Source organism: Daphnia magna, linkage group LG1 (genome assembly GCF_020631705.1).
Source record: "Daphnia magna isolate NIES linkage group LG1, ASM2063170v1.1, whole genome shotgun sequence".
NCBI lineage: Eukaryota > Metazoa > Arthropoda > Branchiopoda > Diplostraca > Daphniidae > Daphnia > Daphnia magna.
In genome coordinates, this window is record NC_059182.1 from 10,541,230 (window position 1) to 10,680,375 (window position 139,146).

At 39.9% G+C, this 139,146-nt stretch overlaps 16 protein-coding genes, 3 long non-coding RNA genes and 1 pseudogene across 35 annotated transcripts; 11 read left to right on the plus strand and 9 right to left on the minus strand.

The window, feature by feature from the left end:
• Nucleotides 1-1,078: 1,078 nt before the first annotated feature.
• On the plus strand, nt 1,079-5,394 carry LOC116928486. 2 transcript variants are annotated; one of them, XR_006647099.1, is made up of 5 exons: nt 1,079-2,860; nt 2,931-2,974; nt 3,028-3,291; nt 3,366-3,509; nt 5,154-5,394. It is a non-coding gene; the product is annotated as an uncharacterized LOC116928486 (long non-coding RNA). The 2 variants fall into 2 exon arrangements; XR_006647098.1 differs by having other exon boundaries at nt 3,028-3,509.
• Nucleotides 5,395-9,357: 3,963 nt separating this feature from the next.
• On the plus strand, nt 9,358-10,366 carry LOC123469432 (annotated as a pseudogene).
• Nucleotides 10,367-10,370: 4 nt separating this feature from the next.
• On the minus strand, nt 10,371-50,602 carry LOC116928358 (protein turtle). 3 transcript variants are annotated; one of them, XM_032935434.2, is made up of 17 exons: nt 49,779-50,602; nt 23,825-23,994; nt 22,588-22,884; nt 20,744-20,868; nt 20,071-20,317; nt 19,620-19,895; nt 17,258-17,545; nt 16,987-17,177; nt 16,674-16,883; nt 16,333-16,604; nt 16,064-16,236; nt 15,719-15,802; nt 15,445-15,525; nt 15,078-15,263; nt 14,755-14,991; nt 14,463-14,547; nt 10,371-13,140 (listed from the first exon to the last, which is right to left on the minus strand). In XM_032935434.2, the coding sequence occupies exons 2-17, from the start codon at nt 23,910-23,912 to the stop codon at nt 11,250-11,252; spliced, it is 4,731 nt and encodes a 1,576-aa protein (XP_032791325.2). In that variant the 5' UTR covers nt 23,913-23,994; nt 49,779-50,602; the 3' UTR covers nt 10,371-11,249. The 3 variants fall into 3 exon arrangements, with proteins under 3 accessions (XP_032791325.2, XP_032791342.2, XP_032791333.2); XM_032935451.2 differs by lacking the exon at nt 15,719-15,802; XM_032935442.2 differs by lacking the exon at nt 15,445-15,525.
• A 5,406-nt stretch (nt 50,603-56,008) lies between these two features.
• LOC116928387 (interleukin-1 receptor-associated kinase 4) lies at nt 56,009-58,537 on the plus strand. The gene is given in 12 exon segments (XM_032935487.2): nt 56,009-56,234; nt 56,300-56,745; nt 56,802-56,879; nt 56,882-56,940; nt 57,013-57,186; nt 57,249-57,309; nt 57,371-57,465; nt 57,531-57,636; nt 57,718-57,767; nt 57,840-57,902; nt 58,190-58,342; nt 58,397-58,537. Coding segments are annotated over 12 exon segments (1,494 nt in total). The 5' UTR covers nt 56,009-56,076; the 3' UTR covers nt 58,448-58,537.
• On the minus strand, nt 58,474-59,275 carry LOC123469433 (ubiquitin-60S ribosomal protein L40). Its single transcript, XM_045168407.1, has 3 exons — nt 59,157-59,275; nt 58,786-58,983; nt 58,474-58,719 (listed from the first exon to the last, which is right to left on the minus strand). The coding sequence occupies exons 2-3, from the start codon at nt 58,973-58,975 to the stop codon at nt 58,523-58,525; spliced, it is 387 nt and encodes a 128-aa protein (XP_045024342.1). The 5' UTR covers nt 58,976-58,983; nt 59,157-59,275; the 3' UTR covers nt 58,474-58,522.
• Nucleotides 59,276-62,798: 3,523 nt separating this feature from the next.
• Nucleotides 62,799-63,848, plus strand: LOC116928430. Of its 3 annotated transcripts, none has more exons than XM_032935513.2 (5): nt 62,799-63,028; nt 63,090-63,152; nt 63,202-63,312; nt 63,373-63,541; nt 63,634-63,848. In XM_032935513.2, the coding sequence occupies exons 1-5, from the start codon at nt 62,948-62,950 to the stop codon at nt 63,780-63,782; spliced, it is 573 nt and encodes a 190-aa protein (XP_032791404.2). In that variant the 5' UTR covers nt 62,799-62,947; the 3' UTR covers nt 63,783-63,848. The 3 variants fall into 3 exon arrangements, with proteins under 3 accessions (XP_032791404.2, XP_032791413.2, XP_032791419.2); XM_032935522.2 differs by having other exon boundaries at nt 62,803-63,028; nt 63,141-63,152; XM_032935528.2 differs by lacking the exon at nt 63,090-63,152 and having other exon boundaries at nt 62,845-63,028.
• A 4,766-nt stretch (nt 63,849-68,614) lies between these two features.
• LOC116935272 lies at nt 68,615-73,069 on the plus strand. Its single transcript, XM_032942612.2, has one exon. The coding sequence runs from the start codon at nt 68,615-68,617 to the stop codon at nt 73,067-73,069; it is 4,455 nt and encodes a 1,484-aa protein (XP_032798503.2).
• A 2,363-nt stretch (nt 73,070-75,432) lies between these two features.
• Nucleotides 75,433-76,749, minus strand: LOC123466509. The gene is made up of 7 exons (XM_045173830.1): nt 76,734-76,749; nt 76,622-76,680; nt 76,333-76,517; nt 76,140-76,268; nt 75,939-76,076; nt 75,720-75,872; nt 75,433-75,653 (listed from the first exon to the last, which is right to left on the minus strand). The coding sequence occupies exons 1-7, from the start codon at nt 76,747-76,749 to the stop codon at nt 75,608-75,610; spliced, it is 726 nt and encodes a 241-aa protein (XP_045029765.1). The 3' UTR covers nt 75,433-75,607.
• Nucleotides 76,750-76,765: 16 nt separating this feature from the next.
• LOC116928452 lies at nt 76,766-77,974 on the plus strand. 2 transcript variants are annotated; one of them, XR_004397219.2, is made up of 5 exons: nt 76,766-76,868; nt 76,932-77,115; nt 77,176-77,397; nt 77,465-77,639; nt 77,706-77,974. It is a non-coding gene; the product is annotated as an uncharacterized LOC116928452 (long non-coding RNA). The 2 variants fall into 2 exon arrangements; XR_006647577.1 differs by having other exon boundaries at nt 76,932-77,397.
• Nucleotides 77,975-84,526: 6,552 nt separating this feature from the next.
• On the plus strand, nt 84,527-86,764 carry LOC123466266 (protein angel homolog 2-like). Of its 2 annotated transcripts, XM_045169020.1 has the most exons (3): nt 84,527-84,644; nt 84,813-86,207; nt 86,269-86,764. In XM_045169020.1, exons 1-3 carry the CDS (start codon nt 84,640-84,642, stop codon nt 86,426-86,428), a joined length of 1,560 nt encoding a protein of 519 aa, XP_045024955.1. In that variant the 5' UTR covers nt 84,527-84,639; the 3' UTR covers nt 86,429-86,764. The 2 variants fall into 2 exon arrangements, with proteins under 2 accessions (XP_045024955.1, XP_045024954.1); XM_045169019.1 differs by lacking the exon at nt 84,527-84,644 and having other exon boundaries at nt 84,651-86,207.
• A 1,950-nt stretch (nt 86,765-88,714) lies between these two features.
• Nucleotides 88,715-89,547, minus strand: LOC123469752 (probable RNA-binding protein EIF1AD). The gene is made up of 3 exons (XM_045169032.1): nt 89,297-89,547; nt 88,988-89,205; nt 88,715-88,931 (listed from the first exon to the last, which is right to left on the minus strand). The coding sequence occupies exons 1-3, from the start codon at nt 89,381-89,383 to the stop codon at nt 88,736-88,738; spliced, it is 501 nt and encodes a 166-aa protein (XP_045024967.1). The 5' UTR covers nt 89,384-89,547; the 3' UTR covers nt 88,715-88,735.
• A 143-nt stretch (nt 89,548-89,690) lies between these two features.
• Nucleotides 89,691-91,126, plus strand: LOC123469746. Of its 2 annotated transcripts, none has more exons than XM_045169029.1 (5): nt 89,691-90,012; nt 90,081-90,194; nt 90,264-90,641; nt 90,701-90,808; nt 90,882-91,126. In XM_045169029.1, exons 1-5 carry the CDS (start codon nt 90,003-90,005, stop codon nt 91,109-91,111), a joined length of 840 nt encoding a protein of 279 aa, XP_045024964.1. In that variant the 5' UTR covers nt 89,691-90,002; the 3' UTR covers nt 91,112-91,126. The 2 variants fall into 2 exon arrangements, with proteins under 2 accessions (XP_045024964.1, XP_045024962.1); XM_045169027.1 differs by having other exon boundaries at nt 89,694-90,012; nt 90,072-90,194.
• A 1,089-nt stretch (nt 91,127-92,215) lies between these two features.
• Nucleotides 92,216-93,655, minus strand: LOC123472540. Of its 2 annotated transcripts, none has more exons than XM_045174237.1 (5): nt 93,330-93,655; nt 93,148-93,261; nt 92,701-93,078; nt 92,534-92,641; nt 92,216-92,460 (listed from the first exon to the last, which is right to left on the minus strand). In XM_045174237.1, the coding sequence occupies exons 1-5, from the start codon at nt 93,337-93,339 to the stop codon at nt 92,231-92,233; spliced, it is 840 nt and encodes a 279-aa protein (XP_045030172.1). In that variant the 5' UTR covers nt 93,340-93,655; the 3' UTR covers nt 92,216-92,230. The 2 variants fall into 2 exon arrangements, with proteins under 2 accessions (XP_045030172.1, XP_045030169.1); XM_045174234.1 differs by having other exon boundaries at nt 93,148-93,270; nt 93,330-93,652.
• A 251-nt stretch (nt 93,656-93,906) lies between these two features.
• On the minus strand, nt 93,907-94,955 carry LOC123472407. Its single transcript, XM_045173886.1, has 2 exons — nt 94,748-94,955; nt 93,907-94,675 (listed from the first exon to the last, which is right to left on the minus strand). Exons 1-2 carry the CDS (start codon nt 94,939-94,941, stop codon nt 93,907-93,909), a joined length of 963 nt encoding a protein of 320 aa, XP_045029821.1. The 5' UTR covers nt 94,942-94,955.
• A 4-nt stretch (nt 94,956-94,959) lies between these two features.
• On the minus strand, nt 94,960-99,084 carry LOC123472434. Its single transcript, XM_045173935.1, has 7 exons — nt 98,642-99,084; nt 97,821-97,901; nt 97,605-97,754; nt 96,766-97,529; nt 95,432-96,712; nt 95,128-95,368; nt 94,960-95,066 (listed from the first exon to the last, which is right to left on the minus strand). The coding sequence occupies exons 5-7, from the start codon at nt 96,185-96,187 to the stop codon at nt 94,960-94,962; spliced, it is 1,104 nt and encodes a 367-aa protein (XP_045029870.1). The 5' UTR covers nt 96,188-96,712; nt 96,766-97,529; nt 97,605-97,754; nt 97,821-97,901; nt 98,642-99,084.
• A 5,682-nt stretch (nt 99,085-104,766) lies between these two features.
• On the minus strand, nt 104,767-108,713 carry LOC116917883. 8 transcript variants are annotated; one of them, XM_032923482.2, is made up of 13 exons: nt 108,540-108,713; nt 107,868-108,127; nt 107,273-107,427; nt 107,090-107,211; nt 106,917-106,967; nt 106,686-106,839; nt 106,496-106,609; nt 106,212-106,305; nt 105,812-106,137; nt 105,507-105,704; nt 105,163-105,409; nt 105,051-105,106; nt 104,767-104,934 (listed from the first exon to the last, which is right to left on the minus strand). In XM_032923482.2, the coding sequence occupies exons 1-13, from the start codon at nt 108,630-108,632 to the stop codon at nt 104,876-104,878; spliced, it is 1,929 nt and encodes a 642-aa protein (XP_032779373.2). In that variant the 5' UTR covers nt 108,633-108,713; the 3' UTR covers nt 104,767-104,875. The 8 variants fall into 8 exon arrangements, with proteins under 8 accessions (XP_032779373.2, XP_032779374.2, XP_032779375.2 ...); XM_032923483.2 differs by having other exon boundaries at nt 105,051-105,100; nt 108,540-108,712; XM_032923484.2 differs by having other exon boundaries at nt 106,731-106,839; nt 108,540-108,709.
• A 16,339-nt stretch (nt 108,714-125,052) lies between these two features.
• On the minus strand, nt 125,053-125,641 carry LOC116916466. Its single transcript, XM_032921717.2, has 2 exons — nt 125,234-125,641; nt 125,053-125,174 (listed from the first exon to the last, which is right to left on the minus strand). Exons 1-2 carry the CDS (start codon nt 125,535-125,537, stop codon nt 125,065-125,067), a joined length of 414 nt encoding a protein of 137 aa, XP_032777608.1. The 5' UTR covers nt 125,538-125,641; the 3' UTR covers nt 125,053-125,064.
• A 2,576-nt stretch (nt 125,642-128,217) lies between these two features.
• On the plus strand, nt 128,218-128,743 carry LOC123469787. The gene is made up of 2 exons (XR_006643153.1): nt 128,218-128,479; nt 128,533-128,743. It is a non-coding gene; the product is annotated as an uncharacterized LOC123469787 (long non-coding RNA).
• Nucleotides 128,744-129,056: 313 nt separating this feature from the next.
• On the plus strand, nt 129,057-130,191 carry LOC123472444. Its single transcript, XM_045173988.1, has 3 exons — nt 129,057-129,811; nt 129,875-130,084; nt 130,177-130,191. Exons 1-3 carry the CDS (start codon nt 129,122-129,124, stop codon nt 130,189-130,191), a joined length of 915 nt encoding a protein of 304 aa, XP_045029923.1. The 5' UTR covers nt 129,057-129,121.
• A 95-nt stretch (nt 130,192-130,286) lies between these two features.
• Nucleotides 130,287-131,335, plus strand: LOC123472453. The gene is made up of 2 exons (XM_045174024.1): nt 130,287-130,494; nt 130,567-131,335. The coding sequence occupies exons 1-2, from the start codon at nt 130,301-130,303 to the stop codon at nt 131,333-131,335; spliced, it is 963 nt and encodes a 320-aa protein (XP_045029959.1). The 5' UTR covers nt 130,287-130,300.
• The last annotated feature ends 7,811 nt before the right edge of the window (nt 131,336-139,146 follow it).

Here is a 139,146-nt window from a genome sequence, read left to right on the forward strand (position 1 = left end):
TGGCAATTGAAACACTCGAAGCGACCTCAGTTTTTTACAATTTACTACTATTATAATTAATCTTTTCTCATTTAAAAAAATATCGTTTAGTAGCTGAGATAATAGGCTACAATTCTATATAATTTTTATATAAAATTTTTCAGTTTTTTTTTCAAGAAATACAAAAAACCAAAAAGTGTATCAATTGCCCCCACTCTCCCCTACTAAAGACTCTTTCAGACGGTGCCGTGGTAGCAACTATCCCTAATATTTGTCTGGCGTATATTGCAAGAAGCGGAAAATCGTATTGACGCCCCTTCCACCAAGACCAGATATCTAGCTCGTCCATTTCATCGGCAGATAATCTTGGAATGGCGAGGAAGTTTTGCATTTCAGCCTTCAGAAGCTCTTCTCGGGTTCCATTTGTAGCAGGTTCCGCATCCAAGACGATGCCGTACAAAGCCGATATTTTGATTTTTTTGCTAGATGATGATGGCGCTGTCGTATTTGCTGTCCGCATTGAGTTTTCTGGTGGTGTAGAACTTGCAGCTGACGGCTCCGACGGAGGAAGAGGACCCAACTTTCGATCATAATAATTTATCGCATCCACGAAGTCCACGACGGTTTTTAAACTAGATTCGTTGGTCTTAAATCTGATGTCCAAAGTAGTCGCAAGGCGAAAGATGGGATACTCAGAGAACGAATATTCTGGGGCAGAATGGGACTACTATGGTATTAATGAGTTGTGGCACAACACTTGCACGTAAAACTCCTGCGTTCAAAAGGCGACAATGGAACAAAGGTTCATAAATGTGAAAAAAACCTTCGTTATAGTTATATATTTAGCTTTAATGTCTAGTACTAGTTGCACTAGTATGTACAACTAATACAAAAATTACCTTGCGATTTCCAACTTTTCACATACACAGTAGACACGAACTGACGAACACACGATGACGATGACAATTGACGAACAGCAGTCTGAATTCTGAAAACTGAAGTCTACTGAAACGCTGACTGACTGATTGAATTTGAATCCTGATTGACTGGCTACTGTCACTGAGAAACATGTTGCGCTAGTCATCATTTCCTTGGAAACTTGGAAACTTTTGAGTTTTTTTTTTATTGTTTGAACAAAACCAAACAAACAATGAAAAAATTGTTTGAAATTGTTTGACTTTTGTTCAAACAAACCCAAGCAAGAAAAAAAAATTTATTTATTTACTCGAGCAAAAATTTACTTGATTAATCGAAAATTGCTTGAACAAAATTTGCTTGTGCACATCACTGAATTGGACGTTTTCTGTCTTTTGAGGAAGAATGGACTAAATCTGGCGTCTCATGTGATCACTATCCTTAAACAACTAAGATATAACAACTAGGGAAACCACGAGCATATCGGGATGCTTTTTTGCCAATCGGGGATCACATTTCGTGGCATCGGGGCGGGGAGTTCGGGCCTCAATCGGAATACGTAATCAGCGATGCAAACCCGATTGCCACTAATCGACTTGCGATAAAAACGAATCGATCGAGTATTTCGATCCCATAGACCTCTTTCACCGTGCGGATAGCAGGATTCCTGTAGTCCGGCATAGTGGTGGCAATACTAGGTAGTATTACCTAGTTTTTTTTTCTCTACTTTTACCTAGTTTTTGGTCCATTTTTCTACCTAGAAATTACCTAGTAATAGTAATACCTAGTTTTTAAAAATGATTACCTAGATAATTACCTATGTAATTTTGATTTTTATGCAGCGTTGTCAAAATAATGGCAACGATGTTTTTTATTCATTTTTATGTGACACACTTGATATTTCTTTGTGCAGGCTGCTCAACGTTTTTTCGCGCCCACAGTCCCTCACCACGTTTTATCTCTCACAGTTTCACCACGTTTTCTTCAAGATTTTTCACTACAAATTTTAGACTAACTAACTATTACTTTGCCAATCACAGTTCACACAGAGATCTTACTGTCTGGTTCTGATTCAGAGCATACACAGCTCTTCAAACGAAGGAGACTTGTTGACACTCCATGTCCAGCCATGCGTTGCAATACAAGTCTCGTAGAATTAAAAATGGAGATTAAGGATTACTTGGATATATTGGACAAGGGAGAGTTCGATGCGGAAATTGACCCTAGGGCAGGGAGGTTTTCCAATCTGTCTGGAATAGCATTTCAATATCTGACCATGCCAGCAACGTCTGCATCCGCAGAGCGACTTTTTTCTTGCAGTGGGCTTTCTTGCAAAGGCAAAAAAACAAACGTGTCATCAGTTTTACTAGAATCGCAAACGCTTTTCAGATTCAATAAGAAATTTGACATAAACCCTTAATCTGTTTTCTTCTTTTCAGTAATTCAAATAAGTGAATACAAAGAGATTCAAAATCGAAGTCTATGGTAATTTTTTATTTGGTATGGGTACTGCAGCTTACATTTGATTTTTTGGGAAATTAAACATTTTTGAAGAACCTAGTTTAAAAGTTGTACCTAGTTTGAATTTTGAAACTAGGTACCTAAATAACTAGGTAATTACCTAGTTAAAAATTTTACCTAGTTTTTTAAAGTACTTTTACTAGTACCTAGTACCTAGTTTTTTTTTGCAATTACCGTACCTAGTTTTTGTGAAAACTAGGTAAATAACCTAGTAATACCTAGTTTTGTAAAAAAAACTTGGTATTTTACCTAGTAATACCTAGTAACAAAAAAAAAAACTTGGTTGCCACCACTAGTCCGGCAACGGCGTATCCTCCATTTTTTTTCCAGTCATACCCTGTTTTGCTGGCATTTGAATAGGGAAACAAGTTTAGCATTAAAAATTCTCCTCTCAGTTAAATTTTTATGTGTTTCAGTGCATTGGATAACTAGCACCATCATCTGGGTAAGAGATTAAGCCTAATTATATTGTCGCAAACTGAAAATTAATGGTCACCTTTTTATGTCGTGTATAGGGCTATCCAAATGTAAACAAGAAAATTCAAAACAACACTAAATGGTAATAAAGTGAAACGCGTATATTTTCCATTAATAATCATGGCTACATTTTAGAATAGGAATGTCAAATGAGAACATGGAAGAACTTGTCTATGATGCTGTCATAGAATTGTTTGATTTATCCAGTTACTCTTCAACGTTACCAAGATGCTAAAGAAAGATACCTGTCGAAGCTCAATGATGTAAGATGTGATTGCCAATACAGCATCGAGAATGGATACTGGACATCACATAAGGAGTTTGAGCATGTTTTACCATCAGTTGAATTTGGTGACATCTGGCATTACCTCGTATACCGAAACAACTTTTACACAGCAGGTGAAATGAAGAATTACAAAAGCTGCAAATCCTACGAAATACTTGTTGGCGATGGATTGTTTTTTTTACTTTAGGGTATTAAAACTAGGTAATGGGAATGTTTTGGCACAGGCAAAAGTGCACCACTCTATGGCATTTAATCTGCCACCATTGAGACCCTGTGTGGCATTTAATTCTGCTGGCGGTGTCATTACTGCACATTGCGATTGCATTGCTGGGTATTTGTTCTTGCTTATATAAAGATATTGTCGCGGGTGAAAAGGGATATTGGTTATCTCTTCGCAGAGATGAGTCATCCGCTCCTTGGACAAAGCTGCGATCGTGGTGAAGAAATTATCGGGAGAAGTCCGCTCCAAGAAAGATACGCAGATATGCAGTCCGGAAGGGGAATAATTCGCGCGACGGTATAAAACGCTGCCCTGATTCTGCGTTAGATGAGTCTCCATCGGGTGAGCTCCCGGAGCTAGGCTCCGTAGGAGTAGTTCCCTGGAGTCTTCAGACGCTCTCCGAGTTTGGTATGGTCATCCCTTATTGTTACTAGTTAAAAGTGAATAATTGTCTAGAATTTAAGTCATCACTTGTTGTATTCGTGTATTCTTTGTTCCAATACAATTCGTGCGACAATTGGTGGAGATACAGTCCGTTACCCGTGAGTAACAAATTTGTGCTGCTTTGTGGCAATTGTTGAAGACGCAGCTCGTTGCCTGAGAGTAAACGAAGTCGTGCTGCAGTCATCGTTACCCCCGATGCCGAAGAGGACAAACCCACGGCTACCTAGTTGCCCAAGAGACCCCAGCCGACGATTACATCCGCTTCGAGAACTGTCAAGCGTTCCGGTAGAAACTTCACCTATCCCAGCCTCATCGTTGGAGAGTGGAACTTCCTTTGTTGGTGAAGCCCTAAATTTTGAAGGTCCTATTCCAAAGGACCATTTGACCAAAGAAGCTGACAGTCAGGGTGAATCAGTCGAGACTTCAAGAGGCTTATACTCGGATCCAGAAACCGAGGTCGATTTGAGAGCGGCGACGAGTCCAGTTGTTCCGGTCGGGGGACAACAATTTGTAGTGCCATCAAGGCATATTGAGCAGCCACAAAGACAAGCTATGGAAATTGTCAGAAAATTTATTAGCCCGCCAATCTTCTGAAAAAATTCAGAAGAAGATGCGCACCAATGGATGGAGCGCTTTGAATAACATTCTACCCACAACAGATGGGGAGCTGGTTCAAGTGTACAAGGCTCCCGAACGAGTGGATGGTAAATCTCAAACGGCCGGAAGATATGCGATTGCAGCGCCTCTTCCGTGGGCGAAGGCAGGCGGTTAAAAAAAAAAAAAAAAAAAAAAAAAAGGGAAAATCCTTAAGACTATCCGGGAAATACAAGAAACATTTAAACAAGTAAGCGCAACCGGAAAGAAGAAAAACGAAGGAGTAAAAGTCCCTTATTTGCCAAGAGGACGCAAGCTGATTTTTTTTAGTCTCATCAACCTTCGTGGATCGCAGAAGATTAGTACAGTCGGGTCGCCTGTCTTGAAGAAGGGGGACCTGTCGCGGGTGAAAAGGGGATATTGGTTATCTCTTCGCAGAGATGAGTCATCCGCTCCTTGGACAAAGCTGCGATCGTGGTGAAGAAATTATCGGGAGAAGTCCGCTCCAAGAAAGATACGCAGATATGCAGTCCGGAAGGGGAGTAATTCGCGCGACGGTATAAAACGCTGCCCTGATTCTGCGTTAGATGAGTCTCCATCGGGTGAGCTCCCGGAGCTAGGCTCCGTAGGAGTAGTTCCCTGGAGTCTTCAGACGCTCTCCGAGTTTGGTGCGACAATATTACTTCTGGTTGAAATTTCTTTTCCATTAATGCGTAGTCTCGGAGAATGCTGCAGTCACGTAGGCGCGATCCTCTTTGGAGCTCAAGCTGTTGATTTATACTCTTACTCTAGTATTGGATTAAAAACGGGCCAGAAAAATGTCAGCACCACGACGATAAGTCTAATTTTGAGGCATCCTTGCAAAAATTTTTTGACCAAAATAGAAAATTTTCGAAAGGTTTTTTTTACCGAGTACTTCAAACGGATCAGAAAAACATTAATCAGTTTAAGTTTTGCGGGATTGGATTTTTCTTTCCCCCGGCAACAGGAAAATATATTTTGTTTTCCTTGCATCCTTTTTTCATTACCATCGTCAACGACATTTGGAGATCCTTGTGTGGGATTTAAAGACTGGAAGCATGGTGATTCTTCACTTCGACAGCACGAAGATAGCAAAAGTCATAAAACAAACGCAACTACTTTGGCCTTAAGAAGGCGTCTTTTTGGAAAAATTGGTCAGCATATAGAGGAAGTGAGAAGCACAGAAGGCTCATACTGGAAATCATTGTTATTGCGTGTTGTTGCTGTCATCAAATTTCTGTGTGAAAGAGGCCTTCCACTTCGTGGAGATAACGAACTAATAGGATCGCCAAAAAACGGCAACTTTCTTGGTATTCTTGAATTGATGAGTCAGTTTGATCCGTTCATTTGTAACCATTTAAAAGAATATGGCAACAAAGGAAAGGGCTGATCTTATTTATCTTCGACCATCTACGAAGAGTTAATTACAATTATGGGTGTGAAAGTGCTTTCTCTAATTATTTCTGAAATCCAAGAAGCAAGATTTTTTTCTGTGTCCATTGATTCTACACCAGACTTGACACACGTTGACCAGCTCTCCATGATTATCAGATATGTTTCAGTAACATCTCATGAAGCTACCGAACGTTTTTTGTCCTTTATTCCTATTGAAAGTACTGGTGAATATCTGACCAACATTATTCTTAAATATTTCGAGGACCAAAAAATTGACATTAAAAATGCACGAGGGCAATCGCACGATAATGCTGCTAATATGTCAGGAAGGTACAATGGCGTGTAAGCTAAAATAATTGAAAACAATCCCCTTGCTTTTTACATTCCCTGTACGGCCCATTCACTAAACCTTGCTGGGGTTTGTGCAGCTGAAAGCTGTCTTGAGGTCACTCGCTTTTTCGGAATTGTCCAACAACTTTTTTCCTTTTTTTCTGGATCAACTCATCGTTGGTCAGTGCTAATTAAAAACATTGGCCCAAAAGAGTTAGTTGTCAAGCGCCTTTCGGACACTAGATGGTCTGCACGAGCTGATGCTGTCAAAGCTCTTTCGTTTGGCTATACCGAAATTCAAGATGCGCTTGAAGAATTGTTGAAGGATTTACAACAAACGCCTGATACAAGGCATCAAGCCAAATCTTTATTTGACCACATGCTATTTCGTGAAACTGCCATAATGACAAAACTTTGGAATTCAGTCATGGAGAGATTTAATATAGTAAGCAAAACTTTGCAATCCGAAACTTTGGACTTGGGCAGCGCTGTGTTGATGATGAAATCCTTAACATATTTCGTAGCTAATCAGCGAGAAAGATTTGATGACTTTGAAAACGAAGCCCTAGAGTTGATTCCCAACGGAAAATATAGAGATGCAGATAAAATACCAAGAAGGCGTCGACAGCAAGTTAATGATGGTCCAAGCGAAGATGTCGTTCTGTCAGGTCAAACTCGCTTTTGAGTGGATGGATTTCTTCCGATATTGGACTCTTTGTCGCAAGCTCTAATTTCCCGGACAAACGCTTACAGTAAAGTTGCTGGCTTATTCGGATTTATCAATGTTTCTTGGAGATTGGATTTTGATATTTTGATCGAAAAGGCCACCATTTTGCAAACTCAGTATAGTTCTTACTTAGAGAAATTGTTTCCCAATGAGTTGACACATTTCAGCCTATACATTAAGCAGTACCTTGAGACAGAAAGCCCAGATTTCGAAAAGTCATTTACTGTGAATATGATGTATCAAACTCTATTCACACAAAAAGTGCAGTTAACTTTCCTAAATGTTGAAATTGCCCTTCGCATTTTTCTATCTCTAATGGTAATAAGTGTAGCTTCGGGGGAGAGATCTTTTTCGAAGCTTAAGTTGATAAAAAACGAAAAAAGGACAACTATGGGCCAAAATAGACTAAACTTTCTCTCTCTTATGTCGACTGAAAGCGAATTTATAAAATGTCTCTCTTTCGACGATCTCATAGAGCAGTTTGTGAAAGAAAAAATTCGAAAAGTACAAGTTTAAAACAAGTGTTGCGAATCAAAGTCACTGTCAAAATGTGTAATTTGTGGAAAGAGCTATCCTGTTTCTTGTCAATACAAACTTGGAAAGCAAAAATATTGTTTCTTAATCATTTTTAAAAATAAATGGGCGCAAATTAGTCAAAAGCCCAAGGGAGAAAAAAATCTTAATCCGGCACTGGGCCTTAAGCATTAGTAGTAGGCCTTTTTCTGACATGAATTTGAATACAAATAAAAGTATTGCCGGCTTTACACATTTAAATTTATTATACGTAACATCAGAGTCATAGAGGGGATGGTTCGTTCATTGGGCAGAGATGTGCACAAGCAAATTTTGTTCAAGCAATTTTCGATTAATCAAGTAAATTTTTGCTCGAGTAAATAAATAATTTTTTTTTCTTGCTTGGGTTTGTTTGAACAAAAGTCAAACAATTTCAAAAAATTTTTCCATTGTTTGTTTGGTTTTGTTCAAACAATAAAAAAAAACTCAAAAGTTTCCAAGTTTCCAAGGAAGTGATGATTAGCGCAACATGTTTCTCAGTGACAGTAACCAGTCAATCAGGATTCAGTTAGTCAGTCAACTGACTGACTGAATCCTGTAGTTCGACACCAACAGAAAACTCAATGCAGACAGCAAATACGACAGCGCCATCATTCATCTAGTAAAAAAATCAAAATATCGGCTTTGTACGGCATCGTCTTGGATGCGGAACCTGCTACAAATGGAACCCGAGAAGAGCTTCTGAAGGCTGAAATGCAAAACTTCCTCGCCATTCCAAAATTATCTGCCGATGAAATGGACGAGCTAGATATCTTGTCTTGGTGGAAGGGGCGTCAATACGATTTTCCGCTTCTTGCAATATACGCCAGACAAATATTAGGGATAGTTGCTACCTCAGTACCGTCTGAAAGAGTCTTTAGTACCGGAAGAAATGTTGTCACTCAACAACGCCAGCGTTTGGATCCACAAAATGTGGACAAATTAATCTTTCTCGGTGCAAATTATGCCGCCAAAAAAAAGTAAACACCTGTGAATTCTAATTAAAAATCAATGTTAACTGTGATTACTGTTACTATTATTCTAAGTCTTTGACATCCAGTCAATAAGGAAATCAAATGTTTTCGAACCTGTAACGTTTAAAAAAGAAAGTCAAACCTTTTGTTTAATAGACGAGTTTCGGATGCTGCGTTGCAAAATTTAAAAAAATCCAGGGGGGTTTCGATTGCAGGGGGAGATAGGAAAAAAGGGGGTTTTTGATTTATTTACCCTAGTAATACTTTTCCAATTCAGGAAATGTTCTAGAATACTACACTTTAAGACATTCTGCGTCTTCTCCAGTCTTTATAAATAATTAATCATCCCTAGTTTATCCATGAAAATTAATTCAAGTAAAAGGCTAGGGATGCTGTTTAGTATTTTTTGCGTTTCTAGTGTCAAGAAAATATGTAAACATGGGTGATTCAAATGTGGATATGGGGATAATGGATAAACTAGGGATGATTAATTATTTATAAATTATTATAAATATCTCTAGTGCAGAATCCATTATAAACAGAATTCGTCAATATTTATTAAATATATCCATTGTTAACAAAGGTGTAACAAAGGTGTAAAAGTTGCTGCACTAGAGAGAAGACAAACGTGTTTATTATAATGAAATTGGCAATGTTGCGAAAGGCGCAGATTTCAAAAAATTTTGAATTTCAATCACAAATTTAACATATAAATAATTGCTTAATCTAGATGAATTAGGTATTTAAGGATAGGGAATTAAATTAAGCTTAAATGAAATCAATTTCTGGACACATTGATTGGTAATTTTATAGATAACGAACGAAAAACCCCAATTTTTCTATACCCCCGAGAGGCGAGGGGCCTCCTATACTAGCGAACCTGGCGGGGAATCTTGGGACCCTTTACTGAACACCCGCCGTTTCTTCCAAGAGACTGGGATAGCGCGAGAGTGTACCTTTCCTATTATATCGTGGTATTACTATCAGACGCATGCGTAAGTATATTAAAAAAGAAAAAATGTCATCAGCCCAATATGAATATTGTCCAGATCCAGAGGATAGTGATCTTGTTTTCAACATTCCCTCAGGTTTCAGAACGACTCTCTTTGTTTATTTGTGCTGATACTCATTTTTTAATCACATTTTTTGTGTAGGAAATTATGTTAAAGAATCTGTTGTGGAAACCAACGAACCTGCATCTGATTCTGATGAAGCTCCAGATGAAATTTCTTTTAGCAAAGCAAAAAATGCTGCACTATCTATCCTTAATGCAGAAGAACAAATGAAGAAAAGTACTAAGGCAGAAAAGAAAAAGCAGGGTCAGAATAATGAAGCACGAATGAAGGAACAGAAGCAGAAACATTTACAGTCATTGGCCTCGAAAAGGTTACCCAACAATCTGGTGGATATAATTTCTGCTCAGCCTGTGCAATTCCAAGATGGGGAAAAAAACGAATAAAGGAATCCAAATCAAAAGATGCAACAAGCAAACACATAAGTAGTTTCCCCAAAATCTAATAGAAACCATTTGTTATTAAAGCCGTTTTACTACTTTTAGGATTTGAACATTACATTCCACTAGGGAAAGATGATGTAATATCCCCTGATTTTAGTGTAGCAATCCTTGAATCAAAAAAATGGAAGAACAAGTTTTCAAAACCTGGCTGTAGTATTCCATCAAATTTTCGCCAGAAAATGTTGTATGGTCGGAATAATCAGCGAGAATCAAGTAAGGGTAGTTGCTGTGTAGCCGTAGTAATAACATTTATTGCTATTGTATTTCATGTTTGTTTGTTTTTTTAGCCAAGAAACTTGACCAAACCAGAATGAAGCAGACTTTATCAGGTAAAAGTCAATTAGTAGGTTGCTGATGCTTGTATGTTTCTTTCGATAAAACTGTCTGCAGTGTGAGAATAAATGACTTGAACACATGTGAAGGGTGAGACAAGCCTTCAATTTGTACTGGAAGAAACCAAGTAAGGTTACAGAACCAATCATCAAAGTTTCTGCTTTAAATAGAGAAACAGGAATCTGGCATGAAACAAGAGTATTTATATTCTAGGGTGTCATTCCCACAAGCTGTAACACCAGATGTATCATATCAAACATGGTTATTTCAGTCGCAAATTTTCACGCACATACGTAGTCAAAGACAATGACGACAACTCTTCCATCAAAATTGCGTTCAAAAGAAAACTGAAATCTTCATTTAAATTTTAATCAAAAGAGAACTGAAACTGAAGTGAGGAAGTGTGCTAAATCGAAAGAGAAGACTATGTAAAATATGAGACCAGGCGAGCGACCATTTCTTCTCATTTTGCCACGGTCTCCTCCCGTGGAAATGGCGCTCTATTTATAATCTGATGTACTACATATGAAGCTGGTTAATCTGTAATCAATTTTGGATGAATTTGAACGCGAGCGAAGGTTATCTGAATTTAATTACAGTAGCAATTGGCAGTGGAAAATCTACGCAATGACATTCACTCGTATCATGGATTTTATGTTTCTGCCTAATGTGATCCAACCTTCACGACGAGACGGTACGTTTAGGGCCCTTGCCACGCAAATTTGTGAATCGAGTTTTTATGTACGAAATGCATGCACACATTGTTACAAGGTATACGTTTGCGTTGAATAGTAGCAAGGAATTGAGACTTTGGAGGAATTAGGATGCGGAATGCAGCGATCGTGGAATGAAGCCTAACTTGAAAGTAATGAGTATTCGTTTTCTTCTTTATCTGGCATTCGTTATTAAAATTAAACGAATAAATAAAGTAACACAAACATCAGTCATTATTTAAGAACAGCAAGTTAACACGCACTTTCGAGAAGACCCCGAGCCCTTCGCTTTCGGTATTCCTGAAATTCTTCCTTCATGGCCTGAACTCTGGCTTCAATATTTTCTGATCGGGCCGATATTGGTCCAGCTTTTCTATGTCGTCCTGGTCCAGGTCCGGAAGAGTCTGCAGGTACATCAACAGATTTGCCTGTAGGAGGTGAAATGAAAGTGGCCGAATGAAGTGTCGAATCCTGCTGTCCCGTCTCGTTTGGACTTTGCGTTGTATCGAATTCGTAGTGATTGTCGACACTTGCATCAAGCAAAGAGAAAGAAGCTGTTGCTAGTCCTTTAACTGGCCAGTTGACGTAGGTAGATTCACCCGAAGTCACTTGGCTGTGTGGAGACATCCCCCATAGTGCCGTAGAAGAGTCAGTGGGCACCAGTTGCGACTGTCCGGATCCAGATTGCGAACTCTGATTTTGTTGAGACGTGTTTTTACTGTCGAATCCACTTGAACTTGATTGGCTTTGTGGAGAGTACTCAACAATTTGATTACGACTTCTCTCACTCAATCTCTGTTGCGTCCGAGATGGACTTAAACGAACTGCTATGGTTAGAGGTGAGCGTCGCCTGGGTGAACCGAGCGGATCATCACTACGTCGAGAGTAATGGCCAGGAGGAAAGGGCGCAGAACCGACAGGGAAAAGACGACTTCGGGGCGGTGAACTCGTAGCCAATGGGCGCTGCAAAGACGGTGGGTACGAAATTGTGTAAGGAAGCTGGTGGTAAGCAGGTGGTGGAGGCGGTCGGAAAGGAGGCGGAGCGTGAAAATGTCTTCCAGCGGTATTTAGGAGCAAGCCGAATTCGTTTTGAACCCTTTGCTTTGATGCACTGCGTGGTGTTTCAGTCGAGTGAACTTCGGCGCGGACAGTACGCATCTGTTCTAGCGGAGGTGAGGTTTCCCGCGGTGATTGGTGGGCAACCAGCTGCTGATGAATCGGAAGCAACGAAGGAAGCTCGCGTGTGTACTGACTTGGTGATCCAGAAGAGGATAGAACGGCAGCGTCTGGGAAAAACTGATTGATTTTGCGTTTTTGGCGCGGAGGCAAATCTGGTGTAGGTTGTTTCTGAAAAGAGGAAAAGCGTGACGAACGAGTGGTATGTAAAGACCGGTCTGCCGAGCTGGGCTGATGAACTGAACTCATGTCGCTAAAATTTGCCAATGAGGGTGACAGCAACAGTCCCGGACCTGGCGAACTTGATCGAATAGCTCCGTGACGGCTGGTAGGTAACATATGCGCAGCAGGAGATGGCTGGAGTGGGATAGTATGGCGTCCGAACTGGGGAGAGATAACGGTAGGATCACGTAACATTGCTGCCGAATAAGCAACTGGTTGCGACATCATTGAAGGTAGCGGCCGGCCATAGGGTGGTACTGGGCTGAGTTCCCTGCGCAAGATTGGCTTTGGCCGTGGCCAAATAAGACGGTCGCCACCAATCCGGTAAACACCGCTTTCCACCACGGGACTTGTGACTGATGAGCCGTAGCCGTAGATTGGACGGGTCGGTTGACTACCTTCATTTTCGACTACGAACTTGCCCTCCGGTGTTCGGGAAATCCACCCAGCCGGTTGGAGAAATTCAGCCTGGACGTTGTATCTAGCCTGCAAACGCCGTCTGGCGTTCCGTGTCTGCAATTCAGCCGCACCGTACTCGAGCCAATCAGCAGCCTCCCTGCTAGTCGTTTCAGATCCAGATTGCAGGTTGGCTGTCCCTGACCACGTTGCTGTTGACGCTCTTCTCCCTTCTTGCTCTTGCTCCCGCAACTTCACTGGACAAATATGCAAAATATGGCGGATAGAGGCCGCTCCTCGCTTCACATGTGACAGCCGCGTTATAGAGGGCAGTCGGCCAATCCATCCTCTGTGATGATATTTTTAAATAACAATACAAAAAAATACAAACACAAAAAAGAATAATAATTTAGAGACGCTTGTTATTAAATTGGTAAATAAATCGTCATCGTCTTCCAGTATCTTAAAGGACTGGCATTACTGAAGTGCAAAGTATTCTGGAAACTCTCCGTAGAGCTTTCGCCAGCGAATAACGGTATTCAGTGCGAATCGTACAGCATGCGTTCGTAAAAGAAGTTGCCGGATTATTTTCCGAAAAGATTTGCAAACAATATATTTATCTCGGATTCGTACTTTTACAGTTGCAACTGCCATTAAAACCTCGCTTCGATTTCTATACGCCCTTTTCTTCAATTCGTTGTCGAAAATATCAAGGGGCTTCATTTAGTTTATTTGTACGTATGTGTTTTATGCGTCGAAGAAATCGCCAATACGATTTGAACGGCAGTTTTCTTTGCGTGGAAAAAGGTAAATATATTGTTCTTGCGATAAATTGTTGTTTTTTAAAATTGAAATCACATGTGAGGTAAGCCATGCAATGAAGCCTATCTTCTATAAACGGAAACAATCGAAACGAGAAATCAAACTTCGCTCACCTTTCCTCCTTAGGTACCCGAAAGAGCAGCGTGAGAAGGAAAAGAATAGAGAGAAAACGTCAGATAACAGTTCCCATGGATAGCACGGTTTAGTAAGTCAAAGTCAATGGTAAATTGGTAAAAGTAATTTAAAAATAATAAATCAAGTTTTGTTTTCGGACAGACAAGGGAACCCCAAAACCTTAGTCGCTAAGAATAGGGAAGGTGGGAACTTGCATGGGATTCCAGTCAATGAGACTGAAAGAATTATGTGCCGTCAAACGGTGTGATTAGATTGTCAAATTGGTAGAATATAGTTAACAGGATGTGCCGCTTTGGAAACTGAAAATTCCCAGTGGTAAGTTAATGAGCAATTCTTACGATGACCCGCTACGCTACTACGGTTGAGCATCAGACTAGCTATAGTAGCCGCTAAGATGCTTGCCTCGGAGGAAGTGAGCTCGGATGAGAGCCTACAGAAACATTAAGGTAAGTCAAACCAATTGGCTTATTAGCTGGACTTCTCCACATTTATGCTGGATGACTGTATATCTAAACAATTTATCTTACATGCTGCTAAGAGTCGCAAAATTATCATTCTGGCATTAGGTCACACATTCTAGAGACAAGCACACGGTACGGTATACACTTTACGTACAGTACAGGACAATACAGAGAAAAACAGCAGCTTATTGTGCCGATTGTTAATTTCCCAACCTCGTTTTCAGAGACAAATGTAGGAAAAATAAGAGCTTACTTTCTGGAAGGCACCGACTTGGCAGAGCCCGACTGACAGCCATTTCGAGTATCTGCTGACATTTGACAGGCCACCATGCTGTAAGCTGGATGGAAAATGCACAAGGTTACAAAGGAATTTGATAACCTAATCAATAACGTATACATTCAACTTAAATTCAATAATATGATTTTGATATTTCATTCTGCTGAAGATGGAAATATCAATGCGAAAATGTAGACTACATGGGTGCAAATACAGGGGGTGAAAAATATGTTGGCACCCCGGAATCGAAGTCACAGTAAGAAATTACCATTTTCTTGTTCACGTCTTCGTCTCTTGTTCCTCTTGTTGACACATTTTACGGTGCAGACGGCCAAGATGATAGCCACAATGAAGAAAAGAATTCCCCCGACAATGCCAGCTGTGATGGCTTTATCTTTGATTTTGCGCTGAATTATGTACGTAACTTTCTCACTGGAGGCCTGGCTTGTCAACGTATGTGAGTTAATCCGGAACACGTAGGTCTTCCCGGGACTCAGATTTTTTACTAAAAAATACGAATGCGTTAACAACATCGACAAACTTTTAAAATCAATTATTTTTTCGTTGATTAGTTATCTGATCGACGAACACCTTGAAAATAAGTTTCTGTGGGTTTGAGCTCTGTCTTGCTCAGCCGCCTCCATTGTTCGTCGTAGCAGTAATCCACAGTGAAATACGCAATGGCTATATTTCCTCGGCGCGGATAGCTCCATGAAAGTACCACTCCATCGGACGTTTCTGTCAGTGTTACGTTCTCTGGTGCTATGGGGGGTGGGCCTAGGAAACGTGCAAAAGACAAAACATAATTTGCGACGTTGTCCTTGGGTTATGGTATTTGCTTATAACTTGTAAACTGTAGATTTACACCAACACCAAGTACTACAGACCACTAGACCAAACGCATTCACGAACAAAAGGTTACATCATAACAAAAAACTAAACCGAAAATAATTCCAACCTGTTGGGCGAAACAAAGCAGGAATGTATGTAGACCCACGAGCATCCGTTGGGTAAACGATCACATTGTACTTCCGCAGTTCTGAAACGGAAACGAATAAAAAACCAAACAAAACAAAAAACTCAAAAATAAACAAATGCCTTTGTCACAAGAAAATATTTAAATCTATTTTACGATGCAAATTTCATAACCAAAAATTAGGAAAACGAGAAAGGGGATATTTTAGCTACGCGTGCTCTGTGCATTCCCGTTTGTTCATTAGATGGTTAGTTACCGTCAGAATCTCCGCTATTCGATGGGGCCGGTGAAGTGGTCGCTCGACTAGGACCCGGAGGTGGTGGATCAGGAGGCCTTTGCCCTGAACGCAAAGACATGTCCATCGTGCGTGAAATTTTGTTATTATGCTTATGTTCCGAGACATGTCTGAGATACATTCAACGAATTTTATCGCTACGTGTCGTTTCGGAATATTCATTGGTTTGCAAAAAATAAAAATGTATAAAACTAGACGATTGAAATTTTCAAGGGACTTGGAGAGGGGATCATTATTATTCTTAAAACACGGTTCTTAGTTATTATTTGATTGGTTATGCACCAAAATGTTATATACTTTGCATACCTTTAGTGCGTTCCTTGACGATATTGCTGAACATACCGTCCCCTAAGATGTTCTTGCCAATGACCTGGAACTCGTAAGACGTTCCTGGTTGTAGATTGTGAATGACCGTTTTCGTGTTGGCTGGTGGATCAACGTCTACAGGAATCCACTGGGTAGCACCTTCTTGTCGATACCTGATTGATTCATATTGATTCGATTGCACAAGTTCAAGTGTGTCTCAGTGTTGTTATTGAGCAAATAGGGGGCCGCTAAATGAAGAGGGGACTTACCAAATGACATAGTTTTGAGAGTAATCGGATCCACCACTGTAGCCTGGAAGCCACTCAAGGCTGACGGAAAATTCACTGGACACTGTGGTAATATTGTAAGGAGCATGGGGCGTGGTGCCTTCAATGACGAGATGAGCAGTGGCCACCAACGTAGCCACCTCGTTTGAGACATGACATTCGTAATAGCCGAAATCCGTGCGACGAAGTTTGCTCAATGTTAATACGCCCAGTTCCTCCCGGGTGCGGTCACGGGGAAGAGGCCGCCCGTCCATCTGTCCACCAAATTAAGAAAAGAAAAGCATGTAGGATCCCACACATTTGGCGGATGGCAATAGCATTACTCTTCTCCAAGTGACGCGTGGACTGGGAGTTCCTTGGGCCTCACAGGCCATTTGCACGTCGTCGTCGATTTTATGCTGGTAGACCGACTTGGGTCTAGTCACGAATGTTGGCGGCTCCCTGACAAGTACTTCCATAACAGCAGACGAACCTGCCGTACCATGCACGTTGTACGGTGTACACGTGTAACGACCTTGATTTTCTTGTGTCACCTAAATTGATACAAAAACAACAACAAAAATGTGAAATCAAGAAAATAGAAGTTCGAGAGCAATTCGTTCGTATGATATTTCTTGTAATTCTAAAACGCCATACTTTTTCAAAAAGCAACGAGCCGTTTTTTAGTACTCCAACGTTTGGCATTTCAAACGGATCGAATATACGCTTGTCCTTAGTCCATGTGATGAATTGGAAAGGTGGATGAGCCTCGACGTGGCACCGGATTACGCCCGATAGTCGTAATGGAAGATACTGAACCGTTGGGGTAAACGTCACGCGAGCTGGATCTTGAAATGCAAAAATGTCGAGCGTTACGCACAACACCAATTGGTTCAATGATTAGTTCAAATACAGCAGTTCTACTTACATTCGACTTCTATGTAGGCCGAAGCTCTCTGCGGATCGCCAATCCCATTGGTGACTTCACACGAATAGAGTCCCCGATCGTCAGAATGAACGGGGCTGATGACCAGGGTACCGTCTCTTTTAAGCAGAGTACGCGACTCGAGCCACGGAATCGAGCGCACAGCATGGTTTTCGCGAAACCACGTAACGCTAAAGTTGCCAGGAAGGCCTCGAGCTTCACACGGCATTTCCAGCTTGTCACCCTCCAGTCTTGTAACGTTCAATGGTGGAACAATTATAACTGCCCCTCCTGTTGCACAAAGACCATGATCAATGAAGTTGATGGGACAGGCAATTATTCTTGTATATTATTTGCAACTTGAAATCCCACGTGCCATGAAATTGATTCCGGATCATGTACCGGTTACCTCACACGAATTTCAATCTCGTTAAATTTTAAGTCATAAAATGTTATTTGTTTTTGTTATTTATTAATTTTTTGGACGACCTGTAATTTTGTTTTTCTGCGAACATTTTTTTCAATTCCCTACGTTTCTCGCACGAGATGTCGTGTTCCAGCTAAGACAAAGCTTCAAAAATTGGAATTATAAGCGAATGAGAGCGTGCGTTTTACAAGCTCTTTGTGCACCAATATGCCACTTATTTCAGTAAGTGTTTAAAGATCCGGCATAGCCATCTAGAGAAATGTGTTTTACAATAATAAAGGCACTACTCACTTTGGACGAAATTAATGAGTGTACATTGCGTTCAATTTTAAATAATCTTTTTGCTAGTGCTCTGAAATTTGTTAGCTTTTGTTGTAGTTTAAGGTCAATTATCCGCAGTATTTTGCTTATCTACGTCTTAAGGACAGAATTTGCGTAATTTAGTATCGTATCACGCGTTATCATATGCTAGTGCGTTACCGTTCAAACCTTCCCAATCTAACCCACATAGATTCTATACCTTATGTATTAAGTCAAAGGCATCGTCACACCGAAAACTAGTTTGCGAATAGTTGCAGTAGAGGGAAGACGGTTGCATAACACGCGGTCAAGACGTTAAGTCAAACACCTTATTGGTACATGTAATCTTTATCCAGGTTATTGGATGCGAATTAGGATAATCTTTATTTATTTCGATAGATTTCCCAATAACTCGTCCGAAAAATCGGGGTTGTAAGGCTGGATCAAACCAACAAGGATTTTCATAATCTCGTTGATCGCATCATAATACGGCGAAAAGGTTTCGACAATTATTATGCCAAATTCGGCAAATGATCTAGGATGTAGAGTCCCTCTATTATACCCACCTTTGGTTGTAATTCTTTAACTACCGGTACTGCATTAATAAATAAATTCAAATGTGTTGCGCAATGGACATTCGTTAGTTCAATCCACAATCGGAGAATCGTAATAAATGTATACTCTTTAGTCACCTGATGACCCTATAGATTATAGAATCTCAGAAAATACTACTATAAACCAAAATAAATGGCAATAGACAACAAAAACAGTGTCCTATAAAAAAAGGGGGTGAAATGGCGTTCCGTATATATAAAACAGCATGTTTTAAAACATCCTTTATTTTACCAAGAAATCCCGTTTATAAAAGAAGCTCTCTATACTGCCTTGGTCCAGTTTTATTCACAGCAAACAAGTCTTCTACCTAAACAGAAGATACGCTCAACATTGCTTGTGGGCACTGAGCAACGCTTCTTAGATATGATTTTGTTTCCCAAGATAAAGAGTACAAGTGACGTCCGCAAAGAATGTAAGAAGATGTTAAATAAGTTCGAAAAGTGTCTAGACATTCTTCTAAATACGAAGGCCATTACATAAAAAACTGGATTTTTTTCCCGTTTCTGAGTTGCCTTTGCCTTAATTGGAATTCCTTTTGATTATCTGAATTTTTTATGTTCATTCTCGCATTCAAACTAGCGGACTGTGCCGTTCTTGCAAAAAAATCGGGAATACATTAAAAAGCTTATCTGTTGATACAACCTATAATCGCGACGCCTGGGGCTCACTTGATGTCAGATTTTTACTGTTACAAACGAGGAACTTCAAGAAGTTATAAGATCCTCATGATATCACCACTGTATCAGTTGAATGGCATTTTAAAACGTACGCCTTAATAAAGCTGTACAGCACAACTTGCTGCCTGAAATGCTCTAGATTTTTTTTTTTTTTTTTTTTTTTGTTCCAGGACCATGGCGCCCTAAAAAGGACTGTAAATCAATTTGGCTTTGAGCTAAAGCACACGTGGTTCTAGCCATGTGCGATGCAAATAACACCGAGAAGTAATCCGTGCTCATTTCTAGATCGTTTGGCTTTGGATTCGTTCACCGGTAATGGAGTTTTTAGTAAAAGCAAACAACATACCAGCCACGACGAGTTTCGTGCTATGGCGCACACTTCCTTGGCCATTCTTGGCTGCACACGTGTAGTCGCCGATGTCTTCCTGCCGTATACTTGAAATCCGCAGCTCGGTGCCATCGTTAGCCACAGCTAGAGAGGGCGAGGTTTGCACTAGCTCGTTATCTCGATACCAAAGAATCTCGGGAACAGGTGTTCCTTCAGCCAGACAGCTCAAAATGATGGGATCGCCAAGACTGACGTACACAACGTCGTCGGGCGTCATAGTAAATCTTGGCGGTGCTGTCGTCACATTAACATGAAAGAAATTTTTCAAATTACTCGTTCTTACGGAATGCATTCCTCATTAAACTGGCATTTTTTAAAACGAAACTTTGGTGGCTAAGTATTTGCTGAGGGTTCTTTAGCATTTCAAAAGTCAGTGGTGAATGTTAATCCCACGTTTACAAGTTGTTACCGTGAACGTTGAGATGGAAGAGAGTGCCATTCTTGTCCTGGCGAGGCGAACGGTTGAGAAAGTTGACCAAACACGAGTACCAGCCTTGATCAGATTCACGAATCCGTGTCAGGTTGAGCGAAGCTAGGCCGTAATGGGAGGAGCTTTCAAGTGAACCTTGTTGAGCCACCCGAGACACACGACCTTCGTAACCTTCGCCCGTATGCAGATAATTTTCGTACCAAATGAAGATAGGTATCTCCACCCCCTTGAAAATGTCATAACAAAACATGATTGGTTAACATTTATATCGGTTCGGTTTACGATTATCAAACAATGTATGCATATCGCCTTGTCTATCTCCCTCTGAGACATATAGACATATGTGCTGGGATCGACTAGGAGATCGAAATTAGCGTGGAGAAATTATACATAAAATTACTATAACATTCGTAAACTGCTTGGCTCAACGATTCCGTGCTTTAATTTTACTTTGGATGTAAAATGTCAAGTATTGCACTGCAGCGGTGCCTCATTTTTGCATTTTTTCCTTACGAAGAGATCTATAGGAAGATGAAGTGATGAACACCATATGCTTATGTTTTTACCAGTGCGGCCTTAGCTGCTTATTTTGGCAAGTGAGCAACAACAACCAAAAATAGTGAAAACACTAATAACAAGAATAATATAGTACCTTTTTCTCCCACTGAATGACATAAGGAACGGGATGGGCCTCTGGAAACTCGATGTGGCAGTTGAAGATGATCGAGTCGCCTACCATCGCCGTCAAATGTTCAGCGTCCTGTGGGTTACTTAATCCTGTGGAAAATGAATAGCAAGAATGAGCATCAGATATGCGATTTTGAATGGAAAAGGAAGAGGTAGACAAGAAAAAACCAGTTATGTATTACTATTTGTTTAAACTTAAATCATTATAAACTGAAGCCAACACAGTAATTTTCTAAACAACGAATGACGTAGTCTATTTAAACTCATTTCCGCTAAAGTGATAGACACCAGCAACTGCTTTGTTGTGACAAAAGACATCGGTGTCCGGAACGTGTACAGATCAAGGGAAATTTACTTTACGTTGCTTTTTCTCTGGCCCTCCAGGTTGTCGACACTATTTGGCTTCGTATGCCCATCGTTCGTTCCGCCCTCCTGAACTTCTTGTTTTACCCAAGTTTCTTCATGGAAATATTCAAATGTTTTTGCTGGTCTTGCCTTTTCTATCTGCTCGGGTGCATGTGGATGGTTGATGTGGCTTTTAATCCACCAGCCTAATGCTGCAGCGTCCTGGCATTGAACAATGGAATCTTCCATCGATCGGAAGGGCATCAGCGTTCATTCTTTGCGCTGTTGCTGTTCCCATTCGAGTTGAATTGGCTCGCTCCGAGTTGAAACCACTCTGTGCGACCTTCCTCCAGCGCCCTCAGTCTACCCTGGTTCATTGCGTTTCTCCTTTTCCGTCTCAGTGAAAGGACTCTTTTCGGCTTTTTACGACTCAGTCTTTCTCCCTTTTATGAAGGCATATAAAAGTCTTAAGGCTAGGATTTATAGACCATCAAGGATGATTGACCACGTACAATGTAAGCACCTGCTTGGCATCTCATGGTCCCGAAGTATAATGTGGTATTAAAGAATGAACTTATTATTATTATTTCTGAACTTGAATTTATTCAATATAGTCAAACGTAGTCAAATGAAAATGACCTCAGCCTTTGGCAACGAAACAAATAATAGTCTGAATTTCAAAAATTGTTTCTGATTCATTCATTTCGCTTCTTAAACCCTTTACAACTAACAACGATAACCAACAGGAAAGTATAGAGTCAACTTAATCCTCTACACGGTGTTGTCTACTTTTTGCCCGACAATTTTATTGAAGCTTTTACTATTGTCTTTTATCCCACTCTCTTTTTTTTTATGTTCTAGAAAAGAAGAACGAATTTCACGCCTGGCTACTTGTAGATTGACGTCTATAGATGGATCTCTTCGAGATGGAATGCCTTTCTAGATCATGATCATCTTATGGAAGTCTCGAGAAGTGCTAAGGATTATAGGAAAAAGTAAGGGGGGGGGTACAAAAGCTTCTGCAAGTAAATGGTCAAAAAGTAAAACGTAGATAATGAGATTCTTCAGCCTTGTTGGACAGTTTTCACGCCCACAAAGCTTTTGTTTGTAGACGTGAGTAGCTAGTCACATATATAAGAAAGTTTCAGGATTTTAAAAGGTTAGTCGTATCAAGTTTGCCATGTACGTTAGCCTGTACGGAAACCGTATTCCAAACTGAATGACTTTATCTGCCAAGTCGAAGGGAGGAAACACATGGCTGTTTGGCCTTTTAAAAAATCGAACTTTCTACCAAGAGCCACAATTAGATGGAAGTGGCTTCAGCTGTGATAACTACCAATGTTTAGATCAGTTGAATAATGATCAAATCCCTTCCCTGCCAATCACAGCGGTCAAATTCTCCTGACTCATCTTCGCTGATTTAAGCCCATTTTTAAATGCAACTGATCAACGAATACAGCCTACCTGAGGTGAATAGCGAGTGGAGAAGAACGACGACGATGAATACAGCAGTGTGGTGGGATGAGATGTTGGACATAAGGTGGGAGCGTTGAGAGATCGTGGGTCGTAGTGTAGGCTTCCCTAGCGATTGCTGGTAGCCATCGTTGGTGGTTTGTGGTAAAATAGACGAGACAAATCGATGCCGCCACAGCCCGCCAGACTTAATTTTGCACTGGTAGCTATTGGAAGCATCGGAAGAGAGGAAAATTGACCTGCCATCTTCGGCTTCACCAGCATCCGATGGTTCCTTGATTTTTTCACCTGAAATTTGTAATGAATGACGACCATTGAGTTACGTGCTACAGTTCACAACTATAATGCATAGATACAAATTTTGCGGTCAACATCTGTCCTATACTGTACATACATGATAGATAGATTAAATAATGTGCCATCCATTTCACTCGGTTCATACATTTTTAAATGTTAATTAAATCTGTACATACAGATGGTAAGGGGTTGATCTGCTGTGGCCTCGCCCGAAACATTTTTTATCAAAAGAAAGGCGATAAAGCCTACACCGAAAATGGAATCCCAGGCGAAGCTTTCGATTCTGTTGCAAAATTATTAATCTAGGTATTTATTTTATTTTTTTTCAAATTTACCTACACCCCGACAACGTCCCTTTTAGTAAATGATGCATGTGCACCGAAGCCTTTGTCCGAAATACGTTAGTTATATGCGTTTCAAGTAAGTATCAGACCTTCCTCGTGAAATAATCTAATTTTTAGGTTAGCCTAGCACATCACCCAAAAACTAAAGCGGAATCATTTTTTCCAGTGCGCACCGGATATTTCTGACCAAGTCCAGTTTCGTAGAATGAGCAACTGGGAATATTACGTATGTTCTAAAAACCATGAAACGTATGGATTCTAATCCTATTTTTAAGCAACGTTCAAACAAAGAATTTTCGATTCAGTTTCAAGTATTTCATCTTAAACTAAAATTTTATGCGCCTCACACCTTTGGCTAAAATTACATCAACTCTTGTAAAACGCAACACATTAAGCCCATTAGCATAACCGTTGTGCCCCAAACAGGCATGGCTTTATCGGCAAAGAAAGCGGGTTATTTTTTTAGTTAATTCCCCTTCAGTTCAAAGCAATTATTGCCCACACTTTTTGTTGAAAACTGTCCCCTCTTCTTGTTGTATCTTTTTTTTTTAATATTTCATCGTTGATATATTTTTAAAAATCCTTACTGAATTGACGGCAAGAACAGCACGCGGGCATGAAATCGTGGCAACATCGGGTGAAGCCGAAAGCCATGCGCCTTCGGACCCGAGCCATTCTGGTACCACGTCTTCTACCGGCGCCATAATCCCGGACCGGCAGGATTCTGACAACGGGTACTACCTTGGCACAGCATTACCTATTAGAAAAAAAGTTTTTAGTTAGTTTATTTGGTAGGTGATTATATAATTAAACGTTGTCATTCGCATATAGCGGTCCGGCATTGCACACTACACGAAGAACGAAGGACAAATATGTCAAATATGTCTGTGTATCAGATAGCATAAGAATGTATCACCGTTCTTTTACAAAATATGTGCATATTGTTTACTTTTAACTTGTGTGTTACGCTTGCGTGGCATATCCGTTACCTTGACACACAAGAACAATTGCATTGAAGATGACGCTATCGGACATCAATTAAAAAGCAATAGAGTATAGACCCGCCAAAATTGGCAAAACGGAACTAATACGGCACTTCCAGTTTAATATTGGTCGTTTCTGGGAAACAAACAAGGAAGCTCTCAGAAACGGGTCGTAGACGAGACAGGAGAGGTTGATGGCAGTCTCTTGGCGGAAATGAACGATTGAAAGCCCAGTTTTATACACTCCAACAACGATCTTATCGCCCATTCATTCAAAATGGCGACCTTCTCTTTGTTTTTGTCGGTGCCAACAGTGCAGTGCACGATGCAAGAAATACTTTGATATTCGCTGCAGGCCCAACAGCTTCGCTATCCAGTAGAAGGGACCTCATTTGCGCCAGCTGCCTTTCCGACTATTGCTTTCATTAAGCGTATTACGACCAGTCATTGCTCCCAAAGATGAGCTTATTACATGCTAAGGGAAGCGTTCTCCAACATGTCAAATGAAGCGGGGCAACATGATTTTCTTTTCTTTTCTTTTCTTTTTAAAGAAAAACTTAGACCACAGACGCAAGCCAATTGTATTTAGAAATAAAATTAAAACCTCGATATCATGAGAAACGGAGGCTTTTGGCTATCCCTTAACACTCAACTTCAATTGGATGTAACATGTCTAGTAATGGAACCAGTATTCCGGTAAATTAGTCCAGCAACCCGTTTTCACATATTTTCATGTATACGTGCCTTTTGGTTTTCTTGCTAAACTTTTTTTGATCACGCGTAAAAGGTTTGAGAGTAGCCAGTAGTCCTGATTTCAAAATCAATGAAATTTTATCACAATCAGCCAAGTTTGTGTCGATTTGAATGCGAATCACACGCTCCACCCTGCCGCTAAGAACTATCCACGATCGTGTTTAAATTGTAAAAATGCGGTATATACAGTAAGCTTCTTTCTCTAATTACATTGTGTACTGTAGCTCAACGGAATGGCATGAAAAACAAGGCGATGTGTGTAATGGAAGGATACATGTTGGAATGCAACGTGTTGTTTGAATTCCAATGCCTTTAGGAGCATTAAGGTGAAAGGCGGATGCATAAAATGAATCATCAATCACAAGGTTCCCAAAGTCCCTCAGTAGGATCATTTGCAAAAGCCAAAAAAACAACACTATGGGTTAATGAAACAAAATCAAACTAGGGATGTCCGCTTGTCTGCAGTATTAGTCAATAAAGTTTTTCCGCAGCCTATAATCCACTTTACAGCATTCCATGTTGGCTCACTTCATGAATTACTTGCTCGTACGATGCCCTTTTGCCTGTAAATGTCGAATAAACGCAAGGTGTTTCAATTGTTTGACGAAATTCCCATTTAAAGCCTTAGGAATTCGATGGAAAATAACTTTTCAAATCATATTTTGCCGATTCAGAAGCCGAAAATGGGTGTTTCGTAAAATTTAACTCCACAAAAAACCAAAGTAAGTCACAATCAGTAGTTAGCACAAGAGCATGTCATAACCGTTCTCGATGGAAACTGAAATAAAAGCTTAATATTCGTTTTCTCCTCCTCGCGAAGGAAAGATTGCATAATAACATTCCAACATTAACGAATATGACAACTAATAGCTAATACAAGAGCTGCTCCAACAATGACGTCAAGTTATCGGGCCGGGAAAAGGGAAATTTAGGCTAAAAAAAAAAAAATAACAAAAAAACCTAAAACAAAACAAAAAAAAATTATGTGACGGGATCCCATTTGATGATGACTTATTCACATCTTAGCTTTCATGTTCATAAGACGATCAATAACAGAGAAGATTGATTTTCCCGTGACGTCGTCACCAACGTTCCGATCGCAGTTTTGTTATTACAAAATTGTTGGTCTATATTCACCATGTAGCCGCGTCTCTGTTCAATATTTCACTTCTTAAGCTACTGCACCCAACTAGGTATGGGGCGATGAACGTGACGAAAAACTGACTGAAAAGATAGCCAAATAGGCAAGGGAGGAATGGGATTAGGCCAAAGGATTTGTGGCAAAAGAAAATCAATTAAATTAGCCCGACTTTTCACTTACAGGATATACTTTGTGGGTGGACTAAACGTGAGCTAAGCTTATTCGACGTCAATGGCAACATACTTCGTCCGCTCATCCCGTTTGGCTGATCGGTATACCTATACTGACAAAACACATCAAATCTACCTGTGTGTTTGTGCTCATTTATTTCGAACGTTGAGCAATGTGATCCTCGGCATGATTGGTTAAATTATTAGTTGACGATTGCAAGTCAATTAAACGTCAAACAGCTGTTAGTAAAAAAACAAACAAAGAGAGCAGCTGATAACAACAACTGCTTTTCGTGTCTGCTATGGAAAGAACAACAGTGCGAGAATAGAAAAGAAAATTCAATGAAAATTGGTTTATCCGTTTGAAGATGGATTCCATGTGTCACTCTGTGTGGTATACGCTAATATTCAAGACTTTAGCGATATTATTCAAAACGGGAAAATTTCCCAAACAGCAGGAACCAGTCTCCGCTTGTGTTTTTCCCATTTTCTTTGCTTTGGTTTGCCGTGAGAGCACGTCAAAATGTATTCGCTAGCGACTGCCTCCTCCCAACTCCTTTCGACTGGCAAGTCAAGCCCGCGGCTGTCAAACTGAAAGCTAATTGAATCGGGACCGGATCCTGCCGACGTGTCGTTTTTTTGCTTCGCAGAACGTTGCCTCACCCGTGGCTTAGAGTGTCAACAATTCGTGAGATACTGCCAAACATAAACAACGGCACATCAATGCGTGGCAACGATGAGTGTCAGCAGGAATAGGGCCATTGGATTAAGGACTAAGCTTATCTGGTGACGAAAATACGGACACTCAGACAGCGACGGCAGTTCATAGTTTCCTCACAATTTATCAATTCACGTGTATCATCTGTATGTTCCTTGTTGCTTTGTCTTTGTTCTAGGTGATCGATCGATATGCCATACGTTTAGCAACCGCGAATTGACATAGTCTTCGTTCATTAGAAATGTATTACTCTCAAATGGATCACCCTTCAACATCAGTCACGACCTATGTCCTCTGCGTCTGAATTTCCAGTAGGCCTAAAAGGTGAAAAGGTTCCCAGAAAAAAGAAAGCGCAGGCAGCTACAATCAATCTCGTGAGCCACTATAGATAATCATTTCTACTTTTGGTGGCTATTCTTTTGCCTAGACCACAGCCTTCGTTCGAAAACCATAGCAACGCGTGTCTAATAGTCAAACGACTTACAATTCGAACCATTTTTGTTATTTCAACCATTTCAGCGCAGTCATGCGTGCAAACTCGTCAGACGGAGACAATGATTAGACGACGTAAGAATAGTAAGCCCAGTTGCATTTTCATGTCATGGTTGCTCATCAAACGCGACAAGTGACGGCAAGTCACAATGATGTCTAGCTGGGGGAAAAACATAGGAAACTAATACAAAAACGCGTCAGTGCAGCAAGCCGACCGTAAAACGGGCTTTAAACCATTTTTACGCAAAGAAAAATACGCCTTTGGTTCCCAACTTTTGGTTGATGTTTATTTATTTGGTTTTCTTCTTTTTCTTTTACTACCACCTTATCATTTTGGAGCTTTTTTTCTGTTTTGCCGGCTTAGTGAAAAAAAAAAAAGTATAAAATGGAAACTAACACAAGCCAAGACGCGGGAAAGGAAGAGACGGGCGTGAAAAAAAAGCGTCCACCAGACAGGGAAATAAGTTTTGTCCATCAACGAAGTAGTACGTCTGACCATCTTCCACTTGGATGAACATTTTCCAAGAAGATACGTCCATTACAGCAATATAAAGAAACGAAATGCATTGGCTATGGCATTCACTATAGCTTATCATTTCTTCACCCCGACTTTAAGTTGCATGCGTAATTTGTAAACACCTTTTTAGTTTCAAGTTTAACACATTTGATTTGTTCAGTTCTTTCGACAAAGCCCACTGGATTTTATTGCATCTATATATTAGGTCTATACTATAGTGGCGGTATAGGTCATCACAAGGCGAAATGGTTATGAATAACCTTCCAGATCGTTGCTGCATAGTCGGGAAGAAAGGCGAACTACTATATAACATGGCGTATGCAAGGAACACGTGATAAATAGGTAACAGATTGAGAGGGAATCCTTCGTCTGCTTTGCTGTAAACTGGCGATTATCTTAACTGTAGCGGAAGCACATTTGGTGCTTGCATATCTCGCCCAGCTCTACAGAATTCTCAATCATTTTACTGGAAATGTAATAGAAAATTTGTCTTTTTTTTCCTTTTTTGAAAGTAAAAAAAAGGCTAAAAATATTGAAACGTCACGTTTCATTGAATGATCTCGTTAGGTGAAAGCGGGGTTAAAGAGTAATGGCTCGTCTAGCGAAGAAGGCTATGTCATCGTTGACAATAGGGTCTACCGTTGGTCTATGGGGTGGCGCAGGACAGCTTCAGTTTTTGTTGAAATAAAGTGCAAGCCGAGGCGGAGAAATATTGGACGTTTAGGACGGCGGTAACCTAAAGATGGAAGTAGCTCGTCCATCAAAGAAATGGGGTCCATTTTCTTCTTCGAGATGTCATGCGTATTTACTAAGGAAAGAACGGCACATTGGTAACGATCTATATCCACCGGCGAACGGAGGAGCAGAACGGCTGACAGGGGATTGTTTCCATTGGTAACTCAACTGAAGAGCAGTTTGTCTTTCTGTCCTCGAGGAGATCCTTTTTCTGTTCCCCTTTTCTTTTCATTCGTATGCTCCATTGTGTTATTTTTTGATCTCACTCTGCCTCTTTTGTTTCCTTTGATTGCTCATCTTAGCCAAAGACACAGCAGTCATCGAAACTATTACAGGTTGATGGACGATGCACTTTCGCTGTGCCAAAGCAATGAAGACAATAAAGCAAGCATTGGCCTACACGTGGTGAGAGAAGAGGTTCAGCTCCAACAGCTGCACATTCTGATGACAAACACGCTGGAAATCGATAAGAGATTCGGGGGGAGGGGGAATCGTTCCATTGAATATTAGCACGTGGCAATGTTGATCAATTCCGTTCACGCATTGTCCCGTGTTTTGCATTATTAAAAACTGTATACTAGGCCGCTGCAGTTATAGACAGTCTGCCTGTGAGGTTAAAGAATACAAAAGGAAATCCAATATCTGCAGATGACCGCGTCGATTTCTCTATGTCTGATAACGTGAAGATCCTTCGTTTTTTTTTGTTTTTTTTTTTTTTTTCTTTTATCTTTTTTCCTCCTTCTTTCTGTACCCTGGCTGACTGTGATACATAAATCGACTGGTACAGACACATTCACAATGCTGTCATCTTTCACGGGAAATCCTCACCAAAACGACCAACGTGGAAAATAAAATAAAATAAAATAAAATAAAGAATAACTAAAACAGACTAGGATCCTACTACGCAGTAAGATGATATTGCAAGGGTCGTCTAGGGCGGCCGCCATTGTGCATTGCCGAAGCCGTCGACAAGATTTCATATTGGTTCCACTCGCTGAAAGTCTTTTATTATCCCTTTCCATTCTTTTTTCCCTTTTTTTTTTTGCTCAGTCTTTTTGGGATGTATACATTTATCTTGGGAACTAGGTTGTCATCTCTCAACTGGTCTAGAACCGTCTCTGCCACCCACAAAACGAAATGTCAAATAATGCGGAAAAAAAAGGCGGGAAATCGGAAAAAGTCGTGGCTGTAATCGTTCATCAGAACGGAGGCTCTTGCTCCGTTAGAGTTGACAACTATAAGCATTAAAAGTTAGTCATTTAGTTACAAGTGAAAGGAGAAGACTTCACTTTTACTCATTCGCTTATCTCGGTTCTGCATCCTTTTTATTGCATCCAGCAACGTCGTCTAAGCACTACTTCAAAAGTAATAATTGATACTTGGCTGGCCGCTCCGAACCAACACTTTGGAACGCAAACCGCATGCACTAAAAGGTCTTAAACCCAACCGTGTCCATAATAGAAAGGTTGCAGGATAACCAACGGTGAAACAATTGTTGTTTCTTCGCCCTCCCCCTCTCCCCCTTCCCTAAAAACAGAAAACAAAATTACCATTAGTTCCAATGGTTAACTCGTTCTAGAGTAACGTCTCTAAACGATCTGGGTGAAGTCAAGCGTCGCAATCCTGACTTCTTCGCGTCATTTACTTTAATATTCTTATCAAGTGACTTTAAATGGTCACTTTAATGTTCGTTTGCGAAAATGAAAAATGTTTTGCGACCTTTTCCTAAAAACAAAAATCAAAAGCCAAGGATATTTAAAAAGTAAAAATTAAAATTAAATTAAAAAGTCAAACGCGTTAGGCAAAAGTGATCTGTGTTCACCTAATTTCAATTTAGATTTTTCAATAATGGAGAAATTGTGCATTGATATGTGATGGGTGAGTTATATGCTACTTGTCTTGCTATTATCAATATTATTTTTTATTTGATTTATTTATTCATTTAGTTTTAAATTTTTTTTTGTTTTTGTTAAACGATTGTCAGCTCCGTCAGCATGGCTCAGATTTCGCTCCTGCCACTGTTGTTGATGTTGCTACTACCATTGCTGGCTCTACACTACTGTCACTCGTTCCCTTTTCACGAATTCATTTCAGCTCTTCACATAGCTTCCTCTGCATCCCCTTTTATTTTAAACAGCACGCGGTTGGCTGGCTTCTATGCAAATAAGGCCAACACCCGCGTCCATTTCCCCACCTCACAACCCGTATTTTTATACTCGTCTACGTTCTGCGGCTATCCACTGCGAGACGCTTGGCATCCAGGTCTCCGTTCATTTTCAGCAGCAAATGGTTGGATGGGTTTTTTCCTTTATTTTGTCCCCCCTTCCCCCTGTTTTGCTTTTTTAATGTTTCGCCAGTGACTACTACTACGTCAGTCTTCTGTTCTTCCCTTTTCTACGCATTCTCTCCCGTTTTCTTCTGCTCAGTCTCCCCGGTGGTGCTCATCTCGTTCCTCTTTCCTCTTCGATTTACTCTTTCTCTGTATCTCTCTGCCTCTCTATGGCTGTCTTTCTCTTTTCCATTCGTATGGAACTCGTACCTCCATCTCGCTACCAGCGCTGCTTTCGAGACACGATCGATATGAACGTAGACCTTCTACGCAGCAATTAGCGGCTCGTTTTGTCACTGACGGCGTGATGCATTTTGCGTCACTTTAAGACGAGAATGTCAACGTCTTTCGGCTTTTCAATTGCTCCCTCCTTCACGTAAACGAAGCGCGAACCAAGTCTCTCCATTTGTGTCATTATGCAGTTGAAACAGCCTTCGGTACACTGTGACCACCTTCAAGGTGTTTTTGGATTGGTTTGAAATTTATACGTGCTATGTTGTACGTGCTCCGAAAATATGCCAATGTTTCTTACAAATATTGCGAAATTCACTTCATTTACGTATATTTCCAATTGGGATTTCCGCTGTCGCAAAATTTGGTTTCTTTTACCTATATTGCTGTGAATTGAGATCGGCCATGCTCAACACGAAGTTGCACGTCAGCATTATCCAACCCCTACGTACCTTGTCTAAACAACATTAGCCAACAAGAGTTGACGTTGCTCTTTTGTACACTTATTTGACGAAATTATAGTTTTTCTTTTTCGTTCGTCCCTACTTTTATATTTAGATGTTTCCTATGAAATAGGCCGCCACATCGAATTCATCAGTCATGGCATTAGAGATTGAATAGTAAAATCGCTAAACAATATGCATATCCGTCATTGAACTGCCCATTGAGATAGAGCGATAGATAGACGAAAAATTTGTGTAATGGCATATTATAATCTAAATCTAATATAATATAAGAGAACGCTATCGCTATGTGCCTGCTGGTTGACATTGTCATCGTCTTGACTACCGATAGAAGTGTTTTCAAATTCCAGAAATTTCTAGAGCTCTTATTCCCCAATCTTTCCCTTGCCCGGTTTCCACTGGCTAAGCAATGCCGGAAGAAGCTGCCAAGCGAGTCGCATTAGATCTTAGAGGGGAAATAGCAGACACGCCTCCAACGAGCTGACACCTGGTGATCGCTACAAATTCCGTTCTCTGATATCGGCGTGGAAACCGGAGGCAAATGCTGGTCCATTGACTTTTCTCCTCCCACCCCAATTCCACCTATTTATTTATATTTATCTATTTTTTTGCCAGTTCCATCCAAGTAAAACATCCTTTATGACGCTAACGTGCATTTTTTAGATCGAAAGAAAATGTTCACTGTTCGGTAAAAAGGTCATCAGGCTGATCGATGGGAATGTGAATAGTCTGAAACCATATGGAATATATGGTTGCGTTGATCTATGAAAGCTCTAATGGCGATCGTATCTAGCACGTCACGCTGCCTTTCGTTCTTTGCGTAGATAGCAACGACGGGGCCTGTCTTTTCTGTCAGTGGGCGATGTTATTGAGTTTCACCACTGCCATTAGGCGCAGTGCACCTGCTTTTCAACTCACAAGCGGCTTGTAGGAGCTGACAGACAGCCACTTCTCTGCAATTAACTTGTTTACAAACTTTGACTTTCTTCGCTTGTACGTGCACGTACCGTTGTAGCCGTCCACGTCAATGGAGCCGACTCTTATTGGACAAGTGGTTTGCTGGCAGCCTGGCTATTTAGTTCATATCATCAACCTCACATTCGATGACTGAAAGGTGCGGGCGCCGACGAAAAAAGAAGAAGAATAATGCGGCATTGCAGAAGGAGTGTGCAGAAGGATAGTTCTTGTGCGATGGGGAGGACGGGGTTGGCTGGTGGAAGAATGGTAGGCAAAAGATAGACAAGCGAGAGAGAAACATAGATAAAGAGAAAGGAGAGAACAAAAATAGAGAGGGATGAAGCGCATGGGAAAAGATAAAGACGGAAGAGAAAGAAAACGTGTAGACGTTAGCTATGGCAAAGTCAGATTATTGATCTGTTCCCAAGCTTCACCCACCCACCCATCTCTCTTTCTCTCTCTTTATCTCCATTTACTCTCTCTCTCTCTCTCTCTCTCTATCTATCTATCTATATATATATATATATATAAATGTCTACCTTTCAACTTTCAGCGTTATAGCAAATGTTAACGCAAATGTAGGACGAACTTTTCTTTCTTCTTTTTTTTTGGGGTGGGGGAGTTAACTGATAAAGTAGTGCATTGAACGAGCGCGGACTGTACAAGCGATTCTATTAATTTCATTACGTATAGTCAATAGTGTTAGAGTTTGATGCTATAGATAATACGAGAGAGACCATTGTGCAAGCCCATTCTAGTGTCCTTGTTTTGAAGTTAAGAGAAGACGATTCGGCTGGACGTGGCTGGCGGTACCAGACAAACTAAAATCAACCGGAAACCAGCAAAGGTATCATATAAATGTCACATTAAAAAGAAAATCGTATGAAAGTACAAAACTCAAAAAATCCAAATGCCATGCAACGCTTAGGCAGACCATGTGCGTTATGTTCTGCTGTACATTTTCATTTTGAAATCCATTTTTTGATACTCTATAATCACACCCTTGGAATAAAAAACCAGAAAAACAAACAAAAACGACGTGGGTTGTATGAGAATCATGTAGCTTTCTCTTGGCCTCAGCAAGTACCCAGCGTTGTTCTTTCTCTCTCGTTGCGCCCGTCTTTATCATTGCCTCCGCCCTCGCCAGCTCCCCCATTTCCGGAAAAAGGCAAGGTACTCGTAACAGTGGCTCTGAATGCGGTTTTTATTCCAACACCCTCCGTCATTCGAATAAACTCCCTTCGTCTGCCAACTTCCTCATCCTCTTGGGGGTGGTGACACGGCAGAAACAGACACACTATTGATTTCTATTTCTATTTATTTATGCATGTTTTTGTTTAGTTTTGTTTTTTTCTGGAGTCTTTCAAAGCTTGGGCAATGACTGTGCCATTTGGTCTCCCCCCCCTACCTAACTATCGTTCATTTTTATGTGTCTGTCAAGGTACACATGCGTTCCATCTAGTTGTGGCTGCGTATGCGTTGGATTATACAAAGCAATCGGAAAAAAAGCGGAAAATATTCCAGAGTATTTTTTGAATTCATAACTGTCGCCCTGGTTGTAGCGGCGCACTGACTCGGCATCAGTTAAGAGATCCCCATTGCCAGATAGCCTTTAGCATAGTCTCCCTCAACTAGCTTTACTGTAGCAATATCTAGAGCATTTGCCACTGCTAGTACAAGCGCAGGCTCATAGTGTGTTCTGTGTTCTTCAATATAGGACATCGTTTACCGCATTGTCAGAGCCTGCAAGAACATTGGATTCAATGGTTTTCGATCGTCCGGATACGAAGGCCAGAGAATTCCGAATAGTCTGCGTTGTTTTCTTTTTGTGGTCTTCGCTGTCAATTCAGGCGGGCATGTCTCGAAGGGCAATGGAAAATAATTGAAGTTTGTCAGTTTTCATCTGGCCATTGAGAATGGACCGTCGGGCAGGGGGTAATCACCGACAGTGCGGGCACGCAAAGAATGCCAGTAGGTAGTCGGCTAGTCGGTCAGAATCTCCGACAAGGAGAGAGGACTAGATGAAATGAAATGTTGAAAGGCGACAAGGTCGTCAACATGCCCGACAACAGTTGAAATGAGACAACAACAGGAACCCAAATGTTTCAATGGCAGACGAGAGAATAAGGAGACAGTGGGAAGGATCAAAAAGACGATGGAACAAAAGGGCCCAACTTTCCGCTCAATAAATACCGACACAGCCGACAGCAGTTGAATCGTCGCCGCTTGTATTTGTTGTATTTTATTCGCCGTCTTTCTGTCTCTCTCTCCTTCTCTGGCTTATCTTTTTGAAGCCATCCACGCAAGCGTGTAATGAGTATCGACAGGCCAACAAACAATCTCCGAACCGATTGTAAATTGACGTTCAGCTATTAAAGCGTAACGGCGGATGTATAGCGGAAATCAAGTCAAAGAACCAAATCTATTCGGAAGAATCGAATCCTAAAACAAAGATGAGAGACAAAACATTGGATGACTGAAAACGAGAAACCACGTCTTGAATTCATTGTCTCCAAAGAACCGCACACGTCGTTTCCCCGCTCAAACACTTTCCTTTTTGCTTCCACTGGCTTACGAATTTGTTGTGCATTCGAATTATTTCAATGCAAAACAACGACATCAGTGAACATAACACGATCGATTTTGTGTTACTTGTGCTACAACTATAGTTGCAAAGCGTCTTGAACGTGTGTTCTCAGCCAAACAATTTGTGCGTTCAAAACCTTTCGCGAAACATGCGCTGCTTTCCTTGTCGACCGTCAGGCGGAACTGATCGACTTTCGGCATTTGATTATATTATCTGAACAAACAAAAATGTACGTGAATTATTAAACTGCTCTCACTACTAGTTACAACTAAAATCGCAACGGGGAAACGCACTATTCGTAATCTCGTGTGTTTCTGCAATCAAACGCCACTGCCGAAATCATTTCCAAGATGAAAGTTAAACGGCTGGAGTCGCTACGGAATAGAGAGATCATCATCGTTGTGTGTCGCTACATAAACGGAGTTGAGACCAGTGGGTGACGGCCTTCATTTTCCTTGCCGTGCGTTTGACACACAATTTTCAAGTCTATTTCATACCAGTAGATTTGAGACGTTAAAGTTCGTGTCATTCGAAGAAATGTAGAACTATTATAAGGAACAAAAGAATTAAAAGAAAAGATTGAGAGAGAAAGAGAGTGTTGAGGCGGTACGAGGTTGCGCAACCTGACTGAGCTCGATGGGATCAGCATGACAGCCATTATCACGTTTCTCCATTTAACTATCTACTTTTAACTGGGGTACTTGATAATGTCGAGGGAGGTTTTCATTGACACTCCTTTATCCGCCTGAGCGGCATAGAAAAAAAACACAAAAAAACAACGAAAAATAACAAAAGGTATACCGATGGTTATATTCTTATCTGTACGCGACCCTTTGACCCTTAACGAGCTGCACGTCTTAACCGAAGCTTAAAGAATCAGGATAACATTTAGTGCTAGGGTCATAAATGGTGAGTCTTTCAGAAGAAGAAGAGCCGGCGTAATTTGTACCATTTTTTTTTTTTCTCTTTCGTTATTTCTTTCCCCATTGCCTTTGTCTGCCTAAAAAAGAATAGTTTTCCTTCTCCTTTAAAAAGCGAGGGTGAATAAGGGTCGTGCTGGCTGTACGCTGTAGTACATGTTATGCATCGACTGACAGTGGTGGTGGCGTCGCATTCTAATGCATCTTTCTCATACCGTAGCGCTCGGCTCGCTCAATCATTATGTTAGATAGTTATATAAAGGATCGATGGGGTAGCAGAGGAAATTCCAGAACTTTGGCCGCCATCCCTCACCGACAACGACGACGGCGAACCGACAAACGGGCCAGTCAAAACATTTTCAAATCATCATAAAAACAAAAGATTCCGAAAATTTGTGGCCCAACAGCATCTTGGCTAAATGTTAAAAGCCTCTCTTCTCAACAACCCCCCCTACCACCCCCAAATTCTTCTCGTTATCCCTTTCTCACTTTCTTTAATCATCGGGCCCCAACATGGACGTTTGGTGTTTCTTGTTCTCGCTTATTCCAAAGTTGAGAAAGCGAAATTCAAACGAAATTCTTCCTCCAATTTGTCTGTGTTCACCGTCTGCTAAGGGTTGCCGACGCGGATTTATCGGCAATTAGATGATGACATTCCCGGTTTTTTAAATAACCGACCCAGTTTAAACCGCAAAAAAAAAAGAAGTAGGCAACGGCAAAGGAAGAGAGCCACGGGGGAAGGCAAAAGGGAGAAAAAAAGAAGGAATCAAACTATCAGCTCTAATAGTCCAGCTGATCCAAGTCTTTGACCAAAAAACCTAGAAAAAAAAAGAAAAAAAAGTTGCCGCAGATTCGTATTTCGTGACCGCGTCACAGAGCACCAAAGAACTGGGGGGATGAAGACGTAAACAACAGGAGAACGAAAGCCACGAATAATAATAATAAAAAGAAAGAGAAAAAAGAAAACCCGACAGAGAAAGATGACGACGGGCTGGAAATAAGATGAGCTGGCGCGCGATGCACTCAGAGATAGAAGGTCCATCTAAGGTCGATATAGAGAGCAGAACGATTGCGAGACGGACGACTTGGAATCGGAAGAAAGAAAAGAACACACACACAAAAAAAAAACAGGAGGAATATAGTCGTCCGACTGCCTTCCAAGTCGATTTTCTTCTCGCTCCCTATTTTCTTCTCGTTCCCTTTTCAAACTTTTTTTTTTCTGCCCCGTGTTCTTATTGGATTTGATTCTTGTTGCGGCCAGACCCCAGTGCGTCTTGTTCTTTTCTTAGTCCAACTTCTTCATACATCATTTCTTCTATCGTCCTTCCCTGGACTCCCTTTACCGAATCTTCTCTATAGTTCCTACACGGCCGCCACCATTGACAGTCGATTGGTTCCCTATCTGATTCCCGACCAAACTTTTTCTTCCTTTCCTTTTTTTTCCTTTTTCGTTCGCTTTCTCCTTCGTCTTTTTCATTACTTTCTTTTACATTTTCTTCGTTCAGTTTTGTATTTTATTTTATTCTTAAGGGAAAGGGAGTAGCTTTAAGTTGATGGTGATACGCTGAAGACCTTAAATGTTGTACTTAGAGAGCTTTTTAAAGCACCTCAATTCTATATTATTAGGGATATGTCAAGTAAGCGGTGAAGTGAACCAAAACACCAAGACTCTTTAAAGAGAAAAACGGTGAAAATCAAAAAGGTAGGTGAAAGAACAAAAGGATTCTAGCGCGAACCTTTCCTTTACTTTCACATCATCTTTTCCCTTGTTTTTTGCTTTCCTTTTTTTGTGTGGATTATTACCACCATTTTCTTTTTGATCCGTCGCCAGCGTTACACGTTCCATTGCTTCTATTGACTGCACGTCGTTATTGCCCACCCGCGCCACACGCCGCTAGGAAGATGGACGCGGGAAAGGAAATAAAACAAAAAACAAAAAACAAAGATGGAAAAAAAGAAAGAAAAAAATGACAGCGAACTTCACGCCGACGCTCACCCCATCCCATCTTACACTTGCCCGATTCCTCCCACTCAACCTATTATATACTGATATACAGAGTCTATGCTATCTGTATCGATCGTGCGTGGTGGCGTTCGGTTGTCATAGGGCTACGTTAGCCTGCTCGTCCTTGTCCCTCTCTTCCGTCTTTTGGCACTGGCTCTATTCTTTTGGCATCGGCCACCGACATTTCGGGCAGAGCAAAACTGGCCAGCTTATTCCGAAAGGCTATCAATGTTCTGCCGAGTAACTCAGCTTGCCTATAGCATCGGAAGGAAGCACTAGAAGAATCAGCGTCGCTATTGCACCTATACTCTCCACTCCATCTTGATCACCTTTCTACACCGGAAACAGGAAACCTACAACAGTATTTTCGAATCAACAGCCGTGGCTGATCGTTGCTGAGGTCCTTGCACTTTAATGCGCCATACACCGCTATGTTTGTATAACTAACAACTAGACACACCATGAGCCATGTTAGTTGTGGTCAATGCTTGGCTCTTCTCACCGTTTGTTCCACACCGTAAGGGACGTCAAGTAGTTTGAAGCCTTACGAATGCATAATGATCGTGTGGCTTCCTCCTGGTGTCACACGTTTTTTTTTTTTGTTTTTTTTTTCCTTTTCTTTTCCTTTTTTTTCTTTTTTTGAATTTTATTCTCCTCATCATAGTTCCCTTTTTTTGGTATAGTTCCTGTACCACGTCAAGTATCACAAAAGGACATGTATTCATGTTTATCTGGTGAACACTCAAAAAGGAGAAAGCGACAGAGATGGAAGGAAATGGACAACCGCATAAGGGAGAAAAGGAGAGGCCGGAAGCAAAGCCAGCCAAAGCTCTCCATTACCTCAGCTCCCCATACTCCTTTCCACATATAAAAAATAAACAAATAATAATAAATAAAATAATTCCCTTTTTTTTTTCCCTTCATATTTCTAATATATACATTTTGGAAAAACTAAGCCGTGATGGATAAGCATCGTCATATATATATATGTATATTTTATACAGGGACGCTAGGAGGACGTCCAAGTACCTCGCATCAGAGAGAAGGAGCAGAGGGCAGCAATAAACTAAAGATTTCCCCCCTCCTTTTTCTATCTCTCTGTGATATTATGAATTAAAAAAAGTAAAAAAGTCACAAAGCAAACGTAAATAACACGTTGTATGTATACACGGATAGCAAAAAGTGCGATCAAAGTATCAAAACTTTTGATAAATTCAAAAGCATTCCATTGCGGATATCTTAACACTTGGATTCGATAAAAAAAATTAGAAAAAGCAGCCAACCATCATCCGCTTACTGGATATCAATGTTCGGTCGCCTTAAAAAAATAAATAAATCAAAAATCAAAACGAGATAAAAAAAGATGGTCATCTAGTAGTTCCTAAGCGGCCTTTTTTTTTTAACAAAAGGGGATTCAGGCTCAGACCGCCATTTTTAGTTTAGGTGTTGTCAGGAAAGGAATGACAGCGTTTGAAAAGGAATCCCTCATTCCGGATGCGGTTAGACGAACGTCGAGAGCTGTAAAAATGAACGCCATAGAGATCAGCTGTGAAACCCGAACTGAGGCATCTCTGATCTCCATAGTGTTACACAAAATTCCTCTTTAGCTGAGAGGCTTCCAAAGGCTCACCTTGGTGGATCTACTTGACTGTGATTATGTGTTCAACTCTTTCTAGTAGCAATTTGTATTGTAAACTCTACACGTCGGTGCAAGAAAAAAAAAATGGGTTTTGAAATGACGCAGTTTGTCTACTAGGTTAATATTATGAGAATGACGAAAAACAGGGCCAACTCTCCAATTAGTTATCTGCCGCCATTCTAGCTTTTGCTTCTCCTGTCGTCCTCGCTAACTGTTATGCTAGCGCTATTCATCGACCCAACTCATCAATCATGCAGGTCGACCCCAAAGAACTCGAAAGAACAGAGGGAACTTGGCGTTTCTGGTCAAGAATCGGAGCCGTGCAGTTGGTTGTAATTGGATATTTTCCCCGCTAGTTGAAGTACGTACTCCAACCACGCTGCTGATACTTGAGCTTTGATTGCATTTCATTTTGGATCGCTTGCTTTCTTGTATTTCAATATGACATGCCCTTCAGTCAGAAAATTGCATTCTGCCAGTGGGGGAAAAAAAAAGTCAAGTCAATTTTCTTGAGGCAATAACAGGATCAGCTATGATCCCAAAAATATTTTTGACGAGGGTAAAAAGTAAAGGATGGCACAAACTAATACGAAAAAAAAAAAAAAAAAATCTCATTCCAATGTTGTCTTGCGTAAAGCGACGCGCTCAAGAGAGTGAGACGGACATTGTACTCGTGCCAGCCTTCCCTCTTTATCACTTCAGCTGTGCCATAATGATCTCTGGATAATAGTCTACAGTGAAGAGTTTGATGGACTTATGATCTTTCATACTTAGACGTGGAACACTTTGTCCAAAAAAGAATTGCCGCATGAAAAAAAATAAAATAAAAAAAAATAAATAAAAAGGATTAGATGAGTAACGTGATGTGTTCCTGTGCGCAGCTGGCTTAGATTCGTCGCTAAACGGGCGGCGGATGAAGTACACTGGGTCATTGGTTCAATGAGGGCCTCCTCACCGGCCGTTCGTCATTAAGGAAGATCATTGTCTATTCATTGGCTGGGCAAGAAGAGGCGCACGTACGCAAAAGCAACTAACTCATGACAGCACTCAGTCCAACGTCTTGCTGCTTACTAAGTCGAGGGTTGCTCGTCTGCCTTAGTCGACTTATCGCTTAAATACCGGCGACCAACTCTACTAGCCTCTTGGCGCAAATCTGCAATGCGAAACGGGCAGGGTTTGGTGTGTTCACAGCCAACACGAAAGTATACAAGTAGCATCAAAGAACAGCAACGGGTGAACTAGCCTTCTCTATTGCCAACGACGACGTAGAGTCTGAGGCTGACTGCACGGCCGAGGCTGACTGCACGGCTGACTCACTTTCATGTATTAATGAAGTGATTGTGCTGGTGCGGATGATACGCCCTGGCCAGGCCTTTATCTAAGAAGACTAAACACACAATGATTTCAGTTTGGATAAATATAGCAGTCAACATCCATTGGTCGACTGATCATGGACGCGGTGAACGATTGGAACAGTGGGGATGGGCAGAACGGGAGCATGACGACACTCGCAGCCGCCCAGATCCGTCACGTCGCATGTCGAAACCAAACAAAACAAGACAAACAGACGCAGTGTAAGGGAGAGAGCGCGACGGAGAGAAAGAGAGTAAGTAGCAAGTCGAACGGTAGCTAGAACTGCACAAGCCAACTCAATTTGGGACAACGCAGCGGCAGTCTCAACTCACGTCAACGTACAGTATAGCCAAGCATATTGATCAAGCTATATATTTTACTGCGACTGCTCTTACTACTACTGGCTGCGGTAGGCTTTTCTCTTCTGTTCGGCTGGCAGCCCGGAGAAGAAAAACTCCTCTATCGCGACTTTGCTGCCACACTGTTCCAGCCCGTGCTGGAACAGTTGCAGTTGCAGAAGAAGAAGAAGAACAAGAAGAAGAAGAAGAAGAAGAAGAAGAAGAAGAAGAAGAAGAACGATTGAAAGAAGAAAAAAAGAGCGAAATATATTGCCTGTTTTTCCGAGTTGCTGTCGTTCTCAGAGTCTCACAGCGGCCCACTGCAAACGTTGTCAAAAGAGAATGCGTATATACTACCAAGAAAAGGAAACTAAATCGAATGAAATGGGGGGATATATATATAAAAAAAAAGAAAAAGGGAAATAACCGAAAAGAGAGACCGTTCGACGTCAAGTTACAGCTCGTTCCCTGGAGAAGTACTTTAGTCTTTGTTTTATTTTGGTTTTTCTCGTTTGTTTTTGTTTCGCTGGAAAAACATTTCCTTCTTTACTGCGCAAATCGCATGGCAGTTTGACGTATAGTGGCGGTAGGCGGAGGAGAGTATCAACGCAAACCCGTGTTTTCCTTGACTGACGTTCCAGTGCTGACCATTCGTTCTTTTCCTGTTTGGTACAGTCCACTGACAAGGTCGGGCAGTTCTGGCGTCGAAATGCGGTAAGCCACAGGGTTCTCGTTTGACACGGAAGCCATCAACAACAAAAAATTCGGATTCAATTGGGGAGATGATAACCATAAAAGAAAAGGCCAAAAACAAGCAAGTGCAAACAAGCAACTAAAAGTTTTTTATTTTTGTTTTGTTCTGTTTGTTTTTTTTCTAAAAATGGCTAAAGAAAAGAATCAATATTGCGTTTGGAATAATAGGAGGGACATAAAAAGATGGATGTGAACACGTCTGCACCAGACAAATGCATTCGAGTTGCATGTCAATTGGTTAAAACATGCCAAGAAATCGTTACGAAATCCTTAGCCGGTTACTCCTCAAGAGCCAAAGTAAGTCATCCTCATGCCACACGGCATCGGCTGCAAGCAAAGGTAAAAGAAGAAGGAAAAAAATAAATAAATGGGGCGGACAAGCAGAAAGACATCAGGGAGGATGTAAGAAAGTTGAGAAAAGCGACGCTTAAGTGATTTTACTACTTGTACAAATAGTACACAAAAGATAAAAAATAATTCAAATGAGCAACTTTGATCGAATAAATACCAGAAAAACAAAGTTGTCGGCAATGCAGAAACAACAACGGACGATTGTCAAACCATCAATTCCAGTGGCTGCGCTCTAGCGACTGCAAAACAGAGCCGCATAACGAACATATATTGAATTCGTTGTTTCAGATGAAACAATACCACCTCCTTTATTTTGTTAGCATTTTCCTTTTTCCTTAGTTTTTCAAGATTGGCTTCGGAGACTAGATTGACGTTTGGCATTTAAACGTTCTTTCTTGCTGCTCTCCATAATTATAGTATAGTTCACCTGCTGTTGTTCTCCTTTCATTTACCTCCCCCGGTTGCATCCGAGACAGCGGGGCAGCGTCGGTAAATCTCGCCTAGTTTCGCTTGACGCTATAGATCGTCGTCAAAGTTGATCTCAAAGTATGCACTACCTCTAAATAGTTGGCACACAATGTTCATCGCGGTCGACATCTGGGCGATTTTGGGCGCTAGTAGGTGTGGTTTGTGGCGTGCAATCGATAGACATGGAATCGATAGGGAAAAGTAAACAAAAAGCAAAGCCCCAACACCTGACGGTTGATAGTTAACTGGTGGTGGGTTATTGGTGGGTTGCGACCGTTGTGGCTACGTGGTTTTGAATCTTCCGAGGCCAATGCGCTTCATTGACCTTCAGTCAACATTCCAGCCAGCCATTGCAGCGTTCACTCCAACATCAAACCGTTGCAAGGCTTTTATTTTTGGATTAAAATAAAAATGATATAAATATGTAATTCTTTTCGGGTGGTATACAAATTTGAAACTGATGCACACCATTCGATCAATAGGAATAATTCGCTTGCTATTATTCGAATCGTGTTTAGTGCCCGACTATGTCAATCGTGTGCACAAGATGTTTGAAGGCGAATGGCGTAAAACAAAGCACCTGCTCGATGACAAAACTCGGAGGAAAGAGTCACTCTCTCCAAATGAAAGTGGATCAATAGCAAAAATCTAAATCTAAAGAATGCTTGACGTACTCCTATCGTCTCGCTGTATCTTTCCACGTATCTGATTATGATCTTTACTACGGAAACGGAAAAAGAAAAACAAACAAACAAAAAAACCCGAAAGGTTGTAACTGAAGACTCTTGAGCTGAGAGTGAAATGATGACCGTTAGGTATTCACAGAAAAAACGGAGTCTACCTCAAGGCGTTTTCAACTTCATTTTTCTCTCCTTCCCTCTCTCTCTGCGTCTCTCTTTCTCTTCACGTTTCGCAGCTCACCTGCTGTACATATGTAGAGAGGGCACACATTTCCCGCTCTTCATGCAAACGACGTCTACGGTTCTGCGTGTATGTATACCTGCGCCTTCAGTAATAGGCGTGCTGAACAATTTTCCCGGCCGTCTGCAGCAGATGCCAGGCCAAAGAAGAAAGAAAAAAGAAGACGAAGAAGGAGAAGAAGAAGAAAAAGAAGAAGAAGAAGAAGAAAGATTATGTAGAGAAGGGCCACGCTGTGCGGGACGTGATGGCGTGAAAGGAATGGAATGAAGGGGAAGAAAGAGGAATACGAAAATGGGTTGCAACGACCTCTCGTGCTATGGTGTGTGTGTGTGTGTGTGTGTGTGTGTGTGTGTGTGTGTACATACAGGCGCTCTTTCATAATATTATGTACACGACTATAGTGTTATACGGCTGCCTAGCTTGGCTCACGTCCTCCTTGTGGAATGGAAATGACGTGAGGAGGGAATCGGCCAAGGAGGTTTTGGGTGGCCGATGGGTCGCGGTTCCTCGGTTTATACGTTGGTGTTATAGCCGCTGGTCACGCCAAAAGACGATTCCAATGCATGTACAATGTATATGGCGGGCAGAAAAATAAAAATAAATAAATAAAATCAAAAGGCCGGCAGCTGAGAGATGGCTACGTTTATGTGCTGCATATAGTACATGTATACGTATAGATTATCAACAAAGCGAAAAGGTACCTGCTGCCCCCTTTGCACACGATGCGTACAGCACGGTACGCCAGAAAAGTCGACAGAAAAACAACAAATAGAAAAGCAGAAAACAAACAAAAACTGTGAGAAACAAAAACAAAAAACTATATACGTAGCTATATAGGGAAAAGAAGGACAGATACAGAGTAGCTGTTAGCCGGAACCGAGGCTCATTTAGAACTGACGGATTGGTAGGGCGGACACTGCATTTGTTCGCTTGGTCGGTCATTGTTTCTACGCCATAAAAAGCATTGCTTTTGTTCTTTTTCTTGATTATTTTCTCCCTGGATTTTACCTTTTTTTTTGTTTTTTTTTTTCTCCAGCGAATCAATAATTCAATCAACCTGATTTTGTTTGTCGAAAATGGGTGGTTAGCTGTGGATTCGTGCGTCCGAACCCCCCTATGATGTGGGGTTCCCGTTTGGCGTTCACCTGAACCTACGACATCTACCGATGTCACCGCTCACACAATTTGGGAAAACAATTACATTATGGCCTGGATTTCCCTACAATTCTAGGGTGATAAAATTTCCTCTTTTGTAGCCCGTTTTCTCGCCCTCCCTTGATCTTTATAGACGACCAGCATGACAGATATTCGAACGCAGCAGCGGCCAGCGCTTGATAATGTGACACACTTTAATGATTTGATATGGTCCTTCACCTGGCCAATTGCTTCACAAAATAAGTTAGAGCACAACAGCTGGCAAGCTTCGATTTTCTTATTGCCCCTCCAGGCCAAAGGCAGTAATTAATTGACAACCACGCTCATTCTGAAACGAACCGCAGCGGATAATCGTCCGTGCCTGCTCATACGAATAATGTCTAGCTATCGTAACCGAACAGGAAGTTCAAGGATGATCACTGCATGTTTGTTTGTTTCTTCTCTCTTTTTACGGCATTTCTGACATGCGCATTCGTCATCTGGTGAGCGATTCGGTTTCATTTTGTCGACACAGCAAGCTACCCGAGAATAAAGTAAAAACGAAATCCAACAGACGAACAAAGAAAATAGAAAAGGTTGGCCAGTTATTTGGACGCTATATGTGCAGTAGACTAAGGAGAAGTCTTCACGATGACGTCGTCGCTATGTTCCGTTGCACTGCGAGAAATAAAAAATGACTTTGCCTTGTCCGATCAACTCATCATCGGGCTCATTCGATATGGAAATCTTCCCTCAGGTAAAATAGCAGAGCTGGCGGACCGCCCGTTGAGTGATGGCTAGTGCTAATGTTATTGGTAGAGAACATGTACCGTTAAACCAACAAACAGAATAATTCATTCTCCGGCTTTACACGCATGCGTGACAGAATGCCGCATTCCTCACGGTTCTATGTTTTTTTGTTTTTTTTTCTGTTGAGAATATAGTCCTGTTGACTTTATTGGTATCGGATATCCTGGCAACGCTTTTCTTATTAACTGTTTTTCTATTACTCTGGCCAGTTCCTCTCACTCTATTTTTCACCGTCACATTTTTGAACTTTAAAGCGAAGGTGAATTTTTCCCCTCCCTAGGTAACGTGTATAACCCCGTTACGTTTCAAAAGGTTTGATGGTCTTGTTTTTTTTTTTTCTTTTTTGAAGATTCGTTTCCCGTATCGGTGGGAAATCTTGTTCAACTGTTGGCTTTTCATCGCGGCTAGACTGTGTCGACCTGACTCGATAGAAAGCATCAGAATTGTGAAACTTGAACTATGATGTCTAGGTGGAAGCGTCCCCGCCCCCTTTCTTTTTTTTTCATTTTTCTTTTTTCTCCTGATTTCACCTATGAGTTTAGTATACAACGGTGTAGCCGATCAGGTGTAGGCCGAGGTAGGGTGACCCGACACTTTCTATCCTCTCTCTCTCTCTCTCTCTCTTTATTAGATTTTTTTTTTCTTCCTTTCTATCTCTTCGTTTCTTTTTATTATTTATTTCACTGACCCTCCCACAAAAGGGCGCCGTTAAAATGGATGGTCTGGTCGAATAGCTCTGCACACACAAAAACGAGTCGACGAAGAAGAAGACAAGTGGGCGGAGACGAGAACGATATGTTCGCACTGTGTCCGATAAGTTGGGAGAAGCAAGAAAGTCTTCGAGAGAGAGCTGTTTCAGCATCCGCCGCTTTAGCGTCCATATGACGGTGGGGAAAAAAAAAGGGGGGGATACGTATTCAAGTTTGTTTTTTTTAACAGCTGATCGCATAGGAGAAGTAAGCACACACACGGTGTTGCCAAGACAAAGTCAAACAAAACGAAAATAAAAAGCCTCTTCGTTTAGAAATTGTTTGGTCAATGACTGACCGTCCCATAAATCTGAATATCGAGCCCTTCCTTTTCGAAGCTTAAAGAAAAACAAAAACAAAAATCCAAATTTGTCCAGCATGACCTTTATTTTGCTTTTGTTCTTTTATTATTAAAAGTATTCTAGCAAATATGAGGATTAGCTGAGGACAAAAGCCAAGGGAAAAGGCGAGCTTCAATTAGAATAAAGGTAAACACCATGTTGTGCGTCTAAAGAATGGCTGGTATCTAAGGATGCGCCACAAGCGTAGAAGTGGATACTGTTATACGGTAGACCAATATTAACATAGATTCCTTTCTCGTCATCATCAGTTTGGTTTTCCTTCTTCTCCGACGTCCAACGCTTCATCTTATATCCATCTTCGATTACAGGATGTCAAAAAAAAAATCTTGCAACTGCATCGTCCTTCTTCGCCTCTCTCAAGAAGAAGAAGGAAATAAAATCTTACGTACAAATGAAACAAAGATGCAATGAAGAAGGGAATGCGATAGTGGTTCGCATTCCATCTAGTCCGTAAGCGCAGAGGACGACGGCGGCGATGGCCAGGTCGCGCGGTTGATTTCTATCGCAGTAGAAACACAACTAGCGGCCGAGGCAAACCAAAAAAACCAAAAACAAAAACGAAATGACTGATGAATTATTAAAGCAGCTTGGCGTAGGTTTATTCTTCCTTCCCAAATCTCTTTTCATCTTTTTTTATTCTTTTTTTCCCCACACACACACACACACAGACAAGAAGAACAAAAAAAATGAATAATAATATAGAAAACAAAAAAACAAAAAAAGAAGCGAGGAGAATTCACCAGCAAAATGGGAGGTGGCTTGGCGCAAGAGATGAAAAGCACCAAGAATAGTAGAAACGTAGAGACCCTCCTAAGAGAAGAATGCCTGCGCTTCTTCCACCAGTTTTGAATGGCTGTCTTACCTCGGGTGTCCCCTTCCCCTCTTCTCTCTCTTTCTCTCTCTCTCTCTCTCTCTCTCTTTCCCTTTTCCTCTCTCCTTTCCTTTCTCTCCGTGTTACCTTCCACCTCTCCCTTTTTCTTTTTCTTCTTTTTTTTGAGGGTCTATTGCAGTAGAACTCTGCCACTCGGGTTCCGTTCTCTTCTCCCTCTACATCCTACTACACATACATAGATGGACGTTTGCGTAGTAGATGAGTTGCGTGTACGGCAGACGACAAACCAACGGCTCTACCGAGCTGGCCTTCAACATTTCCCTATTTTCCGGGCCAGCACAAACCGCCCTTGTCGTTCCGTCCTCTCTTTCATTTTTCTTTTCAATTTCTTTTTAGTCACCTACTTTATTCAGATGGTTTCGTTCACCTCTGTACCCACCTCCTGCGCGTTTTGCCGACGCGCATACTCACGCAACAATATCGACCTCCACTTCCTTCATCGTTGTTTCTTAGTTTGTTTCTTTTTCTAGTTTCCTTTTTTCTTTTCTTTTCTTTTTCGCTTGTTTTCTGGGCCACGATTTTTATTGTACTGTGCATACCTACCTTCGACAACGATTACGACCGAAGCGAGGACGAAAAAGACATAAAATATACCGTACGTTGCAAGGGAATGGTTTTTTTTCTTTCGTACAAGCGTCGGCCGCTAAATTCAAACGCCGGAATCGACTGTCGCATAGCGCCCTAAATGTCAGCACTCAGCAGCTTGTGGTTCGAAAACTGAAATATTTTTTTTTACCTTTGCAAACGGTACGTGCCATGGTGCCAAGCAGTAACACTATTCCTCCGCATTTTATTTTTTATTTTTTTTTTATTTTATTTTGATTCTTTGTTTTCTCTGTTCTTCCAACTTTTTTTTTTCCTGTTTCATCGTCTTCCTTTTTCCCCCCTTTTTTTCTCAGTGTGTATCTCCTGTTTCGTTTTCAACCTGAGACACAGGTCTTCGTCCCGCCCTAAGGCTAACCGCCAAATGTAGACGCCTCACGACTCTTTTGGGGCCTCTTTCTTACCAAGAGGCTTTCCACTTCCCACCTCTTTCTTTCTCTTGTTCGTTCCCCTCTACGCAAACGACGATGAGAAATAAAAAAAAAATATAAAAAATCCGTGTCGGAATCAAGAAATGCATTACATGTCTGGAACTTAAAAAAAAAAAAAAAATCTGGTTTCTGACTAGGCAATTGACTACCTGGGTACTGAAATTTTGCTTGTGTTGCAGTCAACCAATCACAATTAAGAGTTACACGCGTTACGAGAATAATTACCAGTTAATTGACAGTCGCTGTACCGGAATCGAACGTCAATCAAATCTAGTGGCGGTTCTCGATGCAGAGATCCAATAACAAACAGGTACTAAGAGGGAAGCGATGAAAAAATATATATATATATGGAAGACCCTGATACGAGTATTTTATTGAAAAAAGGATTGAGCGGATGGATCGCTACCAGACGATACCAATCGGATTTGTCAGACATAAGAGGGAGGAAAAGAAGTAAACAGACCGGTTGATTCCGTCTAGGTTAAAGAGAGCGTCTGGTTCTCCCTTTTTCTTTTCTTTTCTTTTGCTTTCATTCAACAACATGCGGAAAAACTTAAAAGAAAAGACAAAAAAAAAACTAAAAAAAAACCCAACAAAAGCGAATCACAGAATTGGGCAGGAAACTGCCAATTTGGCTTGCCATCGTGAGAGTTCTCTGCTGATTGTTACTAGTTATCGGTGAAGCAAACACTACTAGACGATGTTTAGCAATTTCATCTCTTTTTTAAGTCTTACCTTTGTCAAAGTGTTCTTTGACCGGGTCGAGTAGTAATCCCTTTAAGGTTTGATGTCAGACGGGGCAAGGTGTTGGTCGGCAGCAACGTGATTTTGGTAAATCGAGATCTTGAGTGGGGGAGGGGAGGGGGGGGGGCGCGATGATCAGGAACTAATCACGGCTTGCCAAAGCCAACACACGCTACAGAAACACACACACACACAGACGCACAATCACACACATACACACTCACACACAGAGACACACACTCACACAGATACCCAGAGTGCCGTCGAGGACTGTCAACCGGCGTCTTGCTTGTCAATGTTGCGTGTGTAGTGTTGAGCTGGGAGGGATGAAGAAGAAACGGCGATCAATCCTTACCGTCAAACAGGGCGGTTTCTACTGGTCGTCCAACAATTTCTTTTTCGCACCGTTGTCACCGTACACAACACGACAGCATAGCACATCCAGCCACAAAGTCCCAGTCGCTCGACAAACTTGTGTCAACGCGTCACAGTTTCTCTACGCACTCATCAGTGATGTTCGCCCCGTATTTCAGTACGATTTTCATCCGATCGAAGTACGGTCGTTCGTCGGTGGAGAAAATGTCAAACCAGCAACGAAATGCACGGCTATTTCTTTCCTCTGTTTGGGTGTAGCCGAGGTAGGTGTAAGTGAGCGTAAGAGCCAACGTCCGTTAAGGGAGTGAGGGAGGGTGTTGGCCAGCGTGGAACAAGAACAACAGCAGGCGTTCAGAGATCGATCGCATAGGTGAATACGATGAGGAAATAGAGACTGCAACCGTCCGATATGGCGGCTGTTAGGGGACTGACGGTCTAAAGCTCGGGCAAGCCCAGTCCCCACTGTCAGTCCCCATGACACACACACACGCACACACAAGCGTTTCTTCTCTCTCTCTCTTTCTCTCTCCGTTTCTTCCTTTCTCTCTTTCTCTCTTTTTCGGTTTGTACCTCTAAATAGTATTAGAGTATATACGGCCTCTTTCTCCAATCTGCCTATTCTTTTCACCCCCCCCCCTTTCATTTAATACCAAAAAGATTCGCTCTTCTCGATTGCAATAGTTGCCTACGATACGTCGTATCGTGCGCAAGTATATACTAGTCGCACAAAGACCTGCTTTACCTGTACGACCATACTTAAACGACAACGTATTGCGTCGTCGTGCCCTACCTAACCCACAATTCCTGTGGCTTTAGGTTGTCTCTTCTATTTTGGTTGGATATGGTCTTTTTTTTTTTTAATTTTTTTTTTTGAACTGCAGCAAATGGCAGTTGTTGCCATAATTTGAAATGTTTGAATGATCTCCCCAGTTCGTGAGTCAACCGTCGTTGGCAGGCGTTTGAATCCGCGGATTGGCGAACCGAAACCATTTCGTTCCGTTTTTCCGTTGGCCTTGTTTTTAGGTTCATTCGTAATTGTTCGACTCTTTCCAACAGTTATCCTTTTTTTCTTCTTTTCTTAAAGATTGTTTTTTATTAGACAGCATAAAATATTACCAACTTTCTTCAGAATTTTTTTTTTTTTTTCCCTGTTGGTTTTGACGTAGATTCGATTGCGTACCTTCACTCGTATTGGCATCCCGGTTGCACACTGGGATGCCCATCAAAACCAAGAGGCATAACACACGCAAAAAATAAGGGGCGAGGAGAGGAATAAGACGAGCAAGAGGAGAAAACAAGGAAAACAAAAACAAAAACAAAAACAAAACAAAAAACAAAAAACAAAAAAGGAAGAGAAACTAGACAAGAAGAAGAGATGAGAGAGAGGTTGCTGGTTGATCAATACCGCCGTTGGAATTCATTTCAGCTCACCATCCGGCCGGCACTCGATGTTGACTGGACACTCGCTACCGGGAATGACTGACGCTTCACGAAAAGAGTCATTACGGGTTGCCAACCAACAAAGGAAGTCATTCTTCATCCACTATGGCTCATTTTTTTACATTTTTTAATAACAATAATTTCAATATAGGCAAATGTGGCCACCTGCCACCTGGTTATATGACCATAACAAAAAATCCACTTGTGGCTTCCTGATTTTATTCAATGGCGAAATAAAAAATCAATTGTGACAATCAATCATATCCATATGGTCCCAGGTGTGCAACGCAAACACCAGTTGTGTGCCTTATTCCCGGCGATAAAGTAGCACGACAAATGACTGGGCGGTCCGGCTGGCGACAAATTACAACCGAGGTTTTGGCGCAGAGTGGCTAAACCGGTGTCACTTTTGTCAACACATGCTGTGCTTTAGCCGAGTTGTTGGTGTGCAATAATCATTGATTTATTCAATATATATACTGTATATACTATGTACATTTTTTTGCTTTGGATCAAGTCCGAATTTGTCAGCCAACTTGAACAGCAGCGTAATAGTACATGACTGTCGCATATTTTAATTTTGTTGTTGTTGATGATGCCAACGCGAGACGATATGTCATCAAAGTCGTCACTCAATAATGAATAAGGAAAATGGAGAAGAGAACTAAATAAGTGCGCTTGTATGGAAAAATGTCATAACTGCCGCATTGATTCTGTACTCAGCTTAGCGTCAGTGAAAACACTGGCGCTGCACAGTTACTAATCGATTAGCGTGCCTCTGGTCGCTGTCCCGACTCTTATCGTCTATTCGACACCAGACGAACGCAATGAGAACAAGACCAAAATTTTGACACCGCGCGCAGCCCATGTAATAGATCCGAAGTGATAGAGAGAGAGCATCGTGGTTATGCTGTCCATCGACAACACAATGTTGATGGATGGATGGATTCGAATGCACGTGAAATAGTTTGCAATCACTCTTTATTGATTACTCGTGTCATGAATCCACTCGTTCAAAACGTAGAAAACGTTGCTTTCTGTAAACAAGCCAAAAGGACGAGATGAGTGCACAAATCCTTTGATCTGTTTTGCTTGCTCACTCGTGGCCATTTCAACGTCAGTTCCTTTGACAACACATCCGCTGTCTTAATGCTGCTGTTTGAGAAATTAATTTTGCAAAGTGCCATTGTATTAATGATTGCTATTTCGTCTTCAATTCATGAAGCCACGCCTCTCAACCATGTGAGTAGAAGGTAGACTAGGTGACAGAGGCTTCAAATCACTCGTCATAATCACACATTCGTACGCCTCCAGCATTTCGGATTGCTCTATTTTATTTATTTTTGGCTGCATCGCTCACATCACGAAAGAGACAAACACACCGCCGTCAAGCGAAACAAAAAAAGAAATAATAATAATAATAATAATAATAATAATAATTACGTGTAATGAAACGGAAAAGGAACACCAAACTGGGATAGAGAGGAACGAAAAGCGAAAACGCGAGATGGGGGGAATGAGTAGGCGAACGAAGAGAAAAGGAAGAAGACGGTCTCAGCAGCCACGAGAAAATCATCAGCCGTGATATTGAAATCTAAAACACGATTCAAGGCGTTCTCCCGGGAAATTTATCAAGAACATGGCTTTTCTTTTTCCCTACTCTTTGTATTGTAGCCCCTTTTTCTACGACTTATTCTCTTTCTCAATCTGGCCTTTTTTTATTTCTTTATTTATTTATTTTTATTTGTTTATTTGTTTTTGTTTTTTATTTTACTTTTTTACAGTAATACTGGAGAAATATTTTGTTTTTCGTAGGCCGCCCCAAGCTTTCTCCCACTCCTTTCCTCCAGCTCTTTGGCTCTTCGTTTCATCTTCCGAGATCCGTTCCATATTTGATACGAATTGGTTGTGAGTGACGTTGGCGTCGCGCCGCATCCCACCGCTCTACGACGCCACCGTTGCAACTTTCTGTCGGTTTCGACTGCCGTCGCCTCCTCCCACGTCCCAGCCTTTTGCCATGTCCCTCCTCTTTTTTGGCTGGCAGATCAATACAGCAACGCAAAACCAGTAGCGTTAGTCCGATAAAGCATGGAGCAAGCTCGCCATACTCTTGGCAAGGGTGTAAAACTGCTGCAGGCCGTCCCCATTAGCTATGCACAAAACCCCTGAAATGGTGCGACAAGTCTCTTTATCGACTTGCTCTCCTTTTCACGGCTTTCTTCTCGCGCTATCTAGCTCATTGAGGCACATTGGAACACTGCTGTACCTGTGGTTCAACAAAACAAAAAACTCGAGTTTTAAAAACTAAAAATAAATACTAAAAAACAAAAAAAAAACAAACAAACAGAAACAAAAACACCAAAACACAAAAGAAACCAAACAAGTAATCATCTTTGGTGTTCGATATCAACTTAGAAATGACCAAATGATGAAATGCTTGCCATTGTTAACCAAGCTGTTGACTTGGCAGCTCTATGTACAGTGTCCAGTGTATTGCAAGTAATTGCGTGATTCATCTTGCGAAACCTACTCTTTGCTAGATGAACGTCTCTTTTGAAGTCGTCGAGTAGTAGATCTGTCTGACACTAATGGTAAGTTACATTCCTTACGTCCGTGTCTCTCCTCCTAGATACGAGTATTGATTCGCCAAAGTCGGATCCCACGCAACCCCGTCATCAGAATGCACTGCTCTATGCTTATGAGATTAGTTGGATCTACACCACTAATAAAACTGTTTCCAAGGTAGTTTATATAGATGGCGCGATCACCAGTGCGTTATACTCTCCAAAACTGAATACATTTTACGGTAGATTGGTCGCCTTCTAAAATTTACGCGTCATAATTTCATATGTAGCCTATATGCAACGATTTCTGAGTAGAATTCGTATTTCTAATTGTCTATTGCATTTTCCTAAAATAGTATATACCTCTGCAGTCTTATTGTCGAAGAAGAGGCCAACAAAACTCCGGATAGAAAATCGGGACCCAAATAGCTTTCATTCGTGAATGCCGACCAAATTCTGCCAACACTTCGCGTTCAGAGTTTCGATTTTTCATCCGCATCACAGACAGTCGTTACGTACTGCACTAATTATGCAGTTCAATATGCATGGAAATATGCGATTCCTCAACAAGGTTTCAAAATGAATTTCTCCCATCTTGCAACCGTTTGCGACCAGCACGCGGACCAAGAAACGTGTCAGTCAGAAATAAATATCCGATGGAATGATACGTTTTATCATTGGGCAATATCAAAGCAGCACAGTAATCTCTTGTGAAACTTAGCGAAAACTAGTTTTCTGTGCTAATGTCACGAACCATTCGTTACCTGTTCATTTTTTTCTAAAGCGTTAGTCGTTAGGTCTACCATATCGGCTTTAAAAAAGTATGCAGCGTAAGTACAAACTATTAGAATGATTCAAATTTTTCAAGTGCCAGCGACATTTGTAATCTTGAAGTGATAATTTAATTTAACATTAGTTGCTGTAAAATCCGCATTAACCGTTGGTTTCTGGAAGAATGCTCCGCTCTGAGAAACTTTAGTCTCAGGTTCAATTTCTTTTCCAGAGTTTAATATCTTATCGTTTAATTATTGCCATTTTGTTTGATTGGTTCGAAAGGAGACTAAAGACAAGTTGGAACTATACAATAAGTTTCCCAAAGATTTTCTTAAAGCCTATACAGCTTAAAAGCTTCTATTAGAAGGAGCCTTGCAAGACTGCTCATATTCGATATTGCCAATTGGTCCTAGACGCCTTTTAATTGAGCAATTTGACTTTTCCGCCTTTTGCCTGAAAAGTTTATTTGCTTCCTACGTCCCGGGATGGTCCGCCCCCAACAGGGCTAAGTTTATAGTTCTTCAGAATTATATTTTTCAGTTACATATAGTGCTGTGATCAACACATCACAGGTAGACAATTAATGTAAAACCGGTAAAACCATTATTAGCCTCAATGAATCCACAGCAACAAAAAAGGTGTTTCTTTCTTTTTTCAAGCTTTTACTTTTCTTACCAGTCTTTCTTTTCAAATGGATTTCGGTTTCGTTTTTAAATGGCCTCTTTTACCTTCCATCTTAAACCCAATTTCCAGATACCCATTCGCAAATCGAATATTTCATTGAATTTGCAGGGGGGTTCTAAGCGCGGTGCTCAACTTGCCACAAGCTACAGTGTATCATAGTGGTAACCAACACTGGTAATGGATGGAAAAATTATTTTTAAAATTGCCTCTCATTTAAACATCGATGTGAAACTGTAGGATTGGGATGAAAATCCTTCACGCTTATATATTGTTATGAGTTATGACGTTCTTGTCGTCATGTCCAAACTCGGCAAAGAACGACATGGAAGGATGGGGGCCTAAGTGTTGTCAGCGTCACCTAGTAGTAGCAGTCGAAAATATTTTTGTAAATATTGGCAAATCCCAAGCGCTGTAATTAAACAAACCTGCATGAACGAAAAAAAAAAGAGAATATGAATCCAGAATTGGAAATTCGCAAAATGCCGATCCAGGCGAGATCACGACTTTCTTCTATGTTAGATGTTAACAACAGTTGGAAAATCTTAATGGGAGCTATCCCTAAATCCGCTGAAAACGGAGAAACAAAGAAATATTCGTCGGAAGATGTCAGGTAAATAAACACTACCATAGTTCTTGAAAAACACAGAGATAAAAATGATTCCAGATTTGTGCTAGGTTGGTTGAGAATGAAGCTAAGCGACAAATTAAGCCTGCTTTTGAGATTCTTATTGATGAATGGGGAACCAGTGGCAAAAAAAGGCCAACTATTCAAGAGCTTATTCAGCTACTGGTCAAGTTAGAATTATATCAAGCTGCAGATTACCTATCTGAGGATCTTCTTGACGATGGTCCGCTGGAAAGGCCTGCCAATGGTCCATCAGCAATTGTACCCGCCAACATTGCAGACATAAATTTCGCTCAAACCAACACATATGATTTAACTGATCAAACAGTATTGGAGGCTACAAATGAACGACTAAGATATTTTCAACAGAAAGAGATTTCTCGACAGACCCTGTTTGAAGATTTTGACACTTCATTGCCACACTTATCCTATACTGATCTAGAATACTTGACTAACAACTTTGATCAGAATCCAGTTTCCAATGGTCGAAAGCTAGGTAATGCTTTTTAAGCTTTCACATGAAGTTGAAAATGTTAATGTTCTATCTCTTAGGTGCTGGTGCATTTGGCACAGTGTTTCTTGGTATGCTACAAGAAAATCACCATTTAGACAGTAAAGGTATTCAGATCTATCAAAAATGAAATTGCCTATTCAAAGTAAAGTAGCTGTAAAAAGACTCCACAATCAGAAGGTACACCAAGCTTTATGGACTAAAAAGTAGTACATGAAAATGGTTTTAACTTCTTGTTTTGACCAACTTAAGGCAGATGTAGATATTGACATAAACCGTCTTTTCCGTACTGAAGTTGAAACAATGTCGCAGTTTGCACATGAAAACTTACTGGCCCTACTTGCCTACTCTGCAGATGGACCAGACTGCTGTCTTGTTTATCCTTTTATTCCCAATGGTTCATTAGAAGCACGATTAGCTTGCGAGGTATTCGCCATGAAAATGCAATACAATTGAACCAAAAGTTCTAATTTCAACGCACGTTGTAGGGAGGAACTTCTCCATTGCAGTGGAATCAAAGACTTGACGTCGCACATGGTGTTGCAAAAGGTTTTATTTGTTTGTAGCAATGCTCTTTGAAATTCAATGACTAATGTGACAGATATTTCAGCGCTAATTTATTTGCACACGGGAAGAACTCAACCGCTTGTTCATCGAGACGTTAAAAGTGCCAACATTCTCCTTGATCATGACATGAAAGCAAAAGTACGAAATTTGAATAAGAATTTTTAGTGAAAAAGCTTTCCAAGAGCTTTTTTTTTCATTTTCAGCTAGGAGATTTTGGACTTATCCGAATCGGCGCTACTGGGCGAGGTTCCAAAAGTATAGCATTCACGTCGAACGTTCTAGGAACTTCAGCGTATATGGCTCCAGAAGGTGTTTTTAATTCATTTTTAGGTGTAGTTCATAAATTTAAATTTTCAGTGCCTTTATTGTGCTTCTGTTTCTTTGCCAAAGCTTTCCGGGGTGATATTTCAGTGAAACTTGATACCTTCAGCTTCGGAGTGGTAAGATTGTTAATCTAAAAGAAAAACAAAAACAAAAAACGTTCGTTGTTAATGTCTATATCCAATCTGTAGATCATCTTGGAATTACTGACTGGTCTTCCACCTTATGATGAAGAACGAGATGGCAATGACTTGGTAAGTGAATACTTGGCGAAGAAAAAAGCTCTTCACATTAGTTTTCCGTCAATGCGTATTCTATTTTTTTCGTTGAGTAGGAACCTTATGACATTTTTCATCCATAGAGAATGCAAACTAATAGGGAGTCAATTACACTACTATTTTGTTGTAATTTAATATAGGACTTTGCTATCGTGAGTTATTTGTCCATCGTGACTGGGTGAAATAAGATAGTATTTCTTTTTAAGTATAAGTTAAAATTTCTAACTTCAAGTGTTTTTAAAATAATGAAGTTTTCTCTGTAGATTTCACATGTTGATTCGGCTCTGGATGACATCAACTTTATTCATTTATTAGACCCTAAAATAGTTCCATTGCCAGAGAACATGGCTTCAACTTTGCACTCTATAGCGTTATCTTGCATTCAAGAAAAGAAACGAAGGCCATTCATGACGCAAGTAAGTAACAATAAACTGTTGTCTGTAGATGTATACCCTCACATTTTGTTTTAGGTATATTCCGAACTTCTGCAAATTGATCAGACTGCACTTATTTCCCTTTGAAAATGAAAATTCTGTCAATAAAATACCATTGAAAATTTTGTATTTCATTTCCAAGCAAGATGCCCGAGAATACACTTATTTCAGCTTCTTTTTGGGGCGCAAATTGTTAGTATGACCACACTTCGACTTGCGGCAGTTGGTTGCCCTGGGATGAAGACGAGCGTAGCACTTGCGACAAATCATTTTGTCACAGTTGTATTTCTGTGCCAAGATACGGAGTGAAGGCTCAATAACACCACCGCGTAGACGCAATACCAAGTGAAGCGTAGACTCTTAAAACGCACACAAAAAAATAAGGTTACTCTTGACAGACAAAACAAAAGCAATAACTGCCTTACCTTTCTGAATGTTGTAATCAGATAAAGTGCGTCCGTCTTCCAGCTGTTTACCAGCAAAAATCAAACGTTGCTGGTCGGGAGGAATACCTTCCTTGTCTTGGATTTTCGCCTTAACATTTTCGATGGTATCAGAAGGCTCAACCTCAAGGGTGATGGTCTTACCCGTCAATGTCTTAACGAAAATCTGCATTTTGTTGCCTAGAAAATTAATGCCAATGAGGAACGACTTATTTCCAATGAAACCAACTTGTAAATAAAATCTCTTAAACTCAATCACGAATGGCTTAAACCAGCAATGATATCTCAAATAAGCAAGTCTGAACACTTAATTTACTACAGGAATTGAGAGAGAAAAATACACATGCTCTTACCCTGACACGCTGCAGACGTGAGAAAACGATGACTTGTACGGGTTTCGAGAGAAAGATGGCTGCCGGCCCAAACGGAAACTGATCAGTGCTGCCGTGATGTCACTAAGATATCACAATTTTAAAAAGATATAAAAAAATTCATATTATATGAATTGTTTTTAGGTTTAAATTCTTTAAGTATTCTTTCAGTGTTGTGTTAACGACTAAACTAAATAAATTTTTTCAGTATATGGAAGACTTGGCAGAAAGGCAAGAAAAGAAAATTGGAACCTAGCCGCCGATGATGCCATCTATGAGCAAAACCTGAATGATCATCGAAATTTAAAAACAGAATTTCCAATAAAGGTGCAGCCAGCTGCAGGTCCCACTTGGTGTGGCGAGCTGGAATCAAAATATTTTCAAAAAATGGGAAGAGATCGATTTCTAAAGCTTTGATCTCAAAACTAATATGAACACAACCATTTATTAACCATAAAAAATTATTTTTAAAACTATAATTTATTATATTTTTTAAAATATTAAAAAAACACCAATAAAAATAGATTCAAAACTTGCTCCACAAATTAAGTCCCAAACTTACCACTCAAAAATTAAAATCAAAAATTTTATCTAGTGAATAATTTTGGATATGATAATACACACTTCTTTTGTTGATTTTGCCAATAAATAATTTGTTTTGTCTATAAAAATTGCATCATAATTGATATTGAAGTTTCATATGAAGGAAGGAAGCGGATGTCTTTATAGCTGGAGTCGATTTATTAGCTGTAGAATAACAGGTAATGTAATGCTAGTCTGCAACTTTCAGTCCGCGCTTTCCCAGCTCCGCCAAGGGATATCCATTTCTGTAAAATTTGTTTATTTCGGAGATACACTAGATTACCTACTTATATTTCTACCAATAACCGAGAAACGTTATAAACCGCAACGACCTACCCGAAAAATGGTCAATCGATTCCAACTCGGGTAGGCTCTTTTCAAGCGGTTTGATTCGGCTCGGTGGATAATTGAAGAAAAAAATATATAATGGATTACACGAAACGGGACAAACAGGGGACAAAGTAGTGTTATTGGGGTTAGGCACCATTTTTTTCCTGCCCGCAATACAACCCAAGTGCCCATGGGTGACAATTTACACTTAATTTTTGAAAACAAACCAATTCTTAATTCAATCTATCCTATAAGATGAAACAACAATTGATTAAGGTTAAGAAATTGTCTTTGTAAAAATTAATAAATAACAAACAAAAAACAATAAACGTAAATAATAAGTTTCGGGCACAAGTAATTTTTTTCACAAGTAAATGAAGTAATTAGCACAAATACAAATAAATATGTTCGGTGGTAAGTAAGGCTATAGGAATTAAAGATAACAAGTATATTTAGTCTTAAGTATTAATAATCCTATTTAAATCAATGTTATTTAAAAATTTTGTAAATAAGAGTCCTTATCACAAGTAATTTTTTTCCCAAATAAATAAGGTATTAAGAAAAAAAATTTGATAATTATAGATGCAAGAAATGGTGTTCCTTAGTAAAAAAAGAATTCAATAAATGCTGAAATAAGTAATTTTTCTTTTGGTTCATAATTATGAAAAAAAATCAGATGATAAGTATTACTGGCAACAAGTATTTTTTTGTTTTCAACAAGTATTAACATTCGCAAGTATAGGAAAACATAAGTAAATGTACGCATTGGTAATTTTAAACATGTGTATTATTGCTCATAAGTACATTTAGGGAACCGGGTACAAGTAATTTATTTCACAAGTCAATAAAGTAATTAGCAAAAATATTAATAAATATGTTCGATGGTAAGTAAGGCGACAGGAATTAAAGCTCACAAACATATTTGTTCTTAAGTATTAATAATCATATTTAAATCAATGTTATTTATAATTTTGGCAATAGAGCAGTAAAACATCCTGCGTTGCGCGTTTTCCACAAATGCGAAAATCTCATTTGTGTCCAAGTTGGTCTGCTGCGGCTGCAGCGTCTTATGGAGAAACCATCTTCTTCACGTTAAAAATTAAGTTTTTTTAACTATAATTTAGATTTCCCCCTTTTCTTCCTAGCAGTGGGTACCCTATTCATCTTTTCATTTCCCAATATTTTTTTCTAGCTCCAGTTCTATCTACTTTATTTTTTATATAGCTATTGTTTGTGAATGGTTTGTTGTTCATCCCCTTATAGCAGACGAATTTCTGGCAGCAAACGAAATTCTTCGGCTAAAAGAGACGAGCAACTTACAAACAAAAATAAAATAAAAATAAAGTAGATAGAACTGGGGCTAGAAAAAAACTTGGGAAATGAAAAGATGAATAGGGTACCCACTGCTAGGAAGAAAAGGGGGAAATCTAAATTATAGTTATGAAAACTTAATTTTTAACGTGAAGAAGATGGTTTCTCCATAAGACAATGCAGCCGCAGCAGACCAACTTGGACACAAATGAGATTTTCGCATTTCTGGAAAATGCGCAACGCAGGATGTTTTACTGCTCTATTATTAAATTTTTAGTGGCTTATTGGATACGTGTCCGTCGGCGACGCGTGAGATCCGCGTTCTAGACTTGGATGAGAGAACTGTTTACAAAATTATTCCGGCCATGAAAACAGTGTAATTGTTTACGAATTTAATAATTATTAATCATATATAAATACTTTTTTCAAAATTTTAAATATTATATTTCTAAAAGTTTTATTTAATTATATTCATTAGTTAGATTTGCTCTTAATACTTTTAACGCAAACTAGCTTTGAACGTGTATCTCCCGCGTCGCCGACTGAAACGTATCCAATAAGCTTCTAACAATTTTCTAACAAATAGCTAGCATACTGGTAAAAATAATTTGGGGTTTTCATATGCTACCCGATTACCCGACCCGATAATGACAATAACGAGTAATGCAAAGACTCTATTTTGTATTGCAAAAATTGTTCTACTAAGAAAACTACTCCCCTACCCCTAGGGGAGTCTACCGATGATACAGTCTACACTTTTTCCAGACATTTTATACCTAGAACAAAAAAAAAAGGTGTCTGGACTGACATTACCCCCCCCCCTTATAATGATTTTGCGCCAAAACCGCCCTACCTCTCCTTAAAAAGGTAAACTATTAATATTTTCTACCCACAGATTGCTTTTTCAAAATAAATCGGTGTTCACCTTTTTGTGCAGGATACTGTACTTATGAGCAATAATACACATGTTTAAAATTACCAATGCGTACATTTACTTAAGTTTTCCTATACTTGCGAATGTTAATACTTGTTGAAAACAACAAAATACTTGTTGCCAGTAATACTTATCATCTGATTTTTTTCATAATTAAGAACAAAAAGAAAAATTACTTATTTCAGCATTTATCGAATTCTTTCTTTACTAAGGAACACCATTTCTTGTATCTATAATTATAAAATTTTTTTCTTAATACCTTATTTATTTGTGAAAAAAATTACTTGTGATAAGGACTCGTAAATAATACAAATACACAAAGGAACAAACAAATGAGAGCTGCAGCCCCGCAGAAAACCCCACTGTGTACAGCAGAAGAAAAATGTGGGAGCAGAGAGCAGAAAAATATGGAAGGGTGTAAGGGTAGAGAGAGCCAATCAGAGGGCTGAGATAGTTCCACTGATCCATTGGTCTCGCGGGGACCAAGTTGCGAATCAGGGCATATTTTGGGAGTCAATGTCAATCCTGCACCTGAAAGCCCGCAGTTTACTCCGTCCGCCCTTTACTCTGGTCAGACGAATTATTAAAAATATAAATAGTCGCCAAGATTTATCACATGAAGCAACAACAAAATCGTATACCTTCAATCAAACAACAAAATCGTACCATGAGTCGATCAGTTCGTGAATATCTAAAGGTATGAAAAGCAAATTGACCCACACAGAGGATTCATCGTTGAAAATTAACTTTGATTTAAGAAACGAAATATTACTCTCAATTTGAGTCGTAATGTCTTTCTTGGATTTCAGCTGAAGTCATTGGTACTTAAAAGAAGTTGGCAGAAAAATGCACGATATACTTTTGTTTTAGTTAAACAGGACCAGTTTTATCCTAGTGGAGTTCCGTTTTGTTCGTTGCAAAATTATGATGAATGGAAATGAGTGTTACACTTATGAATGGATGGACAGTAATTTGTGGAAAGTAATAATATCAGCTGTTAAAAAAGTAAATATCCTGGTTTTCAAATCACTTTTCCTTAAGGAGTTAATGGAAGGAACAAAAGAACTTCTTCAAATTTACAATATGATCAACAAATTTTCTACATTTGAACCTACTACAACATCAACACCCAATCTAAAGCTGGCATGTATTTTAAAAGAAAATCTCATCAAAACACACATTTTTTTGGAGCCTAGCAGAAGCAACAAAGGTATAATATGTACATGAATACATAAATCCATATTGTGTGTATAATTTTTAATTCCTAAATTGTAAAAATTTTGTTGCCGCTTGTGTGTTTAGATTGTTTTGAATCTGTTTCAAAACTTAAAGGAATGCTGGTTATAAGTGTAACTTTGAACAAGCCTGGCACAGACTTGCAAGAATTACACGACGTTTTATCCTTATACCACAAAGAAAGGCAGTTGAAAATAAGCAGCTATTTCGCATAGAAATGACTGGTTACGGAATTGTGTGATGGGTACATTAAAAATTGTAAATACAGAGCTCATGGTTTATGGCTTTGGCTTTTGACTGGTCTTCGTGTTGCCACGCATTTGGACTCTTTTTCGTCATTTGGTGCAAGGTCAAAAGAAGTTGACACTGTGCGCCTCGAATAACTGAGTAACTTAATAACTGATGAGACCACGAAGTATAATTTCATGGTGGACCCAAACATGCGCGATAGGTCGTGTTAATGGCAAGACCATGCCAAGATACTCTAATGCAAAGCACCAGGCAACCATTTGAAGCAGAGTTACTCCTGAAACTCGTGCGGCAATTTTATTTTTAAAAGTAATTAACAAAATTACCTTAGTTTATTTCGTTCATATATTTATTCCAGTCCAATCAAGTGGCCTCACATATTTGACGGGTTTGACTGAATGGCGAAGATGTTCAAGACTATGCATTGACGTTGCTGAAAAATTAATTAATGCTTGTTTGAATTCGGAGAAATTCTCAAACCGACGGCCTCTTCAAATTCCTTCATCTGTTGCGAGAAAATTTTTTAGCTGCTTTGTTTCCGACTATGAAAACCAGAAATCATTTCGTAACAATTTTAATAACGAGTATATGCTTATCCGCTTCAACTTCTGTAAAGGGAAAAGAAAAGAAAAAAATCAGAAACTCACACACAATTTTTAAGTTCGAAAACTTTATTTCCCCAACTTCTATTAAATATAATAAAATTGAGTATGAAATTAATTTGATAAAATTGTATAATTAGAAATTGCTCGAGGCCGCTTGTGGCCAAGGAGCAATTGGAATTGTGGATAATTTAAGAATGCGACGTTTTAACTGTGTTGATCTTGTATTTTCAGCTAATTACCAAGCAAAAAAACAAAAGAAACAAAGGAACATCGGTCTCTTCCCCCTTTTGGGTAGCGCCTGAGCCTCAGACTTTTAACCGAAGCTTTTTCTCCTGGTGCCCCTTCGAAAATGACTCCTGTCGTGAGGAAAAAATTGCGTTAGTATGCTGCGGGACAGGGTGGAGTTTTAACCAGTTAAAACGTCGCATTCTTAAATTATCCACAATTCCAATTGCTCCTCGGCCACAAGCGGCCTCGAGCAATTTCTATTGGTCAATCATTAGAAATGCTCCGTTCTAATTGTGACTTAGACGCACAACTTTAGCCATTGGTCACTGATAGAACTACGTCTACGACCGATAGAGTCACGCTTATAAAAGGGGGAAAAAACGGATTCAGTAGTCCAATTGCCCGTTTTAAGAATCGTTTCCACTGAAAGACCCTTATTAAAAGCTTTAGATGACGCAGCTCCAGCACGTGTTGAGTGCGCTGAAAAGGTAGATACGTCGACTCCAGCCTCCTTTAGGAGAGACTTAATCCATCTTGCAACTGTTGAGGCTCCAATCGGCTTAAACGGCTTTCGTGAAGCGATAAGGAATCCATCACCGAAACGGTTGTCTACCAGGCCGTCTGTTGCCTGGATATAGTTTTTCATGCACGTCACCGGGCACAAACAGGGGTAACCTGTAAATCTCTCGACCCTTACCCCTGGCAAGGCTCCACTGCGCTGCGATTTACACAGCTTTGATAGAGTGAAGGAGGATCCCCACTCACCAAATTGGACCGAACTCCTAGAAATTGAGGCTAGCTCGGAGACCCGGGCGAAGGTTGATAACGATAAAAGAAAGGCGAGGTTTTTAGAAAGGTTCAGCAGGGACAGGTTTGCATCATTTCCGAGATCACTGACAAAATTCAGCACACCATCGACACTCCATGTGGTTACGTAGCGCGGCTTAGGAGGTTTATTTAAAAAAAATACCTTTCATCAATCTTCATATCTTCATATGAGGGGGTGGCTACCGACTCCTTTCCCACCAACCTGCTCCAAAGTGACTGATAGCATTGATCTTAAAATATTTACCGAACTGTAAGATTTACCCTTCAGGTAAGCCTCTGTCAAGAATTGCAGAATCGAATTCAAACCATTCGACAAGGGATCCGAATGTCTTTGACGGCACCAATCACTCCATAGTGCCTATCCGGTTTCGTAGGCAGCTGATGTGGACTGACGGTTTCCATCAAGCAGAAGTTGTGCCACTTCTTCCGAAAGGCCTTGCTCCTGGAAGCGTCTCCCGAGAGTTTCCAGGCGACTAACATGAGGGATCTCGACTTGATCTGCGGGTGGGTCTCGCCTGTGGCCGATGTTAGCTGACGATCGGTTGGAGCCAGAACTACCGGGACGTCACTCGCAAGCTCCAGGGCAAGCGGGAACACTACTTGGCTCAGCCAGTAGGGCGTTACTAGCACCAGATCCGCGAATTCCCTTCTGACTCTGGAAATACAACGAAGAATTAGGCTGAATGGTGGGAAGGCGTAAACTTTTAGGTTTTTCCAGCTGAACGTGAAAGCGTTTACTGCCCATGCTCTGGGCTGCGGCTGCCAACTAGCGAATTTGACCAATTGTGAGCTCCATGTGGCAGCAAATAAGTCGACCTCCATCCTCCAGCGTGAATTGATCTGGTGGAAGCTTACTTCCGAAAGCTTCCAATCACTCTGGTCTTGAAAAACCCTGGACTGATAATCTGCCATAATGTTAAGACTGCCGGCTAAGTGAAATGCCTTCAACGAAAGATGCCTTGCCTCGCACCAGTCTACAATGGATTTCGCCGTTGCTGAAAGGCTACGTGACTATGTACCTCCACACCTGTTAATATATGCTACCGCCGTACTACGGGTAATCGGGTAGAATATGGAAACACACACACTTTAATTCGAGCTTGTAGGCCTGTATATTGACCAGACATATTGGAAGCATTGTCGTAAGACTGTCCGCGGCAATTTTTAATATCTAGGCCATGATTTTTTAAAAACTTCAACACAGTTTCTGCAAGATATGCTGAGTTGTGAGCAGTGATGGGGACAAACTTTAAAAAACCTTCGGCCGGTTCGTCAGAAAAAACGTAGCGAACAGTGAACGAAAGCTGGTCGATATGACACAGGTCTGGAGTTGAATCAACGCTTATTGTGTAGTACTTTGCGAGTTTAATTTCTTCTAAAATAGTATTTAAAAGCTTCTCACCCATCATATCAATAATTTCTTCACAAATTGTGGACGGAAGGTATGAGGTATTTCCTCTGCCGCAATTTCCATCTTTCTTCAAATGCTCGCTAAGAAAGGCGTCAAACAGACCTACAAGCTCTAAAATGCCGAGATAATTTCCGTTTTTATTTGACCCCAAAGTTTCATTGCTTCCTCTAAAAGCAAGCCCTCTTGAAGAGATAAATTTGATTACTGCAATAACTCTTCGTAGAACTTCTATCCAATATGATTTCTCAGCTTAAAATTGTTCGACGAGTTTTGAATTGATAGTGCCCATTTTTCTTGACCCTGCTACATAATCCATCATGCAAGTGCGATGCTCTTCACTCGTTTCATTGCCCGCTATCATTTTATGCATGTGTTTTCAATCATTAAACCCCGATTTTGAAAAAGAATTAGTTTTAGAATTGACCGAACAGAAAAGTTTGCACGCGAAACAATCAACTGATCCTGTTGAAGGGGAATAAAGCAACCATTCCCAATGGACTTTCTCTCCATTACGAAAAACTCGAAAAAAAACGTTTGATGTCAACATTCTTTTAATGTTCTTATTACCGCTAAGGGATTGCTTATAAATACGCGCTGATGCTTTGAACTTGCCGTCGTTGTTTTGGCAGCATGCTGGTCCTTTGGTGACAAAATGATCCCGCAGTTCTTCAGTAATAGGCTCCCATATAGCTGAGTCGTTTGAAAAAAAACTAGTTGTTGGCAATGAAGTAGTCGAACTTCGAGATAATCCAGAAACTCTTAGGTCCATCGAGATAGTTTGCTCAGATGGTGTTTCAAGAGCCACAGTACTTTGCACAGATTGATTGATGGTCTCAAATTCTTCATTGTTTACCCTACTTGGGCCATCTAATACGTTTGTTGTCAAACCTGGCACTTCACAGTTTTCCTGAATCTTTTCGAAGCTTTCATCAGGTATTTCCTCTTCACTGAGAGTAAGCAAAGTAGATTTTTTTGAAAAAAAAGAGGTCACTTTAGGAAGTTTAGCTACAAAGTCAACGCGCTCAGCTGCCTTTTTCCTTTTTAAACTTCCACTGTCACTTTTCTTCATTTTTGGTCCTAGTCGTTGGCTCGCAACCCTTCTGCAACCTTATCGACGCTGTCACCTGTAATGTATGTGTGTGGATCATGTCTGTCAAGTGTGTATGTGTGATATTGGTGGCGCAAAGAAAACGCCGCTAGAGGAGCGGCGAGCGCGGTGGCTGAGGGGTCATTCGGGCTCGCGTTCTGATGCGATCAAGTAATACTTTCATGTCCGTCTCATCTTACATTTTCGTGGACTCCCCGTGTGTAGTTTAAATACAGTGGCGATCCTTCGATCGCATACAGACACAACATGGCGCAGTTGGTATAACCTTTTTCTCAGTTTCGGCTTTGTAATCTGCCGTTTGCTGTACCATCGTTAGCCACCACGTGTTCAGTGTGTCGGTGGGCGCCGCCATTTTGGTTTTGTGCTCAGCTTCCCCGTTTCTTACATGTGATCGGTGGCGTCTCAGTTTGGTTTATCCGGCAATCGAATAGAAGTAGTGTAGACATTTAGCGTGAGATATTCTCGGCCCTCAGCTCATCCATCCCGTCGTTCTTCAGTAACACGCGGTTCAAGAGTGGCCCCTTTTGACGTGTTAACTTGATGAACAATCCATATTTCCTTCGTTCGTCAAAACATTGGGATTCATATAATTCCCCCCGCAATTCGACCCCGGTCAGCATGACAACGGCAGCTGATGCGTTGGCTGCGGCCAATGCGGCGACGGCCGCCATTACGGCTAATGACGCTCGCATCGACGCCATAGAACAAGGCCAGACGACCATTGCACCCCAGCTGACGACCTTGACGGCGCAACTTCAAGCTTTTCTCACAGCCGGTGGTGGCGCTGGTGGATCTGTTGGCGGCGGCGCGGGTGGTGGCGCTAGTGGGGGAGGCAGCGGTGGCGCTAGTGGCGGTGGTGGTGGTGCCGGCAGCAGCGGCGTTGGTGTTGGTACCGGTGGCGTTGCTGGGCATGCGGTTCCACATCCGAGGCGGCGGCTCGATCCATCTGGAATGGATAAGCTTCACGGCGATATCACTATTTCGCTACTGCGTTCTTGGAGAAATCGGTGGAATGATTTCGCAGAGTTGAACCAGCTTCTCACGTATCCGGTCACGGAACAGATGGCCGCTTTTCGCATGGCCCTAGACTCTACGATGCAACAGGTGGTAGAAGTGGCATTGGGGATCACACCCGCAACAGTTACGACCCCCAACCAAGTGCTCGACCTCATCGCGGATTACATCCGGGCGAAACGCAATGTGGCACTAGACCGAGTGGCGTTTGAAGAACGTCGTCAAGGTCCATCAGAATCGTTCGATGATTTTTACATCGGCCTGCGCCGTCTAGCAGAAGCAGCAGATTTATGTGGTGCGTGTTCCGAAACGAGACTGGTGACTCGTATCATCGCCGGGACGCGCGACGCTGAGACGAAGAAGAAATTATTGGCCATCAGTCCTTTCCCCTGTTTGCAGGTGGCGGTCAACATTTGTCGCAGCGAAGAGTCGGCCCGTGCGAACGAGCGCACCCTGAGTGGACAATCCGGTGTTGCAGCTATTCACCCCAAGAACGGCAAGGTTGACAATCGTTCATTGAACGAGTGCGGCACGTGTGGCCGCTCGACCCATGTGAATGGGGCGACATGTCCGGCGATGGGCAAGAATTGCCATGCATGTGGAAAGCCTGATCATTTTTCTCCCAGATGCCCCACTCGCGACAAAGGGAAATTCGGGGCAAATGGAGGAATGGGCGTCGGATCTAAATCCAAAATGGCCCACATAACCATCGGAAATGTCCAAGATACTCATCGGCGGCGCTGCTCTCCGACCATATTGTTGGACGTGATTCGTGACGATGGCAGTGTCGGTGCTCAAATCAGTGACGTTATTCCCGATCCAGGTGCTGAGGTCAGTGTCGGTGGCCGCGACGTTATGGCAGCTTTGGGGCCTATGGAAAAGGATCTGGCGGCTTCGTCATTTGACCTAGTGATGGCCGACAGATCCTCTCCGTTGTTATCCATCGGACAGCGAGACATTCATATCCGGTATGGAGATCGGAGCGCTCATATCACGATTGTGTTCTGCCCGGAAATCCGCGGCATGCTCTTATGCCGGTTGGATTGCGTCGAATTAAATATTTTGCATCGACAATACCCGAAGCCGCTGTCTCGAGTGCGTTCGGTTACGTTTTCATTGCCGGAGGAAAATCCACCAAGTGACACAACTTCCACTTCATCTGGCGGGACGTTTCTCAAGGATATTTACATCCCCATGGAGCCTACCGCGGAGCAGATTTCGACCATCGAGGCGGCTATCAGCGCCGAGTTTGAAGTGGTTTTTAACCAGGAAGAGGGGTTACGCAAAATGGCAGGCCCGGATATGGTAATTCAGCTCCGCGACGATGCAGTCCCATTTTATGTCAATGGTGCGCGACCCATTGCTTTCGGGGATCGTTCTGACGTGAAACGTGTGCTAGACGACCTGGTGGCGAAAAAGGTGATCGTGGCAGTTAGCGAGGCGTCAGAGTGGGCCGCTCCATTAGTCGTCATTCGGAATGCAAAAACTGGAAAAATTCGTATATGTGTCGATCATACACGCCTAAACAAATTCGTGTTACGGCCTACCCATCCAACGCGTACACCACGCGACGCGGTAGCGGAAGTGGATAGTGAAAGCCGATATTTCACAAGCTTCGATGCGGCCAACGGGTATTATCAGATACCCCTCCATCCCTCCTGCCAACATCTGACTACGTTTATGACCCCCTGGGGTCGATACAAATTCCTTCGCGCGTCCATGGGATTATGTTGTTCCGGGGACGAGTACAATCGGCGAGCGGATGTCGCGTTTGCAGCATTGTCTAACACCGTGAGAGTGGTTGACGACTTGCTGCGATTTGACCGGACATTTCCAGCCCACGTCGCGGGAGTATGTGCAGTATTGCAGGCAGCGCGGACGGCAGGAATCACCTTCAGTAAGGAGAAATTTCGGTTTGCTCAATCCCGCATTTCTTGGGTCGGATATGATATCCGGCACGGCGGCATCACCATCGAGGAAGAAAAACTCAAAGCGCTGTCGCATTTTCCCAAGCCAACCAACGTATCAGAGCTGCGTTCTTTCATGGGGTTGGTTGAACAATTGGCGGGATTTTCTACTGAAGTGGCGGCGGCCAAGAGTCCCCTTCGTCCACTTCTCAGCACGCGCAATCCTTTCGTATGGACCGAAGATCATGATCGGTCTTTCGAGGCTGTAAAACTGGCCCTTATCTCTCCGCCTGTGTTGGTGCACTTCGACCCCATGCGTGAAACGACAATCCAGGTCGATGCCTCGCGCAAACACGGTATGGGATATGCGCTTTTACAACGACATGGCGATTCCTGGAAGCTGGTGGACGCCAATTCTCGCTGGTGCTCGGATACGGAGTCGAGATATGCAGTGGTGGAACTTGAGTTGGCAGCGGTGGAATGGGCAATCCGGAAATGCCGACTTTACTTATCCGGATTACCCAATTTTACATTGGTGGTGGATCACCAAGCATTGGTGGCCATATTGGATCGATACATATTGGATGCTATCGATAATCCCAAGATCCAGCGCCTGAAGGAGCGTCTCTCCCCGTACGCCTTCACAACGATATGGCGGAAGGGAAAAGACCACGCTATTCCCGATGCATTATCGCGGGCACCTGTGAATGATCTGGCGGTGGACGATGAATGCGTCGGAGCGGAGTTGGCGTATTCCGTGCGTCGCATCACACTTCAAGGCATCAGCAGCATTTGCAGCCCACATGACGAGTCGGATCTCTCGAGCCATTTGACGGATAATCTATTCGAAAACTTGCGAGTGACGGCATCAGCGGACCCCCATTACGTCGATCTGGTGGCCGCCGTAGAATCCGGATTTGCTGTCGACCGTGCGCGCACCCCCGATCACATCCGGCAATTCTGGTCGATTCGGAATCATTTATCAGTGGATAACGGCATCGTCCTATACGGTTCACGAATCGTTGTACCCATGGCGGCACGTCAGGACATGTTGAACAAGCTGCATGCGGCTCACCAGGGCATTGTCAGGACGAAAAGGCGCGCCCAGCAGACGATCTACTGGCCTGGAATCACGAATGATGTGACCATGCTCATCGAGCGATGCGCTACATGCCAGGAGCGTTTGCCGAGCCATTGCCAGGAGCCGATGATGTCCGACCCGCCACCAACATACGTTTTCCAAGAGGTGTCTGCAGATTTATTTCAGCACGGATCACTACATGTGCTGGTGTACGCCGACAGGCTATCCGGTTGGCCGGTGGTACATCAATGGCGACGCGATCCGACTGCACGTGAAGTGGTGCAAGCCGTTGTAAGTAATTTCGTGGAACTGGGTGTGCCGATGCGCTTCCGATCGGATGGCGGCCCCCAATTCAGTGCCGGAATTTTCCAGGAGGCTCTGAAGCGGTGGGGGGTCGAATGGGGCAATTCGTCGCCACATTACCCCCAAAGCAATGGGCATGCTGAAGCGGCGGTGAAGGCGGTAAAGGAGTTGGTGGCAAAGCTAGCCCCATCAGGCGACTTAACATCGGAAGCCTTCCTCACCGGACTCCTAGAATTCCGTAATATGCCACATGAAAGTGGTTTGTCGCCGGCCCAGATAGTGTTCGGTCATCAACTTCGGTCTATCATACCAGCCCACCGATCATCATACGCAAGCCAATGGAAAGAAGCGATAGCGGCACGGGAGCACAAGGCGGCAGCTGATGCTGCAGTCCGCTTTCGTTACGACGCCAGGACGCGCCCTCTCCGTCCGCTATCCATCGGTTCGTCGGTAAGAGTGCAAGACCCGGACACAAAATTATGGGACCGCGTTGGTGTAATAGTGGCGATCGGGCGATACCGCTCGTATCGCATCAAATTTGCGAGTGGCAGCGTTTTGTGGCGAAACAGGCGATTCCTCCGCTTGTTGGTTCCAGCGACATCGGCGGAGGAGGTGGAATCATCTTCCACGAACGGTGCTGGAGGTGAAACGGCAGCAGGCGATCCCGATTACACGTCTACTGGGCAGCGACCACTACCGGCCCCATCGGGTGCGACGCCTCGCAGAAGCCCCCGCACACGCAAGCCGCGAGTCATTATTTCTGTTTAATTTGGTATGTGAAGAATGTATTCCTCCCCGCAATTAACTCCATGTTATGTTCCAACTATCCTCCAATCCCGTCGACGTGCGCGGTATTTCCCATGTATCTTCGTCGCCTTCATCTATTTTCTTATCGTTGACCTATATTGTCTCCGGCGCCGCCATTCGGTGAAGATTGGCCATCGCTGTAGAGCGGCGGCTCGGGAAGGGTTGTAATGTATGTGTGTGGATCATGTCTGTCAAGTGTGTATGTGTAATATTGGTGGCGCAAAGAAAACGCCGCTAGAGGAGCGGCGAGCGCGGTGGCTGAGGGGTCATTCGGGCTCGCGTTCTGATGCGATCAAGTAATACTTTCATGTCCGTCTCATCTTACATTTTCGTGGACTCCCCGTGTGTAGTTTAAATACAGTGGCGATCCTTCGATCGCATACAGACACAACATCACCATGAGTCAGCAACACCATTTGCCTCGAGTCTCTAACCCTTTAAGCAACGAATACTCCATTTTGTTATTTTATGGCATAACTTTTCTTTCTGACATGTTAAATACAGCTGTGAAATAATTTGAATAATTAACATTTGATTTAAAACAGAATTGGTTACCTAATTCCTTGCTGAGTAATTGCATGCATAAAAAATTCCCGGCAGTGGAAGACCGCAAAGAAAGATTACTAGGTCGTATAGTGGGGCATCCGCTGCGTAAACTGGGATGCCCCACTGGGACCTGTTCAAAAGTAATGTAAAATTCATTTTTGACTCAACCATTTCAGTAACTGGACCCTAAACATATGTATACACTTCATGTTTTCAAAAGTTAAGTTTAACAATATCATTAAGCAAAAAAGCCAACGAAAAAATGTCTAATTGTTTTGGGTTTCAATGTCTACCTCCTGAAATTATAATTGCTTTATAGCATTGTTAAAAGAGAAAAGCAGCTGGGGTTTCAAGGGCTTGGATATCAGATTCCACACATTGGTCTATGACTCTGTAATTAATAAACTAAAATATAAATTTTTTTATTAATCGAGTTTTCGTATCATCTATCACCCATACTTTCTGGATGGGTGTCTGTCTGAGAAGTGGAAGATTGTGGAATCAATCTCCAGTTGTAAAAATAATTGATCTGAAGTAACAGGTCATAATGTCTTTTCATTTTACCAATTTACCAAACTAGTAATGAGAAACAAATGTATAGTTCTACAGCTTTAGGTTTTTCCTGCTAATTGAAGAATACCAAAAAAAAGTCACGTTACTAACATAATTACACATTCATTAAATACCTTAAACATCATGGTATAATAGGTTGAGAAGGTACCTCCACTCTGAGAGGAGTCTCGTTCCCCGATGTGGTTCTGATTTCAGAACGTTAATTGGCGCTAGTTTCCAGATTCGGCCGACTTTACATGAGAGAGATAGGAAATATGATCGTATTTTCAATTCTGTTAAACAGGAAATGAAATTTTTACAATTATTTTTTTTTTATTTTTTTAAATATTTTTAGCCACACAGTTCACTTGTTTATATAACGATATGTTAAATACAATATTTTTAAAAAATTGATATGTGTTCGCTTTGCGGTTTTCCAGCAACAGCTAGTTTGCAACAGTTCGCGGGGGGTATAAAAAGGATAAAGAGGAAAAAATTCTGTTAACGAGCAGAAACCATGGCAACCAAGCAGACAAATGGCTGTCATTAGAAAAAAAATCAACACCAGTTGTAGCGATCTAGCTCTGCCCGGGTGAGCTTTCCATTCGCTCAGCCCGAGTGAGCGAATTTTCTAGGTTTACAGCGCTCATGGCCTGCCGCCATTCAGCAATCGCAACTGTAAATACGCTATAGTCAATGGCTTTGGCGTGTGTAAATTGGATTCAGAATTTTTATTCGTTTTTATTATTTAAAAAACCTGGAGTGGCACAGATGTTGAATAGTAACGAAGACTCCGATGATTCAGCAGAATTTTCCGAGCCAACTGCACCTTCCAAGCTTATTATAGGCATGGTATAAGAGTAGATGGTAGAACCACCCTGTTGGATTTGGCCGTAAGGCCTTGTCATAGCTTTTTGAGGGGGTGTTTCAAAGTGAGATCACCCGGTGGGTGGGAGAGGGGGAGGGGAAAAGTGCGGACGTGCCAGAAAACGGTAACAGTGCAGCAACTGCCACCACGCGTAGCGTTGCTGAACTAGGCAAGCGTTTGGGAGGTTTGCTATCACTACCTGTCAGTTGTCACTCTTTGGCAGTGTCACTCTGGACTCTGGTTTCACTTGTGTTTATTTATATTTATTGTTGTTTTGCTGTACTTTTTACTGGAAAATTCACGATAAAATAGGTAACGTTAGCCAAATTAAAATTTTGGAAAAAAAGTTATGTGCGAGTCTCTTTTTAAACATTTGTATTGACAGTTGTATCTTGTTGATTTTGCTTGGTGCCTCATGACACTCCGCAGTTGCTTATCTTCCTCTCTTAATAACCGCTTAAATTCCTTCATCTGACATGCAGGACATTGGCCCTTAATTTCTTTTTGGCACAATCTGCAGGCACTCGGTGGGATTATCCTGTATTTCCTTTTTGTTTTGTTGCCGCTGGTTGTTTCGGACTAATTTAAAGAAAGAAGATAAAATTAAGTAATACAAAACGAGTAAAATCAAATTCGTACAAATACCTCTGTGGAGCAGCAATGCTTCCCTCAGGATTCTCATTCTCTGGAATTTCATTCATTGTATCCACTAAGACATCTGCAGCTGGTGAAAGAACGGAAATCAGGTCAACCTCACTTGCTGGTTTATTGACAGTCGGGTCCTGTAGTTGCTCTGGACTAAATTGAGGAAAGAAGATAGAATGAAGCAATACAAAACGAGTTAAATCAATTTCGTACAAATACCTATGTGGAGCAGCAATGCTTTCCACAGGATTCAGCTGCTCCTGCTCGCAGTAGCCATCTTCAACTTGTTGGGGATGGGAAGTCAGGTCAACCTCACTTGCTGGTTCATAGACAGTGGGAGTCAGTATTTGCTCTTGACTATATTAAAGAAAGGAAAATGATTAAACATTGCAATACCAAAAAAATAATTAATTCATATACCTGAGTGGAGCTGATAAGCTGTCCACTTGCTCACGTTCGCAATAGCCGTTCTCAACTGGAGATGGATCAGAAATGCGGTCATCCCCACTTGCTGGTGCATTGACAGTGGGAGTCACTAGTTGCTCTGGACTATACTCAAGAAAAAAACAATGATGAAGAATTACAATAAAAAAATACGTAACATTTCATATACCAGTGTGGAGTAGAAATGCTTTCCTTATGATTCAGTTGCTCATGCTCGCAATAGCTATCCTGATCTTGTGATGGATTGGAAATCAGGTCATCCTGGCTTGCACATTCATTGACAGAAACAATCAATACTTTCTGTGGACTAAAGTAAAGGAAAAAAAATAAGAATAAGAAAAACAAACACAACGACTAAGGAAACTCAAACTTTAAGACAACGAAGGGCTGGGAAAAACCTCTCAAACGTTTGCCTAGTTCAGCAACGCTACGCGTGGTGGCAGTTGCTGCACTGTTACCGTTTTCTGGCACGTCCGCACTTTCCCTCTCCCCCTCTCCCACCCACCGGGTGATCTCACTTTCAAACACCCCCTCAAAAAGCTATGACAAGGCCTTACGGCCAAATCCAACAGGGTGGTTCTACCATCTACTCTTATACCATGTTATAGGTAAGTTGGTTGGTACAGTTGGTGGCAAATACGTGAGGAAGTACGGCAAAAGTGATGCCGCCAGAAAGCGATTAATCACCAAGATAATAAAACATTGGTAAGTATCTACACCTTCATATCAATGTTATTTAGTTTACCATTCATTTATTCTTTACTGCAGCCAGAAGTGCTGTAAAACTTGTTTGGCATCGAGATCCTCGTCACAGTTTATCCTCCCTGTTTAAAGCAGAGATCATGAAGAACTCTGTCAACTAGGGTTAACGTGAACCCTTTTCTTGCAACCGAAAATAGAAAAAGATTCAGAAGACACCTAGAAAAACTTTCTTCGTGCTTCCCACTTAATGGTTATTTTAAGTTTACAACTATGTTATTGTCCATGTACTGTAGATGTATACTGTATGTAGTATTTTAATTCTACCTCAAACGGGTCCTGATCCAACAATGCATGCAGGCTATAGTGCTATCTTGACAAAAGCCGGAAAATTTTAGCAGCTGGGAGCCAAAGAATTAGCTTCATCCAGTTTTACATTTCAGGATATTCCTAGCGTACTGGCCATAAAAAAGGTAAATCAGGCTAAGAAGGAAGAAAAAAGGAGAGAGAAAAAACAAGATTTTATGAGCACCCGGTATTATATATAATAAAAATTAATATTTCTTTTTGGTAACACTAAACTAAACTTGCAATTTCTTCAGCAGACTGGCTCGGGAGAAGGGATTTGAAGTCCACATTGGTGATGAAGGTTACATACTTAAAACTATAATCTAATTTTAATTTTCGTTTATTTTAAAGAAGCTTTATCTGATCAATTGTTTTCTTTGACAATACCGGCGCTGGACAAGCTAATTGAAGTCCAGGTTGCCCATGGAGGTTGTTACTTCATTCATTTATGTTTATCATACCATAATTTTTCATTCATTTTCCTCCAATTTACAGAAGCGCGTGAGGCAAGTCCTATTCGTGACAACCTAGCTGAAGTGCTCATGGGTGATAGATGTTGCTCAATTTTTCTTTTAATAACTGTAACTACATTCTAATTTCCCATAAATGTAATTTGGTAGAAGTTTCGGTTCAAATGTTTTCACCGAGAAGGCCGATGAGAGGTGCAGCTCTGTTCTGTGCCAAACAGTACCGTAACCCTTATTTAAAATTTATGATTTTATTTTTTTCCAGGGTAAACTGAGATTAAAAGAAAAGAAAAACACGAATTCCAAAATACAGACATTTTAAAATTATTTCTGACTACTGTTTATTTACTGCCTCAAGTGTTGAGGTTTTGCCTTGAATTCTAAAAGGGTTATAGGGGTATAGTACGTGAATCCATGAAGTAATATTCATTATTTAAATCTCTCGCCTAGTTAAGCCACGTTCAGACTACAGCCTTTTTGAGCGTTTTACGTACTACGTATAACGTTTTTACGCTCCGAGTTACGTAGCTGGGAACGGAAGAGTGTTCAGACACAACGCTCTACGTAGTACGTAATACGTAAACTCAAAACGTAGTCAAAACGAAGTCAAAACTGAGCGTACGTAAAAATGAGATTGATCTCATTTTTACATAAGTTTTTGGGACGTTCTACGCACTACGTAGCCAAAATCTATTACGCTTGTCTACATTCTTTTGTTTTTTCAGGTTTTCTCTCCTGTTTATTCATTCTGGGATATGTCAGGTGTAGAATTGTAAATTTAATAATTAATTTTTTTAATTTTAATTTTAAAAATAAATATGGGGCCTACTAAAGTTGCCAAAAAGAATTCCCCTAACAAATTCAAGTCGCCCCCAAAAAATCACCGATAAAGAAAATCAAAAAGTAAATATTTTGTCATGAAATCTTTTGCAACTATTTTTGTTTATTGCTTATTCTATTTTAGGTCTTCAAGAAATTGGTCAGAAGAAGAACGTTTCGTCCTCAGAACTTTTATCAATAAATATAACAAAGAGCTACAACAGGTACAAAAATCTACAGCAGACGCTAGAATCTCCGCAGAATCTAGCCTACTCTACGTAAATTTGACAGTGTAGTCTGAACAGTCTACGAACACATTTACGTAAATATGGCTCCGTAAAAAACGCAGCGAAATTTACGAAGTACAAACGTAAACTTTTAACGTTATACGTTATACGTTATACGTAGAAAAGAGCTGTAGTCTGAACGATACTTTACCAAGCGTGGCTCACTTCGGTTGTGATTGGCTGAAACGTTTTTATACGGATTCTTCGTCACTATTATACATATGTGCCACTCTAGGTTTTTTGAATATTAAAGACGAATAAAAATTCTGAATCCAATTTACACACGCCAAAGCCATTGACTATAGCGCATTTACAGAACTTGCGATTGCTGAATGGCGGCAGGCCATGAGCGCTGTAAACCTAGAACATTCGCTCACTCGGGCTGAGCGAATGGAAAAGCTCACCCGGGCAGAGCTAGCTCGCTACAACTCGTGTTGAAAAAAATTGCGGCAAATTTTTTGTAAGTGTTTTTGTTAGCGAAAGACGGTTTTTTGAATTAAAAAAAAAATTCCGAATAAATGCTGTGTCCTAATGTGCACTTCTGGTTACGTAAAAAAGGAAATTGTCTCCGAAAAAGTTGCGATGTTCAAGACAAAAGACCAAAAAATGCAAAAACAAGGGATGAAATATATTCCAAGAAAAAATTATATAGTCACTGCTAAGTCGTGGGTTTGCGTCTATCATTTTTCAGACTCTGACATAGACAAAGGGTATTTCTTGAATGTTGCAGGACAAAAAATTTTCAAGGAACACATGAATTGGAAACTGAAACCGGGTGGTATTATCGGCTACTTGTTGCTGTTCATCTTAATGATCCTTATTGACCTAACGGATGGCCGCCCTTGATGAAGTAGCCGACGGCCAGACCTGCCGCAATCGCGATTGAAAAATAATCGCGATTGAAATTTCGATTAAAATTTTAATCGGCGATTAAATTATTTTATGATTGAAATCGGCGATTAAATAAAAAAAACAATTTTCGATTTTAATTATTTTTGCGATTATTTAGCGACATCTATGAACGGAAAGTGAATTTTTTAAAATAGATTTACACATACCTCGTGACGGTTTAAGCTAAATTCTTTAAAGAGTTGTTAGTATTTATGAATTTCGAAATTTGCAGAAAAGCTTGAGATGGCTGGGGAGGCCTCATATTTACTCCGAAACGATCAACAAAATCGAAGTGATCCACATTTCAAAATGCTATTGTTTTTAATAGTCAATAATCTCGCTTTTACTGTTTGGTAATGCTTTGACTATTAATAACAATGGGCCCTTGATGACTTGTCGACAATAATTTAAATGTCGTTGTTAAATACATTCATGAAATGTAATACAAATGGTTTTCTTAATGAACTATGCATTTGCGATTTGCCCTACAAATTTACTCTTTTTTGTGTGAGAAATAACTTTATTGGTTCATTTTATTGAATAACGTAATTGTCTTCACTTCATAATAATTTAAGAACATGGGGTGTCGATTTATTGCACCGCATTTGGAGCAGGTTTACTAGTAAAAGTTGTTTTTTCCCGCTAGGTGGCGCCCAAAAATGATCGGAAAACAATCGGAGGAAAATTAATCGAAAATCAAATTTTTTCACAGAAAAATTAATCACCGATAATTTTTTTTTTCGATTTTCGAGAACTTTCGATAATCGCCCGAAAAATAATCGAACAGCAAGTCTGCCGACGTCTACTAGACAATGAAACTGAATAATGGCTGAATTGATGGACGCCGGCATGCCAGGGCCATGTTTGTTTATCCGAGGTTGTAGATCTAATTGTACCAAATAAATTACGAGCGATATGCCAAAACCTGGCTCTATGATTTAGCTTAAACGTACCGTAAAATGAATGATTTCCCACAAACTCAAGTAGCCGAACATAAAGCCACGTTCAGACTACAGCCTTTTTGGGCGTTTTACGTACTACGTATAACGTTTTTACGCTCCGAGTTACGTAGCTGGGAACGGAAGAGTGTTCAGACACAACGCTCTACGTAGTACGTAATACGTAAACTCAAAACGTAGTCAAAACGAAGTCAAAACTGAGCGTACGTAAAAATGAGATTGATCTCATTTTTACATAAGTTTTTGGGACGTTCTACGCACTACGTAGCCAAAATCTATTACGCTTGTCTACATTCTTTTGTTTTTTCAGGTTTTCTCTCCTGTTTATTCATTCTGGGATATGTCAGGTGTAGAATTGTAAATTTAATAATTAATTTTTTTAATTTTAATTTTAAAAATAAATATGGGGCCTACTAAAGTTGCCAAAAAGAATTCCCCTAACAAATTCAAGTCGCCCCCCAAAAAATCACCGATAAAGAAAATCAAAAAGTAAATATTTTGTCATGAAATCTTTTGCAACTATTTTTGTTTATTGCTTATTCTATTTTAGGTCTTCAAGAAATTGGTCAGAAGAAGAACGTTTCGTCCTCAGAACTTTTATCAATAAATATAACAAAGAGCTACAACAGGTACAAAAATCTACAGCAGACGCTAGAATCTCCGCAGAATCTAGCCTACTCTACGTAAATTTGACAGTGTAGTCTGAACAGTCTACGAACACATTTACGTAAATATGGCTCCGTAAAAAACGCAGCGAAATTTACGAAGCACAAACGTAAACTTTTAACGTTATACGTTATACGTTATACGTAGAAAAGAGCTGTAGTCTGAACGATACTTAAGGCCCAAAGTGTTTTACGTGAATTCACCAACCATTATGCCAGTTTTTAAATTAATAGGTCCAAAATTAATAAATTTTACATAAATGGATAGCTCTTGGCAAGGGCTATCCATTTCTGTATAATTTGTGAGCAAATATTAACATAAAAAAAATTAAAAAAGAAATAAAATTTTTACTTATGTCTATTGAGTATAGTATATTCATAGAGAGCAAAAACTACAACAACCTTTCTGTCAAAACTTTTGTGTTAATATAAATTCGTTTAATTACTTTACAGAAATGGATAGTCACCATTAAGAGCTATCCAATTATGTAAAATTTATAGATTTTGGAGTTATAGATTTCCCGCAAAAAATTATTTACATTACATGATGTATTGGGAGCAGACTTGCCGATCGATCAATTTTTTTAGTTTGATCGGCGATGAAACTCATTTCAGCGATCAATTTTTCATTTTTCATACGCCATCTAGTGGTGAATAAAACGAACATGTACAGTAAAACGAAAAAACGTTGAACATTGCGAGTTAAATTATGGGAACATATTTCCACGAATTATCAGTAGATGGCGTGGAATAAGAAATTTTGAGCGCAGAAATGAGTTGATCGATCGATCATTTTTTGAGTTTGAGTTTGATCGCGATCAAAAATTGATTTCGATCACGGCAAGTGTGATTGGGAGATGGGGAGATCTGCCAAACCGCACCGACCTACCTGATGAATGGCGAATCAGTTTAGTACTCCAATAATTACTTTTGTAAGCCAGCTTTTTACAGGAATGGACAGATTTTATCAAAATATAACCATTTTTATAATAGCTTTAAATTTTTGACTTAAAGTTTTCCTGTTAAAAATGAATATCCTGGTGAAAGAAGATGACCCATATTCACTTCGGTAACAATACAGTTAATAAAATAAAAAACACACCGATGTGTAATAAATCATATTCATAAAAAATATAATAATATTCATAAACTCCACTGTAGAGAGTGTGCACCAAAAAATGCATCGCGTCGTGCAAAAAAGTGCATCACACTGTAGGCTGCCATTGCTCGGAATCACCACGAAACGTCTCTGAGAGCCGTCGCAATGATCGATATCTAGTTGAGCGAAAAAAGTTTAAAAAGTGTTCGAGTGGAACCTCCATTTTCTGACAACCCAGTGGAGTGCATGACGTCACATGCCTCTTCTTGCTGCGACCCAGTGTGCACTGGCTACTGTACCGAGTGCAGCCATCCGAAATCGACACAAGTTTCAAAAAGGTCGGGCAAGAAAGTGCAGTTTTTGAGTGACCTCGGACGGTGCTGGAGTGCCAATGGAACCTACAAAATCGATGCACTGAAAAAGTGGATTGCACTAAGACTCGAACAACTTTTTCACGGGGCAATTGCACCAATGCAGAAAAGTGCAGCCTTCCGAAATCGACATAAGCAAGGCCTACTAAATGCTTAAGGCCTGTAAACTCGAGTACCTCCTATGGCGGTGACGGAGTGCGAGTGCGGAAAACAATAAGGAAAAGAATAAAGAATAAATTATTTTGGTTCTATACACTATATCCTATCCCAGTCAAACATCCGCTTGGTGCAGGTCAAGCGGAGGGAGCACGGCTTGCGAAAAGTGACGTGGGGCGTACAGGAGCATGGACTACTCTAACTAAAGGACGGGACTCTTCGACATTTCCTATGCCACCCATGTAATTTTTTTTTATTTTTTATTAAATTCAGTTTAAAAAAATAATTATTGACTTACCAAATGTCCCTATATTGAAAATTTACCTTTAAAGAGATATTAAATATTTTCTATCAGAAAATAGGGAAATTGGGCGGACCGCCGGTGCCATCTGGGAGCCAAAAATCCTAACTCATTGCTTGTTTTCTTTCTACAATTTCAAGTTCAGTTGTCAATCAGCAAGATCATGCGATTTTAGTTGATAGATGGCACCCGATAATTTCGAGTTCAGTTGTCAATCAGCAAGAACTTGCGATTTTTGGTTGATAGATGGCACCGGCGGCCCGCCCAATTCTCCCTCCTACCAAAATTAAAATCGCAATATCTTCTTAAATGATTCGTTTTATAAAGAAAAAATTTGATGGTTACAATCGCCTTTTAAAGCTGCATTTAATGGTGTATTTTTTTTTCTTCATGAAAATAGCCCACAACGACACCCTTTAACAAGGCGAGATAGGGAAAGAGTCCCGTCCTTTAGTTAGAGTAGTCCATGACAGGAGTAGTCACACCATCTAGTCTATGACTATGTTCTCGCTGTGATGTGCAATGCAAGGCCTACTTAATTCTTAAGGCCTGTAAACTCGAATACCTCCTGTGGTGGTGACGCGTTACCTGGCAACAACTAATCAGAGGAAAAACAAGGGTTACGAAGACACCATCTGGCGCTCGCTACTGCTACTGCTTCGAAAACCTAAATAAAAGATTAAAAAAAAAACAGGGTTTCCTTGTATTTTCTTATTAAGAGTATATTAGAATCCTTAACTTTTAGTTAAAGAATTCCAGTAAGTGTAAAAAATCACCTCTTTGAAAAAGATTTGTGTCTTCTAAGTAATATTTTCATCACTACATTTCACCATTACCATTAACTTATTATCGGAATTGGAATTGTGGTTATGGACTCCGTTTAGAGATTTATGAATATGAGTAATTCGGTTCAAGTCTGATTTATGTCATGTTATCAATGTGAGTAAAATTTTATAAATTTTTTATTTTATCTCCAAGTGAAAATGTTTAATCCGTTTATAGATTTTTTGTTTAAATGATTAATTTTACAACTACAAGAATAAGAAGAAAATTTTTCAATAATATGATAATAAAACTTATATTTTTTTTACATACTACTTTTTTCCTTTTAACAACTCAATTGCCATATTGCTGTCAAACTAGCACACTTTTCATTTCAAAAACTTGATTTCCTTTTGTTTTATCTTTATTCATGTATTTATGTAACTATAACAAGTGTTTAAGTTTTTTGGGGGTGTTTTTCAACGAGGCTATGATTGCGAGCGCCAGATGGTGTCGTAACCCTTTTTTTTTGTCTAATTGGCTCTTACTAGGGAACGCCTACCCGCCATAGGAGGTATTCTATTATACAGGCCTTAAGCATTAATTTACTTGCATAAGCTTTCGCATTCTGCATTATCTCTACACGTGATACATGACGTAAGTTTTGCCAAAATTAGGTCACTGTATTATTAATGGTTCTAGCGAACGCGTTCTTTTCATGAGATACTGTTAAGTTTGGCAAAGTGATTTCAAACTTTTCTTTGGCCAGCACAACAGTTTATCCTATTGTTTTTATTCAATTATGTTTACTTCAAAAATTTGCAGGTGTACCCTTCGCCATATTCTCTCGGTTAGATGCGGATTTTTGTGTCAACCGTTTTGCCTTGTGACTGCTGATTTGAAAATGTCCAGTGAACAAAAAAAATTTTTAAGAAGGCATTCCAGTGCAAAACATCACTACACCTCCAGCGGTCAACCAATTAGAACAACTGGAATAATTATATCAGGATCACAAACATATCAAAACAACACTAATACTTGTGAAAGTCAACAAAGAAGACAGGTGCATGCATATGGATGTGCTAATGTCTTAATAGAAGAATCAGAGACTCATAAAATCAAACATAATGAAACAAGAATCAGGCACAGACTTAGTTCCTTACGGAAATGGGAATATACACCACTTGGTAAGGAGCTTCAAGAACAAAAAACCAAACAGCCTCCCCATTCTCTTAAATTTACTGTCTTGTCTTACAATGTGTTGGCACAACACCTCTTGGAAGAGCATATTTATCTCTACAGAAATGTTGAGACAGAGGCTCTTAATTGGGATAAACGTGCTGAAAGAATACTGAGAGAAGTAACAAACACCTATGCTGACATCTTATGTCTCCAAGAAGTTCAGACAGATCACTATGATACATTTTATGTTCCAAAACTCACAGCCATGGGATTCAAAGGAGTATATAAGAAACGCACCGGGAACAAACGTGACGGTTGTGCCATATTTTTCCGTCACTCGAAATTCGAATTGAAGAAAAGCATTCCGGTGGAGTATTGCAAACCAAATGTGGAGCTTCTTGACCGTGACAATATTGGTTTAATAGCGCTACTTACCCCACGCGTGTTACAGCCGAAGCACGTTTTCGATGAAGACGTGCCTTTCATTGTAGTGGCTACCACCCATCTTCTTTACAATCCAAGGCGGCATGATATCAAGCTTGCACAATTACAATTACTCTTCGCAGAATTAGATCGAATCGCCTTCGATTCACGGAAAGCAAACTCTAAGAAGACTGACCGCGTATCTTATCATCCTACTATCCTGACCGGAGATTTTAATTTGACACCGGATACCAGCATCTACCAGTTCATTACGCAGGGTTCTCTGCTATACAAAGGCCTGAGTAGACGGCAATTGACTCTTGACGCTCGAGGGCATATGCTTGAAAATGAACTTATACCACCACACCTCAACATCACAGACCAATGTCAACATCTCGATTCTACCGGAGAACGCACCCCTCATGAAAACTTTACGAGTGTGAAATCAGAGCGATCTAAAGCCGGGTGTTCCGTTTTACGCTTCGCAAGTGGTCAACTGTCACATCAGCTTCAGCTGGAGTCGGTTTATCCACATCGCAGAAATCATCTTAACGGAGCTAAGGAGGCCACTACTTACCAAAACGATTGGGTGACAGTTGACTACATTTTTCATAAGTAATTCTATTTAAACAAAGCATATGTTAAGTTGCAGCTAATGGTTTCTTCTCGCGTTTAGCGGTCGTGAGACCGGCAGATCGAATCTGCATCTACTTAGTCGTTTGGGATTGCTCACTGGAGAAGAATTAGATGCGCTTGGGGGGTTACCTTCATTGGCTTCACCTTCTGATCATTTACCATTGGCCGCCCGCTTTCTCTGGAATTATAGAAAAGCATAAGATTTGGAGCAGCTCTTTTTTGTACATGCCTTCATTTTGGCATTCAATTGAAAACGCGTTGTCATGAACATTGTTAGTAAAGTACAGTTGTAACTCGATCTTACCTACTGAAATGAGATGCATTTAACCGCTGTTCGTATAAATATTGCCCATCGAAAAAATTTTTAGGTCTAGCTGGGTTAAAAAATTTTTACACCGTCACTTCTATGATCTAAATTACGTAGCAGTTTTATCCGCGACGATTCATCAGTTGCGTTCGTCAGTTTGCGTTGCGTTGAACACTATATTACAAACATAATTTCGTTGTACTAATTTAAAAATAAAAGATAAAAATAAGTACAAAATTCTTTTTATTTTTGAGTGCGGAACGTGGAAGGATATGTCTGGTAGTGTTCACTGTACAGGCTTAAGTATGGTAGGGCAGCAGTCATTCGTCAAACCAAGTTTATATGAATGTTAGGTCAGAAACTTCAATTAATATCTGCGACTTCCCACACTAGCATCGTGTCTTTCCCACAATTATCTCCACTGAATTCTCGTTTGTCGAAAACAATCGTTTCACGCGCTCTTTCAGATTCAAACAATATGAAATTAAAAGAAAACGCACGTCGTCCGAGCGGTAATTCATTAAATGAAAAAAAGTATATGGCCCAACAACAGGTATGCCAGTAAAAATACAAAAGGAATTTCCTGTGCCTCCACACAGGGTAAAAGTTATCGATTATGCAATGAGCTGTGTGAGGTGTGTGTGGCCTAATTATACGAAAACACCTAAATTTAATCGTTTGTAATTATTTCCCTGGATTGTGTACAACTATGAAAAAAGAGAAGGATACCTAGGCGCCACTGTAGTTTCAATAAAGAATTACGTGGATGTATGTGGGATCGAAATCCTATTGAAATAGAGATCAATCTAGATTCCTCAAGTAAAAAGAGCAAAAATTTTGAGTAGATGCACGCAAGCACCTATGATTGGGAGTACTATGTTTTTGTCTGCCATACGCAAAACAGCTTTTTTACCAGGCAACATCTTGGGCCACATTTCTTCCTCTGAAAGTTGATACTCTAGTAAAAAGCCCATCTAATTGCCTCCTTATGCCGGCGAGGCGACACAACGCCACACAATAAATTACCGATTATTTTATTTTTATGTCGGTTAGTTTTTCATGGATGGCCTATTATTGTTAAACGCGTGGGGAGTCTCAAATGACAGTGGGACCGAACTTGAGGTATCAAGAAATTCTGAATTGGCTGTAGCAGAGCCACTTTGAAGTCTGTGGTAGAGCTAATAAATGGCCCTGAGGATCGACACGTCAATTTACTGGTACCATAAGTGACAAATATTTAATCGGACGATCAGAAAATGGTCGTTTTCAGTTATTGTGTTGTGTGAATTGTATTAATTTTAATTAGCAATAGAATTGACTTCGACCAAACAACGCTTTGGAAACTTAGTATCTGGTAATCAACTGATTTAAAACAACAAACGGGCTTACCATTCTTTGGAGTAGATTGTAACGCTGATGAGTCATGGAATAGCTAATCAGCTTGGAAAATAGCGGATTTCTACAAATTTCTCACGTATATTCTGTGAAATTTGTTGACCCATTCTACTTGGAATATATTTGGATTTCACTTAAAATAATGCCTGCACTTCATATTTCTGTTGCTGATGTCTGCAATACTAGGCCTACTTGTTTTTCAAAGAACAATATTGGTTTTTATGTGGTGAATAAAGAAATGAAGCATTTCATTCATTTCCGAAATTCCAAACGTTAGTTCCAGCAACCGACATATCTCTCACACAGTGACTTTTTAAATTCAACGACCAAGTAAAGGAACAATTTCGAGTTGTATCGATCTACCCGATTTTAAAATAGAATGAATGGATCACTTCATACTACAACAGCCTCACTCCGTTTGCTGCCACGGCGGATGCTCTCATGGCAAAATCGACGAAACTAATCGAAGGATCCCTGGCTTCGTTTATAGACAAAAGTTTACTCCCGTTATGTATGATTTACTCCGTTATGTATGATATTAGATACCCATCACACGTCGACTCAATCCCATTTGCATCTCTGGGTTCACAGTTCGTTTGACGAGAGTTATAGATACATACTTTTTTCCTGTTTTACCGATTTCGGTATGCGTTGCCTATTCCTAATAACTTCTGAAGGTCGCAGTACAAACCAATCCACCAGTTAAATGAAAATATCCCAGTCAATGTCCGTTTAGTTTAGGAAACGACATTTCGCGTCTACGAAAAATAATGGAAAAACAATCTTGGAAAATGATGATAAAAGTTTATTCATAATCTTTATCTTTAGGTTGAGCAGAACTTGAATCATCACTGTCACTATCATCTGTGGATTCATAAATACACTGAGGTCTGTTTGTGTTCACAAACAAATCATCATCACTTTTGGAAGAGCCATCGGTATCAACGGTACTGATGTCAGGGTTTACATCTGTTATTGCAGGCAGAACAAATTCTTTGGGCCTGGAAGCATTGTTTTATAGATAAAAACTGACTGAAGCAAATAAGCACTGGCTTACCATTTCTCCTGGCTTTGAATGTATTTAATTTGGCTACCATATAGAATAGCAAGAATTTCTGCTTTAACTTTCTCGCCTTCCTGAATGGGCTGGATAAGGACATAATCACCACGCTTAATCCACACATTTTTTCTAAATTTTGTTGGCATGGAAACTAAATATTTTTCACCTTCTGCTGTTTCTACTTCATGCAAGTTATTCCCCTTTCCTCCTAATACCTGGTACCACGCAAAAATAGGAGTTACGTGAAGAAACACAAAAAAAGTTTAAGAGTTTCCCAAGTAAAAATAGAGCACTGCAACTTCATACCTTTACTATCTTTTGGTTTTCTGCAGGAAGAACATAGCCATCTAACACTTCCTTTGTGACATGCTTTCTTTTTGTAGTTTTTGACATGGCAAACTTTCTTTAACTTGGTCTTTTGAAATCAATTTTTAAAAGGTAAAATCCATTGCATGTGATTGCACCAAGGCCTACTTAATGCTTAAGGCCTGTAAACTCAAATACCTCCTATGGCGGGTAGGCGTTCCCTACCTAGGGCCAGAGTAATAGAATACTGGTGTAGCCACGCTTATGGCGGGCCCTCCCATTGCCTTTTTGGCCTGAAAGTCTTTCTGGCCCATAACGAAAGCGCCACAGCGGCTGTGTTGTGAACTTGTGATGTATTAAGTTTTCGCTATGTTTTCGTTCATTTTCGTCGTCTGTACTTCAGAAAGCAACACGAGTTGTAGCGAGCTAGCTCTGCCCGGGTGAGCTTTTCCATTCGCTCAGCCCGAGTGAGCGAATGTTCTAGGTTTTCAGCGCTCCTGGTGGCAGTTTCAGCAATCGCAACTGTAAATACTCTACAGTCAATGGCTTTGGGGTAAAAAGAAGAAAAAATCCCGTAGGAGTTTTGACATATGGAAATTTGGGTGGTACCCATAATGTTTCAAGAAAACCTTGGACTCGGAAATCTAATTCGTCCCTTGCAGCTACCATCCCTACACAGGAAGCTGAGCTTCATGGAACATCACTCATGAACGAAGGTAATAAGTCAGCAGCAACATAAGCACACTAGTTACTAAGTAATAATCCATCTTCATAGAATGTTCAGGTAACATCCCACATGCTCTAGAGGAAACTGAATCTCCATCATCTTCACCAGCAAAGGAAAGTGAGCTTCGATCACCTTCACCACCAATCGTGGAAAGTTCACTCATGGACCATGGTATCAAACAATCTTAAAACACAAATTGTTTATTAGTTATACTAACATCTTTGGCCATACATTGTTTAGATGATTTTCACAGTGCTTTAGAGCAGAATGTTTTACAAGAATTCAACAACGTTCACTTCACGTCCAAAAACTTAACGCAGAAACCAATGTGTAAAGAAACTGCTTTTGAATCATGGAAATCCAAACAAGAAATCGTTTATGGATCTCTAGTGGATTCATACACAGCAAACCAGAATCTTTGTGGCCTTTGCAAGGCAATTTCTGGATATGGAATCATCAAATGTAAGGACTGTTGCAATTACCTCTGTTTTAGTTGTGACAGAAAGCGGCATTCGTACGATCCATCCCATCAAAGGATGTATTTTAAGACAGATTCATCTTTCAAATCATTGCTTCCTACTGAATTTATCACTTCTCGTGGAGAAGTCGTCGAGCAACGTAATTGTTATCTTTTTATTTTTATCTTACGATGATTAAAATTTATTTTTCGTTTACAGGGGTTCATGTGCCGCTTTTTCCTCTCCCGATTTGCACCGAATGTGATAGCCGGGAAACAAGTTGCCTCATCGCAAGCTCAAAAATATGCTACGTAGTCACCAGAAAAGGTATCAAAGTTAATTGGCTTAAATTTCTTCTATAACGCGGATAATTTTCTCTAAAAATTATTTCAATACATAGGTAGATTGGACTTAAACTTACCAGTGTTCCATTGCCAAAACTGCGAAAAGTCAACTTTCCCTACCGTAGAAGATTACATTTCATCCGGATTTTGGCCTGGGACGCCAGAGCGATTTACCGTCTTGTTTCATCAGGATGTTTTGGAATTCTGGCATCATCTCAGGCTTCTGACGAAGAATGTTGTGTCTATCATGTTACGTGTAGTTTTTTTCCATCGCTACAAAGAATAAAACAATTTGAACCGATTTATAACTTGTCAATTCTTATTTTATTATACAGTTTATTATACTTTTCTGATTCCTGAACTTATCACCTTATGAGATGGTTATATTGTTTGGTTTTGTTGCAAGTTTTAAAGATGTGTTGATAATAAATTTGAATTTCCCCCACTGGCGAAGGGCATGTAATGCTCGTAGCTGATTGGCCATTCATTTAGTTCACTTTTCAATGAGAAAAACACGGAATAAAATGAATTTTAATGCATCGTAAGATGCACTGATTCGTAAGGCATGTGAAAAATACAATCTAACGCACTAATTATGACAATAACTGCCCAAACGAACATGCCAAAATTCCATGTTTTCTGTCATTCCCCTTCCTCCCCAATTTAGACTAAAACTTAAAAGAATTTATTGTGACTTAGTTATTCGTCGTAACTTAATAAAATTTATAGAATTGGATAGATCTTAATGAGATCTTTGCAATTATGCAAAATTTTAATTAAAAAAGTGAAAAAGAAAAAAGGTTTAAAACAGTTTCAACTTTTTCGTTTTTGTAGTCTAGCGCAATACTTGACCTAACTGAGAAAACGAAAAAGTTGAAACTTGTTTTAAACCTTTTTTCTTTTTCACTTTTTTAATTAAAATTTTGCATAATTGCAAAGATCTCATTAAGATCTATCCAATTCTATAAATTTTATTAAGTTACGACGAATAACTAAGTCACAATAAATTCTTTTAAGTTTTAGTCTAAATTGGGGAGGAAGGGGAATGACAGAAAACATGGAATTTTGGCATGTTCGTTTGGGCAGTTATTGTCATAATTAGTGCGTTAGATTGTATTTTTCACATGCCTTACGAATCAGTGCATCTTACGATGCATTAAAATTCATTTTATTCCGTGTTTTTCTCATTGAAAAGTGAACTAAATGAATGGCCAATCAGCTACGAGCATTACATGCCCTTCGCCAGTGGGGGAAATTCAAATTTATTATCAACACATCTTTAAAACTTGCAACAAAACCAAACAATATAACCATCTCATAAGGTGATAAGTTCAGGAATCAGAAAAGTATAATAAACTGTATAATAAAATAAGAATTGACAAGTTATAAATCGGTTCAAATTGTTTTATTCTTTGTAGCGATGGAAAAAAACTACACGTAACATGATAGACACAACATTCTTCGTCAGAAGCCTGAGATGATGCCAGAATTCCAAAACATCCTGATGAAACAAGACGGTAAATCGCTCTGGCGTCCCAGGCCAAAATCCGGATGAAATGTAATCTTCTACGGTAGGGAAAGTTGACTTTTCGCAGTTTTGGCAATGGAACACTGGTAAGTTTAAGTCCAATCTACCTATGTATTGAAATAATTTTTAGAGAAAATTATCCGCGTTATAGAAGAAATTTAAGCCAATTAACTTTGATACCTTTTCTGGTGACTACGTAGCATATTTTTGAGCTTGCGATGAGGCAACTTGTTTCCCGGCTATCACATTCGGTGCAAATCGGGAGAGGAAAAAGCGGCACATGAACCCCTGTAAACGAAAAATAAATTTTAATCATCGTAAGATAAAAATAAAAAGATAACAATTACGTTGCTCGACGACTTCTCCACGAGAAGTGATAAATTCAGTAGGAAGCAATGATTTGAAAGATGAATCTGTCTTAAAATACATCCTTTGATGGGATGGATCGTACGAATGCCGCTTTCTGTCACAACTAAAACAGAGGTAATTGCAACAGTCCTTACATTTGATGATTCCATATCCAGAAATTGCCTTGCAAAGGCCACAAAGATTCTGGTTTGCTGTGTATGAATCCACTAGAGATCCATAAACGATTTCTTGTTTGGATTTCCATGATTCAAAAGCAGTTTCTTTACACATTGGTTTCTGCGTTAAGTTTTTGGACGTGAAGTGAACGTTGTTGAATTCTTGTAAAACATTCTGCTCTAAAGCACTGTGAAAATCATCTAAACAATGTATGGCCAAAGATGTTAGTATAACTAATAAACAATTTGTGTTTTAAGATTGTTTGATACCATGGTCCATGAGTGAACTTTCCACGATTGGTGGTGAAGGTGATCGAAGCTCACTTTCCTTTGCTGGTGAAGATGATGGAGATTCAGTTTCCTCTAGAGCATGTGGGATGTTACCTGAACATTCTATGAAGATGGATTATTACTTAGTAACTAGTGTGCTTATGTTGCTGCTGACTTATTACCTTCGTTCATGAGTGATGTTCCATGAAGCTCAGCTTCCTGTGTAGGGATGGTAGCTGCAAGGGACGAATTAGATTTCCGAGTCCAAGGTTTTCTTGAAACATTATGGGTACCACCCAAATTTCCATATGTCAAAACTCCTACGGGATTTTTTCTTCTTTTTACCCCAAAGCCATTGACTGTAGAGTATTTACAGTTGCGATTGCTGAAACTGCCACCAGGAGCGCTGAAAACCTAGAACATTCGCTCACTCGGGCTGAGCGAATGGAAAAGCTCACCCGGGCAGAGCTAGCTCGCTACAACTCGTGTTGTCAGAAAGTAAACAAAACGTGGCTTAATTAATTAGTGTGAAAAAAGTAAAAGTCTACGATTTTAAATGACAACTTGGAAACTGCTACAACTTTTGGACTGTAAACTAATGTTTGAGTATTCGTTTTAGTTATAATTTTGTGATATTTATAGAATATGTGTAGTAATAATAAACAATTGTTTAACAACTGAAATTTTTGTCTGTATATTAATGAATTTTGATAGGTGAAACATAAACATAAAAATTTAATATCAAAACAAACTTAATTGTTACGAATTCTTAGCTATTTTGAAGTTGGTTTGCACTTTGGATTTGGCTTGCAACACCAACAGTTTTCTAAGACGCTTGCTCTCTAAATGAAAACGTACCTTTACATACTCCATTACTAGGTATTTTAGGTTATAATCTCTGTGTTCGTCACAGAAAAGTGGAACAGTGTGTAACTCTGCAATTTTGGCACAACACAATTCAAATGAATCGTGGATGTAGATGTGGTTGAGATCTTCAAAACTAGATTGAATTGCCAGTTCAACAACAAGAATAGTTTTAAAAAAAGGTACCGTTACGTAGACTAGATAACCACGATTTCTCATTGCTGTATATTGGTCAGAAGTGAAATCTTTAGGTAAGTCAAGTTCGTGGCAACGCACCAAATTCTTACAGACTTCGCAAGCAGTTAAATGTTTCCTCGTTTTTACGATGTAACCACAAAGGTCATACACCATCAAGTTTAAATTGAAATCATTTTTACCTCCTTTTGGTATGTCGTCTACATAACGTATAGTTAATTCGGCGAGCAACTTATCTTTGATGGCTTCCTTAAAGTCCTTCACGGTGATGTCAATGTCTTTTGCGTGTTGTTGGAGACACTGGGACATCGTTACCAGCATCTCAAGTGGCTCCTTATTGTCGATATTACTTCCTTTCACTTGCTTCATAAGAAAACTCAGGCGAGATTGTAGAGAAACGTATCGAATGATTTGCAAAAAAGATGTCACCGTTGGGTGGCTATCTACCGAACGAACGATTCCAAACAGCCTGAATTTTTTAAATAAATTTATATTAATTAATGTTACTCACATAGCTTTAAAGATTGAAAACATAGTTAACCTCTCTAGAGGATCTTGATTAAATTTTCCTGTTAGTACAACTTTAATTCCTGCTTTGAATTGCTCCTCGATCAGATTTATTGCACTATTTATAGTTAGACGCCAGGCTTGAAGACTAGTCTCGGAAACGAACATTTTAACATTCTTTCCATGTTCTTCAAAAACACGCTCAGTTTCTGAGAGGGCTTGCAGCATTTGATTCAATTTGCCTTTTTAATTTTCCCAAGTCGCATGGACAATTCCCTCTTTACAGAAGCGCAGATTTAGTATGTCAAACACGTCATTCATCATTTTTGTGAGGCGTTCTATGTTTTCTGTCCCTATTTGCAAAACGAATAGTTATTCAATATAGTAAAAAAGTTTGTAGATAAAAGAAGATACCTTGAAAATTTGATTTTATAAGTTTTCCAACTTCTGTGTCTTCTTGTTGATTCCTTAAGATGTTGAACGCCATCGCAGTTTTGTTTGAAAATAGTTGTGCGCATAAACGAACATTCATTTTTTGAAAGTTGTTCGGGTGGATGTGAGCGTAGGATAGGTGATATCCAAGGGTGATTTGCTTCGTCTTTGCGAAATCAAACAATTCCTCGTAATGTTTATAATTGACCAAATGTCCCTGGAACTACAAATAAAAATAAATGAAATGATTTTTTTTTTGTAAAATTGAAGGTTCATTTCAATATACCTGTACACAACGATGTGATTCCATATTGTTTCTTACAACTTTCAATAAATGTGGAACGTCCACCATAAAATGAATTTTGGAATCAGGTTGAAGTGGATGATCAAGGCAACTTGCTCCCTCTTCTTCTCCCGATATTCCAAATTGCTTCATTAACGATTTGTTCGTTTGATTTCCATCAAAAACGACATGTTTAGCAATTGCGCCATGATTGTGTAGGCATGCAAAAGCTTTGATGATTAGTTCTACCAAGATAGTACCAGAGGCACCACCTTTGGTACCGAACCAAGCGAAAGGTTGTATCCAACCAGCTAAGTAGGGTCGGAAAACAAATACCAGGATATGGTCAGCAAGGCCATTGGGAACCAAGTCGGAGATTTCTCCACCATAATCTACAGTTCCCTTCCAAGGAAGAGTACATGTGTCGAAATCGATTCCTTTGGCATTTGCCATCTCGTCTAACATTACTCCACCCCAACGTTCATGTGCAGATTTTCCTGACATTGCTTCACAAATGTTTTCCAAGGCTAGTTTGTTGAAGCCCAAAACACATTGTGATGAGCTCATTAATCTTCGTATGGTAGACAATCCTGGCAGCGGTAGGAGCTGCATTTCTCGTAGGAATTTGTAGGCTCGGCTGCTTTTCATCTTGAACAGCACACAGTTGATGAGATAAACATTTTCATACCTCATAGTGTTCCCTTTCTTATCTTTAGCTGGATCTATTGAACCCTTAACAAGAAACGTGCGGACCACCATTTGTTCCTATGAATGATAAAACTAAATGAAAAAAAAATATGTGTAATAAAATCTAATACAAAAGTTCTAATGAAACTAATCTCAAACAAATCTCGATTTTGAATGCTAACGTTTACATTTTTTGTTAACACATAAGGAAACATACAACATAATAATTGTTACATTATGGTCAGCAAACAAAACACAAATTGCGATATGAAATGAAAATTACAGGAGACTAAATAATGCGCAATTAAATTGTTTGTAAACAGAATGTAAAAAAAATTGTCCGTCGCGAATAATAACTTTCAAATCAAATTTGGAGAAAATAGTCATTGAAAAAAGAAATGATTAAGATGTAGTAAAATAAATCACCAAATGTCATATAAGAAACATTTAATGAGCTACTAGCTACTTGAAAATAATAAAACTACCACCATTCACCATTTCTGAAAGATGTCCCATCTGGTTCTGAAAAGCACTTTTCTTTTCCTTCAAAAGTTTCTTGCAGTCACTGCGTAAATTTTTCACATTTAGGTTGCTTTTCTGAAATGGAATTATTTCATTACAAATCTGAATGATTTTTTTTAATCAAATACCTCAAGTTTCTTTTCCATTGTGTTCAGCTTGCTTCGCAATTTTCGACATTTCTCGTTCATTGTTTCTTTTTTTTTTTTAATTGCAACGTTCCTATCTTCTGCAGAAAATATCTCTTCAGTGCCCGGCAACGCGTGCATGATGTAGCGACATATATTGTGTCAAAGACATATGCACAACTTTTAGAACGCCAATTTCCGTTTTTGTCTTTCACACCAACGAAGTCATCTGAATATTTTGTTAGCTTTGCTGATGGGATAGTGATACCCTCGCATGGCTTCAGTTTGTCGAAGAACTGTATAATGGTGGAAAGCCTTTCAAAAGTTGAAAATTTCGGCGGTAATTCGCAATGTGATATACTAATCCCATTGAATAGGTAGAACAGCTCTCCCGATAAACGGACAGCAATGGTTTTCACGATGACTGTGGCTAATTTTTCAGATTTACCGTAGCCAGTGCAAAAAACAGTTTCAAGTCCTTGGTTGAAAGACCACCCCCAAAAAATGGAAGGTAGTCTAACGAATGAAGACCAGTAGAGCAGCGAGCGTTCGTCACACACAGAAATTACTGTTGTGGGTCTTGTTTCGGTGGTCGATGAAAGGGGCTCCACAGCTTCCACACCATCTACGTGTTTTTGTATATGCTCAGTATGCTTTATAGTTGTTGGCGTCTTATCGACTACTTCTGGAACCAAACACATAAATCGATTTTGTCGAACGAGATCAAGGGGATTGGTTTCACCAGGAAACTCACTTTGTTCTTCAACCTGGTCAAGAGGGAAGTAATAAAAAGATTAACAAACATTGCCTTAGCTTTGAACAAAGTGCTTATATTCTTATACCTGGCTTAGGACAGATATTGTTGTAGGAAAAACAATTGACATAGGTTCCTCAGCCAGCAAATATCCATGCATTGGCACAGGATTCTCAATAATGTCTGCCGTTGCTAAAACTAACTCAGGATCAGAAGAGATTTCTTCATGTTTAATTGCCTATTCAATAGATAACGTTCAGTTATTTTAAAAAATTAACTTGCTTTCTGTACTACATGCTTTTACCTGGACCTGATGTGAAAAAGTTTTAGGTAGTGAAACTAGCACAGCTTCCTCAGGTGGCTTTGCAAGTACCAGATCAGGTGGCTTAGTATAGAACAACAATCAGAGTCGGGCATCGCTCACTGAAACACGAGCGCGCTCTGAACTTTCCGCTCAGTGCCTCAAAGTGAGCGGATTTTCGCTCTAGCTCGCAAAAAAAAAACGAGAGCGCTCGCGCTCGTTTTCCGCTCTCGCTCTTCACACAAAAAAAATCTCTGTCAAAAACTTGTATTTTCTCCTCTTACTCCTCTTAAAAGCGATCACAGTCGGTTATAGGTATTACAATTTCCCAATTCCTACACTTAAAAAAGTTAAAAGAGTTCAACTTGCTAGCTATTAGCTAGATTTTAAGGGCAAAGTTGCCAGTTTCGAAAAGATATTCCATTTTGTTTCAAAAACACAAGTTTGTAAAAATTACTGTCTGATAAATTTGAACGTTTTGGAACAAAAATGAGTCCCGCAGTGCTGAAAAGACGATTTTGGGTGTAGTCTGTACAGTTGCGTACTTTTTCACAAAAAAAAAATTGTGTTCATAGATAGCGCACTAAGTTTGGACCAAATGTTTTTATTGCTGACTGATAGATGGCGTTCGCGTTCGAGCGAGTCGCCCAGCAGGTCTTCGCTCAAGCTCAAGCTCGCGTTTTTTTTAATTGAGCGGCTCGCGCTCGTCGCTCAGTGAAAATTGCGAGCGCGCTCCTTTTTCGCTCAAGCTCAGAGCGCGCTCCGCCCGACTCTGACAACAATCATTATATTGATCTCAATAATAGATATTAATTTTCTTGTACCTGAGCAAGAGGTGGGCTACTTTTAGAAATTACAGCTACCTTAGGCATCATTACATTTTCTTGCTTGCCACAAATTGATAAATCCATCAACGCTCTCCTTTTCTGTGGCACCAAAGTAGTAGCTTGATCACTTTCCCTTGTTGTTCGTTTCCTAACTAGTTCTTGGAGATAATCACTGGGCAGCAACATATACTTGGGATAAGAACCCGTTTTCAGTTTCCACCTTACAAAAGGATGAAAAACATTCCAAATTTCTTTTCCCTTTTCAATTTCCTCTGCATCGAAATGACGTGAACAAACATAGGACGATTTGTTTAAATAGGGGATCACTTCTTTCCACTTCTCTACAAAATTTTTTGGTACACTGAATAATGTTACTCCATTTTCTTTATTCCTGGACGAATTGTAGGTATCACGACAAGGATGAACAACGCATTTATTTATACCTGACATTTCTAAATCTAATGCACTAATTTAAAGTTTAAAGCTGGTGTGAGTAGAAAAATACGAGTAGAAAAATAACAACCCTTAAAACTCAATTCATAGATGGCAGTTACGGTTATGGGACACTTAAATCGATATCTTGCCTCATTTTCTCACAATCGATACGCGAAACTTGCAACAGCTTTTGGGAAAAAATCCGAGAGAGGGAGTTAACATGGCCGTGGCTACACCAGTATTCTATTACTCTGCTAGGGCTGTGGCCCGGGTCATGAAAACCCGGGTCAGATCCCGGGTCAAGAAAAAAAAAAACGATAAAAGGCAACCCTTTACGGAATTTTTTTTTTTGGGACGCGTTTCGGGACGGTTCAAGGGGTCTCGGGCTAACCCGAGATGTGGCGCCATCTAGTAGTAAGACAAAGAAGGTTTTAACTCTTACGCTAAGTTACGAGTCAACAAAGCAGAATAGCTTAAAAACATAGCATTCTACAGTAACGGTCAGGAATCGGGGTATCTCTCTGCGTACTTGGGAACTTAGGTCCTCCCACCAAGTCACCAACCCACAGGCGCCTCGGGACGTTTGTCTCAATATAGTGCTGCGACTGGTGACCAATTTTCAAAACAATTTTTCCACTTTCCACAATTTCTACACAAGTTTTACACAATTCCATGCCAAACAAAATCACATATAGTTTTGAACTGCTGGAGACTATGCTAAAATGCTATGCTTTCCTACTTCAAGTTCTAGCTCATTGTAAAAAAATTTAAAGATATTGTGGATAGTGGAAAAAATCGTTTTGAAAATTGGCCACCATTCGCAGAAAACGTCCAAATGTACCTAAATCCTGTCAATCAGGCGATGCTGCTGGCAAAAAAAGAAGTTCTCCAAATATAAACGTTGTAATGGTTGAGTCTGATGACGAGACTGAAAAGAAGAGAAGAAAAGTGCATTTGACCCGATAATTACGCGGGACATGACCCGACCCGGGTTGTTTTTTCTGACCCACGGGTCAAGCGGGACGGGACATTTTTTTTTGCCTCGTCGACCCGGTTCAAAACCGTTTAAGGAAAAAAACCCGTTAATTTTAACCCCTTAAGAAAAAACCCGTCCCATTTGGTCCGGGCCACAGCCCTAGCAGGGGGAGATAGGAAAAAAGGGGGTTTTTGATTTATTTACCCTAGTAATACTTTTCCAATTCAGGAAATGTTCTAGAATACTACACTTTAAGACATTGTGCGTCTTCTCCAGTCTTTATAAATAATTAATCATCCCTAGTTTATCCATGAAAATTAATTCAAGTAAAAGGCTAGGTAGTAATACTTTTCCAATTCAGGAAATGTTCTAGAATACTACACTTTAAGACATTCTGCGTCTTCTCCAGTCTTTATAAAAAATTAATCATCCCTAGTTTATCCATGAAAATTAATTCAAGTAAAAGGCTAGGGATGCTGTTTAGTATTTTTTGCGTTTCTAGTGTCAAGAAAATATGTAAACATGGGTGATTCATATGTGGATATGGGGATTATGGATAAACTAGGGATGATTAATTATTTTTAAAGACTGGAGAACACGCAGAATGTCTTAAAGTGTAGTATTCTAGAACATTTCCTGAATTGGAAAAGTATTACTAGGGTAAATAAATCAAAAACCCCCTTTTTTCCTATCTCCCCCTGCAATCGAAACCCCCCTGGATTTTTTTAAATTTTGCAACGCAGCATCCGAAACTAGTCTATAGCTTAAAAACATAGCAATCTACAGTAACAGCCAGGAATCGGGGTATCTCTCTGCGTATTTGGGAACTTGGGTCCTCCCACCAAGTCACCAACCCATAGGCGCCTCGGGACGTTTGTCTCAATATAGTGCTGCGACTGGTGGCCAATTTTCAAAACAATTTTTCCACTTTCCACAATTTCTTCACAAGTTTTACACAATTCTATGCCAAACAAAATCACATATAGTTTTGATCTGTTGGAGACTATGCTAAAATGCTATGCTTTCCTACTTCAAGTTCTAGCTCATTGTAAAAAAATGTAAAGATATTGTGGATAGTGGAAAAAATCGTTTTGAAAATTGGCCACCAGTCGCAGAAAACGTCCAAATGTACCTAAATCCTGTCCTGCTGCTGGCAAAAAAAGAAGTTTTGCAAATATAAACGTTGTAATGGTTGAGTCTGATGACGAGACTGAAAAGAAGAGAAGAAAAGTGCGTTTGACCGAATAATTACGCGGGACATGACCCGACCCGGGTTGTTTTTTCTGACCCATGGGTCAAGCGGGACGGGTCATTTTTTTAAATCGTCGACCCGGTTCAAAACCCTTTATGGAAAAAACCCCGTTAATTTTAACCCTTTAAGAAAAAACCCGTCTCATTTGGTCTGGGCCACAGCCTTATTCCCTAGTAAGAGCCAATCAGACAAAAAAACAAGGGTTACGACGACACAATCTGGCGCTCGCAATTAAAGCCTCATTGAAAAACACCCCAAAAAACTTTAACACTTGTTATACAGTGCCGGTCCAGTTATAGAACCGGCCTGTGCACGGTTCTATAACTGAATGGTTCTATAACTAAGCACTCGATCTTAGTGCCACCTATCGTCGGTTCTTTCATCCCTCAAACTTTGACGGTCTTAGAATAACTTTACCGCCTCTTATTATTAGTTGGGTCATTGAACGGATGTACAACATTGCCTAAAAAGAGAAAACCAATTCCATTAATATTTTTTTGCATGTTTTAAAAGGCAAAACCCATTCATTCCCGCCATAGAAAATCGATATAGTTCATAATACGGCCAACGGTGGCGCTGAAACACGGCAAAGAAAAATCGGTTCGATAACCGAACCGGTCCCATAGCTAGGCGGTTCCATAACTGGACCGGCACTGTAATTTGAACAAATAAACCACTTAAAATAAAGCCCTTGGTACGACAAGTATGAAAATGGGTTAAAAAACCAAATTAAGTGAAAGCAAATCGATCAGAAATGGTAAAAACCAAGATTTTCTGAGAGCCGGCAATCGGTTTTCGTGAAAAACCTAAAATGGGTAACCCTTTTCCATGACTAAATTTCAAACCGTTCAAGATATCTCAAAACCAAAGGTATCCTATGATGTGAAATTGAATGGCAATTCAGGGAAAAATCTTGAAATACACGTGAGAATATTTTCAGGCGGTCAAACACGTGAAAACGTGAAGAAACGCGCAACGGCCAAACAGCAATACAAGTCTTAGGCGTAAAAATCATAACATGAAGGAATGTTTAAAACAGACACATCAAAATGATGCTAAGAAGATGTTGATTAAGGAAAGAGCAAAAACAATAACGTGGGTCAATTACAAGTACTAGAAAAGGTGATTGAAAGAAACTCACAGGCTCTTATGGGAAACCCGAGGTGAAGCCGCGGTGTTTAGGGAAAATCGCCGGAAAAGCAGGTAAAAATGAAACAAAATGAAAATAAACAGATGAAAAGATAGCCAAGAAAGCGGCAAGTAAGAATCAGTGCTTAAAAACTTCGTAGCATGACAGGAAGTGTTCGAAAATGGGCAGCAGAAATAGAATTTTTGGAAAACAGGGATTTAAAAAAATATTATCATAAAATAGGGATACGGAAAGTGAAAAATCAATATTCAAAGAAGCAAAGAAAATCCACGTTTTTTCAATCACCAACAGTAAACCACGCTTAAAGTTCACAAAAGGTTCCAAAAAGATAAAATCCCACCCCCACTTGAGGCTTTGTAGCCGTCGCGATTGGGTGTTGTAATAAAAGTTTTTTAATTGAATTTCAGAAAGCATCCAGTGTTTGGTTAAATTCAACGCTATCCTGATGTCTATCATCTGCTTCCAGGTGTGACTTTAATTATATTCTATAAAATGAAATAGATTTCCTAAATGTACAAAGATTGCATTTGTATAACTGAAAAAACGAAAAACAAACAATAAACGTAAATAATAAAAATTTAGTAATTTACACAAGAACGGACCATAGTCCGTTTTCAGATGGAGTTTGTGTTGATTAGAAAGGTGGCGTGTGCAATTGGATTCACATGAGTTAATGGAAACGGATCCGTTGGTCACGTCTCAAAGTATCCGTTTTGAGCCACCAACGTTTCCAATAACGGATGAAGATTGTTGCATGATCGCGGTAACAGCAAATCAGATTTTATGACATCCGGGGAGGTGCCCTAGAAATTGATTTCACGATTTTTTTAACCTTCTTCAATGCTGACGCTCGGCGATATTGGAAAAATATGAATTTAGCCTTTATAAGTATACTAGTTTGCTAGATAGTCACCAGTTTGTTAATAGACCAAGATCGGATGCTGAGTTGCCAAGGCTGAATTCCGACCTGGGGTATTGTATTTGTCCTCTCGGGCCCTATAGACCAAGATCGGATGCTGAGTTGCCAAGTCTGTATTCCGACCTGCGGTATTTTTCCTCTCGGGCCTTATAGGAGGGAAATGAAAAATAATATATTTAATTAAGTTGTAGTTAGTTTCGTTACAAAATCTTTTGGAATCGTGTACTTTACCTCTGTTCTGATATAATACGAAATATTTTATCTCCAAAAAAGCTGTTATTTTTCCTGGAATATTAATGAAAGGTACTTGTTTTTCTAAGTAAACTTATTTTTCCTTATGAATAAGTCCTTTAGCATAATCAGATAACCTAAAAAGACCAATTGTGTCAAATAACTCATTACCGTCATTATAAACTACACTACTCATAACATTAAAAACGAAAACAGTTTGACACTACAGTCACTAGTCACAGTCAATCACTTTACGTCTGCTACGGTACATTGTAAACAAGTACCTTTCAAAAAAGTTCCTGGAAAAATAACAGCTTTTTTGGAGATAAAATATTTTTTATTATATCAGCACAGAGGTATAGTACACGATTCCAAAAGATTTTGTAATAAAACTAACTACAACTTAATTAAATATATTATTTTTCATTTCCCTCCTATAGGGCCCGAGAGGAAAAATACCCCAGGTCGGAATTCAGCCTTGGCAACTCAGCATCCGATCTTGGTCTATAGGAGGGAAATGAAAAATAATATATTTAATTAAGTTGTAGTTAGTTTTATTACAAAATCTTTTGGAATCGTGTACTATACCTCTGTGCTGATATAATACAAAAAATTTTATCTCCAAAAAAGCTGTTATTTTTCCAGGAAACTTTTTGAAAGGTACTTGTTTACCTTTCCACAACTCCCCGTAATACGGGGAGGGGGGTCCCCGTATTACAACTGTAGAACAAGAAGCAGACGTTTTTCTAAGTAAATTTCTTTTTCCTTATGAATAAGTCCTTTAGTATAATCAGATAACTTAAAAAGACTAATTGTGTCAAATAACTCATTACTGACATCACAAACTACACTACTCATGACATAAAAAACGAAAACAGTTTGACACTACAGTCACTAGTCACAGTCAATCACTTTACGTCTGCTACGGTACATTGTAAACAAGTACCTTTCAAAAAGTTTCCTGGAAAAATAACAGCTTTTTTGGAGATAAAATTTTTTGTATTATATCAGCACAGAGGTATAGCACACGATTCCAAAATATTTTGTAATAAAACTAACTACAACTTAATTAAATATATTATTTTTCATTTCCCTCCTATAGGGCCCGAGAGGACAAATACCCCAGGTCGGAATTCAGCCTTGGCAACTCAGCATCCGATCTTGGTCTATTGTATGTATTTCACTAGCCAAATTTCAAATAATAATATATGATTATATTTTACAGCCAGTTGCCATGATATTGACTACATTTTAAAAAGCGTCAATCATTATTCGTCAGTCTCCGGCTCTGGATTCACATAGATACCGCTAAGAGATGCGCTGTCGCCTAGCAGCCACAAAGAGTACAAGAAATTGATTAAAAATTGAGGGAAAATATATCAGTTATACTAATAATAATAATTTTTTCGACCAGAGAATTTTTAAAGGGAACATCGAACGTACCTGATTCACTCGATAGTGCTAAATGAGAAGAGGTTGAAAACGCGGATCCGCTGCTCCTTAAAAATTTATCAATAATTAGCACTGTTTCAGCTCTGTAACTACACGATGCAACCTGCAATGGAAACACGGAGGACGATGGAAAACTGAGTGGTCCAATTGGCATTCATGAGATTTTTCTGGATGTGATGGTATTGAAGATCCCGAGACCAAAATGGTGGTATTCAAGGGTTCAAACGTTGACGTTTGTTGATACAACATCACCGGTGGTCGATCGAAAAGGCTTCTGCCGATGAATGGCATCATCATTCTGGGTGGTGCTGTGCTCGATACTGATCGGATACACGTGGCTTCAGGACAACCTGTCACAGCCAACATAAATAATGATTCATGATGATAGTGTAGGTGAGTCTTAAAATACAACATGTCCTAAAAGTAAAAAAGGGGTTGTATACTTTCCATTTTGTAAGTTGATGTCGATCTCTTCATAGATATGGCTTCCATTTCTATCTTTCGGCGTAGTAACAAGTGAAATTTTATCCTTCAGTTCAATACCTGTAGCATAGAACAGTATCAAGAAACGCATATAAGAAAAAGTGTTTATTCTTAAGCAAACACAAATCCATGTAAAGTATTCTCCATAGAGCAACATTCCCTCTGTGTGAAAAATTATTGAGCAAAAATTATTACACTACGCTTCAAGGAATATATTTCACTCGTATTTCGATTTCGGGCCATTATACTTGCTAGTGAGAAATACATACTTTGCATGGAAGCGAAATCAGCTGACGAAGACCGAGTGGTACGGTTGGTGGAATGCCACTTTTCCAGACGACGGGTTTGGTCCCAGTGACGAATATCACATTCTTGATCAAGTTCTTTTGTTACACTTATGCGGCGTCCATGTATGATCTCCATACGCTGATCTTCTAAGCCGGCTATATGGCTAAATGTTTCCACAGGCGGTGGTAACACGACTGCGGATAGAGGTGATCTTGCTAAGCTCAGACGACCTTCCCTCGTCGGGATAGAATTTGCCCAGCAACAGTTTAAACATAAGCGCAAATACAAATTGTGGAAATTCCCCTTCCTTTAATTACAACCAGTTAAAAAATAAACCGTTATCTGTTGTAATTTCTGTTTTGTCATATAATGGCGACTTACCATATCCAAAGAAATAGTGCGATTATAACTGTAATCAATATTCCGCTGCCTGTTAGTACCCAGCGAACGATGGCGAAATTACTTGACAATTGAGCTGTGAGTAATGAAACAAAATAAATTTTGTGCCTGTTTCGCTGATGACTGAGCAACATTTACAACACAACACCAATAGGCTCACTTTCCATTTACCAATAAATCACTTCTATTTTTTTTTTTTTTTATATTTTATGTTAGATACCTTTTCTTCTAAATGAAACCATCTAGTGAATGCAATGAGAAAATACCTGAGGAGACAAGGGAGCATTCTGCGAGGAAGCCCTTTTTTGTTACGTCGTCCATCTTGAAGGAACTCGCCGTGTATCGAATAAGGATGCGGTTGGAAATAATGGTCAAATTTCCTTAATGAAATTAATGAGTAAAATATGAGTATATTAAATATGAGTATATTATTAGGATTTATGAGTATAAAATTACTAGAACTCTGTAGTACATAGATGGTTGTATTAATTGCAAACTTGCCTGGACTATAACGGCCACAGAATCGTCCATCTAATGCCATTTTTTTAATATCCTCATGCCATGACATGATGTCCAGCGATCCCGACCGACAAGATACGACATTTATTGCCTGATGAAAAAAACTATTCATGTTATTTACTTTGCTAAATAATGTGATTAGTAAAAACATGGAAAAAACTGTTTGACCTCATCATAGATAGGACTAGGCAATTCGAACTGCTGAAACCTGATATGCAACTAGGGGGTAAATTGTATGAAATTTTCAAAATTGATTTCAATGACGAGAAAAAAACAATCGGTTAGTCAAGTGACAAAATATCATGTTTACATACATAAATATTTTTAAAACTTCTCCTTACATTATTCTCCGGTAGCAATGTAATGTTCCACTCGCATACCACTAATGGAATGTAAATAGGAAATCCTGGAGAAGCTAAGGTTATTTGAGTCTCCTCTGCCATCACATATGAATGTGAACAATCTGGACAAACATTAAATATTTTTTGTGTTATTTACCATAATATATAGCACTTTTAACTCACCACCACATTCAATTGCCAAAAAATGACTGCACGGACGTAAGATTGGGAAATGCCATCGACAATGGTCAATGAATTGTTCATCACCTCGACAGTAAGCACTAAGACCACTAGAGTTCGAATGCAGACCTAATGTTTCTTTTCGAATGCCAAACCATCTGTTAACATAAAGTTTTGTGAATGCCAATTTCAAGTTTGCCAGGAAAAAATTTACTGAAATACAAAAAAGTTTATCAGAATAATAAATGAGAAAAAGGCAAGCCGGTATAGCTTCCCTTTGCTTTTGTGACATTTTTCCGTAATCCACACCGTTTTCAGTTGATTATTCATAACGGAATTTCACATCAAGCGTCTCAAATCAATACAACAAAACTCTTTACTAATTGATTCCATGCAAATAAGACTAGAGAAGAACTAGTTGTCTGTCTTAAATTATCCCAAAACAGGATTCAAATAGTAAGAGCAAAAAATCATGCTTTCTGAATCATCAAATAACCTTACCTCAGTTGTATGGGATATTTGAGAAGAAAAAAGGGAAATAAAGTAATACAATCAAATAAAAAAATGATATACATACATTCATATAAATATATATTACTTGGTTGCTGTCACGAATCCTGACTGTCGACAAATAACATGAGCTAGTTGTACCATTACATCCTTCTGGTTAGACGGTTGGTCATAGCATACAGGTAGAGATGGACTTTGATTGCTTATAACTCCCAATTGGCTTATCCATGGTATAAACACTGGCCCATCTTCTGTTGGCTGTGTTTGAAAACTGAGATGGAAGGACGCTTGGTTTAGTAGATCTTCTTCATTTGTGTTACTAAGTTGCTTTTCTCTGTTCTTTAGTTCCTAGAAAAAAAGAACAAAACCAAACAGAACATGAAAAAACAAGAGTCAAACAAACAAAAAGTTCACAACTCAAACAAGTAAACATCTCATTAAGACTTGCTAACAATTACAAAGTAGTGTAGAGCAAGAGCGAAGCGCGTACCCCTCAAGATACAAACATGGCCGCCAGCCGCAATTTCTCTCTTAAAATAGTAAGCTGCGTTCGTAAAACAGTAGGGTGTACGCGCTTCGCTCTTGCTCTATTAACTACAAGAATATTCAGTAGACACTATAGTTAAAAGAAATATATGTAGTAAAAAATTTCATTTGGATGAAAACCAATTTGCAGGAACAGAAACTTCCTTGGGTGACCAGTAGAATAAAAATCTTTATAAAATTAATCTAATTCTATCACACACAAACAGCAAAACACCTTTACGACAGCAATGTTTTCTGGGAAAAAGAGCAATTCAGCTCGCTGTATCGCTGTTGCAAATGCAATCCATATACCCCACTTCAACAGCATACTCTGTGCAATTAATATCCGTGTCCACAAGTGTTATACTACTGTCAGCAGTATTTATTTTTCATTTATTTTGACCCTGTGTATATCTTGTACTTGGAACGTGGAGCGGTATGACGTGGAAATCACCATGGAAACGGGAGGAGCCATCAATCGTGGAAATCACCGCCGGCAGGTAGCGATCGGCTCCGATTAGCTCTAATCGGGTTTACCCTGCCCCGAAATAGGGGATGCGGGGTTCCATCGGGGTGCCACTTCGTCTACCAGGGTAGAGCCGGGGGAAATCATGGGTTGACCCGATTGCGCCGACGCGATTTTAAAAGATTGTTAAAATCTAATGATTAAGAACAAACACAGATTTAATCACTTTTGTCTTGCTCTGTATTATTGTAACCTTTACATTAGGATAAACTCATTTGTTATTGACCAAATATAATGTATATCTCTTAATAACCGGATGACAGTTGAACAGATAGAGAATCCAACAGAAGATGGGCCAGGCGTCAAAGCTAGACATGCGATGCTAAACCGCATCTTAGTCAGTCTGCGCATAACTTTATGGTTTTGGTTTGAACAGTGCATAATAAATCTAACATTTCCCTCAAAACCAAAAACTCTCAATTAACAGAAGAAAGTACATATAACATTAATGTTTTTAAAACGATCTCCTTTCTCATTGTAATATCCAATTAATCGGTCCGTTTACCAACACCGATTCTTTTTCTCATTGCCGTGAACTTTGGACCGGTCAGTGGCTTCATGAAAATGTCAGCCAGTTGATCGTCTGTTGGGATATACTTGTCTTCAATTTTACCTTCTGTGACTTTTTCGCGAATGTAGTGATATCTAACGAGAACATGTTTGGTTACTTGGTGGAACTCCGCATTGGAAGCCAGCCGAACAGCGCCTTCGTTGTCACAGTAAATCGGGACCTTCTGCTGTTCCCTTCCAGAAAAATATTGAAGCAGGCAGCTGAGCCAGACAGCTGTCTTCGTAACTTCGCAGGTAGCTGCATATTCTGCTTCCATCTTCGACAATGCCGTACATGTTTGCTTTTTACTTTACCACGATACTGGACCTCCGTGAATGAAATGGATGCTTCCAGAAGATGACCAATAGTCGTTTTTGTAACCACCAAAATCAGCTTCAGTATGGCCGATTAACCCCATCCGCTCTCCTCCAAGCCAGATGCCAAAATCCATGGTCCCATTCAGATAAGCAAAAATTTGAGTAACTGCATTCCAGTGAGATTCGATAGGATTTTGAGAATATTTAGACACCTGACCGACCGCATAGGAGATATCTGGACGCATCATAAAAGTGAGATATATAGAAAATAGAAGAGCGCCGACATAAATCATGCAGCGTAAATCTGTTTGTCGAGTGCGGCATATAAGAACGCGTATTTTATATTGTCACACGAGTTTGTATTTTACCCAAGCACAAATGAATACAACAAGTGATGACTTAAATCTAAACAATATTTTTACTTAAATAAAGGGGTTAACCATTTACCCGAAGTCGGAGAAGCGTCTGAAGACCTCTAGGAAAACCAAAGAACTCCTCTAACGTAGCCCAGCTACGGGAGCTCACCCGATGGAGACTCGTCTAACGCAGATTCGGGGCAGCGTTGTATACCGTCGCACGAATTACTTCCATTCCGGACTGCGTATCTCCGTATCTTCCTTAGAGCGGACTTCTCCTGATAATTTCTTCACGACGATCGCACCTTTGTCCAAAGAGCAGGTGACTCATCTCCGCGAAGAGATAACCAATCTCCCTTTTCACCCGCGAAAATATCGAACTGAATAATTTCGAGATCGAGAGATGCAATTTCGGCAAACGCTGCTTTGACTGCTTCTTGATTCGAAACAGTAGCAAAAACTTGATCCTAATCAACGCCGTATTATTGTCTCGTACCAAAGGCAACAAGTTTTTCTTTAGAAAGTTCAGGAACACTGTCGTAGGCTGGTTTTACCTTCCCAATCAGCTTGCAGTAGATCATGGTAGTCCTGCACAAAAATCTTAATTTTAATGTTCGAAGCTGTTGCGGATCACGAACTGCCACCTGCCACCTAACGTACCGTTACGTCGCGTCTTTCCATGTGCTGCCCTCAGCGGAACAATTTTAGTCATAGGACCCTATGCTGTTACATGGCACAAAGGGCACAGCCTTCATTTGTTTTCTTTCCTATGGTTTCGAAGACAGCTTCTCAGCTGTTTTGTTTACTTTTTTAAAACTTATTTTGTATTTTTAGTTTATAGAGCAAGTGACTGACGCGTACCCCCATTGTCTTACGAACGCACCTTGGTGTTTTAAGATTAGCTTTTGCGGCTGGAAGCCATGTTTATTTCGAGATAAACATGGCCACCAGTCACAATTTCTCTCTTAAAATAGTAAGGTGCGTTCGTAAAACAGTAGGGGGTACGCGTCAGTCACTTGCTCTATTGTTTATTTGCTACAATGTAAGTTTTATTGAAGCTACATTAAAATGTGTGTTTATTTTATAATAAAATGTATGTATTTTACTCCTGGTAGGAAAGAATAAACGTTAAATGAGAAAAACTTTATATTATTTCATTTCCACGAGGAACCCTCTATTAATGTAACATTTTTGTAAATAACTAATCAATTCAATTAATTCTTTGACAGGAACTCACGTTTATTTAGTTATAATTAGGGGCATTAATTTCTAATAGTGTTATTTAAAGTTAAAACAGTTGTTAAAAAATCAGTCCTAATTCTCCCAGCCCCATTTCTACAGGGGAATTAGGACTGGAAATTTTTAGTCCTATTTCTCCAGTCCTTTTTCGTTTCGGTCCTATTTCACCGGCTACCTTCCAAATTACATGAGTTCGAAGGACTACAGAACTCCCTAAAAGAAAATTTTCCAAGTTCAAATTATAAAACAATCAATATTTCCTTTTAAACTAATGGATTATTTAATGCCTCTAGGTAGTTTAGGAATAAATTTTTTTCAAATGTGTGTTTTTGGAACTGTTGTATCTTGTATGTAAAATAATAATATACACTATTTTTTATGCTATATAAAACACTGGGCACATGTAAAAATTTTTTTTTATTTAGATAGATTATTATTTCTTTTCAAATAGTTTGCTTTGCTAGTTAATTGTAGATTGCATTTATATTTGAATTAGGTGCGCAATCAAAATGGCCGCCATAATGGGTGTAAGGAAGGTTACTATTATTGTAATTTATAGTACCAAAACTATAACTATCTAAGTAAATTTTTACTCCAAAACATGCTAAAGGTTTTAAGGTATCTTAATTATGTATTACTTTATTGATTTAGCGTATAATAAGACCCAAACGATGTGCCCAAAATTTGACAGTTTTGGTTCTTTTTCCCTCCCCCCGCAAAAAATTATAAATTAAAAAAATTAATTACGGCTAAAATATTACATGCATGTGAAAAACACAACATCAGTCGATAGCCCTTGAAAAGAGCTATCTTTTCCAAGTATTTTTATTGAAAAATGTTGAAAAGAAAAAAATTGCTTCAACATGACAGTTTTTCTTTTTATCCAACCAGCGCAATACTTGACCCAAGTGAGAAAGCGCAAAAAAATGTTCATGTTGAAGCAATTTTTTTAACTTTAAATAACACTGTTAGAAATTAATGCCTCTAATTATAACTAAATAAAAGTGAGTTCCTGTCAAAGAATTGAATTGAATTGATTAGTTATTTACAAAAATGTTACATTACCAAATAGAGGATTCTTCGTGGAAGTGAAATACAAAAGTTTTTCTCATTTAATGTTTATTCTTTCCTGCCAGGAGTAAAATACATACATTTTATTATAAAATTAACACACATTTTAATCTAGCTCCAATAAAACTTACATTGTAGCAAATAAACCATAAACTAAAAATACAAAATAAGTTTAAAAAAAGTAAACAAAACAGCTGAGAAGCTGTCGTCGAAACCACGGGAAAGAAAACAAATGAAGGCTGTGCCCCGTGTGCCATGTAACAACATAGGGTCTTATGACTAAAATTGTGCCACTGAGGGCAGCACATTGAAAGACGCGACGTAACGGTACGACGAAGTGGTGGTCACATTCGTCCTAACGGTACGACGCGTTGGCTGATATCAAGTTGCCTCAAACCAACTATATTTGATCTGTAATACATGTAAGGCCGCCAGGAGCACTGTAATCAGCCCTTTCTTGGTGGTCGATATTGGCAACATACCTTTTAAAAAAAAAAAAAAAAAAAATTTCCTAAGAAGTTAACCTCTAAGCCACATAGCGTTCAAAATTACAACCTCATAAAATATATTTAAAAAATTTTAATTTTTTCTTTCAAATTTAAGGCTTACGCCAACTAGCGTTCTTAAGACCCACCAATTTCATTTATTTTTTTAGAATTTTAAACTTCTATTTTGTTTCTTATCAAAGCTTCTTATCTATGCCACCTAGCCTTCAGAAACAAATGCTACGGTGAATCTTCTTTAAGTTTATTATTTTTCTTCGCATTTCTTGAAACCTTGTTTTTAATTCTTTATGCTATTGGAAGAGCCGTCTTTGGCACTCCATTAAATGTCCAACTATCTTAGATAGTGTCCACATCGGTCCACATCACCCAATCTTCGTGACATTATTTATAACTGACAACAAAGTCGGCACAGTGCTCAAAGTTACCAAAGACTAACTAAGAGCCAAATTTATTCGCCACATCAAATAGTAACCTACTTAAGGAAGGAAGAATATCTCAAGCCAGTGGAGTTTAAACAATACGCACACTGTCTGGAATACAGCGCAAACGCTACTCCCTTCCATTAATCACAATTAGTGGTAACACCGAAAGTAAAAAACTTTCATCTTCTTTTTCATCCACTTCTTTAAGGGAAATCCAGAAGTAGGACCCTGCTGTGTACTACTAAGAATCAAGCAACTGAAAAGGTCGGAAAGACCGATATCAACAGAAGAAATTTCGGCGATAGATAATCCAAACCCCCGTTTCCTTTTGTGCTTTATTTAGTTCCATCAACCAAATTCAAGATGTCACGAGGGGCCATTGCGACACGTGCAGGCCTGAAAGGACACCTTACTAGGACAATGGACAAAATAAAGCAGTACAAAAACGTCTAAATGACAGAAGAACTGGATAACGACCTTGCAACAGAGACTGTCCTCCTCAAGCAACGTTATAAGAAATTCATCAAAGCAAGCGATTAAGTTAGATTGACGTAACAATCCTCCGACGCCACTGAGGAGCAAATCGGACAGGATTACTCCACAGTAGTAGAAATCGAAGAATAAATTAGTATGGTACTCGCTTTCACCAAAAACAAACGCGACGAGTACAAACGCCAACGAGACGCTGAATTTCAAGATCAGTAAAGAAAATATGAGCGAAAACGGGATGTAGATACGAACAAGTTGCAACAAGACTTGCTCACCCAACAACAGCAAGCGTTTGCAGCCCAAATTCTTCAGCAACAATAGGCCTACACGCAACAAATTCAACAGCTAATAGACCAAAACCAAGCTACGGCACATGTGTGCAAGTGTGCAATCCAGTGCACAAGTGGCAGCCTCAGTAGCTCCAGTTCTAGCCATACCTGCGCCACAGTCAACACGCCTTCCCCAAAGGCAAATCAAACATTTTAAAGGAGATATCATTGAGTGGACGTCATTCTGGGAGAGCATTAATGTCTCCATCCCCTCGTCCACAATGTCGGATGTCGAAAAATTTGACTTCCCGGATATCTAAAAAAATATGTCAAAGGAGAGGCGTTGTGCGTAGAAAACCTGGATTTGACCGCAGCCAACTACAGCATCTCCATTGCGGAACTGAAAAGGGTCTACGCCAAACCAAAGGCCCTCATCCAAACCCACTGATGCAAATTTGACGGCCTGGATCACGTAAAGTCCATGACAGACGTATCAGCTCTGCGTAGACTACAACTCACAGTCCAGTCCCACATGAACGCCTTGGAGACACTCGGAGTTTAGAAAGTCACCTTTGGAAGACTCCTTTGCACCAAATTAATGAAATGACTTCCTGCAGAATTGCAGAAAGAATGGTCAAGTTCCGATGCAAACGACATCACCGACATCACAGCCCTGCTGAACTTCATCAGGGATCAAGTCGACGCCGCTGAAAGATATAGCCGATGGAAGTCGGAAACGGTAAAAACGCCACAGCAGACGACACCAACCACGCCGATGAAACAGCCACCAGCTGCTACAGCCTCAGCTTGCGATTGGAGCTAGATCCCAACCAGCGCCACAAACCATCCCAACCAAAAATTCAAAGCAAATTACACAGCCATAAAATCCACCACGAAGGCGACAGGACAAATATATCGTCCGAGAATGCACAAGGCCGTGCATTTTCTGTGAGGAAATACACTAACCCAAGGTTTGTCCAGTAAACCTTAAGGACAAAAAGGCCATCATCGCCAGGCAGAAACTGTGCGCCAGGTGTTTCAGTGTCAATCACGAAATTGCCAACTGCCCCACCAACTATTTATGCAAGCCCTGCCAAGCGACACACCACATCACCCTATGTGATAAAAAGGTGACAAAATTTGCACAGCAGACCGTAAACGAAAACAAGATTCCCCAACGAACGTTATGGCATCCGTCTTCAGTGCAAACTACCACGGCGATCTCGTGGTGAAAACGGCAACGGTGATGGTGGTAGGCTCTAATGGCAAAGAAACCAAGGTCATATTATTTATTGACGATGGCAGCCATAGATCTCGGGTAACCAAATCTATTTCAAAATTACTGAATTTGAAGGTAGTGGCCGTGGAGAATATTGGAACAAAAATCTTCAAAATGAGGACACCCAATCCAGTTGAACAGATCAATGAAGTTGAACTGGCGTTTCGGGGCACCTGGAATGGAGCCCCTCTCGTCAAAAGAACAGCCCTGGAAATGGACTGCATTGGAGACACTGGACCTTACTCCCACACGGCATTCGCAAGAAAATTGTGGTTGGAAGACGAAAAAATGGCTGACGACACGTTTGAAACGAACAGCCAGGGAAAAGAAGTCGGCATTTTAATCGGAGTAGACCAAATGTTCGAGATCATTCCTAACAAACCGGCTATCCAAAGTCCGTGCGGCCTTAGAGCATACAACACAAAGCTAGTTCGCATGATAGCTGGACCTTCGAAGAAAAAAGCATTAAAAAGAGAAAAAGCGATAATCTAGAAAATGCTACAATGCAGTAGCTTTTCGAATAACCAAACAGTATCATCGTACACAGCCAGTTGCCTTGATTCCGAGGGTAATTTTACGAAAAATTCCAAAACCATGGAGGAAATGTTAGCTCGAAAGGAGGCCAAGGAATCTTCGCCTCCCCAGCCGAGGTCTACGGAAGAAATTTCCAACCAGGAGTTCAACCATACCTCCAGAAGCAAAAAGGAAAATCGTAAAATCGTAAAAGAAGAAGTAAAACGTCAAACAGATTTTGATTTATCCCTGTTTTGGAAACTGGAACACTTCGCTATCTTAGACGATTGTGATGCAGTGGAGCCAGACGATCCTCTCAGCTCCTTTGGAGACAAATTACCCCGTCCAGAAGATTGACGATACTTCACTACAATCTCGTGGAAGACGGACAAATGGAGGTTAGAAAAGAATTTTCTCATGGCAAATGGGAGACTGGAGAGTCTAGTGAAAAGACTCAAAAGAGAACGAAAGAGCTTCTTTCAGCCTATCATAAGGAAATCGACCAACTGCGAGTACAAAACTTCGTAGAGGAGGTAGATCTAAACTACGAAGGACTCCACACTTACCTGTCACACCATCCTGTCATCTGACAGGACAAAACAACCACAAAAATTCGACTGGTTTCGATGGGGCGGCAAAATCGAAGTATGGCCCAAGCCTCAACGATGTTTTCAAAACCAGTCCGAATCTTAACCCCAACCTGCTAGCCGTTTTCATGCGAGTCCGTTTACATAGGATCGCATGGATAGCAGATACCGAAAAGGCCTTTTTGAACATCGCCCTGCATCCTGAATACGCTAAAGCTGTCAGATTTCTGTGGATCACGGAGCCAGAAATGCCATCCTCACCTCTAGTGGAAACGAGTCCCATTTAGACTTAGCTCTGGCCCATTCTTGCTTAAAAGTTACCCTTAACAAGCACCTAGACGGCATGGAGCCACTCTATTCCACCACAGTAAGACACCTAAAGGAGTAACTTTTTGTGGAAGACTACCTTTAAGGCACCGACAACATCTCCACAGCCAAAACCAGGATACAAGACAAAAAACCATTTTCCAGGAGGCAAAACTCAACATGCGGAGTTAGGTCACCAACGACCAAGCAGTCCGCAAATTTCTCAGTAAGAAAGGACTTATGGACCCCATCGTAAAAATTTGGAGGAGGGTCAACCTAAGGTCCTAAGGATTCGGCGGGATACCGAATCCGACATCTTTTAATTCGACCCTGCGCCAATCATCGAAGCCGCAACGAATTTGGAAATCTAGTGACCAAAAGAAATATCCTCTGGATATCAGAAAGAGTATTCGATCCCATTAAGTTCCTAGCACCCACTACGCTCCTGCTAACAGAAGCTTTAGGAAGCCGAAATTGACTGGGATGTGGAAGCCCCACCAAAATTCAAAAAACTTTTATATCAGCTATGGCTGGGTTGAACGACTTCGCCAATATAAAAATCCCTCACCGGATAGGCTACTCGAAAAGAGTCATACAATTCGCAGAGATTCATGTTTTTGGTGACGCATCCGAAGCTGCTTCTGGAGCCGTAGCCGACGCAAGGCTACAAAACAAAAATGTCAGCGGAAAAGCCTGGTACACCCCGAGCAGTGGTGGAATGGTCCATCATGGCTGAAAGAAGAAGAAAGCGAGTGGCTGGATGCAACACCCGAGGAAGGAGAACCTAGTATCTGTGAGAGGATTGAAGCGAAACCCAAATCTAAAACCGTCATCATGTCGGTGGCATCCGTAGAGCCAGCTACTCCAGTGGAATGGCATCTGGATCAAATTCCCTCATGGAATCGATTACTCCAAAGAAACGCCTGGATAATACGACTCACCTCCAAAGACTGTCCCGCAAACGCCACACAAGTGAAAACTGCAATCAAGACATGAAAGGGGAACCAAATAATGGTAGAACATCTGACAGTAGAGAAACTGAAGAAGGTGGAGCTACTTATTTACAGGCAGCTCCAAAAAGAAGCCTATCCGAAGAAGTTTCAGGATCTGCAAGAAGGGCGGCAACCACACAACAAGGAGAAAATTACCACACTCTGACCCGTGTGGGACGCAAGAGACAAACTAATTAGAGTGACAGGAAGGATAGAGCTGGCGCTAAGAAACAGGGATATCGAACCCGCCATCTTATTGCCCGCTCACCATACAGTCGTCAAATTAATCATCCATGATCGACATGTCTCGCTAAAACACACTGGAGTTAAAACTACCATCTCGGATCTGAGGGAACGTTTTTGGATCATCAAGGGACACCAACAGACTAAATCAGTTTGGAATGCCTGCGTCAACAGCCAACGGCTATCTTCACCACCATTCAGAGAAGTAGCAGTACCTCTACCAATTAATCGCATGAAACAAGCGAAAGCCTTCGAAATCCCAGTGTGGATTTCGCAGGGCCGTTGTACTACAAACACCCAACATTACGTAAGAAACGCCAACAAGTGGATCTTACAGCCTTTAAGAATTCCCCGTCAAAGTAGAGGAGCTAATCACTAGCAGAGACATGATCCGTTCAGTTATGGTTAAAACGCCGAACGGGAACCTAATCAACAGCGCCATCTAATCGCTGCATCCCCTAGAGCTGCGTGAAGACCAACCGGAAGACGTCGAAGTTCCACCTACGCTGGAGCTGGATTCGGAACAGGAAGAGGTATCTCCATCCGTGTCCGCCATGGATCCGGTAGAGCAGGAAGATCCGTGGACCACGGGCTCTGGTGGGGAGTGTGTTGGGAATATACCATATTCCCAACAGCAGACGACCCGGACTGGGCGCCGGACACGTATCCCACAATTTTTTCTATCGTATGATTTTGGCGGCCCTCGGTAGGGGGGCACCATCTTAAAGTGTATTTGTGTGTAGCCCAGCCCTCGGCCTAACGGCCGTTATTATGTTTAGGGAAAGGGGCATTAAGTTGCGGAATACACCTCACACAGTCGAGATTACAACCAAAGCTCCCGTGTTTTATTCTCTACATCCCAAATTTTATCTTTGCTATGGTAAGTTCAGTGCACGGGCTGAACTAGACTTTACATACATACTCAATCTGAGAAAAACCTATTCATATCAACAATCGTAGAAATGATTAGTAATAGTTTTGAGCCCAGATAAAGACCACTGGTTCATTATGTACTATCCTTTTAGCCCTATCCCTACTGACCCCGCCGTGATAGGAATGCATGTATTGCCTCTAGCGGACAAAGTGGTGTACTACGCACTAGGCACGAACGGGTGTTGCAGACGAATGTTGTGGTTTTTCTCTTTTTCTTGCTAAATTCTTTGTTGATGTTTTAAAGTCGTCATAAAGAATTTTTTCGTAAGAATGTGATTAAAATTTTTTGTATGTAATTATTATATTGTTGTTAAGATTAGGAGATAACAAGAAAACTAGGTAGCAAACTGTATTTCTTTTGTTTGTCTGAATTTTTTGCTTAATCTAGTCACGTTCTCTATCTGGCTGCTGTAGTTTGGAGTTGTATTGAAATGCTGCATGAGATAACAAGAAAACTAGTACACACCATATTCCTATTTTTTGTCTGAATGTTTTGCTAAATTCATTCATGTTATCTAGAATCATCCCAAAAAACTTGCTGTTTGCCATCAGCAACGATGAAGTAAGACAAATGGTTTACCATTGTTAGAGTTACCATTGCTGTAACTCTCTGTTTGTGAGTTGCATATCATCGGTGTGCATGCAGAGCAGTTTAAGAAGCTAATAAACATTATGCCTGGTAGATGATGCTTATTATTAGGGTCTTGATCATCATTAGTACCTTCGATTGAGACAAGTCATGATCAACATGTCGTTAAATAGGAACTTAGAACTTATTCTGAAACCATAGACAATTAGTTACTTGCTCAATAATGATATTTTTATATATTGAACCAATTTTTTATCCAGGTTTGGGAATCACTTTTTCCCATTCCGAAAGCCTTTTCTTGTTAACTTCAAAACGCTCATATCCATGACCTGACATAGTTTTCATCATCTTCAACATAACCACCAAATAAAACAGTATGCACCACGCCGTTTCTTCTTTTCTTTCAACAGCGACATTTTAAACGGAAAATTTCCCAAGCATTACGAACAATTATATGACGTCAAGAACACCACAAACTTCCATGAACAATGGCGGATGGTTGGATGGACGCAGTATGTAGAGAACAAAACTCCCACTTGAGGGCAGGACAAGCATTCCTATCACCCTAAAATCAGAGGAAGGGTACCAAGAGTACTGGCGACAGTTGCCCATGTTAGTTCTCTTATGGACATAACGAACCAGTGGTTTTTATCTGTGGTTTTGAGTTTTGAAAAGCAGGAATGAAAACTCGAACACAAACTAGTAAATACTAACAGTAAATGTCCCTAAAAGACACAAAAACACTTTTGGTCTTATTGACTGGAAGACTGCATGGCAAATTTACTGTTAATAATAGGCGCTTTAAATCCATGTTTGCGAATAGAAGCAGGGAAAGAAGTAGGTGATCTGTGGTGCAACCGGGCTTGTTGTAACAAGTATGTGTGCGCGTTTAAACGGCGGAACGTTTTACAAACGATGAAAAAAGACTCTGCTGAAAAGCGCAGTGAGACGCCTCTATTGCTGTAAGTAATAGAGGTGACCCTTAAAGAGGGAACCTTTGGTAGAATTCTCTGACCTGTTTGAATGGAATCAATTATTTCTCAATAGCTCAGGTCGGAGTTTTCCTCAGTAATTCAAAGTAATTAAATGCTGATTGTCATTGGGTATGTATATCGATTTGAGTGAAAGCCACTTTTCTGCTTTAATTCACTACGTTTATTTTTTTACTTATTTCGTCCTATGTTTGATTTATGGAAAACGTCTAAGAAAGCTAGAGACTTTCAAAATGGCACAGTACTACCTGAAAATTGGTTTGACTCCGAAAAGAATTCGAGCAAGAATAAAAACGGGGATAAAAGAGAAACGAGAAGAAAAGGCATTCAACAAAAGCGTAATTTTGTTAGTTTTCTTTCGTTTTTTCTTTTTCATTATGTTATAATTTTGATATTTTTAACTAGATAAAGTATCAGCTTAGCCTGGAAATCCACTAGCCAGGCTGAAAAACTTACAGTCCTACGTACCAAAGCGACCATTAAATCGCCACATTTTCCGCAGACGACCAAGAAACGCAAGGCTCCGTCCTTTGAGGACCCTCCCGGGAACTTTGATGCAAAGGATAATCTGCAAGAGCAGAACACTGAATGTGAAGACTTTAATGCCCAAACGTGCAATTGAAGAACTTACTTCAATTTAAAGCGACCATGAAAGTTGAGAATAGTGTAGTCCCTGAAACGGAAAGTTTGAAGGATGAAGATTCCCCACGGATTAAAAGACAAGGATTAAAAAGAGAATCGAAGGCTTTTGATCTACAATGCCGATATATTTTGGCTAAGTCTAAGACCGATATGATTACATTTAGTCCATAATATACCCAATTAGAAGAAGAGAAATGGAAAGTGAAGCAGGGGAAGTGGAACTAGCAAGATGACTACATTGAGAGAGTGGAAGAGTGGAACACTGCATTTGTCTCAAAGAGACTGATCCATTTTAAAGCTGTTACTTAACTGACTCTTCCCAGTTCGTGAGTTCTCTACGAAACTTCACTTTTCGTCAAGTGGTGTGATATTGATGACACGTCGGTACCTCGCACGTGCAGCCATTCAAAAGATAATTATTTAATGGCTTGATGGGCGCCGCGTGTGCGACCGATCAACAGATGTTTGTCTAATGGTACCATGTGCGTCGCATGTGTGAGCCCTGCAGCGGTTGTTCATCCAGATCAATGCTACGACTCGTATTCCTTACTGTTGCTACGCGGTTTACGAAATTTGAATAAAGATTTAATAGAAGTAAAATGTGGTTTTAATGAAGATATCTAAATGGAGGCTTCGTTAAAATAACAATAACATGGCCATCACAAATATTGATAAACGATAATGCAAAAGGAAGCTGGCTTTCAAGCATATGAAGTAGAATTTGAAATTGAATCTGAGTTAGAAATAGCAAACTATACTCTTAATGTCGATTCTGCATTGAATGCTATAGTTTTGGATCACTCTCGTGCCGTAAAACCTAGTGACGAAGTTACGCTAGGAATAGAAAACAGCATATTAAAAGCTCAATTTATAAAAAAAAAAAAAAACTACCACAAGACAATAAGAAGGCTAATAAATATGTGAGAAATAAAAATTATGTCATTGAAAATTACAGGAATACGAATTCCATGTAAATTCATACCAGACTCATTAACTTCAGACAATGCGTAATAATAACAACAGAACAATGATTCACTTGTAGGATATGAAATTCTGAGTAGGATTTTTGCATTCCCTTGTCCGAGGACGTTACGAAAAAAAAAATGGGAAACTTGGCTGTTCCCGAGGCTATAACGAAAATATATTCCAGCAGACTAGACAGCAAAGAAAAGAAAAATTGCTTGACTCAAATTGTATTTTAAGTCTCGACGAAATGGCCATCAACAGAGGTGTTCGGTGTGATCCTGGTACCGACTAAAATTCATTGGATATTTTTTTAAATGGAAAAAAGTAAAAGCTTCAGATATTGCTGCCTTAGTAAAAGGCACAATGAGGTTGTGCAAAGAGACATAAATGGTCGTCAACGGAATAGTTTGTGACGGTCCAGCTACGAGCATATCCATGCGAAATGAAATGGGCAAATCTTATAAGAAATTCTTTGAAAATTGGTGTCATAAGTATTCGAAAATTTTATGGGAGCCAACACGGATGTAAATTTTCATGTATATTAATTTAAAGATGGATATAGTGGATGGCGTGATTGTCTCATGCTGGATAACTCTCATATGCTGAAACTAGTTCGGAATACTCTTGGGGAATGTGACATCAGCGTACCCGACTTTATTTATCCAGCTCGATGGTCTCATTTGACAGCCTTACCGAAATGAGAAGAGTAAAATAGGTGGCGCGCTTGAATTCGTCTAACAAGAATTCAGTCTGTCAACGGCCGATGCGCTTGATAACGTTCGACATGATTTGAAGCTGCCGACTTTTGCTGAAACAGTAGCTACTGCTGATCTTTAACTTCGTGTGAATGGCACATTTGACCTACTTAACGCGATAAGCCTGCACCAGGGAACAAGTCTGCATGGACACAAACCAATCTGGAAGGAAAAACCGAAAAAATGATTACTTTCATCGACTACATCAAGCAATGTAGGCCAGTTACGAAGGATCAATTAGTTGAGATACGCTCATTGATTATACGCTAAAAAAATTGGAAAACTAACGCCGAGTCCGTCTGCACCTTAAAATGTCATGGTCCTTAACTAGGTGGATGCCTGGAAAACTCAACGTTGAAGCTGACGCACTGCCCCGCGCACCAGTTGACCAGAGGGAGGCTAAAAACGAGCTGGGAGAAGGATAGCAAGAATTAACGTCCCACACGGCAGTTACAGGAATAATTAAAAAATCCTCAGAGACGGTAGTAGACGTGACACTGAAGGAAATGAAAGCAGCAGTTGCTACAGAACCAGTCATGTCAGCCTTACGGGAGACCATCTTGGCGGGATTTTATGACCAAAAATGTAATCTCCTGTTAGAGCTAAGACCATTTTATGCAATAAGTAAAGTTGTGAATGGACAATGTCCAAAGCAGCATAATTCCAGGCATTTCTGAGAGACTGGGAGGTTATGGGGATCGTCGTCGTCACACTATCCCAAATCTAACGGAAGAGCGGAGGTGGAAATTAAGTCAATAAAGAAGCTGGTGATTGGTTGCAAGATGGGACGCCTGCCCGACGCAAACAAACTGGCCAAATTACTCTAACTGTTCCGCAACGCCCCGTGCATTGGAGGGGTCTCGCCAGCTCAACTGGTATTTAATCGCTCAGTCCGGGAAAGCTTGTCGGTGCATCGCCGATCGTTCGCTCCAGAATGGCAGTAACTGACAGAAACTCTAAAAGCCCACGCATACCGAAAAATCATACGCCAGACTATTCGCTACAACCTCACAACCAAGGCCCTACCAGTCCTTGGCATAAGTTATTACGTACTGATTCTGGACCCATCCACCAAACTTTGGACAACTCCAGGCGTGGTAGTAGACACAGGAGACTTCCGTGATAACTTCGTTAAAGCTATGGCCAGTGGGCTTTTTTAGAAAAAATCGTCAATTCCTCCGCCAGTGAATCGCTGTGATGCCAGAAGGATCCAGGCCAACTATCAGAACACCGCAGATTGCTCCACAGATTCCACCAGTAGTAACGGAACTGGGGAAAACCCCCGAACAACCAGGGTCCTCATCACAAGGTATGGAACCAGTTCCTCAACCCCGAAGGTACAACAGACGACCACCTCCACATGAAACAGTGCCCAAATCCACCCAGAAGTGAAAACCGCCCCTTTGATATCCAGCTTAGATGCGGAAACTTCATTTGCTTTTCCCCTTTGCTCTTACTTTCCCCCGTTGTCACATATTCAACAATGTTATCAACTCTTATTATGCATACCTGTCCTTTTCTTCATTTCTCCCTTATGTTTCGGGTAACCCACATCTTTTTCACCCACACACCCCTATGTTTAATTTCTATTGTGAAAAAAGGGCATGTAGCAGCGCTAGTGGCGGTTTTCAGACGACGGGGAGTCATTTTCGGTTCGCTCGAAGACAGACTCACGTTCTCGCACCTTCTCTTAACTAAGGTAAAATACACCTTTAAAACCACTGCCGGAGCCAATAGAAGATGTGATTGATGTGGACACGAAGTTTTAGTTTCCCAAGCATGAAGAAAGACACGGATTTAAATGTAAAATCAATTGATGCGGATTTCATTACGAAGTGCTGTTTGGTTGTAGGATTAACCAGCAATTCACAAACTACTCTTTTTTTTTCAAAAGAAGTTATTCTCGTTTCACCTCCATCCATCCAGATGGATATTCCATAATCTCTCTGACGATATAAATTGTTAATATTACTTGTTGCACATTTAACACAGACACAGAATCTACTACCTTGATAAGTCAGGATCAGCCACAAGGGACGGGTCAAGAAAAACCTCCGTCATGTCAAAAACATCTGAATCTTCAAAACCAATTTCTTCATTACCCGGGTCAGTAAGACGATTTTTCTTTGATTGTGAGCTAGTTTTCTCGTTATCATCAGGCATTTTTCTCTTCCGATTGTTCAGTGCTAAGGGATTAGAATTATCATCAGACTCAACATCACTGCTGTTCTTCACTGTTCTTTCCTTTGGAGAGTTGGGACGATCTCTCTTTTTTGGAGGTTTCTTTTTTTGTGTCTCTCTCCTTGACAGATGGTTTGGGCATCCTGACTGAAAACAATAAATGAAAGAATAAGTCTTTACTAAATTTTAATATAACCACAACTTACCAGGCCATAAAACAGGCACGGCCCCAGGTCTTAATCTTTTGCGTACCGTTTGAAGTGCAGTAATGTCAGATGGAACTCCAGAATATGTGTTTTGTACATCCTCTGGAAGAAAATGCAGCTCACTCACAAAAGAGCTCTTGGTTAACAAAAATTCTTTCCTTGGTAAATTCTGTTTCCAATTCTTAAACAAGTCAGGGCCTTTTGGGGCTTTAAACAGTGCTGGTTTTGGTCCAATTTTCTGGCTTTTACCTTTCTCTAGAGGATATCCAGTTCTGCAGCATGGTGTCACACACGTCCTACCCATTTCTAAGCAATATCCAAAAAAGAAAACTTTAGAACTTACATTAATAACACCTATTTTTAAATAAAAGCAACTAGATTCTTCATATGTCACATGCAAGTGTATAGGAAAAGTACTAAAAACTTCCTCTCTATCTCATTGTGCTGCCAACTGGTGGCGGCTTCCACTCCCTGGATAACTTTGGGTTACAGCGCGGGATAGAACTGCTCACTCCTTGATATTCCTCTCAGATGAAGCTGCCGCTCTCGCTATCATATAAGACACCTAAGTTTCAGTCGGTTGGAATCCTTCCTTTTTAGCAATGCTGTGGAATCCTTGGCCGATTGACTAGCTTCCTCTTAGTTATCAAAGAAATCTAGAAGGTTATCTACGCACAGTATCATCAGAGTAATAGAATACTGGTGTAGCCACGGCCATGTTAACTCCCCCTCTCGGATTTTTTCCCAAAAGTTGTTGCAAGTTTCGCGTATCGATTGTGAGAAAATGAGGCAAGATATCGATTTAAGTGTCCCATAACCGTAACTGCCATCTATGAATTGAGTTTTAAGGGTTGTTATTTTTCTACTCGTATTTTTCTACTCACACCAGCTTTAAACTTTAAATTAGTGCATTAGATTTAGAAATGTCAGGTATAAATAAATGCGTTGTTCATCCTTGTCGTGATACCTACAATTCGTCCAGGGATAAAGAAAATGGAGTAACATTATTCAGTGTACCAAAAAATTTTGTAGAGAAGTGGAAAGAAGTGATCCCCTATTTAAACAAATCGTCCTATGTTTGTTCACGTCATTTCGATGCAGAGGAAATTGAAAAGGGAAAAGAAATTTGGAATGTTTTTCATCCTTTTGTAAGGTGGAAACTGAAAATGGGTTCTTATCCCAAGTATATGTTGCTGCCCAGTGATTATCCCCAAGAACTAGTTAGGAAACGAACAACAAGGGAAAGTGATCAAGCTACTACTTTGGTGCCACAGAAAAGGAGAGCGTTGATGGATTTATCAATTTGTGGCAAGCAAGAAAATGTAATGATGCCTAAGGTAGCTGTAATTTCTAAAACTAGCCCACCTCTTGCTCAGGTACAAGAAAATTAATATCTATTATTGAGATCAATATAATGATTGTTGTCAGAGTCGGGCGGAGCGCGCTCTGAGCTTGAGCGAAAAAGGAGCGCGCTCGCGATTTTCACTGAGCGACGAGCGCGAGCCGCTCAATTAAAAAAAACGCGAGCTTGAGCTTGAGCGAAGACCTGCTGGGCGACTCGCTCGAACGCGAACGCCATCTATCAGTCAGCAATAAAAACATTTGGTCCAAACTTAGTGCGCTATCTATGAACACAATTTTTTTTTTGTGAAAAAGTACGCAACTGTACAGACTACACCCAAAATCGTCTTTTCAGCACTGCGGGACTCATTTTTGTTCCAAAACGTTCAAATTTATCGGACAGTAATTTTTACAAACTTGTGTTTTTGAAACAAAATGGAATATCTTTTCGAAACTGGCAACTTTGCCCATAAAAAACTAGCTAATAGCTAGCAAGTTGAACTCTTTTAACTTTTTTAAGTGTAGGAATTGGGAAATTGTAATACCTATAACCGACTGTGATCGCTTTTAAGAGGAGTAAGAGGAGAAAATACAAGTTTTTGACAGAGATTTTTTTTGTGTGAAGAGCGAGAGCGGAAAACGAGCGCGAGCGCTCTCGTTTTTTTTTTGCGAGCTAGAGCGAAAATCCGCTCACTTTGAGGCACTGAGCGGAAAGCTCAGAGCGCGCTCGTGTTTCAGTGAGCGATGCCCGACTCTGATTGTTGTTCTATACTAAGCCTCCTGATCTGGTACTTGCAAAGCCACCTGAGGAAGCTGTGCTAGTTTCACTACCTAAAACTTTTTCACATCAGGTCCAGGTAAAAGCATGTAGTACAGAAAGCAAGTTAATTTTTTAAAATAACTGAACGTTATCTATTGAATAGGCAATTAAACATGAAGAAATCTCTTCTGATCCTGAGTTAGTTTTAGCAACGGCAGACATTATTGAGAATCCTGTGCCAATGCATGGATATTTGCTGGCTGAGGAACCTATGTCAATTGTTTTTCCTACAACAATATCTGTCCTAAGCCAGGTATAAGAATATAAGCACTTTGTTCAAAGCTAAGGCAATGTTTGTTAATCTTTTTATTACTTCCCTCTTGACCAGGTTGAAGAACAAAGTGAGTTTCCTGGTGAAACCAATCCCCTTGATCTCGTTCGACAAAATCGATTTATGTGTTTGGTTCCAGAAGTAGTCGATAAGACGCCAACAACTATAAAGCATACTGAGCATGTACAAAAACACGTAGATGGTGTGGAAGCTGTGGAGCCCCTTTCATCGACCACCGAAACAAGACCCACAACAGTAATTTCTGTGTGTGACGAACGCTCGCTGCTCTACTGGTCTTCATTCGTTAGACTACCTTCCATTTTTTGGGGGTGGTCTTTCAACCAAGGACTTGAAACTGTTTTTTGCACTGGCTACGGTAAATCTGAAAAATTAGCCACAGTCATCGTGAAAACCATTGCTGTCCGTTTATCGGGAGAGCTGTTCTACCTATTCAATGGGATTAGTATATCACATTGCGAATTACCGCCGAAATTTTCAACGTTTGAAAGGCTTTCCACCATTATACAGTTCTTCGACAAACTGAAGTGGTATCACTATCCCATCAGCAAAGCTAACAAAATATTCAGATGACTTCGTTGGTGTGAAAGACAAAAACGGAAATTGGCGTTCTAAAAGTTGTGCATATGTCTTTGACACAATATATGTCGCTACATCATGCACGCGTTGCCGGGCACTGAAGAGATATTTTCTGCAGAAGATAGGAACGTTGCAATTAAAAAAGAAAAAAGAAACAATGAACGAGAAATGTCGAAAATTGCGAAGCAAGCTGAACACAATGGAAAAGAAACTTGAGGTATTTGATTAAAAAAAATCATTCAGATTTGTAATGAAATAATTCCATTTCAGAAAAGCAACCTAAATGTGAAAAATTTACGCAGTGACTGCAAGAAACTTTTGAAGGAAAAGAAAAGTACTTTTCAGAACCAGATGGGACATCTTTCAGAAATGGTGAATGGTGGTAGTTTTATTATTTTCAAGTAGCTAGTAGCTCATTAAATGTTTCTTATATGACATTTGGTGATTTATTTTACTACATCTTAATCATTTCTTTTTTCAATGACTATTTTCTCCAAATTTGATTTGAAAGTTATTATTCGCGACGGACAATTTTTTTACATTCTGTTTACAAACAATTTAATTGCGCATTATTTAGTCTCCTGTAATTTTCATTTCATATCGCAATTTGTGTTTTGTTTGCTGACCATAATGTAACAATTATTATGTTGTATGTTTCTTTATGTGTTAACAAAAAATGTAAACGTTAGCATTCAAAATCGAGATTTGTTTGAGATTAGTTTCATTAGAACTTTTGTATTAGATTTTATTACACATATTTTTTTTCATTTAGTTTTATCATTCATAGGAACAAATGGTGGTCCGCACGTTTCTTGTTAAGGGTTCAATAGATCCAGCTAAAGATAAGAAAGGGAACACTATGAGGTATGAAAATGTTTATCTCATCAACTGTGTGCTGTTCAAGATGAAAAGCAGCCGAGCCTACAAATTCCTACGAGAAATGCAGCTCCTACCGCTGCCAGGATTGTCTACCATACGAAGATTAATGAGCTCATCACAATGTGTTTTGGGCTTCAACAAACTAGCCTTGGAAAACATTTGTGAAGCAATGTCAGGAAAATCTGCACATGAACGTTGGGGTGGAGTAATGTTAGACGAGATGGCAAATGCCAAAGGAATCGATTTCGACACATGTACTCTTCCTTGGAAGGGAACTGTAGATTATGGTGGAGAAATCTCCGACTTGGTTCCCAATGGCCTTGCTGACCATATCCTGGTATTTGTTTTCCGACCCTACTTAGCTGGTTGGATACAACCTTTCGCTTGGTTCGGTACCAAAGGTGGTGCCTCTGGTACTATCTTGGTAGAACTAATCATCAAAGCTTTTGCATGCCTACACAATCATGGCGCAATTGCTAAACATGTCGTTTTTGATGGAAATCAAACGAACAAATCGTTAATGAAGCAATTTGGAATATCGGGAGAAGAAGAGGGAGCAAGTTGCCTTGATCATCCACTTCAACCTGATTCCAAAATTCATTTTATGGTGGACGTTCCACATTTATTGAAAGTTGTAAGAAACAATATGGAATCACATCGTTGTGTACAGGTATATTGAAATGAACCTTCAATTTTACAAAAAAAAAATCATTTCATTTATTTTTATTTGTAGTTCCAGGGACATTTGGTCAATTATAAACATTACGAGGAATTGTTTGATTTCGCAAAGACGAAGCAAATCACCCTTGGATATCACCTATCCTACGCTCACATCCACCCGAACAACTTTCAAAAAATGAATGTTCGTTTATGCGCACAACTATTTTCAAACAAAACTGCGATGGCGTTCAACATCTTAAGGAATCAACAAGAAGACACAGAAGTTGGAAAACTTATAAAATCAAATTTTCAAGGTATCTTCTTTTATCTACAAACTTTTTTACTATATTGAATAACTATTCGTTTTTCAAATAGGGACAGAAAACATAGAACGCCTCACAAAAATGATGAATGACGTGTTTGACATACTAAATCTGCGCTTCTGTAAAGAGGGAATTGTCCATGCGACTTGGAAAATTAAAAAGGCAAATTGAATCAAATGCTGCAAGCCCTCTCAGAAACTGAGCGTGTTTTTGAAGAACATGGAAAGAATGTTAAAATGTTCGTTTCCGAGACTAGTCTTCAAGCCTGGCGTCTAACTATAAATAGTGCAATAAATCTGATCGAGGAGCAATTCAAAGCAGGAATTAAAGTTGTACTAACAGGAAAATTTAATCAAGATCCTCTAGAGAGGTTAACTATGTTTTCAATCTTTAAAGCTATGTGAGTAACATTAATTAATATAAATTTATTAAAAAAATTCAGGCTGTTTGGAATCGTTCGTTCGGTAGATAGCCACCCAACGGTGACATCTTTTTTGCAAATCATTCGATACGTTTCTCTACAATCTCGCCTGAGTTTTCTTATGAAGCAAGTGAAAGGAAGTAATATCGACAATAAGGAGCCACTTGAGATGCTGGTAACGATGTCCCAGTGTCTCCAACAACACGCAAAATACATTGACATCACCGTGAAGGACTTTAAGGAAGCCATCAAAGATAAGTTGCTCGCCGAATTAACTATACGTTATGTAGACGACATACCAAAAGGAGGTAAAAATGATTTCAATTTAAACTTGATGGTGTATGACCTTTGTGGTTACATCGTAAAAACGAGGAAACATTTAACTGCTTGCGAAGTCTGTAAGAATTTGGTGCGTTGCCACGAACTTGACTTACCTAAAGATTTCACTGCTGACCAATATACAGCAATGAGAAATCGTGGTTATCTAGTCTACGTAACGGTACCTTTTTTTAAAACTATTCTTGTTGTTGAACTGGCAATTCAATCTCATTTTGAAGATCTCAACCACATCTACATCCACGATTCATTTGAATTGTGTTGTGCCAAAATTGCAGAGTTACACACTGTTCCACTTTTCTGTGACGAACACAGAGATTATAACCTAAAATACGTAGTAATGGAGTATGTAAAGGTACGTTTTCATTTAGAGAGCAAGCGTCTTAGAAAACTGTCGGTGTTGCAAGCCAAATCCAAAGTGCAAACCAACTTCAAAATAGCTAAGAATTCGTAACAGTTAAGTTTGTTTTGATATTAAATTTTTATGTTTATGTTTCACCTATCAAAATTCATTAATATACAGACAAAAATTTCAGTTGTTAAACAATTGTTTATTATTACTACACATATTCTATAAATATCACAAAATTATAACTAAAACGAATACTCAAACATTAGTTTACAGTCCAAAAGTTGTAGCAGTTTCCAAGTTGTCATTTAAAATCGTAGACTTTTACTTTTTTCACACTAATTAATTAAGCCACGTTTTTTTTACTTTCTGAAGTACAGACGACGAAAATGAACGAAAACATAGCGAAAACTTAATACATCACAAGTTCACAACACAGCCGCTGTGGCGCTTCCGTTATGGGCCAGAAAGACTTTCAGGCCAAAAAGGCAATGGGAGGGCCCGCCATAAGCGTGGCTACACCAGTATTCTATTACTCTGGTATCATCCACAAAAAAGAGGCAATTCCCCGGTAGCGGCAAAAATAAAAATTCCGTATGAGCGCTAGATGGCATTGTTTTTTATTGCAAAATACTAGGGCTCGGCCCCGATCACATACTAATCGGGAACACTGCTAAGCTTCCCCGATAAAATGAATCGGGGAAGTTCGGTGCGGGGATTTCTTTTTTCGGTGCGGAACGGTGCTATAATTGGTGCTTCACCGATAGCACCGCTTTAGCCATAGGAGGTTAGTCTTACCAGTGACCGTGCGTTCCGATAGGCAAACGAGAATCACGTGACTAAGGTCACATTTTTTTTCTTGTTGGCCGCATGGCAACTGCCAATTTAGATCACTTTTCATTGATAATCGGGGAAGGCACCAATCACCGATTTCACTGCACCGACAACCAAAATCACTTCCGCGATCAAGATTATCCCCGCACCGAATCGACTAAAAAGCTCCCCGATTGGCGCGGGGCCGAGTTCTACAAAAAACAAAAAAAAAGCATGTAATTTTTTTTGTTTGTTTTGACTGCAAAAGCGAGACGGTTGCCATGATTTCAGTATTTTTTTGCTACGAGCAAAATATGGAAAACGGAGAATTTGAGAAAAAAGTCGGGGAAAGGCTAACCTCTGAATTGTTACCTTTTCTCCACCCCGACTAACCAAGTCGTTCTTCTGCGGTACGAGGTGTTCGAATTCTAGATTCTGATGATCCACTTTGGCTTCCAATGCCAGTATCATCTCAATTACGATGAACCGGATTACCAATACCCGGTATACTAGTTGTATTGTCACCGTCATGTATCCTTGGTCGAGTCATAGCGAAAGGTAACTGTTGTTGTGTAAATTTATAACGCATAATCAGGGATTCCTCTTACGAACCATCACCGATAGGCAGCGAATGGTGATACTTGTTTATCATTAGGTGAACTTACAATTTCCTCTCATTAATTATAATTAAACAAATTGATGCTACGGAATTCCATTCCACTCATGGATTTTACGTAATGATCCCATGTCGAATTAAGTAGATCGAATAAAACTAATCTTCGTATGGAATTAAATTTCGCATAAATTAGCTACATAAATAAGTAGTTCTTTTAAAAAATTTTATTTAAAATTTATTTGTACTAATCCTTTTATAGAATATTTTATTCCACTTACTGAGTAGGCCTGCAGTTCTAACGTCGAATCGTATACATGCATTTTATTTATGCTAGTTCTTGTATGAAATTTTATATCTTCATCTTTTTTCTACTAGTCCTTGTGTCGAATTTTATTTATGAATTTTCTTTATACTAGTCCTTCTGTCGAATTTTATTTCTGAATATTATTTATACGAGACTTTCTTACGGAATAACCACTGATACGAACTGCCAACCGCAGAAAGAACAAGAAGAGGACGTCCTTGACCCAATATTACCTAAAGGAAAAAAACGCTTGCTATATAGAACAGTGTTTCAACCACGGAGATTGAACTTAGTGAGTACCAGTAAAGTCAAGTACCTCAATTGGCCAACCCTACCAATGGAAGAGTATAAAAACCCTCTTATTCGCTTCTTAATTCTGTTTGCTGTTGCGAGAGACATATTTGGGATTTCTACGTCTTCTGGTAGCCTAGAAAATCATTCAGTACGGCTATTGATATTTGGTCAGTGAAGCGTAACCGCATGAATCCTTCTTTATTCCAATCCTTTTTGTTGCTTAAAAAATCACTAGTTGGCAAAACAAACATGTTTCGAGGTTCTTTCTACTTTGATAAAAAACTTCGTCGCATCTCTTTAAGCTTGGCGGCATCAGGCAACTTTATAAAGCTCTATTTTTTTCCAATATTTTATCTTGTAGCTCGTCTGATAATTAAATTTTGGGTATTTTTATTCTAGGCTGTTTATTTACTCTTCAGACCACTTGCATTACAGAGGGGTTCCTACTGATATATATATTTTTTAAAGCTGGGCTTATCTCTAGCAGGAGTATAGCCCGAAATGTATTGGTCGAGTCATATATACATATTAACAAAATAACAACAAACAAAACAAGCTGCATGAGTATGAACACTAGGGAATATACACAGGGGAACCTGGGCTTATTTACGCCTCACTGGTCATGTGATGCTCTTGAGAGCTCTGCTAGGTTTGCCTGCAAGTAGACTTGCGGTTGGACCTTCGAGGCCACCAGCCGACGGCCACTGGCGTAGCCTCCCCCGAGACAGAGCACCGAGCATTACAATCGCAGCGGGAAAATCTGTTGCTTATTTGGGTGTGAACGGGTGTTATGGAGAGGATACGATCGCCTCCATCTCCTTTGACCAGCAAGAGAGAGGAGGACTGAGTACCCTGAAAGAGAATGGACGCGCATTTGGCTCTAGGACGGCCTTAGAAACTCTAAGGGCCTAGAGCCGGGTTTTTTTATTTTCAGCACATAATTCGCCCAAGTTAAGAATTCCTTATTCTATTTCAATTATTATTTCACAATCTTAAACAGCATTTTTGACTTATTACAGTTCATTTAAGAAATAGTAACATTTTTAAGAAATCTGGACGTAATTTAACTTCATTTATTGTAAATATTTTATACCATTTGCATCATAGAGAGGGTTGCGGGGGATCTTTTGTTGAAATCACAACCTCTTTGGTGAACCACACACTCCCCAGAATAGTATCACCCGATGCGGAACATATCAGGGGGAGTTTTTGTTGCTGTTGCCTTCTCTGGCAACTCATTTCACTCCTGTCTTATCTCAGCCGGACAGACACAGGTGTTAGACGTCACAAATGGCCCTTTAGCAACCGCAAACAACTCACATTGTGCTACGCAACTGTCTATTCTTCACGCACTATCCTTGGCTAGTCACTCGGTGTGAAATGGGTGGCAGGTTGAAATTATTGCTCATCATCACTCCGCTTTTGGGTTCGCACGCTACGGTGCTATGCTCTCCGAAACGGAAAGGCTCTGTGTCGACATACTGGCCCCTCGCAGAGAAAATATTCGTCTCTTTTTCTTTCATCCTTCTAAAGCTATGGGTCTTCAGCTAGCCTATGCGGGGTGCTGCATTCCTGGTTCCTATCTTCAACACTTACCGTAACTTTTGTTACCAAAAAATTCTCGGTAAAAATAGCGGCTTTAACACAGCGCTTATGGGGGGAAAGCTCGTGTTCTTAATCGATGAACGAGTGTGTAGGGGCGAGGGAGTTAGACCTACAAAAATGTCAAGTGCAAGGGATTTGAAGATATATTCTTCTTCTGATCAGCAAAACAGAAAAAAAAATCTATCTTTAGCCGTTAAATAGTTATTTAAGTATTACTGACACACGTAGCGCCGTAAGAATACACGGAAATAGAGGGGAGTGTTCTTAATCATTTGTTGGGTACTGTATTTTTATTGCAAAAGAGATAAAGATGAACATTAGAAGGAGAGAATTAGAAGAAGGTGACTTTCTTGTAAATTGCAATTGATCCAACGGATTGCATCGATTCATATTGTATCCTACATTACTTCGATCATCTCTACCCCAGTCATCTTGGAAAAAATTGTCACCACTATTATTTTATGTTCACTATATATTGGAGATCAGCTAAAGAAGAAAAGATCTACAAAAACTAATTTCTTACATTGTCTTCGGCTACTAGCCGAAGTCTAATGTTCAATATTAGTCTGCCTCCCACAACAAAGTCTGGAGCCATCTAGCGTTCGAGAAAAAACACATTTTTTCGAAAATTCGTTTTAAATTTAAATTCCTAAGAATAAATTACACACGCCATTCGTCCAACAAGCCAGCCATTAAATTTTAAAAAGTAATCGGTACTAATGACATTTCACTCACCGACAAGGAACTTTTGGTGCATTGTTCATTGTTCTTATATTACCAATGGCTTCTGAAAAAATAAAAACTGTCACAAAATTTGTTTGTCCCATAAGTATTTAGAAAGTGGAAAACCAAAATCAAGGGAAGTTCACAATCTACTTTTCCTGGCTAGAGCACCTCCCAAGCTTACTCCTCTTCAATCTATCGGCAAATTCAACTACTAGGTTTCAGTTCATAATATTTGAATTACGAATAATATATTTCGATACCCAGCGAAAACAAACAATCGTGAAAATCCAAGCTCCCTTTTCACAGATTGCGATCTACTAGTTCCAGCGATTCAAAATAAAATAGCACGAACTATAACAGAAATATATATAAATGCCTTCCAGCCTGAAAGTTTTCCTGACAAATAAGATGGAAAGCGTAAAGGCGTAAAAGGTTACCTATTACTTCTAAATACAATAACAAGATTGTAACAGAAGCTGACCTACTAGGAGATCGAAACAATAATTTTATTAAATCCACGTTTAACGCCACACGACCTGATGGTGAAAACCGCAACCGTAATGACTGTGGATCTCATTGGTAAGAATGATGTAAAAATAATTTATATTTTTTAAAGATATAATTATTTTTGAATGTAATGAACTAGCTTTTCCGCTGTCGAACAATATAAAAAATTGTTCTACAATTACTGAAAAAGGCATGAATTTCTCTACTTTTTTTTTTACTTTTGTCGACTTGAGTTGGGAAACTAAAAACATCAAATGTCAAGAAATTTATTGCTTGTATCTCTGTTAGTAAAAAAGATTTTTCGACCGTGAAGAAAACTAACTTGCCATGAACTATTATAATTCCTATCAATACACTGTAATGATTTAAGCAAAATTACTTATAAGAGGATATGTGGAAAAAATGCTGTATGGAAAATTTTGAAGTAATGCCATAAACTTATTTCTGTAATAATAAGAAAAAACTTTAATAAAAAAAATCATCATATTGCAAAACGCGGTGCTTGGATATATTGTTTATCATATTTTTTCCTCGTGACTACTAGTTTGCGCAAAACTACCGTCGCCTGTAAAGGCATGTTGAAAAGCTCTGAAAACGGGGGGTGTTCGGACATATGGATAGGTGCAGTATGACTGCAAAGAAGGTGAAATTAAGGGATGGGAATTGAGCGAGACAATCCTTGTCTCACCAACTGAAATTTTGTTTAAAATAGGCATTTGGCACTACATAACTAGAACAGGAATTCAAATGAAGAATGAACAAGACAAACTTGTAAAAGGAAAATTGGGAGGTTTAAAAATCATTTTTTCAGTGATGCAGTAGAGCGAGACGATCCTTTAGACTTCTTTGTAAGCGATATTCTTGGCAAAGAAGATGAGCTTCACTTAAATCATCTGAAAAATAGATAAGAAAAGATTGGGCTAAATTTTCTGACGGTAAAGGGAAGACTAAAGAGAGTACGTTAATTTTACTTGGAAAAGCAAAATGGTTTCTGACAACATACTATTACAAAATCAACTAACTGAAAATCCAATAATTCTTAAAAAATGCAGCAATAGATTACAATGGGCACTCATCTGACATGATTAAGCATCTTGAAACGCAACATAATTATATTTTTATCACTTAAGATTATCAAATAGCAATGAATGCAAGACCAAGAAAATTGTAGAATGAACAATAACAATGATAAAGAGTACTGCGGTAACATTTTCCTGTAAAAAAAACTAACATGAGAAAAAATAATATTTTGTAGCTGAATCTTCCAACACGAATTGGATTGTAGATAAAGCTATTATATAAACTGATTCGAACCAAGAAAGGAAAGAAAGTTAGCTTGCCTCACCTAGTTCTGCACTTTCAACTTCGACTAATAAATATTGTAATTTGTTCGCTCAATTCGAGTTATTTTATTTCTAGGTTACCGCTGAGTCAATCGTTGTCCAAAAGGAGAGATACACTGTCTAAATTTGAACCGCAGCTTTTGTTCTGTATTGTGGGGGAAATGCTCTGTCGTTGACGATGTGCATGGCAATGCTTTCGTTTTGTCATCGATTCCGGAGTGAAAATACCTGTGCGTAGCACCATCAAACCCAACTACCTTTCAATAATGTAAAAAGAAGCTGCCGTCAAATATGAAGTATCATGGTAGAGTTGGAGTTCACTCACTACGGGTGACTCGACGTGCCAGAACAATCGTTACTACCTAACTGTAACGCTGAATTTCATTGATTTTTCGATGGCAGTGTTTTTCACTTTTGGCAACTTAAGCTTTTGAAAATTCTCTGCCTTCGGGAATTTAACCGCAAAATAAATAAAAAAATATTGCTGTTGAACGATGAATTTCTGGGAGGGGTTTTTAATGCTAAATTCATTGGATGAACCTTTTACGTTTTAATTGGCGATTTTTCAATGGATGGGTTAGTCGCTGATAATGCCTACAACCACAAGTTGTAGAAATTTTCAAAGCTAGCCGTCGTGAGTGGCAAATCATTCCATGCTAATCACTTCCCAAAAAGTCTTGTAATCAAGAGTTTTATTGAACGAATTCACTAATTTTCTTCGATTATGGCACCGTCAAGATTTTTTTCTTTGTTTATTTATTCCGTCAAGATGTTAAAGCCACATTTAAGTTAGCATCCTATGCAAAAAATTGACGAGTAAATTTTAGCTGAAGACAAGGTTACTAAATAGAATTCAAAGCTGACCACGATTGCCAGTTCAGTCCAGCATTAGGAGTATGTCCGAGATGGTTTCCCACATCCTTCTCTTGATCATTCACATTTTAACTTACCGGAATATGAATGGGACACTCTTGCCTCAGCCATTGAAATTCTGCTGACTTTTGATGAATTAACAATCGACTTGTCATCTCTCATCGCTCGTCGATTTTGAAAGTTATTCCTTTGTTTCGATTGCTAGTGAACATGGCATGTTCATTGCTCCTCTTATACAGCTGAACAAAAACCTATCAGCTCTATTGGATACTCGTTTTCGCATTGCACTAAAAAAGGAGACCCGATTTGGAGCAACGCAGGTTAAACTTTCATTTATCTAACGATAATCTATAAAGCCAAGGGCCAATGAAGCCAAGGGCCAATAGGATGACGCATTACTTTTACCACGTAATATAATGATTTGCCTTTATTACTCTGCACAGCTGACCAAGTTGAATTATGGGGAAACAAAACATCTGAGGTAAGCTGGTTTCTATTTCCAAAGTCACAGTTCAATTCAAATAAATTCCTTACACATCAGTACCATCCGATCGGCTATTTTATGGCGCTTTGGATTAAGTATCAATGATTTGAAACCGTTTAACTCTCGATAACGTTAACATGTTATTATTTCTACACAAAGATGCATAGAAAGGTTTCTTATTTCATTTAAATTATGTAGCTCCCCACTGTTTTTGTTCCTTTGTAATATGTGTATATATTAGGTTTTCCATATTATATTATGCTTTGTTTGTGTATTGGAGATAATACCACTTGGGCACTACAGAAATAACAAACTTCTGTATTTCGTATTATATGATCAGCCTTAACATAA

Coding starts and splice junctions, on each gene's coding strand:
- LOC116928358 (XM_032935434.2), bottom strand. CDS start 23,912: ATGGCTCGGGTCCGAAGGCGCATGGCTTTCGGCTTCACCCGATGTTGC. Junction 16,605..16,673: donor CACGCGTCACTTGGAGAAGA/GTAATGCTATTG, acceptor TTTGGTGGACAG/ATGGACGGGCGGCCTCTTCC. Junction 15,803..16,063: donor CGTCAAGGAACGCACTAAAG/GTATGCAAAGTA, acceptor CTTTGCGTTCAG/GGCAAAGGCCTCCTGATCCA.
- LOC123469433 (XM_045168407.1), bottom strand. CDS start 58,975: ATGCAGATTTTCGTTAAGACATTGACGGGTAAGACCATCACCCTTGAG. Junction 58,720..58,785: donor TGATTACAACATTCAGAAAG/GTAAGGCAGTTA, acceptor GTGCGTTTTAAG/AGTCTACGCTTCACTTGGTA.
- LOC116928430 (XM_032935513.2), top strand. CDS start 62,948: ATGAAGCAACAACAAAATCGTATACCTTCAATCAAACAACAAAATCGT. Junction 63,313..63,372: donor TGGACAGTAATTTGTGGAAA/GTAATAATATCA, acceptor CTTTTCCTTAAG/GAGTTAATGGAAGGAACAAA. Junction 63,542..63,633: donor GCCTAGCAGAAGCAACAAAG/GTATAATATGTA, acceptor TTGTGTGTTTAG/ATTGTTTTGAATCTGTTTCA.
- LOC116935272 (XM_032942612.2), top strand. CDS start 68,615: ATGACAACGGCAGCTGATGCGTTGGCTGCGGCCAATGCGGCGACGGCC.
- LOC123466509 (XM_045173830.1), bottom strand. Junction 76,269..76,332: donor AGCATTTCTACTCCACACTG/GTATATGAAATG, acceptor TCTTGAGTATAG/TCCAGAGCAACTAGTGACTC. Junction 75,654..75,719: donor AGCATTGCTGCTCCACAGAG/GTATTTGTACGA, acceptor TCTTTAAATTAG/TCCGAAACAACCAGCGGCAA.
- LOC123466266 (XM_045169019.1), top strand. CDS start 84,790: ATGTTTACTTCAAAAATTTGCAGGTGTACCCTTCGCCATATTCTCTCG. Junction 86,208..86,268: donor GTTGACTACATTTTTCATAA/GTAATTCTATTT, acceptor TCTCGCGTTTAG/CGGTCGTGAGACCGGCAGAT.
- LOC123469752 (XM_045169032.1), bottom strand. CDS start 89,383: ATGTCAAAAACTACAAAAAGAAAGCATGTCACAAAGGAAGTGTTAGAT. Junction 89,206..89,296: donor AAAACCAAAAGATAGTAAAG/GTATGAAGTTGC, acceptor GCGTGGTACCAG/GTATTAGGAGGAAAGGGGAA. Junction 88,932..88,987: donor ATTCAAAGCCAGGAGAAATG/GTAAGCCAGTGC, acceptor CAATGCTTCCAG/GCCCAAAGAATTTGTTCTGC.
- LOC123469746 (XM_045169027.1), top strand. Junction 90,195..90,263: donor AAGTTCACTCATGGACCATG/GTATCAAACAAT, acceptor TACATTGTTTAG/ATGATTTTCACAGTGCTTTA. Junction 90,809..90,881: donor CTACGTAGTCACCAGAAAAG/GTATCAAAGTTA, acceptor TTCAATACATAG/GTAGATTGGACTTAAACTTA.
- LOC123472540 (XM_045174234.1), bottom strand. Junction 92,642..92,700: donor TGGAGAAGTCGTCGAGCAAC/GTAATTGTTATC, acceptor TTTCGTTTACAG/GGGTTCATGTGCCGCTTTTT. Junction 92,461..92,533: donor CTACGTAGTCACCAGAAAAG/GTATCAAAGTTA, acceptor TTCAATACATAG/GTAGATTGGACTTAAACTTA.
- LOC123472407 (XM_045173886.1), bottom strand. CDS start 94,941: ATGCTGCAAGCCCTCTCAGAAACTGAGCGTGTTTTTGAAGAACATGGA. Junction 94,676..94,747: donor AATCAAGATCCTCTAGAGAG/GTTAACTATGTT, acceptor TAAAAAATTCAG/GCTGTTTGGAATCGTTCGTT.
- LOC123472434 (XM_045173935.1), bottom strand. CDS start 96,187: ATGGTGGTCCGCACGTTTCTTGTTAAGGGTTCAATAGATCCAGCTAAA. Junction 95,369..95,431: donor AATCACATCGTTGTGTACAG/GTATATTGAAAT, acceptor TTTTATTTGTAG/TTCCAGGGACATTTGGTCAA. Junction 95,067..95,127: donor TATAAAATCAAATTTTCAAG/GTATCTTCTTTT, acceptor TTTTGCAAATAG/GGACAGAAAACATAGAACGC.
- LOC116917883 (XM_032923482.2), bottom strand. CDS start 108,632: ATGCTGTTGAAGTGGGGTATATGGATTGCATTTGCAACAGCGATACAG. Junction 106,610..106,685: donor CTATGTACTACAGAGTTCTA/GTAATTTTATAC, acceptor AATTTCATTAAG/GAAATTTGACCATTATTTCC. Junction 106,138..106,211: donor GCACTATTTCTTTGGATATG/GTAAGTCGCCAT, acceptor TTGTAATTAAAG/GAAGGGGAATTTCCACAATT.
- LOC116916466 (XM_032921717.2), bottom strand. CDS start 125,537: ATGGGTAGGACGTGTGTGACACCATGCTGCAGAACTGGATATCCTCTA. Junction 125,175..125,233: donor CGTGCCTGTTTTATGGCCTG/GTAAGTTGTGGT, acceptor TATTGTTTTCAG/TCAGGATGCCCAAACCATCT.
- LOC123472444 (XM_045173988.1), top strand. CDS start 129,122: ATGAGGTATGAAAATGTTTATCTCATCAACTGTGTGCTGTTCAAGATG. Junction 129,812..129,874: donor AATCACATCGTTGTGTACAG/GTATATTGAAAT, acceptor TTTTATTTGTAG/TTCCAGGGACATTTGGTCAA.
- LOC123472453 (XM_045174024.1), top strand. CDS start 130,301: ATGCTGCAAGCCCTCTCAGAAACTGAGCGTGTTTTTGAAGAACATGGA. Junction 130,495..130,566: donor AATCAAGATCCTCTAGAGAG/GTTAACTATGTT, acceptor AAAAAAATTCAG/GCTGTTTGGAATCGTTCGTT.